This window comes from Oncorhynchus keta, chromosome 27, assembly GCF_023373465.1.
Source record: "Oncorhynchus keta strain PuntledgeMale-10-30-2019 chromosome 27, Oket_V2, whole genome shotgun sequence".
Classification (NCBI taxonomy): domain Eukaryota; kingdom Metazoa; phylum Chordata; class Actinopteri; order Salmoniformes; family Salmonidae; genus Oncorhynchus; species Oncorhynchus keta.
In genome coordinates, this window is record NC_068447.1 from 44,743,583 (window position 1) to 44,887,761 (window position 144,179).

Below are 144,179 nucleotides of genomic sequence, written 5' to 3' on the forward strand. Positions count from 1 at the left end.
AGCAATGACCAAAACACATCATATCTATAATTAATCAACATTGGTTTCCAAAATCAGATAGATTTTCCTGTATACTGATGAGATAATCTATCTGCTCTGATAGTTGACATGATTTCTGAATGATAAAATAATACATCTGGTATTGTTATTAAGTCGATCAGTCTAGCTTATTGCACTCACCGTGAAACTGCATGGATGAGGGTAGGAATGTCCACCAGAGTCTGTTCTCACTGTTTGCACAGGATTGCATCAGACTGGTCGGATCATATTGAGTTATCAGAGCGGAGAGATGTTCTTTCAGGGGACCTTTGAAGACATTGATGTCAGAATCTTATATGAAGTGTTCTAAAACTCGCTGTCACCATTATGACAGAAAAGTAATAGACCCCTCATGAAGTTGTTAACTATCAGATCAGAGGATTACACTGTTTGGTAGGGAAATGCCAAAGTATCGTGAATTCTTTATACTATACTCGCTATGGAGGTTTCCATGGTTACTCACCAGCTTTCAGTGGGATATGCCAGTATCTATATATCATCTGCAGTGTCTCGCTCACCACTCATCTGATTAACCCTGCACTATCTCACTGATAGAGATTATACTGTGATTAATATTGTATGTGCTGTAACAGAATGTATAATTTTGACACTCTTATTTATTTTACTTTGTTCTCACAGATTTTGCTGTGTCCGGGGTAAGTGACTTCGTAAGTGAACAGTGAACAGTGTCATGGCTTCGTGCATGGTGCAGTTATTGTCTAAATTGATCAGTGTATTTGTCCCATTAGTCCCGTCTTGTAAAATATGTGTTTGGCTGAATGAGTTCAAAGCACTGTCTGGTTCTGTATTGTAATACATTGCTATATAATTGGTATTATTTCAATATCCTTACATGATGCACTGCCGTGATACTGTTTTTTATTGCCCTTAGATTGAGGTCCAGGACAGAAGAAGCGACCCAAGGTATGTTGGAGTCCAGCGGTTGTACTGATGGGATCTTTACCGTGGAAGACCACCTCTCCTCTACTCCCTGCCATCCAGTCATCTGGCTATATGTGCAGACCACATGTATAGATGTAGGATCTTAATTTGAGCCAGTTTGCTACAGTAGGGAAATGTGAATTATTTTGTGTATAATAAAAAATGGACATTTTTGATCCATTTTTTTGTAAGGGAAAATCAAGTCTGAAATTTCAACGTGGAAATAACAAACTTCAGAAGTCTTTTTAAACCTCAGATACACTACAAGTTTAATGTTTACTGCATTGCAAGAAAGTTCTCCTGCAACAAGGTGATCAAATGAAGAGCCTACATCTGTACAGCATTCAGTGTTATAAAACTGGGAGAAACCATATTTTATGTTGTAAAGTGCACTAACAATACTTTTAAAAAATGACAGTATTTGTAAATATTATGTGTCCAAAAGGAACTATATATTGCAGCTTTACAGAAATCGACATCTCTGGGAATCTATGTACTGTACATACAAAGTAATGTATACAGTATATTGGTAATGGTACATTGGGCAAAAAAACAAGATCATCCAACAATGAAATCTTGTTAAGTGTATTTCTACCCTTTGCATAATGATTTGAGTAAAGGGTACAATAAAGTAGAACAAAACAAATATTTTGTAAACATTTAATATACCCTATAAAACTAAGCTTTTGGTGTTTCTTTTTGAAGGCATTTACTGTAAACAGTGAACATTTGAGAATAATTTTTTAAATTATTAAACTGAAACTGGGTAGATTAAAGAAATGATCCAGTAGATAGAGGACAGGAAAACGTCATATTTGGCACTAATCTCTCAGAAGAAAGCCCTGTATGCTGCATTCTCTAGGCACTGAGACACTCGGGCCAGAGGTCTCCACCATACCGCCCAAACTGGCCTTCTACGGCACATTGCAGTGACCAACACACACTGTGCCAGGCTGCCGGCCCAGATGGGCTTTCAGTGGGCCTGTGTGTAATTCACCTTAACACCCCACAATGGAAAAAGTATCCTGGTAAAAAATCTATGTAGAGGCAGGATTTCTACTAACTTTTAAAAGGAATATTTTTAAATGGTATCTAGTGAAGGACTACACATTTATACTTATTGTCCATCATCTTTGCTACATTGTATACAGTTATTGTAAATTGAGAAGCTATGTATGTTTTTAGGTGGCAGCCGATCCTCAGGAAGCTGTACTGTAAGACAGCAATTACTGGACACTGATTCAAACACTATTGTTCCTCCAGAATAGAGCCTTGGGTCTGATGAGACACTTCAAGATTTCAAGCATAGTTTTTGTGACCCAATGAGCAGACAAACCTTAACCCAATGAGCAAACTACTGTACCTTTAGGTGCATATGGAAGTCTATAATACAGATGGGATACATAACCAGTGACTCCAATGTTTTATTCTGGCTCCAAAGTAGCTCTGTCCTGTCTTTGTCCCATCACTTAACTCAGTGGGAGGGCTCTTTAAATAGCAGGCAACTAACAGAGTCAAGGAGAAGAGACGCTGGGGATAGACACAGTAATAAGAATATACATCATCTAAAAAGATTTTAGATATTGGTCTCAATCAGTTCCTACTTTTTAAAATATCTTACCCACAAAAATGTTGCCAAAATATGTTGCCATCATTTGAAAAACATATCAATGATAACTGGCGTATTGTTTTTGTATATTGAAGTATAATACTGTATATGTATGTGATTGTTGAGTATTTCTGCTCACATTTTAGTTGTATGTGCTATTGAAGGAAGCAGTAATGTACCGTGAGACTTTCACAGAAAATGTGATGATGATCATTCAGTCACTCACTTTGTAAGGCAACACTTATTGATAGAGTCCAACAACAAACACAACAACTACAACAGCATCAAATGAGAGTTTCCCATTGTCTAATGACTGTCCATATATATAAATGTGTCAAAATCCTGTAGCCTGCATTCGGAAAGTATTCAGACCCCTTTGACTTTTTCCACATTTTGTTACATTACAGCCTTATTCTAAAATTGATTTCATTGTTTTTCCCTCAATCTACACACAATACCCTATAATGACAAAAGCAAAAACATGATTTTAAGACATTTTTGCAAATGTATAAAAAAAATAAAAGCTGAAGTATGACATTTACATACAGTTGAAGTCGGAAGTTTACATACACCTTAGCCAAATACATTTAAACTCAGTTTTTCACAATTCCTGACATTTAATCCTAGTAAAAATTCCCTGTCTTAGGTCAGTTAGGATCACTACTTTATTTTAAGAATGTGAAATGTCAGAATAATAGTAGAGATAATGATTTATTTCAGCTTTTATTTCTTTCATCACATTCCCAGTGGGTCAGAAGTTTACATACACTCAATTAGTAAATGGTAGTATATTAGTATAGTATATATGGTAGTATATTAGTATATGGTAGCATTGCCTTGAAATGGTTTAACTTGGGTAAAACGTTTCGGGTAGCCTTCCACAAGCTTCCCACAATAAGTTGGGTGCATTTTGGCCCATTCCTCCTGACAGAGCTGGTGTAAATGAGTCAGGTTTGCAGGCCTCCTTGCTCGCACACACTTTTTCAGTTCTGCCCACAAATGTTCTATGAGATTGAGGTCAGGGCATTGTGATGGCCACTCCAATACCTTGACTTTGTTGTCCTTAAGCCATTTTGCCACAACTTTGGAAGTATGCTTGTGGTCACTGTCCATTTGGAAGACCAAGCCTTAACTTCCTGACTGATGTCTTGAGATGTTGCTACAATATACCCACATAATTTTCCTTCCTCATGATGCCATCTATTTTGTGAAGTGCAGCAGTGCCTCCTTCAGCAAAGCACACCGACAACATGATGCTGCCACCCCCGTGCTTCACTGTTGGGATGGTGTTCTTTGGCTTGCAAGCCTTCCCCCTTTTCCTCCAAACATAACGATGGTCATTATGGCCAAACAGTTACATTTTTATTTTTAAAGAAGGATTTTTCTCCCCATGTGCAGTTGTAAACCGTAGTCTGGCTTTTTATGTTGATTTCGCAGCAGTGGCTTCTTCCTTGCTGAGTGGCCTTTCTGGTTATGTCGATATAGGACTGGCTTTACTGTGGATATAGATACTTTTGTGCCTGTTTCCTCCAGCATCTTCACAAGGTCCTTTGCTGTTGTTCTGGGATTGACTTGCATCTTTTGCACCAAAGTACGTTCATCTCTAGGAGACAGAACGCGTCTCATGAACGTGGTACCTTCAGGCGTTTGGAAATTGCTCCCAAGGATGAACCAGACTTGTGGAGGTCTATAATTTTTTTTTCTGAGGTTTTGGCTTATTTCCTTTGATTTTCCCATGATGTCAAGCCTGAGTGTGAAGGTAGGCCTTGAAATACATCCACAGGTACACCTCCAATTGACTCAAATGATGTCAATTAGCCTATCAGAAGCTTCTAAAGCCATGACATAATTTTCTGGAATTTTTATGCATGCACAGTCATCTTAGTGTATGTAAACTTCTGACCTACTGGAATTGTGATACAGTGAATTATAAGTGTAATAATCTGTCTGTAAACAATTGTTGGAAAAATTACTTGTGTCATGCACAAAGTAGATGTCCTTACCGACTTTTATTTCTATTTTACCTTTATTTAACTTGGCATGTCAGTTAAGAACAAATTATTATTTTAAATGATGGCCTAGGAACAGTGGGTTAACTGCCTTGTTCAGGGGCAGAATGACAGATTTGTACCTTGTCAGCTCAAGGATTTGATCTTGCAACCTTTCGGTTTCTAGTCCAATACTCTAACCACTGTGCTATGCTGCCGCTACACTGCAAAAACTATAGTTTGTTAACAAGAAATTTGTGGAGTGGTTGAAAAGCGAGTTTAAATGACTCCAACCTGAGTGTATGTAAACTTCTGACTTCAACTGTAAGTAATTATGACCCTTTACTCAACACTTTGTTGAAGCACCTTTAGCAGCGAGTACAGCCTCAAGTCTTCTTGGGTATAATGCTACAAGCTTGGCACAACTGTATTTGAGGAGTTTCTCCCATTCTTCTCTGCAGATCCTCTCAAGCTCTGTCAGGTTGGAAGGGGAGCGTCACTGCACAGCTATTTTCAGGTCTCTCCAGAGATGTTAGATCGGGTTTAAGTCTGGGCTTTGACTGGGCCACTCAAGGGCATTCAGAGCCTTGTCCCGAAGCCACTCCTGTGTTGTCTTGGCCATTTGCTTAGGGTCGTTGTCCTGTTGGAAGGTGAACCTTCTCCCCAGTCTGAAGTCCAGGGTGCTCTGGAGCAGGTTTTCATCAAGCATCTCTCTGTACTTTGCTCCGTTCATCTTTCCCTCGATCTGACTAGTCTCCCAGTCCTTGCCTCTGAAAAACCTCCCCACAGCATGATGCTGCCACTACCATGCTTCACCGTAGGGATGGTGCCAGGTTTCCTCCAGACGTGACGCTTCGCATTCAGGCCAAAGAGTTCAATCTTGGTTTCATCAGACCAGAGAATGTTGTTTCTCATGGTCTGAAAGTCCTTTAGATGCCTTTTGGCAAACTCCAAGCGGGCTGTCATGTGCCTTTTACTGAGGAGTGGCTTTCACCTGGCCACTCTACCATAAAGCCTGATTGGTGGAGTGCTGGAGAGATGGTTGTACTTCTGGAATGTTCTCCTATCTCCACAGAGGAACTCTGGAGCTCTGTCAGAGTGAGAGTGATCATAGGGTTCTTGGTCACCTCCCAGACCAAGCACCCTTCCCTAGATCTGTGCCTCGACCCAATAGCGTCTCGGAGCTCTACAGACAATTACTTTGACCTCATAGCTTGGTTTTCCTCTTGCATGCACTGCCAATCGTGGGACCTTAAATAGACAGGTGTGTGCCTTTCCAAATCATGTCCAATCAATTGAATTTACAACAGGTGGACTCCAATCAAGTTGTAGAAACATCTCAAGGATGATCAAAGGAAACAAGATGTACCTAAGCTCACATTTTGAGTCTCATAGCAAAGGGTCTGAATACTTATGTAAATAAGGTATTTCTGTTTTTAATTTTTAATATATTTGCAAAAATTTCAAAAATAAATGATATCTTTTTAATTTAATCAATTTTAGAATAAGGCTGTAACGTAACAAAATCTGAAAAAAGGTAAGGGGTCTGAATAGTTTCTGAATGCACTGTACAGTGCCCTCTGTAATTGTTGGGACAGTGAAATATTGTTTTCTTCTATTGGCTCTTTACTCCAGTACTTTGGATTTGAAATGATACAGTTAATGATACATGTTAAAGTGCAGACTGTCTGCTTTAATTTGAGGGTATTTAAAACGTGAATATTTGAATATTTCAGTAAGGATGAGTGAGAACGTTACATACGCACAAATATCATAACCCCCACAAAAATGCTAACCTCCCCTGTCATTATAATGGTGAGAGGTTAGCATGTCTTGGGGGTATGATATTTTTGCGTCTGTAACTTTCTGACTCATCGTTATTCACGATTAATTCAGGACTGTCCGTAATCATGGTAGCATCCACATTAATGTAGAAGTGTTAAGAACATATTATATTCTTATTTACAATACAAATGACTCCAAAATGACACAATACATTATTTACCATTCACTTCTATTGGGCACAAAATACTCTGAAACACAACCAAAACAAACAGCAAATGCATCCAACAAGTTTGTAGAATCACAAGCTTGGCGTAGTCATTGCGTGCTTGGAATTTGGGACCAAATACTAAACTTTTGACCACTTGAATACACATAAGTTAATTTGTCCCAATACTTTTGGTCCCCTAAAATGTGCTGTAATTTCTAAACTCGACATGGATGAAAATACTGTCATGTCAAAGCTGACAGTCTGCAATGTAACCTCAGAGGCATTGTATAATTCAAATCCAAAATGCTGGAGTGCAGAGCCAAAACAACCAAATCAATTGTTACTGTCCCAATAAATAAGGCACTGTATCTGAAATGTTCAAGTCAAATGTGTGAATAAAGTTCAAATTCGCCATCTGACATTACTGTTATAAAGTATTTGGAGAAGGTCAAATAAATATGCTTTACTTACAGAGGAGGCTAGTCTTGATTTGTTCAGGAGCTGCTGATCCTTTATCCTGATAACTAACACGTGTTGGAAAGGGGCAGTGTACAGAGCGTCATGTCAATTCAAGGCCATAGAGAATGGAGTCTCCTAGGATGGCATTGAGAAGAGAGCCTCACAAATTCTCACTCTTGTCATAACAGTCCATCATCAGTTTGGTCTTCACTGTGTGGTCCTCTGACCTACCTACCACAGTTGGCCTACTATCAGAGAAAAATGGGACAAGTCAACACAGCCCGGCCACATCAATATTGGCAATTACACAATAGATGGAAGCCGAGCAATCATAGTCCCATTTACAATAGGCAAAACAAGACGATGTTTGCCTCACATTCCAGCATGACTGACGACAAAAGACACCAGCCTGACGTTGATGTGACCACAGCAGTTGTCTTAGTGGTTGTGGTGTCGGTTGGTCTGGGTTGAGGGGTGACTGGTGGTAAGCGGGAATACCGACTTCATCTGTTTCCAGTTGGCCTGTCAGAGGGCCACCACATGATCCAGTCACTTAGACTCTGCGACCATTTGTTTTCCTTTCTCTCAAAGCAAGCTTTGCTGACTGGCTAGGTAGCCTGGTGGAAGACAGACATAAACACAGCAGAAAAAGAAACGTCCTCTCACTGTTAACTGCGTTTATTTTCAGCAAACTTAACATGTGTAAATATTTGGATGAACATAACACGATTTAACAACTGAGACTTAAACTGAACAAGTTCCACAGACATGTGACAAACAGAAATGTATTAATATGTCCCTGAACAAAGGGGGGGTCAAAAGTAACAGTCAGAATCTTGTGTGGCCAACAGCTGCATTAAGTACTGCAGTGCATCTCCTCCTCATGGACTGCACCAGATTTGCCTGTTCTTGCTGTGAGATGTTACCCCACTCTTCCACCAAAGCACCTGCAAGTTCCCGGACATTTCTGGGGGGAATGGCCCTAACCCTCACCCTCCGATCCAGCAGGTCCCAGACAAGCTCAATGGGATTGATATCAGGGCTCTTTGCTGGCCATGGCAGGACACTGACATTCCTGTCTTGCTGGAAATCCCGCACAGAATAAGCAGCATGGCTGATGGCATTGTCATGCTGGAGGGTCATGTCAGGATGAGCCTGCAGGAAGGGTACCACATGAGGGCGGAGGATGTCTTCCCTGTAACGTACAGCGTTGAGCCTGCCTGCAATGACAACAAGCTCAGTCCAATGATGCTGTGACACACCGCCCCAGACCATGATGGACCCTCCACCTCCAAATCGATCCCGCTCCAGAGTACAGGCCTCGGCGTAATGCTCATTCCTTCGACGATAAACGCGAATCCGACCATCACCCCTGGTGAGACAAAACCGTGACTCGTCAGTGAAGAGCACTTTTTGTCAGTCCTATCTGGTCCAGCTATGGTGGGTTTGTGCCCATAGGCTACGTTGTTGCCGGTGATGTCTGGTGAGGACCTACCAGCCCTCAGTCCAGCCTCTCAGCCTATTGGGGACAGTCTGAGCACTGATGGAGGGATTGTGCGTTCCTGGTATAACTCGGGCAGTTGTTGTTGCCATCACAGCACCGATCCTGTGCAGGTGTTGTTACACGTGGTCTGCCACTGCGAGGACGATCAGCTGTCCGTCCTGTCTCCCTGTAGCGCTGTCTTAGGCGTCTCACAGTACGGACATTGCATTTTATTACCCTCCTCATGCTTCCTTGCAGCATGCCTAAGGCACATTCACTCAGATGAGCAGGGACCCTGGACATCTTTCTTTTGGTGTTTTTCAGAGTCAGTAGAAAGGCCTCTTTATAGTGTCCTAAGTTTTCATAACTGTGACCTTAATTGCCTACAGTCTGTAAGCTGTTCGTGTCTTAACGACCGTTCCACAGGTGCATGTTCATTAATTGTTTATGGTTCATTGAACAAGCATGAGAAACAGTGTTTAAATCCTTTACAATGAAGTTATTTGGATTTTTACTAATTATCTTTGAAAGACAGGGTCCTGATAAAGGGACGTTTCCTTTTTTGCTAAGTTTACATACAGACAGGGAACCTTCTATGACAACAAAGGTCTGTAAAACTCACTGTATAGGCCTACACCTCTTAAACCCTTCCGCTTTGTGTCTGTGAATGTGGGTGCCCACAATTGTATATGTGTAATAATGTTGCTAAAGGCTTTACAACAATACAGTTCATTGTACACGAGTGGAAGAAATAAGACATTATTTAGTAGGCCTACATTCTGACATGTTTTTTTCTGGAAATAACCTCAAAAGCATATACAGTACATGAATTGTATTGTTTCATCATTTCATGAATTGGTTTCTCGCCTGGCATAAATGTTGAAGCCTATGACAATGAAGGATCTACCACACTGCATTATGTTTTTATTACAGTCTCAAGCCATATGTACAGTAAAAAATATGCACAGACAAGTACAAAATTTCCCCTTTGAAACCATACTATGCTTACAGTAGCCTACATAGTGTTGATCCACTCATTTATGCAAGCCCTTACAATTACTGTAATAAGTGCAATAAATGCAACACAGCTCTATTAACTACTTCCTGACAGTTAAACTGTTTCAGGTGAGGTAACTAATGTAGTTCTCACTCCATTCAAAGCCACTCTCTCATTTATTAACTGTCTCTGAACACCCTCAGTATCCATGACCATTCAAATGTTATGGAAGTTTAGCTTTCCTCAACAACATAACCCAGTCTCTCCTTGGCGAAGTCATGGCGTCGACTCGAGACGTTCTCATCCAGAAAGACCTACGCAGGCTGCCTCTGTCACCAAGTCATAATGACGCACCTACAGTCGTATATTAGACATTGCTCCTTGTGTGGGTGTAATGTGCTGTGTGTGTGTTTTTTTTCTGCAAGTGCGTACGTGCATGTGTGTGTTGCGTGCGGGTGTGCATGTGCATGTGCATGTGCATGCAAGAAAGTGGGGAAGAGGGAGCAAAAGACAGAGAGAAAGAAAGAATCTCCATCCTATGAACACTCTGTGAAGAACCACAGTATGCCATGACAGCAGGAAGGATAGCCACAGGAAACCCAGATGATCAGAGAAAACCCAGTATGAAAAAAGTATGAAAATGTATGTGCACTCGCTCTGGATAATCATCTGCTAAATTAATCAAATGTAAATGTAAAATGTAATGACCGACGTTTCACTTATATATGTGCTCCTGTCGTGGATTAAGGCAGCCCCCCGCACCTCTCCAATTCGGAGGGGTTGGGTTAAATACGGAAGAAGCATTTCAGTTAAAGGCATTCAGTTGTACAACTGACTAGGTATCCCCCTTTCCCGTTCCCTTCACCCACACAGAGCAGAGCAGAGGGGACTTGTAGACACCACATGGGCCAATATTAATATTTACAGGGATGCTTTGTTAACTAGCCAAACCCAAATACCCTGAAACAAAAGGTGAAGGGAGAGTGGAAGAAGGAAAAGCAGATCTGTTGAATCTGACAATTAATCTTGATGGTTGTACAGTCATCTCAAATAAAACTGTGAGGTACCTCGGCGTTACTCTGGACCCTGATCTCTCTTTTGACGAACATATCAAGGACAGCTTTTTCCATCTACATAACATTGCAAAAATCAGAAGCTTTCTGTCCAAAAATGATGCAGAAAAATTAATCCATGCTTTTGTTATTTCTAGGTTAGACTACTGCAATGCTCTACTTTCCGGCTACCCGGATAAAGCACTAAATAAACTTCAGTTAATAAATACGGCTGCTAGAATCCCGACTTGATCCTGACTTGGGTCCTTCTGTAGCTCAGTTGGTAGAGCATGGCGCTTGTAACGCCAGGGTAGTGGGTTCGATTCCCGGGACCACCCATACGTAGAATGTATGCACACATGACTGTAAGTTGCTTTGGATAAAAGCGTCTGCTAAATGGCATATTATTATTATTTTAAAAATCTGATCATATTACTCCAGTGTTAGCTTCTCTACACTGGCTTCCTGTTAAAGCAAGGGCTGATTTCAAAGGTTTTACTGCTAACCTACAAAGCATTACATGGCATTGCTCCTACCTATCTTTCCGATTTGGTCCTGCCGTACATACCTACACGTACGCTACGGTCACAAGACGCAGGCCTCCTAATTGTCCCTAGAATTTCTAAGCAAACAGCTGGAGGCAGGGCATTCTCCTATAGAGCTCCATTTTTATGGAATGGTCTGCCTACCAATGTGAGAGACGCAGACTCGGTCTCAACCTTTAAGTCTTTACTGAAGACTCATCTCTTCAGTGGGTCATATGATTGAGTGTAGTCTGGCCCAGGAGTGTGAAGGTGAACGGAAAGGCTCTGGAGCAACGAACCGCCCTTGCTGTCTCTGCCTGGCCGGTTCCCCTCTTTCCACTGGGATTCTCTGCCTCTAACCCTATTACAAGGGCTGAGTCACTGGCTTACTGGTGCTCTTCCATGCCGTCCCTGGGAGGGGTGCAGCACTTGAGTGGGTTGAGTCACTGACATGATCTTCCTGTCTGGGTTGGCGCCACCCCTTGGGTTGTGCCGTGGCGGAGATCTTTGTGGCCTATATTCGGCCTTGTCTCAGGATGGTAAGTTGGTGGTTGAAGATATCCCTCTAGTGATGTGGGGGCTGTGCTTTGGCAAAGTGGGTGGGGTTATATCCTTCCTGTTTGGCACTGTCCAGGGGTAACATCGGATGGGACCACAGTGTCTCCTGACCCCTCCTGTCTCAGCCTCCAGTATTTATGCTGCAGCAGTTTATGTGTCGGGGGGCTATGGTAAGTGTAATATATCTGGAGTACTTCTCCTGTCTTATCCGGTGTCCTGTGTGAATTTAAGTATGCTCTCTCTAATTCTCTCTTTCTCTCTTTCTTTCTCTCTCTCGGAGGATCTGAGCCCTAGGACCATGCCTCAGGACTATCTGGCATGATGACTCCCTGCTGTCCCCAGTCCACCTGGCCGTGCTGCTAATCCAGTTTCAAGTGTTCTGCCTGCGACTATGGAACTCTGACCTGTTCACCGGGCGTGCTACCTCTCTCAGACCTGCTGTTTTCAACTCTCTAGAGACAGCAGGAGCGGTAGAGATACTCTTAATGATCGGTTATGAAAAGCCAACTGACATTTACTACTGAGGTGCTGACTTGCTGCACCCTCGACATCTACTGTGATGATTATTATTTGACCATGCTGGTCATTTATGAACATTTGAACATCTTGGCCATGTTCTGTTATAATCTCCACCCGGCACAGCCAGAAGAGGACTGGCCAACCCTCATAGCCTGGTTCCGCTCAAGGTTTTTTCCTAGGTATTGGCCTTTCTAGGGAGTTTTTCCTAACCACCATGCTTCTACACCTGCATTGCTTGCTGTTTGGGGTTTTAGGCTGGGTTTCTGTACAGCACTTTGAGATATCAGCTGATGTAAGAAGGGCTATATAAATACATTTGATTTGATTTGATTTGATCCGTGGCTGTAATGAAAAGAGAAAAAAATAAATTGTCAGAATGCTTCAACCCATTTTTTTGTAGAGTTCACAGGTGGGAAGTAGTCTATAAATACAGACTGTAGAGATGTTGGGTTGTCACTAAGGTATTACAGTAGCTGCAAGTGGATGTGCTCCCAAGTTCTCTTCATATGCACCATCCCATCTGTCTAAGGTGAAGAGTTAGTTGAAGACTTTTCGAAACAAAACCTTTGAATAATATAAAAAATCCAGTTTTTATCAGTGGATGTTTACGTTGCGTCTAGGGAGTGTGGTCACCCCATCATGGTCATGCTCATTGCTGTGGACCGCATGCCTGTCTCTCATCCTCCTATGGAGCTGTGGTCTGTCCCAGGCCTCCATGTAATTACTCCAGAGGTATAACCTGCTCTCACACTCTCCCGACAGCTGCTGCTAATTCTGATAACCACAGTGATACCGAATGTTTAATGGAATAGGATCTGATAAAAACATGGTATTTTGAAAGTGATTTTTTTTTGTGTGTTTTCTTTTGTAGCTTAGTGCTGTTCTGCTTACAGTGTACCACTGGCACCCATAAGTTTAAAAAAATCATGTAATCAGACAAAAAAAAAAAGGTAACACAGCCTACCACTGTTGTCCCAGTGGGTTGGCAGAGGAGCCCCTGCCTGCCCGGGGTTAATGTATGTCTAACACTTTCACAGTGACTGGTGCTGCAGGCGATGATGGGACGACTTGCCAATCTTCTCTACTCCTGAGGGTGTTTGTGTTTATCTGACCTAAAGGGCTCTTCATGCTAGATCTGCTTCTCTCAAGGTGGAACATGTGTTCCATGAGGCTTTTTGGTCCCAGCCTATACCCTGTAGGGACAAGAGGAACTCAGCCATGAAGTAAGTGTGATCTCAACACTGGAGGGCAAATACAGGATCAAGCCGAAATATTTCAAACACATCTGTCCTGTCTGGCATATGAGAACAGTCACTTACAATTTTTATCTGCAGGTTGACATGTATTGTCATGAATCTTTACCTGGAGGCAGAATTGAGCTTGCAGGGACAGCTGCAAAGTCAAACATGGTCTATATCGTAAAAATGAAAACAAAAATTAGGTTTTTGGTCTTCATTTAAGGTTCAGGTTAGGAATTAGAGTTAGCGCTGTGGTTAAGGTAAAGGTTAAGGTTAGGGTTACGTTTAGGTTTAAAATCTGATTTTATGGCTTTGTGGATGTGCCAGTTATAGGGACAGCTCTACGGAGCTGCCTCCAGAACAAGATTCATGACAATAAATGCCAACCTGCTTTTTATCTCCATTTCATGTCAACAGGTACAGTGGGGCAAAAAAGTATTTAGTCAGCCACCAATTGTGCAAGTTCTCCCACTTAAAAAGATGAGAGAGGCCTGTAATTTTCATCATAGGTACACTTCAACTATGACAGACAAAATGAGAAGAAAAAAAATCAGAAAATCACATTGTAGGATTTTTAATGAATATATTTGCATATTTGCTGTTGACAGAGTGTGGCTACAGGGTCGTCTACAAGCTCAGCCCAGAGCTGGAGTGTCGGGCCTATAGCTGGATCGGTTGATTATCCAGCCTTCTATGCTTCTGTCTGCAGAATATATAGAGAGCAAGAACTGTCAATATTACCTTCATAGATGGTAAGTCTACTGTACAGCTTCACATTGATACAAAATCTTTCCCTAATCAAATAAGTGTAATATAGTTTTTCTTCCGGGACCTAATTGCTGTACTTGCATACAGTTCCAGTGTATTGGGTTCAATCTAAGTTCATTCAGAGAGTGATCTTATCTGTTCTGATGTTCAATTGTTAATGCTCGCTCAAGAATGAGATTACTCATAAATGGTCGGTTGTTGCATCTTTTTGTCTTAAAGACATTTTTATATTTCATATGTATATGCTTGTAAAATAAATGTTATTATTATTTTTCCATTAAAGAGCTCCCCTCTTACATAGCCCTGATGTTCTCCTTCCATACACAATATTGTCTTCCAACATAACCTCTAGAATGACATGACCTACTTCTATTGAAAATCAGACAAAAACAAACCTTTGTCTTAACAGATAGAAAACCATACCTTATAAATAATAACATAAATTTAAATGTACATTTAGTTTGGATCAAATTGTATTTAATGTGCTCTACTATCACTGATTTTTCTGATAAGTTCTTTATTGAGGAAAATGTACTACAGCTGTGATATGTGATTGTCTCACCTAGCTATCTTAAGACAACTAACTGTAAGTCGCTCTGGATAAGAGTGTCTGCTAAATGACTACAATGTAATGTAAATGTAATTCAGTATGAGCCAGTGAAGCTTGATCATTATTCTGTTAGCATAGAACAGATATAGTGAAACAAATCTGACATCTGGCAAGCAAGCACATTACATTTACTCTAGCCCTGATCAGAATAATCAACTAACCTAAATCAAATCACATCAAATCTTATTAGTCACATACACATGGTTAGCAGTAGTTAATGTCAGTGTAGTGAAATGCTTGTGCTTCTAGTTCCGACAGCGCAGTAATATCTAACAAGTAATCTAACCATTTCCAACAACTACCTCATACAAACAAATCTAAATGGGTGAATGAGAATATGAACATAAAAATATATGGATGAGCGATGGCCGAGCGGTATAGGCAAGGTGCAATAGATGGTATATAATACAGTATATACCGTACATATGATATGAGTAATGTAAGATATGTAAACATTATTAAAGTGGAATTATTTAAAGTGGCATTGTTTAAAGTGACTAGTGATCCATTTATTAAAGTGGCCAGTGATTGGGTCTCAATGTAGGCAGCAGCCTCTGAGTTAGTGATTGCTGTTTAGCAGTCTGATGGCCTTGAGATAGAAGCTGTTTTTCAGTTTGTCTCTGATGTGTACGCCGAGGAACTTAAAACTTTCCACCTTCTCCACTGCTGTCCCTTCGATGTGGATAGGGGGGTGCTCCCTCAGCTGTTTCCTGAAGTCCACAATCATCTCCTTTGTTTTGTTGACGTTGAGTGAGAGGTTGTTTTCCTGACACCACACTCTGAGTGCCCTCACCTCCCCCCTGTAGGATGTCTTGTCGTTGTTGGTAATCAAGTGCACTACTGTTGGGTTGTCTGCAAACTTGATGATGAGCTAGGAGGGTACTATAATGTTGAATGCTGAGCTGTAGTCAATGAACAGCATTCTTACATAGGTATCCCTCGTGTCCAGATGGGATAGGGCAGTGTGCAGTGTGATGGCGATTGCATCATCTGTAGACCTGTTGAGGTGGAATGCAAACTGAAGTGGGTCTAGGGTGGCCGGTAAGGTGGGGGTGATATGATTCTTGACTAGTCTCTCAAAGCACTTCATGATGACAGAAGGGAGTACTATGGGGCGGTAGTCATTTAGTTCAGTTATCTTTGCCTTCTTGGGTACAGAAACAATGGTGGCCATCTTGTAGCATGTGGGGACAGCAGACTGGAATAGGGAGCGATTGAATGTGTCCGTAAACACACCAGCCAGCTGGTCTGCGCTTGCTCCGAGGACGTGGCTAGGGATGCCGTCTGGGCCAGCAGCCTTGCGAGGGTTAACACGTTTAAATGTTTTACTCACGTTGGACACGGAGAAGGAGAGGGGGGGTCCAGTCCTTGTTAGCGAGCCGCGACTGTGGCGCTGTCTTATCCTCAAAGCGGGCGAAGAAGGTTTTTCGTATGTCTGGAAGCGTGACGTCTATGTCTGTGACGTAGCAGGTTTTCTTTTTGTAGTCCGTGATTTCCTGTAGACCCTGCCACATACGTCTTGTGTCTGAGCCGTTGAATTGGGACTTCACTTTATCCCTGTACTGACATTTCGCTTGTTTGATTGCATTTTGGAGGGAATTAACTACACTGTTTATATTCAGCCATATTCCCAGACCTCTTTCCATGTTTAAATGTGGTGGTTTACGCTTTCAGTTTTGCGTGAATGCCGCCATCCATCCACGGTTTCTGGTTAGGGTAGGCTTTAATAGTCACAGTGGGTACAACATTTCTTCTTTATAAACTCACTCACCGAGTCAGTGTATAAATCGATGTTGTTATCAATCTCTTGGGAGATAATATGGCCGACATTTGATTGTAAGGAATTCTAGGTTGAGTGAGCAGAAGGACTTGAGTTCCTGTATGTTGTTATGATTACACGATGAGTCGTTAATCATCAAGCATAAACCCCTAGAGTTTATCTCTGTCAGCGCGATGCATGGAGAAGCCCGGTGGCTGAACATATTCTGACAACATATCCCAAGAGAGCCATGTTTCCGTGAAACAGAGAATGTTTCAATCTCTGATGTCTCTCTGGAAGGCAACCCTTGCTCGAATTTCATCTACCTTGTTGTCAAGAGATTGGATATTGGCGAGTAGTATACTCGGGAGCGGTGGGCGATGTGCACGTCTATGGAGCTTGACCAGGAGGCCGCTACGTCTGCCCCTTCTGCAGCACCGTTGTTTTGGGTCGGCTTCTGGGATTAAGTCCATTGTTCTGGGTGGTGGTCCAGACAGAGGATCCGCTTTGGGATTGTAATGTTGGTAAATTGAAGTCGCTATTATATCCAATAGTTCTTCCCGGCTGTATGTAACTTAAGATTTCCTGTGGTAACAATGTAAGAAATAATACATAAAAAAACATAATACTGCATAGTTTCCTAAGGACTCGAAGCGAGGTGACCATCTTTGTCGACGCCATCTTGCACTAAGTACCTACCACCATCTTAGGGAAACTACAAGTAGACGAAAAAGAGAAGGCATGCAGATGTAAGCCCAAAAGAGACAATGGAAACAATACATTTCTAGCAAAACATTATTTATTGTATGCTGTAAAAAATAACTACAAATATACAGTAGTACAATTGGTGCAGTGCACTGTGCAGCACAGCTGTGGAAAGTCTTGAGCACAAGTACTACATTTCAGTAAATCACACAACACTTATATAAGTTTGTACTTCATACATTCATTACACTACAGATAATCAAATGCCCCATACATTTATCAGAAGAGACAAATCTAGTCTTACTTAATGAATGAACATAAAATAGTACATTTCACCCGGAACATTGGCATCGAGCCAATTGGCAAAATGTATACTGCATATCTTTCCCATAGTCTTAGTGCCTCAGCACCACTGTGTTTGTCTCTGCATAACACTTTTACATAACACATTTATCTACTAGCTTGGTATCAAGTTGGCTCCAGGGCCAGGGTTCAGGAGCTAAGCCATGGGTGCAGGAGACACTGGGCAGCACTGGCCCTCCTCTCCGGCTGGAAGTCCAACATATGCAACAGGAAGTCAGAGAACAGAGAGGCCTCCTTCAGCATGAAGTGGTACTTCTCCACCAACACCTCATATAGACCCCAGGGCCGCAGCACTCCGATATGACGCATGTCACCTGGGAGAACACATAATAGAGAGGAGGAAAGACAGTGGAGGTAAGCACAAGAGAGCTTTGTGACTTGGAAAGAAAATGTATTCTTTGTAGGTTTGACTTCACAAAAAAGTACACTATGATTTGTCAAAATTTGACAAGGTACAAATCTGTCGTTCTGCCCCTGAACAGGCAGTTAACCCACTGTTCCTAGGCCGTCATTGAAAATAAGAATTTGTTCTTAACTGACTTGCCTAGTAAAATAAAGGTAAAAAAAAAATAATAAATACATTTTTTTTATTTTTAAATGAGCATCTGCAGGGGGGCCTCCCGAGTGGCGCAGCAGTCTAAGGCACTGCAGTGCTTGAGGCATCACTACAGAACCTGGTTCGATCCTAGGCTGTGTCACAGCCGGCTGTGACCAGGAGACCCATGAGGCGGCACACAATTGGCCCAGTGTCGTCTGGGTTAGGGGAGGGTTTGGCCAGCCAGGTTTTCCTTGACCCATAGCGACTCAAGGTGTCGGGCCGGGCGCCTGCAAGCTGACCTTGGTTGCCAGCTGGACGGTGTTTCCTCCGACACATTGGTGCGGCTGTGCTCCTTGACTTGGCATCTTTCCCAGGGTATGGACAGCAGTGTGTCAAGAAGCAGTGTGGCTTGGCAGGGTTGTGTTTCAGAGGACGCATATCTCTCGACCTTCATCTCTCCTGAGTCCTTAGGGGAGTTGCGGTGATGGGACAAGACTGTAGTTATCACGAAATTGGGGAGAAATTTGGGTAAAAGTACCACAACAAAATAAAAAATAAAAAAAATCGAATAAAATAATGAGAATCTGCAACATTTACATCAATTGATGATTTTCAAAGCAAATCCTTCACTCACCTTTGCTATTGAAGTACTCCATGGAATACTTGCCAGACAAGGCTACTGCTGCAGGGACTTTACCAAGGAGCTCTATTATGTGAGCGATGTGGTCTGGAGGGAACAGAACCAAAACCCCACTGGATAAACAATTATGCAAAAGTCACAAAGTGGACACAATGTTCAATCTCCATTGAATCCTATGTCAATATTTGTCATGCCTAATATCGACATACCTTCCTCTAAAGAAAAGGTCTTCCCAGCTTTGGGCTCAAATAATGAATCCCCAGTGACCAACTCAAAAGCCTAGAATAAAAAGAAGAAAAATTGAATTGCCTGGAACTATTCTGTAGTGGCATCTATCGTATAAGCTTAGTGCTAAAGGAGTGGGTGAATTTGTCTTGATGTAAAGAGTGCTGGTAGACTGGAAGGGTAACTGAACGACACAAGAGTTAAGTGATGCAAGTGAATCAGAGGAGACAGGAGATAACATGGTTTTACTTCAGTGAAGCTGTAAACAGATGCAGACTATAAGTGTTGTTGCGGGTGTGTTGGTTGTATGGTGGTTGTCTATCTTACCATGCAGGCTACACTCCAGATGTCTGCTGGTGGGCCGTAGTCAGAGCCCAATAGAACCTCTAGTGAACGGTACTGACGGGTCTGAATCTCCTCACAGAAATGTTTGTACTGGAATGTCACACATAGCAAAGGCAGCGTGTGAAATACAGTCCTGACCCCAGGGCAGTATCCCACATGAGTTACTCTTATTTTGTAACCAACTACTGAATACGAATGGCAACGGTTCATAAAGACGTCATAATTCCGATATGATGTCAATGTTTTAGCGCTTTCCACTGAGTTTTTAAACTATGGCGTGCAACATGGTTCCACGCACCAATAAATCAGCACAATCTACTTTTGCGGGTTTTGAAATTGGCTGCTTCTTGGAGCTAAAATTGGGTCATGTTTACTGTGCTAATGACTACACACACAAAAAGAGTAACAGAGAGCAATGTACAACATGAAATTAGTAAATGAGGCATTTGTAGTAATTGCATGGGGGACGCTATTTCACAATCGCTGACTGACTGATCATACCCACCACCCAACAGGAGCTTCCCAGGTCAGCAATCTTTACTGTGATTTTCTTCAGACTGATGGGAGTGACCAGGTCCTTCTCTGAATAGACAGTAAGAGATGAACAACATACAGTATAGGGTTATGATCTGATTGAAACACTTCAACAGCATACTGGACACAGACAATCTGAAGTGACATAGAAACAGAATACTAGCCTTGATGTACAGTAAACAGATTCATTTTCTGGTCCATTTTACAGAGTTCTATAACACCTGTAGCTGGACAGTGAACACTACCTGCTGTGCTCCTTGACTTGGCATCTTTCCCAGGGTATGGACAGGCACTGCCCCCTGCTGTCTGTTTTGGGTTCTGCTCCTCCAAACATAACAGTATATTCTCAGGCTTGATGTCTGTGTGGATGATTTTACATTGAGTGTGCAGGTAGTCCAATGCCTGAAGAACCTACAGGGAAAGAGTGATGGCACTGTGAACTCCAACTACTCCTGCATCAAACTAAAGATGCATCCATTAGTGGAGTGATTCAATGACAGCCCAAATGTTTCGACTCATCTCATACTATGTCACTCTTTTACCTGAGCAATGACCTGTTTGACCCAAGACAGCGATAGCCCTGGGTTTCCAAAACAGACTTGCCAACAGCGGAGGTCTGGTCCTAGCAGCTCCAGCACTAGGCATACATCTTCACACAGGAGGTCAAGGAACCAAACACGCTCCCTACGGTGTCAAATGTTGCTGCAGGTTTGTGTGTGTGTGTATGTCATGACTATGCAGTCTGAGAAAGGATACGAACCCCGTTGACCCCAGCTATCTTAAACTCATCCAGCAGTTGGACTATCCTCCGGCTTTGGAGGTGACGAGCAGTGGGACCACTGGCCTGAGGGGGAGAGGGGCAGAGGCAGGTGAGAGAGGTTAAAGTCAGGGTCCGGACTATACTGGTCGAGTACTTGTTTAAATAGAGAGAGATGGGTCTGTATGAGACAAGGGAGAAAAATAATGAACCATGAAAGCATGGGTGGATGTGAATAAGTAGTAGTGACAGATAAATAACATGTGGACTAAGAGCAAAACGTGTTATTCATGTATGCCCTATTGCCCTTAGAGAAGAGTTAGGGGTGAGGATGAGAAAGTGATAGAGGAAGCAGAGAAAGAGAAATGAACAGAGACAAGAAGGGAGACTCACACAGCGTAGCAGAGTCAATTCGTCTTGCCCAGCCTGTGTGAATCCTTCTCCACTCTTCAAAACCTTCACGGCCACTCGCCTGCCCAATCTGCACATACAGAGACTGTTTTAATCACACTAGAGCTTTTCCTATATGACAAGAAGAAGATATTTGAGTAAATCCTCACACAGCAACATAGTGAATGAACCTGAGGTCCAAGCAGAGCCATACAGTGGAGAAGTATCCCCAGCCCAACTTAGACAGAACCTGGTATCTCCTGTTGAAGGTGTCTCCAATGTGAACAGGGTGGTACCCCCCTATTGAAACATACAGGATGATAGCAAATAGTTATTACTCCAACTTTTATTTTATTTTTTATTTTATTTAACCTTCACTTAACCAGGTAGGCCAGTTGAGAACAAGTTCTCATTTCCAACTGCGACCTGGCCAAGATAAAGCAAAGCAGTGTGACAAAAAAAAAAAAAAAACAGTTAAACATAAACAAACGTACAGTCAATAACACAATAGAAAAATCTATGTACAGTGTGTGCAAATGTAGAAGAATAGGGAGGTAAGGCAGGAAAAAGGCCATAGAGGCGAAATAATTACAAATTTAGCATTAACACTGGAGCGATAGATGTGCCGATGATGATGTGCAAGTAGAGATACTGGGGCGCAAAAGAGCAAGAGGATAAATAACAATATGGGGGTGAGGTGGGTGTGGTATTTACAGATTGGCTGTGTACAGGTACAGTGATCGGAAAGCTGCTCTGACAGCTGATGCTTAAAGTTAGAGAGGGAGATATAAGACTTCAGCTTCAGTGATTTTTGCAATTCGTTCCAGTCATTGGCAGCAGAGAACTGTAAGGAAAGGCGGCCAAAGTAAGTGTTGGCTTTGGGGATGACCAGTGAAATATACCTGCTGGAGTGTGTGCTACAGGTGGGTGTTGCTGGTGACCAGTGTGCTGAGATAAGACGGGGCTTTACCTAGCAAAGACTTATAGATGACCTGTGTAAACACAGTACTCAACCCAAACAGACTATGTGTATGCTGGAAAGGAGTGAATAGGACAACAAGACATGTAAGGAGAAAGACAGATTGAGTAGACCCATATCAGACCATGGCAGTATTCTCGGGGGTCCTCTCTGTCCAGTGACTCCTCTGGCTCTAGCTGTTCCAAACGATTCAGCTTATCAAGTCCATTGGATGTCCCAGGTTTACTGCTGCAACAAACACACACATGCTAATACACTTACACAAAGACACACACTGTCTACATACTGTGCACACACTGTCAACCTATCTGATCCCACACAGGGCAGAGATGTGTCCCCTCTGTGTCTAAGTCAGTGTTGGGTTGCTGGGAGCAGACAGGGTGAGACTACTTTTAGACACTTCCCTGGGTGTTCACATGGATACCCAGCTGACAGGACTCAGAATGGGTCTCAGACATTTAATAGACATGCCACTATAGTCTACAGCCAGATGGACCACATGCGGTGACAACCCGTCATTCAGGGCAGGTGCGGTAGAGCCCCCACCTGTTTTGAGCGGCACATTTTTTTGCAAAGAAAATCTAAATAAAGTTGACAATCTACTGGCAAATCCTTTTTAATCCATGTCGTAAGAAGAGACATAACGAAGAGAAATTATAGATAAAATGTTTCGGTGCTCATCGGCCATTTGGACATAAACATTACACAACAGGGTAGAAATCGCAAATTGAACAATGAGTGGTTTGGAAAGAATCAGTGACAATGGCTAACTGCAAGCATAGCACATAAATCACTAGCCTGCTATTCAGTGCAGTGGCCCTGTGTCCCAACTCTGGGATTAAGTGTCTATTTTCCAAGTTTAAAATGATAAACATTCAACATTGGCCATGCTGTCAATGAAGCATGATTTATGCCGCGCTCAAAACAACTGTTAACTCAGAACTGCAAAAACTTGACTTCAGTGAGTTCAAGACAACTGGGAATTCCGGAAAAAACGAGCTCCGACTGGGAAATACATTTTCAGCATTTACATTTTGAACCGTCATTGTAAGTCGGGAATTCGGGCATCTTTCTAGAGCTACGACCTAAAGATCAATGATGTCATCATGATTCAACCCAGTTGTCTTGAAAGCACCATAAATCCAGAGAAAGCCAGACTTTGACGACAAAATTTGCCCATGAAGGACCGCCATGCCACCTTCCTGTTCAAGTGAGCACAGCACAACAAAGTGAGTCCAAAAACGTCTTGTATGCTGCTGCAAAAATGACATAATATGCCAGGGAGATATGTATACTGTAGCTAAGAAAGTAATACTAAGTGTATGTTGTGTCGTAAGCTGTTAGTAGCCCATGTGCCTCACCCTGGCAGTAAATGAGGCTGAATTAACTGTTTCGCTGCCAGACAAGGCTCCGCTGATAGCCAGGTGTAGCAGTGGTAAGATGTTGGGACAGCTTTTTGTAGGATCTAACAGTTTGTGGGCACCGTTTGTCACCGTTATAGTGCCATTAATGTATTGTTTAGTGTTGTGTTGCATAGTGGCTTAGCTGGCAAGCATCCCACGTATTATAATTTTTTTGCCCCACCAAGATTTACAGTGCCTTGCGAAAGTATTCGGCCCCCTTGAACTTTGCGACCTTTTGCCACATTTCAGGCTTCAAACATAAAGATATAAAACTGTATTTTTTTGTGAAGAATCAACAACAAGTGGGACACAATCATGAAGTGGAACGACATTTATTGGATATTTCAAACTTTTTTAACAAATCAAAAACTGAAAAATTGGCCGTGCAAAATTATTCAGCCCCCTTAAGTTAATACTTTGTAGTGCCACCTTTTGCTGCGATTACAGCTGTAAGTCGCTTGGGGTATGTCTCGATCAGTTTTGCACATCGAGAGACTGACATTTTCCCATTCCTCCTTGCAAAACCGCTCGAGCTCAGTGAGGTTGGATGGAGAGCATTTGTGAACAGCAGTTTTCAGTTCTTTCCACAGATTCTCGATTGGATTCAGGTCTGGACTTTGACTTGGCCATTCTAACACCTGGAAATGTTTATTTTTGAACCATTCCATTGTAGATTTTGCTTTATGTTTTGGATCATTGTCTTGTTGGAAGACAAATCTCCATCCCAGTCTCAGGTCTTTTGCAGACTCCATCAGGTTTTCTTCCAGAATGGTCCTGTATTTGGCTCCATCCATCTTCCCATCAATTTTAACCATCTTCCCTGTCCCTGCTGAAGAAAAAGCAGGCCCAAACCATGATGTTGCCACCACCATGTTTGACAGTGGGGATGGTGTGTTCAGGGTGATGAGCTGTGTTGCTTTTACGCCAAACATAACGTTTTGCATTGTTGCCAAAAAGTTCAATTTTGGTTTCATCTGACCAGAGCACCTTCTTCCACATGTTTGGTGTGTCTCCCAGGTGGCTTGTGGCAAACTTTAAACAACACTTTTTATGGATATCTTTAAGAAATGGCTTTCTTCTTTCCACTCTTCCATAAAGGACAGATTTGTGCAATATACGACTGATTGTTGTCCTATGGACAGAGTCTCCCACCTCAGCTGTAGATCTCTGCAGTTCATCCAGAGTGATCATGGGCCTCTTGGCTGCATCTCTGATCAGTCTTCTCCTTGTATGAGCTGAAAGTTTAGAGGGACGGCCAGGTCTTGGTAGATTTGCAGTGGTCTGATACTCATTCCATTTCAATATTATCGCTTGCACAGTGCTCCTTGGGATGTTTAAAGCTTGGGAAATCTTTTTGTATCCAAATCCGGCTTTAAACTTCTTCACAACAGTATCTCGGACCTGCCTGGTGTGTTCCTTGTTCTTCATGATGCTCTCTGCGCTTTTAACGGACCTCTGAGACTATCACAGTGCAGGTGCATTTATACGGTGACTTGATTACACACAGGTGGATTGTATTTATCATCATTAGTCATTTAGGTCAACATTGGATCATTCAGAGATCCTCACTGAACTTCTGGAGAGAGTTTGCTGCACTGAAAGTAAAGGGGCTGAATAATTTTGCACGCCCAATTTTTCAGTTTTTGATTTGTTAAAAAAGTTTGAAATATCCAATAAATGTCGTTCCACTTCATGATTGTGACCCACTTGTTGTTGATTCTTCACAAAAAAATACAGTTTTATATCTTTATGTTTGAAGCCTGAAATGTGGCAAAAGGTCGCAAAGTTCAAGGGGGCCGAATACTTTCGCAAGGCACTGTACATGCTAAAATCACCACTGACTACATGTACCTCACTGTGACCCTCCGTAAAAGAGGCAAAGGTCAAATTCATTAGGATATGCTGTATCAGGTTAGTGTACTATAAATATTGTCTTGTGTAGATCTGTCAATTATTGCTCCTTTTCTGAATAATTTATTTATAGTCAAACATCCTCTCCAGGACAGTCTCTCAGAATGTTGTGGCTCCAGTTCAGAGCGTGGATATTGGCCCAGGTCCTTGACACTGTGACAGACCCAGTGAAACTCTAAACTGTCATTCACCTCCAGAGGCACTAAAATAATGCACACATTCTCATTGTGTGCCAGGCGAGCTATACATGGAGCCCCTGCCTCTTTGGCCATGGAAAAAAGGTTAGGGTCAAGCTATAAATTGGTTTCCATTTACTGAGGCAAACAACTAGTCTGGGTACAAGTCTTTTTTAGCTAACATTCCACTTCTTGCCTCTCCATGTCATTGCCACAGAGACTGGCCTTGAGGCAATGTCAATGTTCAATATGCAGTTGGGTTTATGGCAGAATTGCTCATTGGTCGATGGAAATAATAACATTCATATTTTCCATGAAAACATGTGGAACCTCAAAAATATAATTATAATTATAACAAAGTCAAAAACAAACATTTAGCTGTTAACTAGGCAAGTTATTGTATTTTGAGGCTTACAAATCAAACCGGCCAGGTTTTGTGATTGGAATTGCAGTATGTATTTAGTTTGAGAAGTTAGACTTCAGCTAGCAATTTTTGACAGATTGGTATCATCTGGACAAAAAAATGTTTGCTTAGCAACCAGATACCAACATGTTCTGTGGTGAAAAATAGTTATCCAGCACCAATTAAGTGATGATGCCCTCAAAACTGGTGTTTGGAGGATAGATTGGCAAGGGTGTTGCCAATATATCCTCCAAACACTGGCTTCGAGGGCATTATCACTTTTATACAACGGGTTACCAACATATTCAAATAATGATTGACATATTTTAATTAAAAACATTTTATGAATTTATTCATACTATTTCATCCTTCCACAAGATATAGTCCTGAAGATATAGTCCCGTCACAAATCTAGGGCTGGTCGTTCATTCTATCGGTTCAGTTGCTCGAGATGCAACCCAGTCGTTCAGTCTTTTTGTTCTGTATCTATGGACGCGACCCAGTCGTTCAGTCTTTTTGTTCTGTATCTATGGACGCGACCCAGTCGTTCAGTCTTTTTGTTCTGTATCTATGGACGCGACCCAGTCGTTCGTTGGAGATGTTCCATTGCCATACAGGCTGGCAACGTTCTTATCTCTTGATTGCTAGATAGCCAACTACGGCTAATTTACAGTCACGTCAAAAAGCCAGCATAACAGCAAAGTAGCTTCATTTGCTTTGTTTAAGCTGTTTTCTGTAGACATTTGGATACATCCCTAACAATGAGTTGATGAGGTGTGATTTTGTCTGGCATAAAACTCGTCAAGGACACTGTTGTTCAAAAGAGCTAGCCAACAACACAGCTAACACAATCACTTCAAACTGAAGCTGGAGAGACGGCAAACTTGCTGCACTTCGTGTCATTTGACCTTTTTTCAATTTACATTTCTTTGTATATATCCATAAAAATGATGCCAGCCGATCCCTGATTTTGACTGGTTGAGAAACGCTGCCTGCCTGTCTGTCTGGTCCTGATTCCAGGCTCGTTCATTACTATGGTACAAGTGGAGATCGAATTTGAATATTGAAATAATGTTGCAAATGTTGGAGAGACAGACAGCAAAGTTTATACAAATATGTTGAAAACTAAATGTTAGTCTAAAATAAATGTGAGATCATGTCTAGATGATTTTTATAGTGGAGATCATGTTTATAAATAGCTGATGAGACAGTTGATTGCACAGTCAAATGAAACAGAGTAAATAGGCATTTTAGCGTCATAGATTTAGCCGGTGGTAATTTGTGGAATAGACACCGGCTGGAATGCGGTTTTAATCAATCAGCATTCATGATTAGGCCCACCCATTGTAAAACATTTGGATAATCGTTGTAATTGGAGGATAGCTGTGAGGGTTATCGAATCAGGATCAGCTCCTCTGTTCTCCTCAATCTCAGTAATGATAGAATGTTCATATTTGAAGATGGCAGAAAGGCTGGCATCCTTGTCAATGACAAGGAGTGTCAAGGAGTGGAATGTTAGCTAAAGAGACTGGCACCAGGCTAGCTAACAACCACACACAGGGTTAAAGTCCTCTGGTTAAGACCTGTTCCTCAAAAATATTTCTTAATTCAAAAAATACCAAACTTCCACTCATTGACTTTGTGACTTGCTATGGGTAACATGTGTGTCTCACTGACAATTTAGTGGGCAGCCAGGTTACAGGTTTAGAGGTCCACCTTTCAATTAGTAATAACCAAGTCAGTGTACTGTTCTAGATCTGGCATACTTATAGTGAGAACAGATGATACTTACGTTTTTTGAGCCAACTGTACAGAAGTCTGAGCTGAGCACATATTCCTCTCCATGACTGAGTATACAGAGCCTGTATACAGTAGGACTCTGCCTGCCTGTGACCAGTCAGCAGTGTTTATGTATGAGGAGCCGGCCAGGTCTAAACATGGAAATCCCCAACCCCCCAACTCTCTCTCTCTCTGTCCTCTTCTTTTGCTCTTTCTTCCCTTCACCCCCACTCTGTATATCTCTCTACAGCTGTGAAAGGGTAGAGGGAAGAGGAAATGACAGCTGTGTGGGGTTACTCGGGGGGTTTAACGACCCCAGTCCAACAGTTCATGATCTCACAGGAACGCCAGGGCACCCCTTTTCCCACCATGTGCAAATACCTGTACAGTATGATATATCAAAACAAGGAATAATAATAATACCTTTTCAATGCAAGTAACAAAATGCTTCACCTCATAAAAAAATATAATTAGATAAAAGTACAAACAAAGAAACAAAGACAGTAGGAAGGAGAATGAAAAACATAAATTGAAATCATAAATTGAAAATCGTGAATTGAAATCATACATGAAAAGCATCTTTATAAAAGTGTGTCTTCAGCAGAGATGTAAAAATAGGCACAAGTCTGATCTCCTCTGGTAGACAATTGCAAAGTCTAGGGGCCCTAATGCAAATGCCCAGTCTCCTGTCATTTTCAACCTAGACTTTGGAATGGTCAACAGTGCCCTGTCAGAGGATCTCAGGCTGTGTACTGGCACACAGGGAGATACAATATCTGAGATATAGGATGGGGCTATATAAAAAAAAGCCTTAAACATGATGACTAAAATGTTAACATCTATTCTAAAAGTGACTGGTGGCCAGTGTAGAGAAATTAAAATAGTTGTGTTTAAATACACACACACACACACACACACACACACATCATATGCTGCTGCTACTCTGTTCTTTATTTCACTCTTATTATATATCTCCTGATGCCTAGTCACTTTTCCCTGCCTTCGTGTACATATCTACCTCAAATACCTCATACCCTGCACATTTACCTGGTACCGGTACTCCCTGTATATAGCTCCATTCGTGTGTATTTTGTTTTTTAATTATTATTAATTTTAAACTATACATACTCGTCAGCAAGCATTTCACAGTTAAGTATACACCCGTTCTATTCGGCCGCATGTGACAAATTAATTTAATTTGATTTCAAATGGTTACATTTTCTGGTGCCTGTTAAAAACCAAGCTACATAATTTTGAACTAAGAGTTACAGTAATCTCGGCATGAGGAAGTTAAACCAAGTAGCACAAGAGTATTGCACTGGACACGTGCTGTACACTGCATTCGATTTTTCCTTCTATGGTGCAGTCATAAAGAGCTTTATCTAATTATATAATAAGCTATATCTGATTTGATCTAATTAGGAACAGTAAAAGTAGATATATGGGCTATATCAAACGAGTCTTGTGTCATTGAGTACACTTCTGTCAGTTGCTTGAAGTCAAATTAGTGGGAAGCTACACTTCTTACACTTTCATCAGTATGTTTCCACCCCACTCATGGAATTGAAGAGAGGGTAAAAATATCCACGGTCACGATACAGGGTGGAGCAGGGTGAGGTCTCAGGCATGGCTCTGCTCTTTGTGATTAATACTGGGCTGTTAACACTCTGCTCCAACACGCCACCCGAAGACACTTCAGAAACCGCAAGGCGCACAGCGATAAACTGAATGAAAGTTGATGGATCCGAGAGAAAGAGGCCCCCTGCTCGGTTTCAATAGCCTACACGACTGGTTTGACTGTTTAATTGGTCCAAGGTGACTTATGACCGTATTTATTGGTACATAAATAAAATTGCATTTGTCAAATGCGCCGACAGCAACGGGTAGACCTTACCGTGAAATGCGTATTTACAAGCCCTTAATCCTTAATGTATGTGTCTTTAGGCTGTAGACCTAAATCAGGTCGAGAGACATTTAAAAAATAATACAGTGCCTAGATATTAAAGGCACGGGAGGTGAGATGATTCATAGGTGCATGATTTATTGATAAAGACTATATTTTTTACATGAAAAGGCACAGTGTCATAACAATATAAATATAATATATGTGGTCAAAGGCAGGGACATTTTCAACAACAACGTGAGCTACAGGGGATATGGCTGGGACATGAATACGTTGCCAAATTGCAACAGCTCACCATGTTTCTGTCCGAGCGTTATGAAACGCTTTTGTAAAATCAATGCGACAATATTGGCAAGAAACGTTTCAAAACACTCAACATGTTTTAGTAAGGGGCATGAGAACCCGGGAGTAATCCTGTGAATAACACCCCACTAACAGTCCAGATCCACGATCGAGCGATGAAATGACGGAATACCCATTCGTTTTCAATAGAGATAAGTGAAGTGGGCGGGGGCATTGAGCGATGCATGCATAGGCGAGGAGGTATGAACAAGGCGGGACCTAAATTGCGGAAAGCTAAGTACTCTGCTATATCGCAGAGCGATGGACCAATCAAAGTTCAATATAGCCGTTGATCCCTAACCTGCTTGCTTGCAAGCGCCCACATGAGGGCAAAGCTAGTGTGGCTGTCCAAATTATCAAGGTTAGTGGATCATGGTCGTAAGGGCTGTTCTTAGGCCCGACATAAAGCAGAATCCGGGCAAAGGCCAGTCATTAGTTATGGGATTCTGAAGTTGCTAGCCAAACAGGCTGGTCGTCCGTTCTATTGGCATGGTTGCCAGCCAAGCGGACTGGTCGTCCATTCCAAGCAAATAATGTTGCTATGCTGGTTAGCTCCTACTTTGCTATCTAGCCAACTAAATATAGCACACAAGCAGCTGAAATGACAGCAAACTATGTGCAGTTTTGTTAGTTTCACATTTGTTTCTATTGCCATTTCTTTAGATAGATCCATTATAATGATCCTGATAAATGAATTTGCCTGGCTCAGAGAAGCTGTCATTCTCGATGGCACAGTGGGGATTGCAAAAAGAAAAATGCAACATTGTTGCACAGGTTGGACAGGCAGGCAGCAAGGTTTGGACAAACACCAACTGTTGCAATCCAATATATAGGCTAAAAGTATGGGGAATACTGTATTTTGTCAAGGTGAGGTGAAGTTTATGAATTGCCTGGCATGGCTGTGGGGGAGTGGAATGATAATTCAAATGGCCTGTTAATATTACCTGGGGATTGTGGTGAGTAACTCCCTGCTATCAACCAATCAGCACCCAGGATCCAAACAATCCGTTTTATATAAAACAACCACTCCTGTCTTTTGTTTAAATTAAGATTTTAATAGCATAGTATTTTAATGTTATTTGGGGAGTAGCTGGTTTAATGTAGCCCCATTTACGGTTATGTGGCAGCCTACATCTGGCCCACTTCTGGACCGGGGTCCTATAGACAGGAACTCAGCCATACCTTTGTGCAGTGTGTAGGCCAGACTAGTACCACACCTTTTTATTTTACAATCGTTTTGCACAATATGGCCCAGATGTGGGCCACATCGTTTAGAATGAATCATTTTACACTGTGTGGGCCAGAGCTGGGCCACGCATTTGTAGTTTATCCGTGTGTGGGCCAGATCTGTGCCTCTCCTTTTTAATCTAACGGTGATACAGTATGTGCACCAGACTTGGGCTGGAGACCCAGGCTTATACTGGGCCAGAAAAACACAAAGTATGTAGCCTACAGTTGCCCAGGAATAAATTTGCTAACTGGGCAAACATCTTTCTAGCACTAGACAGATTTGTTTGAGAGGTCATCATAACCTCTTTGTTTCATCCTGTTACACTGGGTGAATTTTCTTCAGGCTGAATATTCTTGTTCTACTGCAAACATAATTCACCTCCTATTTATGGCCTGGTTGAATTACGGCCTAATCTTGGCACAGCATAAGCTGTAAAGCCTCAGTTAGCCATTAGGGCTGCTATTCCAATGTGTGGTAACACAAGTAGCAGACCCACAAGGGCTCAGCTGTAGCTTTTCTTTGACTGAGACGCAAACGTGATGAGGAGAGTTTGACAACTGGGTCAGAAGGGGGTGCATATAAAACACAAGTTGGATATCATAGGTATCGCATAGACCTTTTAACTAGCCATGTTAAAAGATGAACTGAAACGGAGACAAGTGTTAATCTCCCATAAAGACAGGGGATTGATCCTCAGTACTTGGTAGGAATCCAAATGTTCCCTGTACACTCTACACTATAGCTACGGTCTAAAACTTAATAAGTGCAATAAACGTATGGTTAATGTTTAATGTATCTCACCTTTCTGTACTCCTATTGCAAAAGCACGTTTTTTTTTAATGATGACTTATCTTTAGATGTGCTGCCACCAGCTACTGTAACTGTACTACAAATGCTACTGGACTAAAACCAGACATGGTACGGCAACTAGAGAGAAACTTGGTTACTTCTTGTAGACACGAGCAGGGAGTACCACAGGCCAGGCCCCACTGACTTATTTCACCCACCAACCTTCCCCTCTAAACCCCAAGGTCTTCATAAGCACAACCTCACTGACTTGCATTCATTTGACGTGACACTGTTTCCACTTTTGAACACTCACAACCTCCTGGCCCTTGTTAGAGGGGAGTGTAAGCACATGGCACTGAGGACTTTCTGCCAAGGCTATCTGGTTTTCATGAGCTCCTCATCATACCAGTCACTAGACAGGCATACTGTAAATATCTCACAGCAGAATGATTGGCTGGAAGTACAGCATAACAAATAGAGCAATCTGAAAATGATTGGAAAAACACCATTTACTGTAAACCATCTGCCTACATGAAGCAACACAATTCACATTTTGAGTCAATGGCATAAGTAGTGTGCTGCAGTACCCTGTGGTTCCCTTCATTAAAAAGTCACTTTTCCAGATTTAGGTTATGCCAGCTCCTGGACTAATATGCATGTTCAATGGTAAATCTGTGTCAGACAAATTGGACCTTAATGATGTGAAAATGCTTTTAATGATACAGTTTACTCTTCATACGCCAGCACTTCTACACAGGGCCGGATCCAGGCATAAGCGACATAAGTGGTCTCTTCGGGCCCCCGACCAAATAATAATAATAGAAAAGGTGGGATCTTTTTGTGTCTGTTAAATGAATTATGGCGGTGGAAATGTGTTTATGTGCAAAAATGTATATAATAACCATCATATCGAAGTAAGCTTGGAGTCATGCGTTGATATGTTGCGTGGTCCTCCCACTACAACTCGGGAAAACATGCAGTTAATTTGGTTTGTCATTCTTACTCAGGATATCATAACATGGCATAAGTCAATATAAAATGTGTAGAATTGCAGGAATTTGGCTATCAAACAGCAAAAAAAATATTTCCAACCCATCACAAAATGTGTAGAATTGATAGAAAATTGTACAATTTTAAAGCAAGTTCTCTATGCGCCATGGCAAAACAAATGTAAGTGCAGGAAGTGAACTTTCATTTCTCTCCACTGTCAAGAAGGGCGCCTCTAAAATGTTTTGTTGCGAGGTGGGGGGCCCCCAAAAGTACACACAGTCCTGTTTCACTGCATGTACAAGTGGGTAACCTGTATGATTGTAAGCTGTGAAATGGAAATATATTTTCTGCATATCCTGAGACACCCTCGGAGAGTGGGGTCACGGCCAGGGATCAGCCATTATTGGCGGCAACCCTGGAGCAATTAGGGTTAAGTGTCTTGCTTAACTGCAGATTGACAGACTTTTCACCTTGACGGCTTGGGGATTTTAACAAGCAAACTTTCGGTTACTGGCCCAACGCTCTAACCACTAGGCACATATAGGGCCACTAGCTCCATATAGGGTAGGATTAACTCCAGCTTGAAGGGTCTTGCTGTAGCGCAGTTGATGGCCGGCATAACAGAGGTACTCTCAAAGCCCTACATTTCTATAATGATCACTTTAAATACAAAACCACAAATTACATGGACATTTTGACTATTTTATTGCATGACATTAAGTTACATTTCACCTATCAAACAGTTAGAGAAAGCTAATGGTAGGCTTACTTACAAATCGTTAAAGTATTTACAAGGAAATCCAAATAATGTTTGAATTTAGCAAGGAAAACAAACAAGGATTGCTTTTGCTATGTCCATGGCAAGAGATGACAAAAATGTACTTTAAAAATCGCCAACATAACTTGCTCTACATTACTAACAAACAGATATTCCCTTATTATAGCTTGACATCTAAAAATGTATGTAAAAACTCACATGTCAAAAAGCAGTAGTCCCAGAATGTAATGCGAGTCGTAATTTTGATACTTAGATTTTTTGTAAAGTATACCCTTACCCAACCCACAAACACAGAGTAATGAAAATCAAAAAGGGTCAAAAGTCAAAACATGACCAATATAGGCCTACATAAAGCTTCTACGCATTTATAAAAAAAATATTTAAAAAAAGAACAGTGTCATTCATTCATTGTGGACCATGTCATCAGTACCAAAGAAGAATATGACAGGCGTTTGCATGAAATCGGATCTCACTTTCAAACAATGGATTTCATTGTAATTCCATTGATTATTTGGTCTTCGTAAATAGATAACGAACCAGCAGCCAACCAGACAGGAAAATAAATAAATAAATACCATTTTAAAACCGAAAAATATTTTAACCCTCAAGCAACCAAAATATTTTCATACATCGATTACCAACTGGGTTCATTGTTACCCCAAGAAGAAACTATATTTGAAAAAGCAACAGTCATAGCAAAATAGCAACATATTTCTTTTTAAAAAATTAGACATGTAATTAATGTAATCTGAAAAAAAGAGACCAAAACACTTATTTTAGCTAAATTAGAGTTAATTTGCATATTCAATAAAAACTCATATGTTTCCTTCATTCAATTTGCAGCCTTTTCTCCCAAATTCTATCCACATTACTACAGAAAAAGCTAATTTACCATTATTTTATTATAGTATCATTTCGTTTTCAGAATGTTGAAAGTATAAATGGTCATATTTTGTGGTAAAAAGTACTGCCGTTTAAAGGGACGGTACACCATTTTAAATATTCTACATTTTATTGAAAAGTAATGATTAAATTCACTTCAAAAAGTGATCCTGAATGAAATGTACCAAATGTATGGCTTAGTTTACTTTATTTACTAAGCCCACAGACAGCATTACCATCACTGTTAGTAAAACAATGGGAGTGTTAGAGGCTATGGCAGGATGCTTCAAAAGCATGCCCAAAGTCACCTCAAAACAAATGGTATAGCATCCAAAATATCACAAGTTGCTTGCACCTATAGAATATAGGAATTTATGTAACATTTACCGTAGAGAATACACAGCACTGTGTGTTCATTTTAGAGGGTAGTGGGTTTCCGTATTACAGTTTTACCAAGTATTAATATGACCGACAGACTGTTCTGAGCTGTTTTGACTGCAAATTGGCATATATCGAAGGTAAATTTAGATTTTGCACACGGTCATACCTAGTTATAGCCATCCAGGACCTCTATACCAGGCGGTGTCAGAGGAAGGCCCAAACAATTGTCAGACTCCAGCAACCCAAGCCACAGGTTCTCTTTGCTACAGCACGGCAAGCAGTAACAATGCACCAAGTCTGGAACCAAAAGTACCCTGAACATCTTATACCCCCAAGTCATAAGACTTATAAACAAGACTGCTACATACCTAATTAAAATGGCTACCTGGACTTCCCTTTGTTTTTACAAACTCTCTTGCACTGACTATGCACACACACCGACACTGCCCCCCATCCCCAGACACCACACACACACACTGCAGCTACCACTACTCTTTATTTTTACTGAGTTATTCACTGTGTATTTATTCCTCATGTCTATTTAAAAAAAAATCTTTAACTGCATTGTTGGAAAAGGACCCGTAAGTGAGCATTTCACTGTTAGTCTACGCCTGTTGCCTATAAAGCATGTGACAAATAAAATGTGATTGATTTGATTTATACCCATAAGCGAGTACATAAGCTGCTCCATTTCTGCAGGTGATCGGTCTATTTGGTCAAAATCACTCATACAGGTCCCCCTCCACCCTCTAATGATACGTATAACTTAATATTTTGTCTCCAGAGAAACCTGGATTCAAATAAATACTTTTTGGGAGATTTGCCCTAGAATAACAACTTTGCAGAGAATACAGACCAATACAGCTCTCAATGTAGCTGGAGTGTACCGGAGTTCTCCATTGCAGCTCTATCAAGTATTTATACCACTGGCAAACTTTGTACACCATTGTCAGATTTTTACATGCACAAAAATAAGGTTATTTTGGTTTTGTAGTACAGTCATACGATACATGGTAAAGAAATGTACAATGTTAGGCAAGTAAGTTACATGGGGAGCTGTATCTCTGCAGAGGATCTGTATTGGATCCAAATCACTGATACAGGTCCCCCTCCACCCTATGGATAACTTGTATTTGTCTCTAGAGAAACCTAGATTCAAATAAAAAGTCATTTTTTAAATCAAATTACTATAGACAAAATTAAGTGTTTTTGGCTAGGGTCAAAACTATCCCAAAAGGACTTGAATTTCTGAATAGTCCACGGGTTGTTCCACGAAATTAGTATCTTTTGCATCCTTTTGACATTTTAAGGCAACAATTTGCACCAATGTTGAATTTTAAAAACGTGTTATGTTCAATGAAGTGCCATTTTAATATAGATCACATGCACAATTCAATAAAGCATATTTTTTTATATAAAGCCTTGCTAATGTGCCAAAATTCAACATTTTGACATGTCCCTCCGTGCATCATCTGTGACTTCCCAAAAGGTTCTCACATGATTGTGTAGCCCTGGTTATTTTGTTGCTTTGACAAAGTAATTTCTGAAAAGTATTTAATTTATTTATTTATTTATTTAGTGATTCATTTTAAGGTAAAAAAATAAATAAATAAAAACAGTCCCTCATTTTAAGGTGAATGCTGTTATGTGAACTCAATGTTTGAAAAGAAACATTGAACATCTGATAATGAAATGAGTGTAAAAACAGGTGAGATGGTTCTACTCTTTTTGGCCATTTTCTAGTGGGAAACTGAATGGGTCGAGCATAACATGTCAACCCTGTTACCCATAGATAAACAGGCTAGAAATGTTTTAATATTTAAAAATGTTGAAGCTTGCACTCAAATTGCCCCTCCCTGTTGCACAACAAGCTTCCATTCCCCCCCATCACAAGGAGATTTATGGCTTTAAGGTTAAATTGTCAACCAGCTTACTTTATTTGGCACTTACTATAGTAATTATTTAAACTATTGAGATGGGAAAACACATTTTTTTATTAAGTTGAACATGTGCTTTTTATGACAGAATGTTAAAATGAGGTGAAATCAACAACAAAAAAATCCCACCAAATTACACATCCCAAAAGGCATCGAATTGGAGGAATGACCCCCATATTGATACAGAAACACTAAAAACATGGATTTAGATTTGTTAAGAACAAGTCATTACAAATTTGAAGATTTTAATAAACCACCTTTGGGCTATGATAAATATACCTATGGTGTCAAAATGACTCCAGTCAGTAGCTTGAGGGTTAAAATGTTGTATTAGTGAAAATCAAACATTAGGGCTACCATTTAATTTCAGTCATAAAAAAGGACAGTCATGAGGCCTTGGGATAAAGGATTCATTGTTGAGACTAAAGACATGTCATGCTGCAAGTTTTATGAGATAAACAATATTATATTGCCAATCTCATACTCATTTTGCTCAACCTTTACAACTATACTAATTTCGAATACCCAGAACTAAAATCTTACGTAATTGCGTCAGTTACTCTTTCAAGTTCTGGGGGGGGGGGTGTATGTATGAGAAAAGATACTAGAATGAGGAGCGGAAGCCGAATGTTAGCTTCACCCCCCTTTCTCTGCAAGTTTCTTTTAAGTCAGAAGGACAAATGTCATCTCCCCCGTTCCGAAATTCAAAAGATACACACCCTGCTAAATCGTGATTTGTTTAAATAATCAAGTGTCGGAAAAACCTGTTGCTTGTTAGTCGTCGCATCCCACAGTGTTGACAGAAAATGTCATATTGGTCACACATAACCAGCCATTTTCTAAAACAAACTGTTTAATCGCATTCAGTTCTGGAAAGTGTTGTGTTTGATTACTAGCTCCTGCTGCTCACAAAATACACCTTTTTGAGAACACCTTCTAGTCTGCCATTCACAGATAATGTGTAGTGAAGTCTGGCACCCTGCTAAGAGAAGGAAACATTCTGCAGATTGAACATTAACTAGCTGAGATTTCTCTGGGAGGTTTAAGCTAGAGATGTCTATCATTATCTCAGCATTAGAACGGAAAATATCAGCTTGGCTACTGCAATTATTAGGGAACCGTAGAATTACCATCAGAAATGCACTAAAATTATTTGTACATCATACCGATTTTGGAAAGGAACATTCAAATCATAGAGAATGTCAAAGCTGGGTGACCATAAAAGCCAGCACATGGAGTACCTAACATTTTCACAATGTATTGAAAGCAGTCTGTTCTTTAGTGTTCAACTACATGAAGCAGAAAAACTTTGTGGAGCGACAAAAACGTTGATGGGGAGTGAAAAGGATGAGTGAAGACAATACTACCTCACACGTTGTCTGCAAAGGATAGTTCTACCAGAAAAGTAAGACTTTGAAAATGTGATTCAGGGAAACAGAAGGCATTTAGCAAGTGAATGACAATAGCATAATTGAATAAGTGCTATTCAATTCATTTTAGTCCTGTAAGCTTTATCCATCCATTTCATCCCAGTAAGACGTGGTTTGTGTTGCAGAAACTCTGCCGCAGTCCAGAGAGTTCAACAGGACTTTGCTCATTTACTCAGGATAATGTCTATGTATGTACACACTGAGTAGCAGCGGGTAAATATAGTCAGGTTGCTATGGAAATCTCCTGTGCAGCTTGTCAGGAGAATCTACGCACAGTAACTCTACACAGATATGGCAAAAAGAGAAGAGCACCACTTTGAGTGCCCCTCGACCTTCTTTACTTCCTTCAGTCTGCCAAAAAGAGAGGGAAATCACACCCTGTATGCACAAGGTCTTTTTCCTTTTCACACATTCTTTTCCTTCCGGACTACTCCTCACAGCGGGTGTCTTTTCCCCAGGGTCTCGGCCTGTCCCGTCTCAGGGCCACTCTGTTATCATAGGTCAGTGACTTTATTTTCCACGGCAGCCGCAATCTGCTGGAGCCTGTAGCCCAGCTGCATCTTCTGAGCTGTAGGGTCCTCCTCTAGAGCAGTGATGATCTGGGAGGAGACAATACCAATAACAGCTTAAGTTCATCAACTAGCTTAACATCATATAGAAATGACAAGTATGGGCCTCAAAAACCAATGGATAGAAATGTTGGACTCACTTGATCATAGTACTTGTTGATGTACTTGTACAGCTCATGCAGGGCTACAAGGTAGTTCACCTCACTAGCATAATTCTGTAAAGAAAGGTGGAAATACTAAAACTTTGGTTCATAACTTCTAAGTGCTCTATGCAAAAACAACCAAAGATTAAAACGGAAAAGGCCTACAGCAGAAAATGTATGTCAAAACATGCACCAGTGTTTTTATTTTATTTTTATGTAACATACTCGAGACAGTTCTGCAAGAGCAGAATTCATTTCCTGGTCGCTGGCAGAAATGGTCTGCCTGATGTCAGCATAGTATCTGAAAAGAGAGAAAGAAATAGAGATGGAATGGAAGTCTGAGATTAGTGCACCCTTCATAATATCCATATGCTATACACTCATACACCACTCATTCATAAAGAGAAGCTGGTTCAGAAGGGAAACCCAGGTGTATGCATCAGCTAAGATTGGCAAGTTGATGTTTATTGGGATTAATCTTGTCCTGGAGGCAGATCTGAGCGATTTCCGCTAGATGGCGCCAGCTATATTGTATAAATTAATGAAAACAAAAATGTGCTTAATTTAAGTTTAGGCATTAGGGTTAGCAGTGGGGTTAGGTTTAAAATCTGATTGTATGACTTTGTGGCTATGTCAGCTAATGACCACTGCAGAGTTGCCTCCAGAACAAGATTCATGACGAAAAATGCTAACCTGTCTGAGATTGGTGCAGATCAGATGCTAACACTTCATACTTAATATGGCGGTCTATTTAAACTGACCAGGTTCTGCTCACACATCTTCTGCCACTTTCTGCTACTGCTAGTATGAGTTTGCGTGTTCTTGCTACCCACCACCACCCCAGCCTCCACCTGTTTGGTTCCATTTTCCTTCCTGCAGGTGGAGATGTATAGAATACTGTGCTCACTGCCTGTAGTTATTTTATTATACAGTCAGGTCCATAAATATTTTGACATTGACCAAGTTATCATTTTGGCTCTGTACGCCACCACAACGGACTTGAAGGGAAACAATGAGCTGAAAGTGCAGACTTTCACCTTTAATATGAGGGTATTTATTTCCAAAATCGGTTGAACAGTGTAGGAATTACAGCACTTTTTATGTGGTCCCCCCAATTTTAGGGGCCCAAAACTAATTGGACAAACTAACCATCACAAATTAAATTGTGAGTTTTAATCTTTCAGTCAATGACTGCCTGAGGTTTGGAACCCATAATAGACATCACCAGATGCTGGGTTTCTTCCCTGGTGATGCTCTGCCAGGCCTTTACTGCAGCGGTCTTCAGTTCCTGCTTGTTCTTGGGGCGTTTTTCCTTCAGCAAGTGAAATGCATGTTCAATTGGATTCTGGTCACGTGATTGACTTGGCCATTGCAGAACATTCCACTTCTTGGACTATATAAAAGTATTGGGTTGCTTTCGCAGTATGGTTCGGATCATTGTCCATCTGCACTGTGATGCGCCGTCCAATGAGTTTTGAAGCATTTGGCTGGATCTGAGCAGATAATATAGCCCCAAACACTTCATTAATCCTGCTGCTTTTGTCAGCAGTCACATCATCAATAAATAAAAGGGAAGCAGTTCCATTGGCAGCCATACATGCCTACGCCATAACACTAACCCCACCATGATTCACAGGTGAGGTGGTACGTTTCGGATCATGAGCATTTCCTTCGCTTATCCATGCTCTTCTCATCATTCTGGTACAAGTTGATCTTTGTCTCATCTGTCCATAGGATGTTGTTCCAGAACAGTACAGGCTTTTTTAGATGTTGTTTGGCAAACTCTAATCTGGTCTTCCTGTTTGAGGCTTACCAATGGTTTACATCTTGTGGTAAACCGCCTGTGTTTACTCTGGTGAAGGCTTCTCTTGATTGTTGACTCTGACACAGATACACCTACCTCCTGGAGGGGGTTCTTGATCTGGCCAACTGTTGTGAAGGAAAACCTCTTCACCAGGGAACAAATTATTCTGTCATCCACCACAGTTGTTTTCCATGGACTTCCGGGCCTTTTGGTGTTTCTGAGCCCACCAGTGTGTTCATTCTTTTTAAGAATGTACCAAATAGTTGATTTGGCCACACCTAATGTTTTTGCTCTCTGATGGGTTTGTTTTGATTTTTCAGCTTAATGATGGCTTGCTTCACTGGCAGTGACAGCTCTATGGACTACATATTGAGGGTTAACCGCAACAGATTCCAAATGCAAATGCCACACTTGAAATCAACTCTAGACCTTTTATCTGCTTACTTGTAAATTAACTAATGAGGGAATAACACACACGGCCATGGAATAGCCGATCAGCCAATTGTCCAATTACTTTTGGTCCCTTAAAAACGGGGGGACCATATATATAAAAAGTTCTGTAATTCCTATACCGGTCACCCAATTTGGAGGTAAATACCCTCAAATTTAAGTTCAAAGTCTGCACCTTCAGGTCATATTCATTATTTAATTTCAACTCCAATATGTTGTGACAGCTAAAATAATAATAACTTGGTCAATGTCCAAATATTTATGGACCTGACTGTATATTGAAGCTTTGCTCTGGCATTGAGCTACCCTGAAGGGGCAGAGCCAATCCCCAATACCTAATGTATTGTTAATATTTTCTAATAAATGAATACATGGCATTTCCTTTCTGAAATCCATTGCATGCTAATGACTACAGTCGTGACCAAAAGTTTTGAGAATGACACAAATATACATTTTCACAAAGTCTGCTGCCTCAGTTTGTATGATGGCAATTTGTATATATTCCAGAATGTTATGAAGAGTGATCAGATGAATTGCACTTAATTGCAAAGTCCCTCTTTGCCCTGCAAATGAACTGAATCCCCAAAAAACATTTCCACTGCATTTCAGCCCTGCCACAAAAGGACCAGCTGATATCATGTCAGTGATTCTCTTGTTAACAGATGTGTGTGTTGATGAGGACAAGGCTGGAGATCACTCTGTCACGCTGTTTGAGTTCAAATAACAGACTGGAAGCTTCAAAAGGAGGGCAGTGCTTGCAATCATTGTTCTTCCTCTGTCAACCATGGTTACCTGCAAGGAAACACGTGCCGTCATCATTGCTTTGCATAAAAAGGGCTTCACAGGCAAGGATATTGCTGCCAGTAAGATTGCACCTAAATCTACCATTTATCATTCAGCTGCAGGATCAGGGCACCACCAGTACAGAGCTTACTCAGGAATGGCAGCAGGCAGGTGTGAGTGCATCTGCACGCACAGTGAGGCAAAGACTTTTGGAGGATGGCCTGGTGTCAAGAAGGGCAGCAAAGAAGCCACTTCTCTCCAGGAAAAACATCAGGGACAGACTGATATTCTGCAAAAGGTACAGAGATTGGACTGCTGAGGACTGGGGTAAAGTCATTTTCTCTGATGAATCCCCTTTCCGATTGTTTGGGGCATCTGGAAAAAAGCTTGTCCGGAGAAGACAAGGTGAGCGCTACCATCAGTCCTGTGTCATGCCAACAGTAAAGCATCCTGAGATCATTCATGTGTGGGGTTGCTTCTCAGCCAAGGGAGTGGCCTCACTCACGAGTTTGCCTAAGAACACAGCCATGAATAAAGAATGGTACCAACATATCCTCTGAGAGCGACTTCTCCCAACCATCCAGGAACAGTTTGGCGACGAACAATGTCTTTTCCAGCATGATGGAGCACCTTGCCATAAGGCAAAATTGTTAACTTAGTGGCTCGGGGAACAAAACATTTTTTATTTATTTTTTAAATCGATATTTTGGGTCCATGTCCAGGAAACTCCCCAGACCTTAATCCCATTGACAACTTGTGGTCAATCCTCAAGAGGCGGGTGGACAAACAAAAAACACAAATTCTGACAAACTCCAAGCATTATTTATGCAAGAATGGGCTGCCATCAGTCAGGATGTGGCCCAGAAATGAATTGACAGCATGCCAGGGCGGATTGCAGAGGTCTTGAAAAAGAAGGGTCAACACTCCAAATATTGACTCTTTGCATCAACTTCATGTAATTGTCAATAAAAGTCGTTGACACTTATTACATGCTTGTAATTATACCTCAGTATTCCAAAGTAACATCTGACAAAAATATAAAACTTTGTGGAAATTAATATTTGTGTCATTCTCAAAACTTTTGGCCAAGACTGTACAGTAGAATTCGTATGACTGAGTTTCCTCAAGCATAGTGTATAGCTACAGCAATGGTGTGTGCAGCGTGCTGCCAAACAGACTCTCCATAGAAGAAGCCCCGCAGGCTCAGTGTGGCTGCGGCAATGCACTGATACAGTGGCGATGCCCCCTCTGCTCTGCCAATCAGGAGGGCAAGAGCCTGGTGTATTCTCACCTCTCTACCATCTGCTTGTACCGTGGGATATCTCTGGCATACAGTAACTTGTTGATAGGAGAGTCCTATAGGGGGGAAAACATTTCCATGTTATACTCGAAACACATTATGGTTACATGAATGTTGAGAACCTGCATGCTCTCATTATCTAGTATTCTTTCTTTCAAAACCCCTGGCATCTCTACTCTCCCTTAATTTCTGCTAGACCTGCCATTCCCCCTTATAGCATCCTTGGTAAGGTATCCTCTCCCTGTGTGTGGCTCACCCTGCCCAGCTTGTGCTCTGCGATGGTACATGAGTCCATGAAGGTCTGGGCTATGACAGACAGCACAGCATCCACATGGTCTGATGCCTGAACATCAAAGATGAACTGGGGGTTCTTCAAGATGTTGATCCAGAACCTCAGGGGTAAACTGGTGGGAAAACAAAACAACAAACAAGTCGCACAATATAAAATGCAGAACTAACTTAAGTCTATTCAATGACCAAGCCCTGGGCCCAGATTCCCAAAAAATGTAAAACATTTAAAAATATATATAATAAAAACGGCTACATTGGATTTATTTTTTAATTTCTTTCATTTTTCGTTGTTGAACATTTGACCCATTTTTCTCCCCAATTTCGTGATATCCAAATTGGTAGTTACAGTCTTGTCCCATCGCTGCAACTCCAGTACGAATTCGGGAGAGGCGAAGATCGAGAGCCATGCGTCTTCCGAAACATGACCCTGCAAAGCCACACTGCTTCTTGACACTGCTAGCTTAACCCGGAGGCCAACCGCACCAATGGGTCGGAGGAAACAAAGTACAACTGGCAACCGAAGTCAGCATGCATGCACCCGGGCCGCCAATAGGAGAGTCGCTAGAGCGCAATGGGAAAAGGACATCCCGGCTGTCCAAACGCTCTCCTAACCCGGATGATCCTGGGCCAATTGGGTCTGTAGTGACGCCTCTAGCACTGCAATGCCATGCCTCAGACCGCTGCGCCAAATCTGGAGGCCCCAATGTAGCTATTTTTATTTCAATATCAAATCATTTCTGGGTAACTATTAAGTACCATAATTTCCAGACTATAAACCGCTACTTTATTCCCAGGCTTTGAACCTCGTCGTGGTTTATACAATGACGCGGCTAATTTATGTTTTTCCCGCTTTCAAAAAAACTGAGCAGCGTCACATAATGCCGTGTTTCGTTAAAGCCTATTTATTTTTGTTACAAGCCGTGTTTCGTTTAAAGGCTGTGTAAAGTTAATTTGTTTCAATGTACCGGTAGGCACCTGTGGCTTATAGACATGTGCGGCTTATTTAGGTACAAAATACATATTTTTTAATAATTCAGTGGGTACGGTTTATATTCAGGTGCGCTTAATAGTCCAGAAATTACGGTACCTTACTGTGATTTTTCAAGCAATAACTTTGCTAGTACTGTCTGGGAATGGTCTGAGTGGAGAGGGGGAAAACTGAAAACTAGCTGTTATTGGCAGAGAGGTTTGAAACTCTTTCTTATTGGTCTATTTTTTATTTATTTTGAATGGAGTAAACAATTAGCAAGTCAATAACACAGTAGAAAAAAATGGGCAGTCTATATACAATGTGTGCAAAAGGCATGAGGAGGTAGGCGAATAATACAATTTTGCAGATTAACACTGGAGTGATAAATGATCAGATGGGCATGTACAGGTAGAGATATTGGTGTGCAAAAGAGCAGAAAAGTAAATAAATAAAAACAGTATAAAAACAGTATGGGAATGAGGTAGGTGAAAAAGGGTGAGCTATTTACCTATAGACTATGTACAGCTGCAGCGATCGGTTAGCTGCTCGGATAGCTGATGTTTGAAGTTGGTGGGAGATAAAAGTCTCCAACTTCAGCGATTTTACAATTCGTTCCAGTCACAGGCAGCAGAGTACTGGAACGAAAGGCGGCCAAATGAGGTGTTGGCTTTAGGGATGATCAGTGAGATACACCTGCTGGAGCGCGTGCTACGGATGGGTGTTGCCATCGTGACCAGTGAACTGAGATAAGGCGGAGCTTTACCTAGCATGGACTTGTAAATGACCTGGAGCCAGTGGGTCTGGCGACGGATATGTAGTGAGGGCCAGCCGACTAGAGCATACAAGTCGCAGTGGTGGGTGGTATAAGGTGCTTTAGTGACAAAACGGATGGCACTGTGATAGACTGCATCCAGTTTGCTGAGTAGAGTGTTGGAAGCCATTTTGTAGATGACATCGCCGAAGTCGAGGATCGGTAGGATAGTCAGTTTTACTAGGGTAAGCTTGGCAGCGTGAGTGAAGGAGGCTTTGTTGCGGAATAAAAGCCGACTCTGGATTTGATTTTTGATTGGAGATGTTTGATGTGAGTCTGGAAGGAGAGTTTGCAGTCTAGCCAGACACCTAGGTACTTATAGATGTCCACATATTCAAGGTTGGAACCATCCAGGGTGGTGATGCTAGTCGGGCATGCGGGTGCAGGCAGCGATCGGTTGAAAAGCATGCATTTGGTTTTACTCGCGTTTAAGAGCAGTTGGAGGCCACGGAAGGAGTGCTGTATGGCATTGAAGCTCGTTTGGAGGTTTGATAGCACAGTGTCCAATGACGGGCCGAAAGTATATAGAATGGTGTCGTCTGCGTAGAGGTGGATCAGGGAATCGCCCGCAGCAAGAGCAACATCATTGATATATACAGAGAAAAGAGTCGGCCCGAGAATTGAACCCTGTGGCACCCCCATAGAGACTGCCAGAGGACCGGACAGCATGCCCTCTGATTTGACACACTGAACTCTGTCTGCAAAGTAATTGGTGAACCAGGCAAGGCAGTCATCCGAAAAACCGAGGCTGTTGAGTCTGCCGATAAGAATTTGGTGATTGACAGAGTCGAAAGCCTTGGCGAGGTCGATGAAGACGGCTGCACAGTACTGTCTTTTATCGATGGCGGTTATGATATCATTTAGTACCTTGAGTGTGGCTAGGTGCACCCGTGACCGGCTCGGAAACCAGATTGCACAGCGGAGAAGGTACGGTGGGATTCGAGATGGTCAGTGACCTGTTTGTTGACTTGGCTTTCGAAGACCTTAGATAGGCAGGGCAGGATGGATATAGGTCTATAGCAGTTTGGGTCCAGGGTGTCTCCTCCTTTGAAGAGGGGGATGACTGCGGCAGCTTTCAATCCTTGGGGATCTCAGACGATATGAAAGAGAGGTTGAACAGGCTGGTAATAGGGGTTGCGACAATGGCGGCAGATAGTTTCAGAAATAGCGGGTCCAGATTGTCAAGCCCAGCTGATTTGTACGGGTCCAGGTTTTGCAGCTCTTTCAGAACATCTGCTATCTGGATTTGGGTAAAGGAGAACCTGGAGAGGCTTGGGTGAGGAACTACGGGGGGCGGAGCTGTTGGCCGAGGTTGGAGTAGCCAGGCGGAAGGCATGGCCAGCCGTTGAGAAGTGCTTATTGAAGTTTTCGATAATCATGGATTTATCGGTGGAGACCGTGTTTCCTAGCCTCAGTGCAGTGGGCAGCTGGGAGGAGGTGCTCTTGTTCTCCATGGACTTCACAGTGTCCCAGAACTTTTTGGAGTTGGAGCTACAGGATGCAAACTTTTGCCTGAAGAAGCTGGCCTTAGCTTTCCTGACTGACTGCGTGTATTGGTTCCTGACTTCCCTGAACAGTTGCATATCACGGGGGCTATTCGATGCTATTGCAGTCCGCCACAGGATGTTTTTGTGCTGGTCGAGGGCAGTCAGGTCTGGAGTGAACCAAGGGCTGTATCTGTTCTTGGTTCTGCATTTTTGAACGGAGCATGCTTATCCAAAATGGTGAGGAAGTTACTTTTAAAGAATGACCAGGCATCCTCAACTGACGGGATGAGGTCAATGTCCTTCCAGGATACACGGGCCAGGTCGATTAGAAAGGCCTGCTCACAGAAGTGTTTTAGGGAGCGTTTGACAGTGATGAGGGGTGGTCGTTTGACTGCGGCTCCGTGGCGGATACAGGCGATGAGGCAGTGATCGCTGAGATCCTGGTTGAAGACAGCGGAGGTATATTTGGAGGGCCAGTTGGTCAGGATGACGTCTATGAGGGTGCCCTTGTTTACAGAGTTAGGGTTGTACCTGGTGGGTTCCTTGATGATTTGCGTGAGATTGAGGGCATCTAGCTTAGATTGTAGGACTGCCGGGGTGTTAAGCATATCCCAGTTTAGGTCACCTAACAGGACAAACTCTGAAGCTAGATGGGGGCGATCAATTCACAAATGGTGTCAGGGCACAGCTGGGAGCTGACGGGGGTCGGTAGCAGGCGGCAACAGTGAGAGACTTGTTTCTGGAGAGAGTAATTTTCAAAATTAGTAGTTCAAACTGTTTGGGTATGGACCTGGAAAGTATGACATTACTTTGCAGGCTGTCTCTGCAGTAGACTGCGACTCCGCCCCCTTTGGCAGTTCTATCTTGACGGAAGATGTTATAGTTGGGTATGGAAATCTCTGAATTTTTGGTGGCCTTCCTGAGCCAGGATTCAGACACGGCAAGGACATCAGGGTTAGCAGAGTGTGCTAAAGCAGTGAGTAAAACAAACTTAGGGAGGAGGCTTCTGATGTTGACATGCATAAAACCAAGACTATTAGCTAATTTACCGTAGACTAAAAGAGCATGATCATAATTTGCACAATTTTACAGTATTATTCCAACCTTAGTGTTGACTGCACTGGGCCTTTGAGAAAAAATAAGTTCACAAGATAGTTCATACGTACATTCCTCAACAATTGACCCTTCGCTAAGCTCCGCCCTCCTTGGTTACTGTTTCAACCTCAGACAACATGTTCCCGGGAAGCCCAATTCCCCATTCAACCACTGGCAAAATCTGCACACAAATTATCTCAAACTGCGTTTCTAATACACAAGTAAATTAAAACGCAGACTATCCTGTGCTAATCAGGAAACTGTTTAGTATGTTGTGGTAGACTTCACAGGGTCTGGCAAAAATATGTTTGTAGTCTAGTTAGCTGTCTCTGTCTCTGAATTCACTGTCAGCATGCAGTCAACGCTATAACCACGTTTGGAGTGAACTACAGTGTTTGCTCAATTAAAGGTTTTGAGCTTATGCCGTGACCAATTATGGTAGATGGTGGCAGATTCTGGTAAATTGCGTCATTCTGTCATTGCATCAAACAAGGGGGAGTAAGAATGCTGATCTATCAGTAGTCTGAACTGTGGAACAAATTGACTATATTTTGGTAAATTAATGGAGGTGTGAATGTTTCAGTCCAAGAGTCTCTCTTTATGGCAATAGAGTCCTGCATCAGGCAAACAAATAATAATTGCTGGCAGGTAGTCCCAGAGTTCAGATAACTTGGGTAAATACAATGGTGCAACTACACTTGACATGTGGACTGAAGATTTTTCGAAAAATAGGTATTGTCGGCATTTGGTTTCTCTCACTCTAAAAAGAGACAGAAACAAATTCTAGACTTGATAGCCCCTCTATATAAAGTGAATTTCTGAAACTGAGTCCTTCTTTGCGGATGTGAAGAATAAACTGAATGAAAGAGTCTAGCGAGGAGAAAACATGGTCGATATTTTCAAGACCGAGTTACTTTTATCTATGAAATGTACTATAGTTTATTTAGGCAATTTAATTAATTTAGGCTTAGCCTATTTAGTAGGCTATGCCACAAAATAACACTATTTGTCAGCAAAGCTGAGTGATCAAAATAAATAAGTACCAACATTCTTTCTGATAGTCTTTAAAAAATAAAATGTTTTGACAAAGTTAACCTGCTCATGTTGTGTGGGTTCAATTATATGTGACGTTATGGTTACAATGAAGAATGTAAACAAAATAAATCCTATTCATAAATGAATAATCAGATGCGTGTTGCAAGCTTGTCTTTTTTCCATATTTAAAAAATATATATTTTATTTGATATTTTTAGACAATACATAACATACACACACACAAATGACAACTACATCATACCTGTCCAGACCCACCTGCTAACACCCATCTCCAGCGCCCACCGCACTCTCCGCCACATGGCCTCAAATTGCACCATTTTGTTTCTCTCCGTCGCCCACTCGCACTTTGAACATTTGGATAATAAAGCATTTAAAAAGTCTTACATTGGTTGATTATCATTTAAGTATCCGTTTAAAAAAAAGATTAACGAGAAAAGTATCGTCCAACCCAACCCTTATACAGTGTCTTCGGAAAGTATTCAGACCCTTTGACTTTTTCCACATTTTGTTACATTACAGCCCTATTCTAAAATGGAATAAATACAATTCCTTCTTTTTTGCTGAGTTTACTTGTCTATATAAAAGGTCCCACAGTTGACAGTGCATGTCAGAGCAAAAAAAAAAAACAAGCCATGAGGTCAAAGGAATTGTCTGTAAGAGCCCTGAGACATGATTGTGTTTGGTTGCAGATCTGGGGAAGGGTATCAAAAAAATGCCTGCAGCATTGAGGTTCCCCAAGAACACAGTGGCTTCCATTATTCTTAAATGGAAGACGTTTGGAACCGCCAAGACTCCTAGAGCTGGTCGCCTGGACAAACTGAGCAATCAAGGGAGAAGGGCCCTGGTAAGGGACGTGACCAAGAATCCAATCGTGACAGAGCCCTAGAGTTCCTCTGTGAAGATGGGAGAACCTTCCAGAAGGGCAACCATCTCTGCAGCACTCCACCAATCAGGCCTTCATTGTAGAATGGCCAGATGGAAGCCACTCCTCAGTAAAAGGCACATGACAGCCCGCTTAGAGTTTGCCAAAAGGCACCCAAGGACTCTGACGTTGAGAAACACCATTCTCTGGTCTGATAAAACCAAGATTAAACTCTTTGGCCTGAATGCCAAGCGACAAGTCTGGAGGAAACCTGGCACCATCCTTACGGTGAAGCATGGTGGTGGCAACGTCATGCTGTGGGAGATGTTTTTCAGTGGCAGGGACTGGGAGACTGGTCCAGATCGAGGGAAAGATGAACGGAGCAAAGTACAGAGAGAATCTCAAAGAAAACGTGCTCCAGAACGCGCCGGATCTCAGACTGGGGCGAAGGTTCACCTGCCAACAGGACGACGACCCTACGCACACAACCAAGACAACGCAGGAGTGGCTTCGGGACAAGTCTCTGAATGTCCCAGTGACCCAGCCAGACCCAGACTTGAATAGATCAATTATCTCTGGATAGACCTGAAAATAGCTGTCCAGCAATGTTCCCCATCCAACCTGACAGAGTTTGAGAGGCTCTGCAGAGAGGAATTGAAGAAACTCCCCAAATACAGATGTGCCAAGCGTCATACTCAAGAAGACTCGAGGCTGTAATCGCTGCCAAAGGTGCTTCAACGTACTGAGTAAAGGGTCTGAATAATTAAGTAAATGTGATTTTTAAAAATCTGTTTAATACATTTGCACAAATTTCTAAAAACCTGCTTTTGCTTTGTCATTATGGGGTAGATGTGTAGATTGATGAGGGGGGACTATTTAATAAATTGTAGAATAAGGCTGTAATGTAACAAAATGTAAAAAAAGGGGTCTGAATACTTTACAAATGCACTGTGCGTGAAATAAGTTTGGATTTTGAATGGGCCATTATCATGCAGCTGTCGGAACAGGGGCGTATGAACTTGAATAACAAATGTTAGAAAAGTGAAGCAATGCGCTTAATATTAAGAAAGTTGAGAAATAAATAGTAGGCCTAGCCTATAGAAAGCTGATGGGATCCTGCTCTTTTTAATAGTGTTCATCCAAACTCTTTTCTCACACAATTGCTTAGCATACCCTATAGAAATGTTGCACAACATGGCCTAACACTGAGTGTACAAAACATTAGGAACATCTGCTCTTTCCATGACAGACTGACCAGGTGAATACTATGATCCCTTATTAAATTGTTAAATCCACTTCAAATCAGTGTAGATGAAGGGGAGGAGACAGGTTAAATAATTATTTTTAAGCCTTGAGAGACAAGGATTGTGTGTGTGCCATTCAGAGGGTGAATGCAAGTGCCTTTGAACGGGGTATGGTAGTTTCCCTTCTGTATCAAGAATGGTTCACCACCCAAAGGACATCCAGCCAACTTGACACAACTGTGGAAAGAATATGAGTCAACATGGGCCAGCATCCCTGTGGAACACTTGACACCTTGTAATCCATGCCCCGACAAAGAGGTTTCTGAGGGCAAAAGGGAGTGCAACTCAATATTCCGAAGGTGTTCCTAAAGTTTTAGGATTTCTTAAAACCCTCTAACCTGTTTCCTCCCCTTCAGCTACACTGATTGAAGTGGATTTAACAGGTGACATCAATAAGGGATCATAGCTTTCACCTGAATTTACCTGGTCAGTCTATGGCATGGAAATAATATTTTGCCCACTCAATGCATTTTATTCCATGCATCTACCAGCTATGAGGAGCTGATTCCGGCTGAGCAACAAGTGATCCTATTCCGCTCAAACTCTGAATGCCAGGGTGCTCATGAAGTGTTTGATTTTTGATTGCATTTGCATTGATGTCAGAGTGATTCGAGGGACAATAGAGCTCTGAGTACCAGGCCATTAGCAAGTTTGGTAGGCTACTAGTGACCATCAGCGGCATCAGAGCACAGGTTTTAGAAAAGCCTAGTTGCTGTGACCCAACGGTCACGTGAAATTTGACTGCGGTCAAGACTCGTGACTGCTGGTGTTGCGATAATATGGTCACCGTAACAGCCCTAGGTGTCCCCGCAGTGTGTGACAACGCCAGACACTGCTGCTCATGTGATCATAATCATTATTTTTGTGATCATGGTACATGTCCCTCCTAATAAAAATGTCCCCCAATCCTGCTGATTTGAGCTGCTGGACAGTATTTGCAACACATGGATGAGAAAGTGAACTTGCCATTTCCAAAAGGTTTAGCTCAGTGGGGAATTGGGGATGAGCTGATAGGTGCCAGGGTTTCATTAAATAAACTAAACTATAGGCATAACACATTTTATTAAGGCCTAATGAAACTGAACCATTTGGTGATGTTAACCTTCAAATTCACTGGCATAATGTAGAATAGCCATACTCATTGATAGCTTATACTTTAAAATGCTTTTGGTGAATTTACGAGGTATTGCAAGACAAGACATTGCGAGATAGATTACCAAGATTACCAAGATAGCCTAGGTGGCAGGTAGCCTAGTTGTTAGAGCTTTGGGCCAGTAACCGAAAGGTTGCTAGATCGAATCCCCGATCTGTTGTTCTGCCCCTGACCAAGGCAGTTAACCCACTAGGCTGACATTGTAAATAAGAATTTGTTCTTAACTGACTTGCCTAGTAAAATAAAGGTTAACTAAAATATTCCAACTGCCTCTTGCTCTCCCTCGCTGGCTTGCCTGTTGTTCCTCTTCGCTATGAAATATGCCAGTGTCTGTTGCGTGTAGAAGAGCCTACTTACTAATTGATAGCCCCTACTTTCATGAACTTTGGAAGACATTGCATGCCAAGAAATTGAGAGATACAACTTTTGATTACTGTTGCTCTGCATGATTTTGACTGTCTGCCTGGTGGCCGACCTTGCCTACCTATGCCCCTCCCCTGGCTCTACCATGCAAAGTACATGGTATATGAGAGTTTGTGTTCTTGGAAGTAGCTTATGGCAACTACTCAGACTCCGTTGCAAAGAATCTTAGGATTCGAGGGAAATGGGAGCCAACAGGAAAGGAGTCGACTCTCCACCACTATCCCTTCATTCTTCTTACAATATCATATCCAGATCAGAAGGTTTAAGATGGTACACTACTAGATCATGTGTGTTGTGTTTTTTTGCTATGAGCTAAAAGGGGTTTAAGAGGGTACACTAGGCCTAAGCTTTGCCACTGCAGAGCGAGAAGTCAATGTTGCATTATGTGAGTACCACAAATTACTACATTTTTTGGTCACTTTACCCGAAAAATGGTGGGACACAGACCATCCATCATGATAATACATTTTAAACAACTACCATACTTTCATGGTTCACATACTGCTAGTACAAAAACATGTATTTTTTCGTTGTACTACCACAGTACATTTTTGTTCCATGGTAGTAAGAATGAAAAACAATACTTTGGTTCCATCATGTTTTTTTGTTCACTACCATGGCAGGAAAATACCATGGTACTGGTGAAAATACCATTGTAATTTCCTGCCATGGAGTTGACCAGAAAACAATGCTAAAAAAAATCCATGGTTCTATTGCACTACCATGGTACATTTTGGTAAGGGCCAGACATTCCTAGCAAAATTCTTGCTTGAGAAATAGTTTTGTTAAAAAGCTATTTTTGCCCATTTCAATGGAAATCAATTACAGTAAGGTACTTAATTGTTACCCAGAAGTGATTTGATATTGATAAACGAGCCCAGGTCTGTATTGGTTACTGTAATTACAAAGGACAGGAAACACTTGTGTTCAAAAGCAAATGAGCCAGTAGCAGTAGGAGTACCGAGTTACCTGTTAGTCTTCCAGATGTGGATGGTCTCAGGGTCTGTAATGTTGTGTTGCAGAGCCTGCTCATCCAGCAGGTCAAAGAAGTACTTGACAGCCATGGGAACTGGCTGGTTAGTGCTCAGGATCACTGTGAACAAGTCATCCACAAACTTCTGCAGTGTGCCCTGGGAGAGAAAGTAGGAAGACATGGGGATAAATATATGCACAAGTGTAAATATTACACATACCGTTTGTGTGTGTGTGACTGCTTGTTTGTTGCATTGTGTTGTGCATGTGCATTCTGGCACCTTCATGGAGAGTAGGCGTGTGAGGTAGATCTCAGGAATGGCCTTGGCCCTCTCTCTCTCCCTCTCTCTCAGACTGCCACGCCTGTGTTTGGGCAGGTCTGGCTCCTCATTGGCTTTCACCAGGTGCCAGAGCTTCACACCTCCCTCGTCCCCATCGTCCAACATGGGCGTCTCTGATAGAGGGACACGCACGGTCAAACATCTCTGATATAGTCTAGGTACAAGTGTACAAGTTATATCTTTATGTTTCAAATGCAGCTCTTGTGCATTGTCCAAATTTGGTAGCAATATTGTATGGATGCTGAACAATATCCTATGACCATGCTGCACGTATGTGCCATAGATTAGTTGAGACTCAACTCTCTCCAGGAAAGTAGTCATGGTTGTCATTGTGTATGTGCTTGGAGTTCCGGGGTACCAGTGCAACAGTGGCTCCATCCGGAACCTGCAGACCATTTGTAAAATCATTAAATCAAATTAACAAAGTAAACAAAAAAAAATACTTCACAGTCATGTAGTTAGTCATTCTAGTTAAAGGAGATAGGGATGGATGGGATGTGTGGCCTGCCATTTCTGACCTTGTAGTGCTGCAGGGTGTTGAGGCGTTTCCAGGAACCCTGCACCACCGACGTCAAGTCCTCGTCTGACAGGATCAGGTGACCTGCCATGCCCGCACGCCACTCTGATCAAGGACACGATACAAAAGATTAGCTATCAAAAAAAGTTGATTATAACTGATGACCAAGGAAGGATTCTGTTGACTTTGTCAATTCTAGGGTGTTTCAGGTTTATAGTACGCCCATTAACTTGGATAAATGTTCGTTGGCTCTTCATTTCTACCTGGCATGCCAGGATGGACAAAGATGACACCTTTTCAGATTGAACAGTGAATGACAGAGAGCTGTAGTGGAGGCTCACCCAGGTGGAGAGAGTCTGTGTGGGGCCTCTGGGAGAAGGACATGCCCTTCCAGGCCTGTTCCAGGACCTTCTCCTTCACCTGGGTTATGGTGTCACAGTCCAGCACCTTGGCAGGAGCGGTCTGGGGCACACCACCGTTGCCTGTCGCTGGCATGAGGACATTCAGCGTCTGGAAGGTTAATGGTAGTTAATTAAATCACCACACAAAAAAAAAACATGACTACTTGCACAGCTCCTTTATTCCAGCCCCTGCTTTATAATGATAAATAAAAACCTGAATGTAGATGTGTATTTATGGTAAAGGGACATCAGGGTTTGTGTGTGCTGTGCTCTCACCAAGGTTTTGTACTCTATGTCCTCGCGGAGCAGCCTGTTGTCGTTGAGTGTATACTTGGCCTTTCCGGTCACGGCGTCCACCGGTCCCTTGTCCACCTGGTGTTTAATGGCTCTAAACAGCATGTAGAAGGACTCCCCTGCAGTGTCCTAATAACACAGCACAGATGGGACATGTTTCTTTAAATGCCTCTTTAGTGAGGAGACACAGGGGGGTGAATGGGGAAAGAGCAGGCTGAGCTACTCACCCTCAGGAAGGTGAACAGACAAATGGACATCCAGTTGGTCAGGAGCTTCTCGACCACCGATTCAGTTCTGAAACAGAACATGTCCCACGTGAATGTGTCAAACACAGATAGGAAAACCACAAGAGACTTTAAAAAAAAGACACAGGAAGAAGCCTGCCATTACCCAAGACTGATGAGAACATATACTGATCAGCCCCCCTCACCTTCGGAGCATGAGTTTGGGGTTCTTGGCCACGTACTGCACCACCAGGTCGTTTAGCAGAGTCTTGAGGATGTCAGTGAAGTACTCCAGCTTCCCATGCAGGGCCACGGTGAGCAGGGAGGCCACGTAGGCCCGGTCCCGAGGGGAGAAGGTCCGCTGCACCTCCAGTGTGTGGATGAACTGGGAGAGAGTGGCACAAAGGGGTCAAAACAGTGACACAGTGAAAGTGAAGCATAACGTGCATGCGTTACATATTACCGCTGACGTTTTATAGTCTGAATGGTATTGAGAGGTACGGTAGGTCAAGTTCACTTCTTCAGAGTTGGTTAAGGTTACCTTGGTGAGGAATAGTTTGCTGTTGAGGAGGTTGGACAGTTGAACCAGTCCCTGCTCCACCGTCTGTCTACGGCACTCCGGCACGTCCAAATCTCGCCTCAGTGGCGACTCCCGGTGGCCAGGAAAGAAAATGCGCTCTGCATACGCCTTGTAGTCCAGGAAGGGAATACCAGAACCCACCAGGTCACTTGAACAGTCCATCATCTCAGTCATTAGGTCTACACAGAGGGAGGAAAATAGACCACATTGAGATCGTGAGAATCCTTTCAGCAAAATCATATATAACCTACACCTGAAAAACCTTACTTATTTGAAGCCACTAGGTTTTTGTGATATAAGATGCGGTTTTGTGAACTTATGTTGAAGCTTATGGCACTTTCACCTGTGAACTCTTTCTTGCAGCGGTCCCTCACACTGGTCTCCAGATTCTCCAGCTGAATCTGGACCTTCTTGTAGTCCCTCACGGCCTGTTTGCTTTTCCTCCTGACAGATGCATACGGACAGACAGAAAAGCTCACATCCAGTATACTGTACCAAGCATTACTTTGAACAGATGAAATGGTGTATACTTGGCAAAGTAGAGTGACTGTTGGCACACACCTATATATGAGCACTATGATGACAACGATGAGGGCTACGATGGAAGCCCCCACCCCTACGCCCACCTGGGCCTCCAGGGGGAAGGTGGACTGGCCTTGGGTGTCATACTGCACTCTACCTAGGGAGAAGTTCAGGTTCCCCATCTGGACCTGGGACAAGACAGCAATTGATTTTAGAGTGGAAGGATTAGATTCAACGTTGAAGTGTTTTACACTTGTCATCCCTACAACCACCACAACTAAATAATATTCAGAATTACACAGATTTGAACAAACTTATTCACAAAAGACATGTGCCCTCTTTGATTTCCAATTCCAATAGTGGTGACGCAAGGAGTGAGGACGTACAGTGAACTCGGGGAGAGAATCCATGCCCTCCTGCTTCTTGCTGGCCATCACAGAGGGCTGCTGGGATGGAGGCTCACAGTAGAGGTGGTTATGGGTCAAGGTTTTCACAGAGCATACCCCTTCCCCAATCAGAGCCACCACCTCCTCCTTAAAGATGGCCAGGTCCAGGTTCTCCCCCTAGATCATAACAATAACGATATTGGAGAAAGCCAACTGGACAGGAAACAGACAACACTCGCAGGTTCTGAAAAACGGTTGGAGAAACTGTTCTGGTAGCAGAAATGGGATGTAACAGAGACCTCCACAGAGATGATGCTGCCAGGTTTGTGGTGGTAGGGTTTGCTGGGGTCATTCTGGTTCAGTGGGTACAGTCTGGGGTTGAGCTCGTAGCTGAAAGCTCCACTGCCCACAGAGTTGAAGTCAAAGTGCAGGTTATCCAGTAGGAAGTCCACCTTGACCCGAGCATGGTGGGCCTCCATCCCCACGGCAGGCGTAGGGCACAGCATCAGAGAGGAGCTGCTCACAGCACAACTCGTCTCAAACTGGAGAGCAAGAGATGCGAGGCGTATTTATAGATATGTATTGAAAGCAATAGCAGTGATTGATTCTCAACTTTACCTTTAAAAAGGTGATACATCACACTACACGATCAAAGAAAAGAGAGCCTATCCCCCAAACTAAGCCAGTAGACATCTGAACACCATGTTAGAGGACTCAACATTTCAGTTGAATAGAATAATAATAAATAAGCCATTTAGCAGAATGCTTTTATCCAAAGCAACTTGGTCATGTTTTACGTAAGGGTGGTCCCGGGAATCGAACCCACTATCCTGGCATTGCAAGCACCATGCTCTACCAACAGAGGACCACCAGTTTACCTTTTTTACCACACAGAGTGCGTCTTCAAGACAGTCTGGCTCAGGAACTATCCGTCTTTGCCTCTTGAGTGGGATTTCTGTGCGTCTCACGCTACTCTCTCCATCTCTGCTGCTCCTCCTCGTCCTCCTCTTCTTCCTTGGAGAAAGGGACTCCAGAGGACTAAGGGTCACCCGGATTCGGGGCTCCTGCACTACATCTAGGTTTTGCCCAGACACACGGATCATTCTTCCACCACTGGACACACACAGAGAAGAAGAATTTATTACATGAATGAAAAAATATGGCAATTCATTGCGAGTGACATCGTGACACCCACCTGAGGAAGCTTTTTGAGGGTGCAGCCATGGTTATGTTAGGATCTGAGGTGTAATGATAGATGGCTCCCTGTAGATGGCGTTCTGCTCTACCAAACCGGACCGTGATTCCATGCTCTCCAGTTCTGTTGCTGCCCCCTGTCATACATGTAATCTGGTCATCCACGACCTCAGAGGAGCTAAAAAATAATTAATTTAAAAGATATCACAACTACTGCTACAGCAGGTTACAGGACTTTATTAAGGACATTCACAAATGATGTCTGAATTCTCATATGCAGTGTTGACTCCACTTGCTTTACAGTGGTTGATCTGGTGACTTTGAATGGAAGAGATGCGTCAGAGACTTACATGAGGCATGAGACTCCTCCAATAAGCACGCTGACCTCACTGGGGTGTCCAGTCTTCAGGCTCTGGCCCATTATGGTCAATTCTGAGCCCCCGGCCTTGGGCCCCTTCTGAGGGGCTATCCCCATCAAAGCCGGGTCCTGAGGGCAAGAGGAAGGGCATTAAGAATACATTATCAGACTGAGGGCAAGTGTCCATTTGGCTAGAGCAAGATTTTAGTAGAGTATAATAATGTCTGTTATAGATACCTGGAAGCTGAACCTTTGACTGGAGAGTCCAAGCCCTCCTCCTCTCACCTCGACTGAGGCCTGACCACTCTTCTCTCCCCCACTTGCTGTGGTCTCACACACAATCCTAGAGGGGAAATGGAGGTTCTCATTCTGAATGCAGATACAACTAGAGCTGCAGAAGATGGAAATAAACGCTGTTGCACGAGAAGAACATTACCTTGAGGAGATCTCATATCTGCTGTTGATGACCGTGCAGGGGACACCGGCTATAGTGACAGAGTTCTGGATGTCTTCAGCTTTCTGTCCAAGATTGGAGCCTGAGATGGTCACCACAGTACCACCCTCTACTGGTCCAGAGATGGGCTCCATCTGCAACACACAGTCACAGAGAAGTTAAAAAACGAGTCCATGTCACTGTCTGAAGACACGTCAACCATAAAAAGACAAGGACGCAAATAAAGCCTCACTAAGTGGATGACGGGTGCTGGGCAGGACTGCTTGATTTCACCAGCGCAGGAGTCCCGGTAACTGCATTTGGAGCGAGCTCCCCCGCACCACGCACAGCCGTACTTCTGATCAGCTGTACGACACCGGCTGCAGTCTGACCGGCCCACAGAGCAGTTAAACAACGTCACTGGAACAGAGAGGATACCGGGAGTCAACGACACCGCATAGTCTGAAGAAGAGGTAATGTCAATGAGATCTACATCAGTAGCTCTCTTGTATAACCTACCATGAAGGTCGTCCGCACTATCAATCTGAAAGGTGTTTCTCCTCCTCACATTGATCACGGCATTGTACTCCTCCACAAAGGCAGTATAGGCGTACTGCAACATGACAGAAATAAGGTAGTCTTAGCAGTGACCACAATCACAGATGCCCACATACAGTGCCGTGAAAAAAAGGTACTTGTCCTCTTTCTGATTTTCTAAATTTTTGATACTCGAACGTTATCGGATCTACAACCAAAACCTAATATTTAGGTAAAGGGAACCTGAATTTACCAACAAAAAAAAAAATCTTAATTGGGCTCAAGTTTGCCAAAAAGCACCTGGATGATCAAGACTCTTGGAAGAATTTTCGAAAGACAGGGGAGTCAAAAGTACAACTTTTTAGATGACATGGGTCCCCTCATGCCTGGCGGGAACAAAACACTGCATTCTACAGTAAGAACCTTATACCACCGGTCAAGCCATGGCGGTGGTAGTGTGATGTTTTGCTGCCTCAGGACGGAGACGACTTGCCTTAATAGAAGGAATTTTGTATTCTGTACGGTATCAGAGAATTTTACAGGAGAATGTCAGGCCATCCTTCTGTGAGCTGAAGCACAGCTGGGTCATGCAGCAAGACAATGATCCAAAACACAATCAAGTCTACATGAAAATGACTAAAAAGCAACACATTTTACGTTTTGGAATGGCCTAGACAGTCCTGACCTAATCCCGAGAGTGGGCCAAAATTCCTCCACCGTGACTGATTAACAACGACAGGAAGCGTTTGGTTGGAGTCATTGCAGCTAAAGGTGGCAACACACAGTTATTGAGTGTAAGAGGGCAATTACTTTCTCACAAAAAGGTATTGGTGTTGCACAACTGTTTATAAAATATGTATGCAATTGTAATTTGTTCACTCAGGTTCCCTTTATATAATATTAGGTTTTGGTTGAAGATGATAACATTCAGTATAAAAAAAAATATGCAAAAGTTGAGAAGATTTTAAAGCGGGCAAATACTTTTCCCACAGCACTATAGTTGAAATATCACTTAAAAAAAAACATGAAACACCATGCAGACAAACGCTGTTCAAATTAACAGCACTGTTGCAATACCACATAGGCTGATGCTGTATGAAGACTGACCTGGTGTAGCTGGCAGGTGATGAAGTAGAGAGAGGGCTGGGTGTCGTCTGGCTCCACGTACGCGTCGACCACCACTGACCGCCCTTCGATGGTCAGCACACACTCATAGTCCAGATCCTCATCCTGAACACACACACAACACACACAACACACACACACACACACAGGCCACGTTTTACACACCACGCATCTTGGGTAAAGTAAACCATCAGCCATTTGGGTTTTGCAAGCATTTCTCACACACCTGGAAGAGGTGAAGGTGGCGTCCCACCAGAGTGATCTTCCGCTCCACATTAACAGGAACAAGAGAGGAGCCCTGGACCTTCTCCACACACGGGCAGTCCTGATCATATTATAAGACATACGTTACAGGACACACACACATGGGACATATATGACATCAAACACAATACACCAGCTTACATTTTCAGGTGAGGTCTCACCCATTTCAAATCATTAAACTAGACCGACTGTGTGAACAATTGAGCAAATCCCACACCAAAATGTAGCTCTGCAGTCTAAAAGTTTATCGTATGCGACTGAAGTGGAGAACAAAAACACTGACAAAGCGTAAAACAAAAAAACAGCAGGTTTAGTTCAAACTGAAGACAGCCATTTTTGGTGGTTTGATCTCCAACGTATTGACAGTTGACCACTTCAATGACTCTCAAAACATAAAACGTAATGGCGATGCAATGTTTGCACACATCAGACATAAATAAGAGGGTAGGAATTTTGGATCAAATTAAGAGTAACCTATTTTACACGATGCCAATGCAACTGCACTTATCCGATTCAGTGCACGCGTTGTACTGGGTGCATCAGCTAGACTGCCACTGAAAGACCCCACTCACCGGCAGATCAATTTCAGAGGAGTCAGACTGGTAGTCTGCTGAAGAGTCAGGGTCAGGTGTGAGGGTAAAGGATTGAGAGGGCTGGTTTGGGTCATCATCTCCAGAGGGCACTGTGGCAGAGGATGTTGGAGGGTCCATCTCTGACTCTCCCTTCTCCCATTCCTTTGTCCAGGGGGGTGAGTCTGTACCTTCAGAGGGGGTCAGGTGGACTTCATCCCCATCAGAGCCAGTGGGCAGGTCCATTAACAGGGGGACTTCATCCCCATCAGAGCCAGTGGGCAGGTCCATTAACAGGGGGACTTCATCCCTGTCAGAGCCAGTGGGCAGGTCCATTAACAGGGGGACTTCATCCCCGTCAGAGCCAGTGGGCAGGTCCATTAACAGGGGGACACCACTAGCAGTGGTTGATGTGGTGTCAGAGGAGGGCTCCGGCACAGTGTGGTCAGTGTCGGTGAGTCCATTTGTACTACTAGGAGCCTCAGTTTCTGGAGACTCGGGCCAGTCTAGCAGCTCAACCCTAGTGACTGTTGTCTGCTCCGTCTCCCCTGTTCCAGCAGTAGTCCTGTGGAGGCTCCCGTCTCCATCCACTGAGGTCTCTCCAGCGGTGGTCTGTGTCCCTGCCTGCAGACTGGTTGTCACCTCTAGTGTTGCAGTGGTAGCCTGAGTGGCCAGTGTGGTTGAGGGTGTGGTGGTGGCAATGGTTGGGAAGTGGGTGGTGGGGACTGCGGTTGGCTCGGGGGTGGTGGTGGTGGGTGTGGTGGATGGGGGCACAGGTGTGCTGGCCAGGACTGGGGGAGTGGTCCTAATAGATGTCCCTGTGGGTGGGAGTGTTGGAGCAGCCAGGAGAGTTGGAGTTAGAGTGTCAGATTGTTTGGTTGCTGGGGGAGTGAATGTTGGTTTGAACTTGAGATGGTAACACAAATGAGCAGAAAGGGGGAGAGGAGGGAGACGATGGTAAAACAAGAGGAATAGCAAGAAATATGCAAATAAATACATAAAGACTGAAATCACAAAAAAAAACTAACTGTTTACTAAAAAAAAAGTACAAATTTAAAACAAAGACAATGGAACACGACAAAACATAAATAGACAGGACACGTACAAACTAACAGTTACCTAGGGAGCAGATACCAGTTTCACTACAAAGCAAACCTGAATACACTGGTTAGTATATATAGTTTGTACCAGCTAGCAGTCCTATAACTGCACTGCCTGATAACCTGCAGGTAGACTTACGTGTTTGTTGTAAATTGTGACTCCCTCATCACAGATTTTATTGGTGCACATGTGCTGGTGAATACACCAGTTACAGCCCCAGCGACTGCTTACACACCCTCTGCACCTGAAAACAGAGAGAAGACCGAGGCAGAGAGGTTAACAGGGGGAGATATACAATTGCATTGTGGCTAGAGATGTCAGCCTTTTAACTCACGGCATGAGTCCAGAGAGCTGTTGGACCACACCACAGTCAAAGAAGGTGAACTCCCGAGCAGCCACAGTCACATTGCGGAAGCGAAGGGACAGGGGGATGGTGACTGAGTCTGAGCAGGAGAGAAGTCAGAACATCCCTAAATTACAGTACCCTCCAAAAAGGATAGTTAGCTTTGGTGATCATTAAGAAAGAGAAAGGAATCATTCTGCTTTGTAGTGTCAAATTGGACTCACACGGATGTCACTCACCTTCTCCCTGGCCAATGGGGGGCAGCCTGCTGGCGTCGGGAGTAGAGCAGATCACACCAGTGTCTGTGACAGTGGCCAGACGTTCCACATCCTGGTAGAAACAGCTGTATGCTTCGCCTTGCACTAGACTGGGCAACCCCTTCACTGACACAGCAATCTTCGAGAGAGAAGAGAGAGAAGGACAAAAATACATACAGGGTGTCCATTTCTTTTTTCTTTCAAGCTCGAAACAAGTAATGCATCACCCCCTCCTCTCATGCCTTACGTCCATCTCCTCTCCACGGCTGATGTTATACAGGCTCAGGGATTGGATACCGAGACACTGCTGCTGCTGCTGGTCAAAGCTCCACAGCCACTGGCCCTGCAGAGCCCCCCGACTGCACTGTGAACGCTGGACACACCTGCCATCGCAGGGGGAAGTGGGGTTGAGCACAGGAGAGGAACAAGTGAGAAATGGGGAAGGTGATCATTCATCAATGTTGACATTTGCCTTTGCTCTTCCTATATTTTGGAGCTCTTAACTTATATTTTCTTTGGTATAGAATAGTCAGTTGGTGCTTCCTCACCTGCCCTCCAGAACACACCAGCCACAGTAAGGGTCTCGGGCTGAAAGACAGGACTGACAGTCCAGGTGATCTCCACACTCTGCCACCGGTCGCTTCTCCACCTGAAAGGTTACCCACATATTTTTCTTAAAAACAGCTGTACTATACAATGAAACTGTAGAGATGCTATAATTGTGTTCAATCAATTATATATTTTTTCATAGCCCTTGCCCTGAACTACTACCAGTGAACTGCATGGTCAAAAATTCAAAACACACCTGTACAGTACCTACTCTTGATCCTCTTCACTGTATTCCTGCACCAGCTGAAGACCCTAGACTGTATTAGGGGAGTCAAGTATCTAGCTAGCGATGGATGTGTTTGAGCGGTGTTGTTCACTCAGACTAACCATTGCGCCGGTCATGACGTAGATGTGCGTCTCCGTCTGGTCCAGCAGGAGGTCACTGCTGATGGGCGAGTTGGGCTGGATGAGCATGGAGGAGTACATCTCCACCCGGCCTCCAGAGCCTAGGAACACCTGGAGAGAAGCAGATGGTTATGGTCAGAAACCATCAACCATTTCCAAGTGTGAAGGTTATAAATCTCAGCACATACAGTACATATGACAACGGAAAAAGACCATTGAAAAGGCTAAAGAAGTCTTGGCTTAGAATGTGTCTAAAAGCAATTTGAAGGTGCATTTGTACTGTCTGCAGGATCATATTGTGAAGAGAACAGTTAATTTGATTGGCAGTCAGTAAATCTAATCTGGAGGATACCAAGACACCTTTGCCTAAGTGATTCATGAGCCCTCGAACTCTCAAGTTACCTGAGTTTAATGAGATTAGCATAGATTTTTATGTCAGACTCCATAAGCCTGTGCAGTGATCTCAGTGCTGTAAGCAGGAATCAAATTGCTTGTCAAGTGCAGTTTCTGTCAGCACATCTTAGCGAGCTGACAAAATAAGACACTCGATTTAGAAACCTGCAAGTTGTATCCAAACTGTGTGTGTGTGTGTGTGTGTGTGTGTGTGTGTGTTCACGCATGCATGTGCACGTGTGTGTCTGAATGGTGGTTGTGGAATTTGGTGTGCAGTGATGAGATAATCCCTTTATAATGGGTAACTTCACTCAGCTGCATACTAAGGGAGCTTTGATCAGGCACCTCAAAGCCCTCTGTTCTCTTCTGTCTGAGAAGGTCTCTCCCACCGGCTCGGACCACAGCTTTAACAAGGCTACCAGACGATATCCAGAGTAGAAGTACGTCTGAAACACTATCTTGATCTAGATCTCAAGTATTAACAAATAAAATGCATCATGACCTACTGTAACTTGGCATACCTTGTGCAAATTCCCTTTAGAGTCTCCTAAAAAGGCAATGGTGTGCCCAGCCCTCATACCAACAGCCACAGCAGTGAGACGGGCAGATGGGCTGTCCAATACTGCCTCAGCTTCCATGGGTACCCTGCTGGCCATTGGACTGGGGGTGTGGTCAGAGCCACAGGGATAAGCCTTTAGGGTGTTCTGGAAGAAAAGAGAACAAACAAAAACACATCTCTCAGAGAATGTTCCATTCACATTATCACAGGAACATGGTTATTCATTTTAAGTCCAACAGTATAACTTTCATTCAGCAATATTTAATGTACAGGTCTTTCACAGTCCAACCAATCCTCTTAGATTTTATAAGAGGATTAAATATTATACTAGGCGGGAAGCATACTAAGAATGCAATCTTGTGCCTTTGCTTTTGCGTAACCCCTTAAAGCCTACAAATAAGTATTCAGCCCAACTCCAGTAAATTGGAAAGTCTTTTGTTACAGGGCTTGTTTACTTCAAAGCAAATTGTTTACCAAATTAACTATGTGTTCCAATCCATCTGTCAGTCTCGTTGGACTTCAAAGGGCTGTTACCCATCCGTGTCAGCCTTCATTTACCAGTCTGATAGCTGAGTCGGGACAGTTAGTTTTATTGATCCTAACGATCCCATTAAACCGCTCGTGGCTGCAGGGCAGGCAGGCCTGACGAGCTCCGGGGCTCCAGGCTGGAGGTCACCCCGGGGTCGTAGGCCTGCAGGGCGACTTCCCTCCCCGGCTTCAGGGATCTCTTGGCTCTTTGGCACAGTGCTCATTAAGGCCTTTCATGAATTACAGGCCTTCCTCTCTCTACGGCTGCTCTGAGCGGAGGCTGGATCTACTCCTCTTCCAGACTGCTGAAGCCAATAAGCCATTACAGCAGTGAAGGCAGAGAATAAGTAGGATTTAACTAGATAAGGCATTCCATTGGTAGTAGTCTGATGTTAGGAAAAAAATAGGGCAAATGCTTGGCATTGAGCAGAGCAAACCTACATTGAAATGTGTTTAATTCCGAGGAAGCAGAGGACTCATGTGAAAGTTGCATGTATTGTTACAACAGCTGCTCCTCCGAACACCTTACCGTAGGTAAGTTGGCACAGCTGGACTTGACCTCATACTCTATGTAGGCCACCTCGCCTCCTCCCATCACCCGGCCATCCAGTGTGTAGCACAGGTCTCGTGTGGAGTCGATGAGTCTGTCCAGCTCGTCCAGAGGGTACACACACAGAGCAGAGTCCTCGGAGGGCCCGTTGGAAGAGCTGACCCGGGTGGAGAAGACCCCCAGCAGGGTCTCCCCCTCTCTTCCACCCCCCTGACCCACCTGGGCTGCCTGGAGGAGGTTGTAGTTCCTCTCTGGGGAAGAGGTAGAGGAGTGACACACCAGGGGTACCTCTACATAGGAATAGTAGGAGGTGTCATCCAGACACACGCGGGCAGCATACGTACGGTACTCCCGCGACACAGCCTTAATGTCACGGCGATAGAACAAGAAGTACACATGCCCACGGCGAGCGAAAGCGGCTACAAAATGGTGGTCGTACTCCGAGAGCCTTCCCGCCACGGCCAGCTTGGCTGTCTCCTCGTAAGAGAACACAGGCTCGTGGGCCAGATGGCGTGTGGAGATGGGCGGATGGCTGCTTGTGTAACCACGCCCCACATAGAGCACGGCCCGCTCCCCGCCTCGGGGCCCCACCACCAGCCCCACTGTGGATACCTCCGGGTCGTTGGCCGCCACATACTGGGTATCCACCGGCCTCTCTGTAGAGAACAAGACCTCCTTCACAGAGGTCAGGCTGCGCTTCTGGCAGGTGCCCTGGTGGACGTTACCACAGGTGATGAGCTCCATGGCTGAGGGGTCCACTAGGAGCAGCTTGTTGTGGTTGGAGGTGTGCCGGGCCTGGGGGCAGTTGGCCTCGGTGACAGGGGGAAGACACTCCTTACTATCAGTCACAGGGCCGGTCCTCTCCTCATGCTCCAGACGCAGGCCGTCTAGCCCGTCCAGTTGGAAGAGATGGTCCCTGGCCCCCACGTAAACTGTGCCCACAGAGGGGTCCGGGTGCAGGACCAGGTGCTCAAAAGAAGTGTCATTTCTGGAGAAGCGTGGATAAGTGCGGACAGCGAGGGTGTATGAGGTGGTGATCAGTAAGAGGATGAGCAGGGCTGAGAACAGAGCCATCCCAAGTGGCATGGCAAATATTCTGCAAACACAAGAATAGTAAAAATAAATAAATACATTTTTAAAAAGCTCAACATCAAGTTTGCTATACAAATGCTTACAGTATTAATAGATATCTATACAATATGTCTAACCATGTGTCCGACGATAAGCTCAAGACGCCAGTCTCCTCTTGATCATCCGCAAACATAACCCATTATTGTTCACTACACCTGTAGAGAAAATAAAATATGGAAATATTATTGCAAATGTAATGTTAGCCAATAATCCATCAGGAGTTACAACATTGGTTGGATCATGTTCTAGAATCTGCCACCCTGCCACTTATCTACATCACATGAGCCTTAAAGCGATGTTGCGCATTCTGACATTTAGGACACTTGTCACTCGTCACCTCACTACCCCAGCAAATCAATTGGCCAGTGGGAGTCCTCTATTACAGCTGCAACCCCTTCAATAATTGAGCAGCTCTTCCCCGTCCTCACCCTCCACCCTGGTGAGAGGTCAAGAATGGCTAAGTGCAGTAGTCCTACAGTACGTGACTGTAGCCAGTGACAAGAGGATGGGGCATAAGAGGGTGAAGAGAGCCCGAGTTGGTGGTCCTGGAGCAGGTGCGTCTGGTGTGCTGCTCTGATACAGTAAGTGTCTCAGTCAGACCCCTCTTTACTTATTCATGGAGGGATAAGAGGTCTGTCACTTCTTGGACGGTAACTCTCAGGCCCACTGCCACAGGGTAGTTCATGAAAAATACATGCATAATTCCATGTGCGTCATGTTTTATTGAGGCAAACCTATGTCCAGAATAGGGGTGCTTTGAGAGATAAGAATAGTATGGGGGAATAAAACACTTTCTAGAGCCATTAGCACTATCCACAACATGTCTATTTGTGGGCCTCTATTCCTGTCACTGTTGTCCTTGACGCTCAGTCTCAGTCTAGACCGATTGGCCTATGATACACAGCTGCACTGTGAGGCCTGGAAACAATGGAGAACACAGCCATGCTACTGGTCTGCAGTCCTCACCAGCTCTTTGAACGGCTGACATCCCATTGTCAATATTTATAGTGCATGGGGACCAATCGTCATGGGAACTTCCTCTTAGTAACTGGAGCAGCAGTATAGGACTGGGAAACAAATAGTCATTCCTTTTATACAAAAAAATAATAAAGTAGCCTCATTTTTTTATTATTTATTTTACATCCATCACATTTCCTCTTCCTGATCATGGCTGTAGTGACTTTTCACAAGATTATTCAGCTGAATGTAAGTACTTCTGGAGAAGTAGAGTCTGCCAAATGCCCATATTGTAATTAGTAATGTAGCACTTTGTTACTACTGCTGCTACCACTGTAAAGTGTAGTGGTTGTAATGATAAAACAATAACTTGGGAGGGGGGGGGGGGGCTCTGCAACAGGGGCATGCAGAGCCAACAATCTCCAGAGTTCATTGGCCGTGTCTGGAATGCATGGCTCTGCCCTGGTGCAGTCCAAGGAACCTATAAATAACTACTGCTAGGCTATTAGCCTGTCAGCATCACTGGGGGTCTGATCGGGGCTTTACAATTCCACTACACTACAGCCAAGTCCGCTGAGCTCCACAGCTCGACGAGACTCCCCTCTATGTTTATCAATCATTGAAAGTGGTTGCTGTGCACGTTTAACGTTCAACTCTTAATGATCTGTGACAGGGGTCTGAACGCTAAGACCCCATAAAAATGTGAGGTCAGCAGCGAATCTCTCCAAAAAGACAAGGGTGCGATTCTTCATGCGGCGTCTGAATGAGAGACGGCCTCAGGCTCGGAGGCCTGACATTGTTCTGCTGCTCCTGGCATCTCCCCTCTGGAACACAGCCAAATGGTACTGTACCCGTCTGCTTGAGTTATGACAGGCTCGGGGGAACACACAGCCACCATAGTTCATCGTTTTATGACTACGAGGCAGAATCCAACTACAGTACAGTTCATCTTAGACATAGATTTTCTGTTTTACAACACATAAAACGTCACAGCATAGGGTGTGATCGTCAGACTTTGAGGGTATTTTTGTAGTGAATAAAAACAGTCACGGCCAGTCACAGATGTGATTTCTACAGTAGAGAATAGAATATGTTTATCGACAAAGAATATGTTAACAATCGGATTTCAAAGGAGGATACACACACACACACACACACACACACACACACACACACACACACACACACACACACACACACACACACACACACACGTCGGCCCTCTGCCAGTTCCGTCTACTTCTTTAGGTCTATAGCAAACCACTCTAACAAACACACAGAGGGTCTCTCTTCCCCTCTTTTTAAAAATGCCCCCGGTGTTGAAAAGGGAGTCTGTGTGTAGCCGTTGGTGGGAATAGTGTCCCTTTCAGTCCTCTCTGACCAAGTGGCTTCTCTGACCGGGTGGAGAATAAAGCCACTTCCTTGTAAAAAAAAAAAAAAGAGCTTCACACAGTCTGGCTTATAACGGGACCCTTCATGTAGGCCTAGACCTTTCTGAAGGTGGTTTGTCAGCGGGAAGCAAGGTGCAGAAGAACTTAGTACAGTTGACAGTCGAGTCTGAAATCAACCCAAACAACATGTGTGACGCAAGATCGATACAGCACGGAAGTCTGTTGTAAAAGAGACAGCATTCCGCAAGAATGACGGATGGAAGCAGCTGAAATGCTTTCCAAGGGTTTCTGGAGGGGTTGACGATCATGTACTCATAGGCTATATCATACATATACCTATATATAGTAGTGTGTAAAACTTAAGTATATGGTGAATTAAGATTGGATCAAATAACACATTTCAAAACCACACTACTGTAAAATAAGGACCCTTCAAAAGAATGGTAGTGAATGATGGGAGGAAGAGAGACCAGTAAGTGTCTGGTGGTCAGATCCTGCTGACTGCTGTGGGTACGGGACCAGGACAGAATCCAACTGCTCCAACTAAATTACAGACCAAACTACTGGACTGGAGATTCCTCTGGGATTTGACGTGAGCAAAATCTGAACACAGGAAGAGCGTGTGAATGCAGAAAATCTCAAATCTCTTCCTCTATTTCTAGCTATGCTTTCTTTTTACACTCTTTCCCCGTTTCTGTGCCACAAACGTTTGCCAAGTGGCAAAAATGGCATTTGGCGGTTGGGTTCTGTCGAGCAGAAGGAGCTACAACAGAAATGTGCGATTAAGGATTGTTGCGATTGCGTCAATGTGTTTTTTTTTTCGGACCATATGGTTATTTTAGCGTCACGTCAATAGGATATATTGATAATGCATGTCTTTGTGTTGGCATCACAGGAGGCTGAAGCGGTGGCGAAACATGCTTATTCATGTGTTTGTGCCCTGGCTGCATACATTACCACCCACTGCATGTGCTATCACATCTCCATCACACAAAACAGCCTCTCTTTCATATCGCTGAATAGACTGAGAAAGCCCTTTGTCATTTGTGGTTGTCTTGACGACGTCTCGTGGTTGGATGAAAAGGAGAGCTGAAGTCTAGCGTCAACTCATAGGCATTTGAATTGGTAGAAACTGTACAACCACTCAAGCTCCCTGACAAAATAATTCATGGTTAGGTGCTTGGTATTATCATTTAAGGAATAGAGGTCGTGGTAAGAAACGCTCCCTAATGCTGCACTGAATTATTCCCCTGACTTGACAAGAAAATATTATAATCGAAACCAAGAAGGTACACCAGTTGGAAGGATTTCCAACGTGCCGTTCAGGCAAAAGCTGTTTCTACCGACCCTTTGTAATCTCAGAATCTAGAGATGGATGGAAAATAACAAGCCTCATCTTAAAAATGATTTGAAAAGCTTTAACAAGAGCAGAACTATTTTGTTTAATTTGAAAAATAGTAGAACACTTTTTTTCTCTCGAAAAAGCAGAGTATTTTTGCTGATCCCAACGAGGCTTTGACCCCCTAACAGCAAATAGAGGAGTGTGGAAACTAAATGAACCAGAAGCTCTTAGCACTTCATAAGAACACATAGGCAACAGCAGAGCCCCCATGTAAGCCTATAAGGACATAGATACACTGCACTACTCACTCTCCTCTTCCTTCAGGGACTGGTATCACAGTCACCTATCAGAATGCCAAGCATTTTCTGAATGCTTGGCAGGGAGGGCTTCTCCCAAGCTCTGGCCTAGAGTAGTGTGGAGGAGCGTATACCCTAACAAAACACTCAACTACTGGGGAATGGAAAATGGAGAAGTTTTAGCTTATCTGGGCAATATAGGCCTCAATGACTGATGTGGTATTGTAATAATCATATTTATTAAGCACTTATAATAGGCCCTTAAGTTGTCCGAGTAGACATACGCCAGTCAGCCCAAAGGTCACTCGGCTCGGCGCATTTCTATTTTCATGTAGAAACATGCACATCTCTGCTTAGTATCATGCCAGGTTGGGCTTGTACAACTTTACTGTCCAACTAGACATACAGTCTTGGTCTACATTAGCCGATTTCCAAGGAACTGTGCTTTGGATAGAGTGATGTTCATCACTGTAGACAGTTTCGGAGGGTCAATTTGGTGAAGCTGTCATTAGTACACATTTCATCATCATCGCAGAGTAGATCAAGTCCGAAAAACAGTGAAGCCTTTCCATGACTGCATTTTGAAATCTGAAGAAATGAGAGTTTATTTTCCCTCCCTTATTTATTTATGCCTGAGCATCACCCAGCAAGAGCTGGGATTGGTCCTCTTAAATGCTGTGCAGACTGAACTGGTGTTCCCCCTGTGGCAGTCTCATAGAGGGGCTCTTGTGAGGCCAGCGCCGTTACACACAGTGTGTCTTTTCTGTCCTCCTCCATTAACAAATACATGCCGTTGGTCAGGGAAATTAAATATTAGTGTGGTAGTCTGCAACCTTTGATCTTTTAGCTGTGTGTGTGTGTGTGTGCGCGTACATGTACCTTCACTCATTACAGGTGTTCAAATCAGTCATCTCTGTCAAACCACAATACATCTGAATAATTGCCAGCCTCAGTTACCTTCAGTATGGGTTTCAATGTTCTTTACTGGTCTGACATTTTATGCAGGACACATGTAAAACCAGTCATTCTACTTGGATTGCCAAGGTTAACCAGAGCAACGTATTTAAGGCAGAGTAATTAAAGCTTCTGTTTGAATCACATACCGTACCGAAGCAATAACTTATGCTGATGGATCGAAAGTCAAATCTGTTTAGTAGTCTGTAACTAAGCCAAGAGAGAGAACTTGGCAAGATTACCTCATTGGCATGATTTTTCAGGACAAGTGTATGCAAAGACTGTTATTTTCATCACAAATGTGTTTTATCGGTTGCCAGAGACGTCATGCAGAAATAATCACTCTGAATGGTTAAAAAGGTACTGTGAGAAGCGTTCCAAATTAACTTTTGCCTTTGGACCAGAGAAAGACCGCAATCAGTCCTATTCATAAAGGGTTGCTTTCCTTTCCCAGAGTGACAATCAGATGTACCAGATATTTTGGTCAAACTATAAAAACATGCACCTATAAATTGATGATCATGAAGCTCTGCAATGCATTGTAATCCTGTTTTCAGGAGAAAAATACACTAACCGTAGGGTCAACTACATACTCTCCACACACACACACACACACACGATGGCACGACGACCCTTCACAAGGTGGCAATAATTCAATAACACTGTTGAGAAAAATATCACACTGAGAAGTGACTGGAAGTTAAGGGGTAGTTTTGATATGGGAAAGACGCCGTACAAGGTCAGATTTTATGATATACAGTGCAATAGGAAAGTATTCAGACCTCTTGACTTTTTCCACATTGTTACATTACAGCCTTATTCTTAAATTGATTTAGTTTTTTTTCTCCCCTCATCAATCTACGCACAATACACCATAATGACAAAGCAAAAAACGGGTTTAGACATTTTTGCTAAGGTTTTAAAACTGAAATATCACATTTATTCTGACCCTTTACACAGTACTTTCTTGAAACAGCTTTGGCAGCGATTACAGCCTTGAGTCTTCTTGGCTATGACGCTACAAGATTGACACACCTGTTTTTTGGGGAGTTTCTCACATTCTTCTCTGCAGATCCTCTTAAGCTCTGTCAGGTTGGATTGAGAGCGTCGCTTCACAGCTAATATATGCCATTTAGCAGACGCTTTTATCCAAAGCGACTTACAGTCATGTGTGCATACATTCTACGTATGGGTGGTCCCGGGGATCGACCCCACTACCCTGGCGTTACAAGCACCATGCTCTACCAACTGAGCTACAGAAGGACCACAGCTATTTTCAGGTCTCTTCAGAGATGTTCGATTGGACTCTGGGCTCTGGCTGGGTCATTCAAGGACATTCAGAGACTTGTCCCAAAGCCACTCCTGCGTTGTCTTGGCTGTGTGCGCTTGGGGTCGTTGTCCTGTTGGAAGGTGAACCTTCGCCCCAGTCGGAGGTCCTGAGCGCTCTGGAGCAGGTTATCATCAAGGATCTCTGAACATTGCTCTGTTCATCTTTCCCTCGATTCTGACTAGTCTCCCAGTCCCTGCCGCTGAAAAAAATCCCCACAGCATGATGATGCCACCACCACCACCACCATGCATCACAGTAGGGAAGGTACCAAGTTTGTACCAGATGTGAAGCTTGGCATTCAGGCCAAAGTGTTCAATCTTGGTTTGATCAGACCTGAGAATCTTGTTTCCCATAGTCTGAGTCTTAAGGTGTATTTTGCAAACTCCAAGCGGCCTGTCATGTGCCTTTTACTGAGGAGTGGTTTCCGTCTGGCCACTTTACCATAAAGGCCTGATTGGTAGAGTGCTGTAGAGATGGTTGTCCTTCTGGAAGGTTCTCCCATCTCCACAGAAGATCTCTGGAGCCCTGTCAGAGCGACCATCGTGTTCTTGGTCATCTACTTGACCAAGGCCCTTCTCCCCTGATTGCTCAGTTTGGCCAGTCGGCCAGCTCTAGGAAGAGTCTTGGTGGTTCCAAACTTCTTCAATTTAAGAATGATGGAGGCCACTGTATTCTTGGGGACCTTCAATGCTGCAGACATTTCCCTTCCCCAGATCTGTGCCTCGACACAATCCTGTCTGTCTCGGAGCTCTACGGACAATTCATTCGACCTCATGGCTTGGTTTTTGCTCTGACATGCATTGTCAACTGTTGGACCTTACATATACATACAGGTGTGTGCCTTTCCAAATCATGTCCAATGAATTGAATTTACCACATTGAATTTACCACAGGTGGACTCCAATCAAGTTGGATGATCAATGGAAACAGGATACACCTGAGCTTAATTTTGAGTCTCATAGAAAAGGGTCTGAATACTTATGTAAATAAGGTATTGGTTTACAACATTTCATAACATTTGCTAAAATGTATAAAAACCTGTTTTCGCTTTATCAATATGGGGTATTGTGTGTAGAATAAGGCTGTAACATTACAAAATGTGGAAAAAGTCAAGGGGTCTGAATACTTTCCGAATGCACTGTACATGGGTTGTTTTTTGTTGTCTAAATTCTATTTAAAAAATCACTACAAAAACAATGCCTTTCCAAAAAAGGGTTTTGGGCAGAGCCAGGCAGGTGGGAGCTATCGTGGCCTTCTGTTCGTGTGCTGAATGACAGACAGCTTCATTTAAAAGATAATGGGAGAGGGAGAGAATCAGAGCAGGTCTCTACGAGTGGGAGGTCTTCAATTGTCAAATGGTTAATAGAGTGTACTCTTTCTCTCTTAAGCAGAAGTGCATGCATGTGACACACACACACAACCCCTTTCTCTAAACCCTGACAGAAAATCATTAATGATGGATGTGCAGAGCTTGCGGTGTTGAAAGCAAAGGTGTTTAATTATGACCTGAGGACAAAAGGGTGGTGAAATCTAGGATGGAACCTGCAGGAGGAGGCAGTGAAAAGATCTTAACTGAAATCCATGACATCTGTCACAAACAAAACCAAAGATTTTCTTATGCAATTTCGATACAAGATTAGTAAATTGTGACTAGATGGGGTTCTAAATCAGACTGAGCAGAATAATTATGGATGAGCCGCACCACAGAGCATTAGAAAGTCTTTGTTTAAGAGGGCCACAGTCATGGACCCAACACTAATATGGATAATGGCTTAGGGAACCCCGCCGCGCCTTTAATTGAGGCAATCTTTCTGATGCTTGGAGATCGAGCGAGACAGAGAGCGAGAGAGACAGCAAGCGAGCGAGAGAGACCACGAGCGACATACAGCGAGAGACGGACAGCGAGCGAGAGAGAGACAGCCTTGGGAAACATAGCATGGGGGTTGGGAGGAGTCAGACCAGGAGCTCACTCCCCTGAGGTCCTGAGACAGTCTGCTAACAGGACTGACACCTGGGGACTGCATTAATCATTGATCAGGCCAGTATGAGGGAGTGGATGGGCTTCAATGGGTTTCAGCCAGACTGACTGAGGGTTTAACTCAGCGTTGGTGTATTAGCCATCAAGTCAGTGAGTTAAGTTCACCCAAACAAAAGGCCAAGCAAAACGTACATGGTCAGTTCCAGTCAGTGACAGAAAAGCCCTGCATACTATAGATACTAACATCAAAGAATAGCCGTAAATACTTGTATGCTGCAGTGGCCGGCTATGTGTTAGGTTTTGGCTGTGCCCAGATCAGTGAAAGATAAACAGAGCATTAAAGTGTTCCACAGGGACTGAAACGTGATGGTTAGTTAGGTACACTCCTCTTCCACACCACTACACCCTCTTCCCCACTATCCCGGCCGGCTCTCTCCAAAGTAGCACGTACTGTAAGCAACATTTATGCCAGCAAGAAACTTTCTTTTATGCCTTTACTGCCCCGATAATCTATAGCCTACTGTATGACGCACTGCAGAAAATATGTAGATAAACACCGAAATAAAAAAACTGACATAAGCCTGTGTTCATTCAGCTTTATTTTTCAGTGCATCTAGTCATGCAACCTGGAATTCCGGGGAAAGACCAGCAGTAGATACCAGTGTTTGGACTTATTAGCAGAGAGGGAGCTGACGGAGAGTTTTTGCCACGGCTATTACAATACAATAGAGGGAGGTCTGTGTTGGCATCACTGCTGAATCTCTGAATAATTATCCAAATCCCCAAACTGTGCCGTGACCCAGACTGAAAGCTTCATTAAAAGAGGATGTTCAGACTGCTGACTGAGATTAATTAGCTTAGTAAGCAGAGCCACAATCCCTCCTCCACAGGACACTCGGTGCTAATCCACACAGATCTTTACTGGCAATCCATAAGCATTGTTCCTGAATAGAGCAGACTTCAGGGAATACCTTTCCCTTGATGTAGTCGAATAGGCTAATGTTTTGGTGAGGGACCTGTGCCTTCAAATGTGCCTGCGTTGTTAGTTCAGACATTTGCTAGCTAGCTACCTAACTTAGCCGAGTACTAATGTTAGGTTCACATTAATCTTGCTAGCTAGCTAATTTGAGCTAATTATCGCTAACACTAGCTAGCCGTTTTGCCCATGCCCTCCCAGTGGAACTGACGGATTAACCAAAATTGGCAGAGGTTGTTTGAATTATTTAAAACCATGTGTCTTGAACTAGATGGTGACATTGAATTTCACAATATATATATATATATCTCTCTCCAGAGGGATTGAGGATTCACTTTATGGGCAATTACATGGAAACAGAATTATGCAAACGGGATTTCATCATGGGTCCCTGATCTGTACTACACAGAAATGCATAATTATAGATATGAATATCAATCGCTTCATGATGATTTATCCTAAATACGGTTGGTAAAAAAATAAATAAAAGTATAAATACAAAGTACAGCATAGTATAGCTCAGTAGAGTGCAGTAAAGCACAGAACAGTAGAGCTCTGTACATTACAGAACAATAGTGTACTCAACTCGTGTGCTCTACTGTGTACTGTACTCTACTTTGTGCTCTACTGTACTATGCTAAAAAAAAAAACACACAAAAAACGACTGCTTCAGATGTGGTCCGGTTAAAACCAATCATGGATGTCTGTGTTTCGGCCAAATCAAGGCCGGTCCAAAAATCAACATCTGTGGAAGTTGAAATTAAAGCTGGTTGACATTGAGATGAAGGGAAGGATGGACTGACCAAATTGTAACTACTTTCAATGTCCATGGAAGTCTGGTGTCGGTGGTTGCTTAGTGGGTAAGGATTCTGGTTTCAGTAAATGCAATGACAGGGCTCATGGGTAGGGCTGTGGTGGTCATGAAATTTTGTCAGCCAGTAATTCTCATGCAAATGACTGCCGGTGTATTGGTAATTGACCATTAATTAACAAACACATCTCCCGGCCTCTACGCATACATGCCATGTGCCTTTGGTACATCTACATTAAAACAATTCTAAATCCTTTTAATATACACCATCAGAATAAATCCATTAACTTTAGACAGGTCTAAACAAACATTATGTTTTGAAGAAAATGTATTTCAGAAGAACAGAATATGAGTGGGCCTACTGCATGTTATCTGGCTATACGCCATGCCATATAGGTTGTAGGCTAGTTCATTTAGCAGATGACATGCTTAGAAGTCCTGTGGCATTATTTTCTAATATATGATTTTATAGTAAGAAGAATATAATTGAATTTAGCTGAATAAAACTGTATATTTTTCTAATTCCAGAGCGAGTGTGTGAAGATGGACGGCAGATAGCCTTGTGGTTAGAGCGTTGGGCCACTAACCGTAAGGTTGATGGACCGAATCCCGGAGCTGACAAGGTAAAAATGTGTCATTCTGCATGAGCAAGGCAGTTAACCCACTGTTCTCCAGGCACCGTGGATGTTGATTAAGGCATGACTCGGTATACCCCTTTCCCTTTGTTGAGCGTAAAAGTGATCATTTGAAACAGGTCCTATATGACAGTTAATTGTCAAATTTAGTTGTGAATGATACACACTCTATAATGTCTTAGAAATTCAAACATTACTGGGCTGCATGATGCGACTGTAGACTATTGATGAGTTGAAAAAGTAGCAAAAAAAGCCTGCACTCTGTTCTTTGCCGCACAAGCTGTTCTCTCATCACGTGAGCATATTTTCATCCATCAGACTATTCTCAATGTAATCTAGTCTTTACTAATATATAATGTTTATTTCAATTTAGAAAAGGTCCATTATCAAATGGGAAGAAACAGAGGCAGGGGGAAGACATCATCCATGCGTTTTCGAATAGCGAATGGAGGCCGGAGGTTCGTTTTTAAATAATTCCGGGTTGGCTACTCTGGTTTTATAGCTGAGCAATGCTTAATATTTTAGCTGAGAAATAAATATCAGTAGTAGAAGGTTGGGAACTTCCTATTTTTAGTGGCAACCATCAGAGCGCTGCTTTCACACAGGACTGCATATAGAAATGCCTAGACTTATAAAACACACTAATTTCACAACACGCATCAACCACTGTTTGAGAAGCATGCAGCCTCTCGCTGGGCGACAGTTGACAGTACACCCAAACTCTGTATGCCATGGGCTCTCCAACACTGTTCCTGCAGCTACCCCATGCTTAATTTGGAAAACAAAAGTGAAATCTGCTCGGGAACATCGATACAACAAAACATATTTAAATTAATTAAACTGTTGACAGCCTCCCCCCCCCCCCTTCTCTCTAAGCTCTCGAGAAAAGAATGAAGGAGAGAGGTGGAAACGCACAGTGGTGAGAATCGGTAGCTAAAAAGGTAATGTGTCAGGCTATTAATTTTGGAAATATATCTTTTTTAAATGCAAATTCACTATAAAAATGTAGGCTAACTCTGTAAGCCCCCATGCACAATCTATGAACTGCAAAAGGGGTTTCTAATGATCAATTAGCCTTTTAAAAATGATAAACTTGGATTAGCTAACAACGTGCCATTGGAACACAGGACTGATTGTGGATAATAATGGGCCTCTGTACACCTATGTAGATATTACATTAAAATCAGCCGTTTCCAACTACAGTAGTAATTTACAACATTAACAATGCCTACACTGTATTTCTGATCAATTTTATGTTATTCATAAACAAGGCCATTTCTAAGTGACCCCAAAGTTTTGAAAGGTAATATGCACGCATGCACACACGCACATGCACACACAGTTGAAGTCGGAAGTTTACATACACTTAGGTTGGAGTCATTAAAACTAGCTTTCAACCACTTCAAACCTCTTGTTAAACTATAGTTTTGGCAAGTCGGTTAGGACAGTCGGTTAGGACATCTACTTTGTGCATGACACAAGTAATTGATCCAACAATTTGTTATAGACAGATTATTTCACTGTATCACAATTCCAGTGGGTCAGAAGTTTATATACACTAAGTTGACTGTGTATATAACAGCTTGGAAAATTCCAGAAAATGATGTCATGGCTTTAGAAGCTAATGATAGACTAATTGACATCATTTGAGTCAATTGGAGGTGTACCTGTGGATATATTTCAAGGCCTACCTTCAAACTCAGTGCCTCTTTTCATGGGAAAATCAAAAGAAATCCACTAAGACCTCAGAAAATAAGTTATAGACCTCCACAAGTCTGGTTCATCAATGGGAGAAATTTCCAAACACCGGAAGGTACCACATTAATCTGTACAAACAATAGTACGTAAGTATAAACACCATGGGACCACGCAGCCGTCATACCGCTCAGGAAGGAGACGCGTTCTGTCTCCTAGAGAGGAACATACTTTGTTGCGAAAAGTGCAAATCAATCCCAGAACAACAGCAAAGGACCTTGTGAAGATGCTGGTGGAAACAGGTACAAAAAGTATCTATATCCACAGGAAAACGAGTCCTATGTCGACATAAACTGAAAGGCCGCTCAGCAAGGAAGAAGCCACTGCTCCAAAACCGCCATAAAAAAAGCAAGACTACAGTTTGCCACTGCACATGGGGACAAAGATCATACTTTTTGGAGACATATCCCCTGGTCTGATGAAACAAAAATAGAACTGTTTGGCGATAATGACCATCATTATGTTTGGAGAAAAAAGGGGGAGGTTTGCAAGCCGAAAAACACCATCCCAACCGTGAAGCACAGGGGTGGCAGCATCATGTTGTGGTGGTGCTTTGCTGCAGGAGGGACTGGTGCACTTCACAAAATAGATGGCAGCATGAAGCAGGAAAATTATGTGGATATATTGAAGCAACATCTCAAGACATCAGTCAGGAAGTTAAAGCTTGGTCGCAAATGGGTCTTCCAAATGGACAATGAACCCACGCATACTTTGAAAGTTGAGGCAAAAAGGCTTAAGGACAACAAAGTCAAGGTATTGGAGTGGCCATCACAAAGCCCTCACCTCAATACTATAGAACATTTGTGGGCAGAACTGAAAAAGCATGTGTGTGCAAGGAGGCCTACAAACCTGACTCAATTACACCAGCTCTGTCAGGAGGAATGGGCCAAAATTCACCCAACGTATTGTGGGAAGCTTGTGGAAGGCTCCCCGAAACGTTTGACCCAAGTTAAACTATTTAAAGGCAATGCTCCCAAATACTAATTGAGTGTATGTAAACTTCTGACCCACTAGGAATGTGATGAAATAAATAAAAGCTGAAATAAATAATTCTCTACTATTATTCTGACATTTCACATTCTTAAAATAAAGTGGTGATCCTAACTGACCTAAAACAGGGCATTTTTACTTGGATTAATTGTCAGGAATTGTGAAAAACGGAGTTTAAATGTATTTGGCTAAGGTGTATGTAAACTTCCGACTTCAACTGTCTGTCTGTACGTACACACAGTCAAAAGTTGACACACCTACACATGCCAGGGTTCTTTATTTTTCCAATTTTCAACATTGTAGAATAATAGTGAAGACATCAAACTATGAAATAACACATATGGAATCATGTAGTAACCAAAAAAAAAAAAAGTTCAAGAAATCAAAATATATTTTATATTTCAGATTCTTCGAAGTAGCCAACCTTTGCCTTGATGACAAATGTGCACACTGACGTCGCCTGACTCTGCGAGTTTTATTCTCTGAAATAAAATGAACATTTTCCCTCTGTTCACAGGTCAGCAACATTCAGGCTCCAAAGAAATTATTCTAGACACTTTTTGGGATTGAGTTGGAGACATTTTAGAAATAGGTTTAGGCCTACTGTTTTATGTCCCCTAACCAAAAACTCCAAATCAAAACAACAATGCTGCATATTAGCCTATAGTCCCTCCATTCATACATAAACTGAAATGTTGAATTCAATTAGTGAGCGGAGACATCTGACACTGGACCCTGAGATCCATATTGATTGGTTCAGCCTTTAGAGGCACATGTGTCAAGGGCAACCAGGGTCAAACTGCACACCCCGGAAAAGGAAAGATACAAAGAGAGAGAGGAGGAGAGGAGAAGGACCGAGGGAGACAGACAGACATGGCCTTTTGGACATAGCATTGAGTGAAGGGGGAAAACGTAACCCATTTTTGTCATGACAAAGGCCGATTGGAAAACTCTCAGCAAGTGTGTGTGCATGTGAAAGCGTGTGTGCGTGCACATATATTTAAAAAGAGAATAAGGAGGGGAGATGGGGGGTAATCCTACAGCTGGACAAACAGACCTGGTTAGACTGCAGCACGTCTCAGAACAGAAGGGAGAGGAGAGGCCACTGAATGCCCTGGAGCGCCCAATTAAAACACAGCCACCATGTGGGCCAAGCTCCTTCTCAAATTGCCATTACACATGGAGCTGAAAGCGAGATATTAAAACAATATGCTGCCAGGGCTGCTTGTAGGGAGAGATGCGGGGAGGCTCATCTGTATAAACACAGAGGAGAACACACCTCCTGGTTAGCAGACTGTTGCCACAATGGATGGATTGTATGGAGCTACTGTGTGGTCACAATGCATGCAGGCTACAGCATCGGCATGTACTACGGCAAATCAGATTTCTTTGGGGCGTCTGGCAACATATCCTCTTGCTGGAGGTGGGATTTCACATCGCCAGCTATGCTTGTCCATTAGGCTCCACTTTGCCATGTTTGCTAACGTCAGACATCTCCAAAATGTAATTCAATGTCTAAAAATGGTGATATGCAGCAAGCTTTGGAAAAGTTTAGCATTAAATCTGTTACCATGTGTGAAATTAGTGCTGCCTCAAAGTGATATGGGGTCTCTTAGCTCGGGTTAAATGTTGTAGAATCAGACCTGGGTTCAAACACAGGTATTTGAGCATCTAGGATTTAAAATATTTTCTGTATATTTGAGTATTCTTTTAAATTTTTGTTCTGTGTATTTAGATTAAGTTGAATTGCTGATTCAATTGAAATTTTAATAACAGTTGCAATCAATTATAAGTATAATTACAGAGGTATATGAAGATGAGCAGATGCAGTATACCACTTAATTATGTTCTTGGATCACATTTCCAACTTCATAAGCCCTGAAGCATTCAGACAACATGACTGTACATCAAGAAGACAGGCCAAGACGGACTTAAAAATTCCTGCTCCAGTCTTTAGTAGTGTTGTGGTAGTAAGCCTATATAATTATTGTGCTAAGAAAAAACAGTAAAAGCTTCAAGTGCTGTCATCTTAAACCCAAATGGATGGTTTGAGTCTAGCCTCTTTCGTAACAGCAGCAATTAGAAAGGTAAATAAACACACACAAATCCCTGAGCTGCGAGTCTCAAAAAGAGAACACATAGGACATTGTCTTTTCATTGACATGGATGTTTTCTAACTAATTACTTTTTGTTATTGCAAACAACTCAGTTCGACCCATATCACATCCTCACAGAAAACACAATGTTGCAGATGAGAGCTGACAGGGTTAAGGTCCCTGGAGTATGTTGCTAGATCACCAGAGAGAGTTGTAAGAGCAATGCCAAGTTCTACACTAAACAAAAATATAAATGCAACTATTTTAAAGATTTTACTGATTTATATAAATAAATTAGGCCCTAAATTAGGCCCTCATAGATACCTTTAAAAAAAATAAAAAGTGGGGTCGGGGATCAGAAAACCAGTCAGTATCTGGTTGTGGCCACCATTTGCCTCATGTAGCTCGACATCTCCTTCACATAGAGTTGATCAGGCTGTTGATTGTGGCCTGTGGAAGGTTGTCCCACTCCTCTTTAATGGCTGTGCGAAGTTGCTGGATATTGGCGGGAACGTCGATCCAGAGCATCCCGAACAGGCTCAATTGGGTAACATGTCTGGTGAGTATGCTGGCCATGGAATCAACTTCCAGAAATTGCGTACAGATCCTTGCGATGTGGGGCCGTGTATTTATTATGCCGAAACATGTGGTGATGAATGGCATGACAATGGGCCACAGGATCTCGTCACGGTATCTCTAAGCATTCAAATTGCCATCGATAAAATGCAATTGTGTTCGTTGTGCATAGCTTATGCCTGCCCATACCATAACCCCACCGCCACCATGGGGCACTCTGTTCACAATGTTGACATCAGCAAACTGCTCACCCACACGATGCCATACATGCTGTCTGCCATACTGCCCAAGACAGTTGAAACCGGGATTCATCGATGAAGAACATACTTCTCCAGCGTGCCAGTGGCCATCAAAGGTAAGCATTTGCCCACTGAAGTCAGTTACGACATCGAACTGCAGTCAGGTCAAGACCCCGGTGAGGGCAACAGTTGGGGCAGAAATTCTTCGGTTGTGCAAACCCACAGTTTCATTAGCTGTCCGGGTGGCTGGCCTCAGACAATCCTGGGCTGGCATGGTTACACGTGGTCCGCGGTTGTGCGGGCGGTTGGACGTACTGCCAAATTGTGGCTTATGGTAGGTGGCTTATGGTAGAGAAATTAATATTCAACAAAACTGCACATTTTAGAGTGGCCTTTTATTGTCCCCCAGCACAACATGGACATGTGTAAGTATCATGCCGTTTAATCAGCTTCTTGATATGCAACACCTGTCAGGTGGATGGATTATCTTGGCAAAGGAGAAATGCTCACTAACAGGGATGTGCACAATTTAAGAGAAATAACCTTTTTGTGCATACGGAACATTTCAGGGATCTTTTATTTCAGCTCATGAAACATGGGATCAACACTTGACATGTCGCATTTATATTTTTGTTCAGTGTACATGGGAAAGCAAGCAGCAAAGCTGTGACTGAACAATGACAGAGAGAGAGGCTCAAAGTATTAGACTGAGCTTGAGGATCTGTTTGTTTTGTTTGTCTCACTTTCCCCACAGAAAGACTGTGTGGTCTACTCTAATACTGTAGGTTCTAAGGAAAATGTGTTTTTTTCTAGACCTAGCTACCGAATTAGGAAAATACAATCTCCTTAGTTTCTTTACCCCACTACCACAACTTGACTTCTGCTCAAGAGTCCCCAATAAGTCTTTACAATAAAGGTTAGACTGATGAATGAAGGTGCAGTGACTGAGTAGATCCCTGGACAGAGGCATACATAGACAAGACTCTCAGGAATCAAATGACAGGCAATGCATACAGAACACAATGCAAATGTATGCTCACAGAAATAGAATACGTGTTTGTGTTACCGAGATTTGATTGAATAGGCTGTAGGCCTACAGAGTCGCTTGCAGTGGTCAAAACAACTCTGCATGTTTTACTCTCTGCTGACTATAGAACTGGAACAAACAGCACAGTCTTCTTGGCCAAGATCCTCTACTAAATTACAAAGTTCAACAGACAGAAATTCCAATACTTGCCATTTGATAGAACACTAAGCAGTCAGCCTCAGAGACCACTAAAGTAGGGAGGCTTGGCAGAAGGCATCTTCCATTGGTCTGAGACGTAGCTAGGTTTCAACCACAGATTTAAGCAATTTAAAGCCACTCCTCAGGTTCAATACAACCATCCGGATAAATCTGTCTGCAAAGAAAAGGACTCCGCATCTGCTTATTCACCACGGTCTGAGTGAAACTAACACAATTTGAAGAAAAGGCTAAATATAATGCAGAATGTTACTTCTATGGAATAGTTTTTGTCAAAGGCCTACTAGCAATATTAGAAACTTTAGTTGAATAATCAATTTAATGACATCTGGTAAACATTAAACAAGCATATTGAATTTTGGGATCAAGATACTGTGAGCTTCTTGGAATTAAAGATTTAATTATTCGATTTGAGGGTATTTACTGTCAATGTAAGTACAAGCATCTCGTGCCATCCGCTCTACTCTGCTCCTACCATAATGACTCTGGTTTGGTCTCTGGATGCGTTCTCTGAATTACACGCCATTACTGCACATTCATGTGCACTACATAGATAGATATCAGCATTATCTTCCCTGGTCTGTTTTACTATGTGGACATTTCAGAACAACCATGTCATTCATTATTCTGAGATCAAAAAGGGAATGTTTTGTGAAGCCAATTACTTGCCTTTGACTGAGACCTAAGGTCAACATCGTTCAAAGCATGCAAAGATTAAAAATAAAAAAGGTTGACTTCAAATAACCAAAATATTTATTTTGCATTCCTTGTTGCTGAGTTTTCCCTTCTAATGTCTAAACAAACTGGCACGCTAATACTCTAAAAAAGGGCAGTTATTGGTGACCCAAATGTCCTAGAGACTGTAAACAGTTTGGGACATACACGCTATGCAAAAATCACACAGCAAGTAGCCTTTCAGTTTTTGAACTTTTGTAGGCTTTTTAAAAGGGTCTTCAGTGCCAAAACGTAATGAAAGGCATCTGGCAGAAGTAAATTCATAAACAAACAAGAAGATAATTGTTATGAAATTTACGAGATCATCGTCAAGCGCATTCAAAAAGACAAGGGACATGAACACGGAAGTATGATTTAGGAGCACGTCACTTGCACAGCGTATTGGGCAGAGCATCAAGACTGGGAGGCCAGCCCTGTGGTCTAATCTTTAAAGTCAAGGCTGAGTTGAACTTTAATTCATTACTCTTCTTTAGCATTTTCCTTCAAATCAAGGGACAAGGGGCAAGGGACAAGGGGCAAGGGACAAGGGGCAAGGGGCAAGGGACAAGAAACTCTTATACTGAAACAACCCTCCAAAACAACTTAGGAGAAGCAAGGTAGAAAGTTACATTTGAATATTAGCATTTTATTCTGATATCGAGCCACAGGTCACATAATTGAGGAGGATCTAACAAAACCGCCAATGTGTTTCAGGAAGTTAGATATTGGAAGTAAAAAAAAGATGGCGTAAAGAAACATGACCATAGTCCTTAACCTTTGTTTACTGTGCATATTTCCTCTCCCTCAATCTCATTGTCTGAGGTAAAGGGGATTAAAGCGATCCCCTATCTAGGATCTACCCAGACTCTCTCCAAATCCCCTTCACTGCTAATAAAGATGAGAAACAGAGAAATTGTGAGAAGCCAAGCTGACTTTGCAATACACCCCTCTGTTCAAGTACAGTAATCCCATATGCATTAACTCGATTGGCAGAGGGATAAGATGCTTGGAGGTTTGTTTAATCAATCAACTGGTTTTAGTCATTACTTGTGCAATAATGCATCATTTAATATCTGAACATTTGATACCATGCTGCATAAACACCATTTGTCAGTCATGCCAGGTTCCAGTTGGGACCACAAGGTTCTACTGGCATGTCGTTTAGCAAGGGAATGCTAACAACTGTGATTGAAATAACTTGCATAGCTGAGCTGGGCTCACAGGCAAGTGTTCAGAGGGAGTGAGGGAGGTTGCCATGTTACGGCACAATAACCACACCCTCCATATCTGGGGCTTCCCATGGGACTGCAAAGAGCTATGAAAAAGGGGGAATTTTCAGCAGACTGACACCTAAAATTAAATTACGTTTATTTCTTATACATTTCAAGTGTTTTAAGGTGGATCGTAGGGACATTATCAATTGACATTCACTATAGAACTTGGACAGCCTTTAAGGCTTTGATGGAAAACAGCATACAATGTGATGACACCAGAATAGAGTGGAAAAACAGCCCATAGGAATATGTTTTTGCAAAACAATGTTCTGTTAACCTATAACCTATCTGACAGCTGTTGGTGTTGGCTGTGACCGTCCTTGTTTCCTCAGGCCTCTAAAAATCACCTGTTTCCAAAGGCCAGGGAAATAACTAAAAAAAGGCAGTAACTTGGTATCCAGACAGTGCTCATCTTCAACCCAGTCCACCAGACCCTATTGAGGGTAATGACCATCAGCACTGTCCCTAGCTTAGTCAGGAAATGGAAAAGCTTATCATTGGTAAGCACAACACAGAAGCTGCTTACCACTAATGAAAAGGGGTATTTATTAGGAAGCCAAAACAAATGGGCACAGCCTCAGAACAGGATCAGCAGCCGGCGTGTGTTCCAACTTCCACAGTGACTTGCAAGAAAGAGAGGGGAGAGATGAAAGCAGATAAGGACATAAAGAGAGAGACAGTTTTACCTAAAAAAAAAAAATAAGGGAAACTATGCAGGGCTTTCACACGTGTTAGCATTAGCTAATGAATATTCTATCCTGGGTGGGCTTGGTGATGTAATGCAGAGCAGTCAGGGAGTCGGCAGCTTCGGAGATCTGCATACGGCAACTGCACAGTACACTCAACCTGTGCAGTGTATCAAGCTACAGGTCTGGCTGAAAGATGTAATTACCAAAACAGCAGGATGTACAGTATGTTCGTCATAGTTACCTATGATCGCAATGTGACTATGATAGTCACATAACTTTTGCCAGTTAAAATACTTTATATACTTTCACCATGTAAATCCTTTGTAATATTCCTTCATTTTCTCACAGTGATGTTCTGCGCAGTATGTCCAGAGTGGTGCCCCATGGTTGGTGCCCCCTTGTCAACCTCCCACACCCCGGCAGATCATAAAACCACACCCCGCAGCACAAGGACGCATCATAAGGGCAGCGCAGCTGCTGCTAGAGTGACTGATGGGGTGGACGCCCCAAATACCTCCTAACAATCCTTGACCTCTCAGATCTTCCAACCACCCCCCCCCCAACCTCAAGATGGCCATCTTCTCCCCAAACATTCAAAAAATCCTTCTGTCTAGATATGCTTGGAGTTATTTGACCCACTCTCTCCCTATTGTCAAGTCTGTCATCTAGGCTAGTGTTTGCTCCACTGTGAGAATAATTACTTTAAGTACATCTACTGTTGCTTCAGAGGAAGACGAGTGTCAATCCCCTTTGCCATGCAGAACTGAGACTGTGTCTTGAGACCTCCACCAATCCAATAGTCAATAGTCTATGTCTCTGGGGCCTAGAATACAAGTCTACACGACCAGTCGGAGTAGGATGAGGAGAAATGGCTAGACCAGCTGGCCAGAGCTAAAAAAATCTAAGTTCCATTAATGCTCATGTTACATGTGAGGAGTTACTTTTTATTATCTCAGAACATACCGGTTTGCAACTGTCACTCTGGGAAACCCCCTACTCATACAGTGCGCATCCTGTTTCAAAAGTGCCAACAAATCACCCCATCGGTCAGCTTGTTCTCATGTTGAGAAAAGCAAAAGGGTTAGCCTACATCATTAAAGGGATACTACCCAGAGTCAGATTAACTTGTGTTTACCATTTGTCTCTGTGTTCAGTATGAAGGAAGTTAGAGGTAGTTTCGCAAACGTTCGCACAATAGTTAGCAATTGCGCTAGCACTAGTTAGCAACAGGCTTCATTAGAAAATGCATCGGCGACGTTGTACCCACGGTGAGGGTTCGCTTCTTCCCCAATCAAATGCCCTGGATTAACACAGAGGTTGGCGCTAAACTAAAGAGCAGGGCTACTGAACACAGAGCTATCACAGACAACCCTGATGCTATGGCCGAAGACAGAAATAAGCACAAGAAGGCCTGCTATGACCTCCGCAGAGTCATCAAACGAGCAAAAGGAAAATATAGGAATATGGGGGCATCATATTACACAGGCTCCGACGCCCACCACATGTGGCAGGGTTCTAGTCTATTGCGGATTACAAAGGAAGACCCAACCATGATCTACCCAACGATGCCTCTCTACAAGACGAACTCAATGCATTTTATGCACGCTTTGACAACATCGAGCCACCCTAGATCCACTCCAATTTGCATACCGCCCCAACAGATCAATCGATGACGCAATCTTAATTGCTCTCCACACTGCCCTCACCCACCTAAATAAGAGGAATACCTGTGAGAATGCTGTTCTTTGACTACATCTCAGCGTTAAACACCATTATCCCCTCGAAGCTCGTCAACAAGCTTAGGACTCTGGGTCTGAACACCTCCCTCTGCAACTACATCCTGGACTTTCTAACGTGCTGACCCCAGGTGGTGAGGGTAGGCAACAACACCTCCACCACGCTGACCATTATCACAGGGGCCCCACAGGGGGTGTGTGCTTAGTCCCCTCCTGTACTTCTTGTTCACTTATGACCATGTGGCCACGCACAACTAATCCCATTATCAAGTTCGCTGACAACACGAGTGGTAGGCCTGATCACCGGCGACGATGAGTCACCCTACAAGGAGGAGGTCAGTGTCCTGACAGTGTGGTGCCGGAGCAACAAACTCTCCCTCAACGTCAGCAAGACCAAGGAGCTGATTGTGGACTACAGGAAACGGGGGGGGGGCATGCCTCCATACACATTGACAGGTCGGCTGTGGAGCAGGTAGACAGCTTCAAGTTCCTCTGTGTCCAAATCACTAAAGACTTAAAATGGTTAAAACGCACATTCATGAAGAAGGCGCGAAAGTGCCTCCTCCCCCTCAGGAGGCTGAAAACATTAGTCATAGACCCTGAAATCCTGAAAAGGTACTACAGCTGTACCATTGAGAGCATATTGACCGGCTGCATCACTGCTTGGTATGGCAATAGCACCACCCTGGATCGCATGTCACTACAGAGGGTTGTGCAGACAGCTCAGTATTTTACTGGGGCCGAGCTCACTGCCATCCAGGACCTCTATATCAGGCGGTGTGAAAACAAGGCCCGGAAAATCGTCAAAGACGCACGGCAAGAGGTACCGGTGCATCAAGTCTGACACCAATAGGCTCTTGAACAGATTCGATCCCCAAGCAATACGACTGTTAAATAGCTAACAAAATAGCTACACGGACCGAGTTTGACCTTTTATTTCAGTATTTGCACTGTCTATGCACACTCACAGAGCCCTACACACTCACACACCAAAATGCACACAAACGCTCACGCCATCATTTGCTCACTCACAGATAATTTGCACATACATTTTTACTGACTCTACACACCTACACATGCAAGCTGCTGCTACTCTGTTTATCTTATATCCTGTTGCCTAGTCACCTTACCGCTATACATATCTACCTCCATCACTCCAGTATGTGTAACATGTAAGCACATGTAAATATGGTATTGGAACTGCCTTGAAATATTTCCTGTATATGGTATGCTTACTTACTCGTGTTTTTTTGTTTTCTAGCAATACATCGTTATTGATTATTGCATTGTCGGGCTTTGTGTCTCCAAGAAAGACCTTTCACTGTACTTGTGCATGTGACATTGAAACTTAAAACTTGAACTTTCGTGGTATCCAAAAAGGGCTCACTGACAAAATCCCAAAGTATCCCTTTAACATTTCACTTATCAATCAAGTATATATATCCTGTAGATGACAGCCTCCCTTCTATTGCTGTGTAAAAAATGTAGTCACAAAGCAAGATTGAACGGCAGCTGCTGATGAAGTTTTTTTATTTTGTCCATCCGAGAGGTCCTAGTGCCTTCAACGTTTGATCTTTTCAAATCAAAATTGCATTTGTCTCGTACACATATTTTGCAGATGTTATCACAGGTGCAGCGAAATGCTTATGTTTCTAGCTCCCACAGTGCAGTAATACCTAACAGTATAAAACAACACACAAATCCCAAAAATATCAGAACGAGCAATGTCAGAGTCTAGAATATAAATATAAAATGGTATGAATGGACAGTATATGAATAGAAAGGTGTGTACAGCAGTAGTTATATAGGATGAGCCTTGACTAGAATACAGTATATACATATGAAGTGGGTAGAACAATATGTAAACATTATTAAAGTGACTACGCACATAGGGCAGCAGTCTCTAAGGTGCAGAGTAGAGTACCGGGTGGTAGTACCGGTTACTAATAGTGACTAAGGTTCAAGGCAGGGTACCGGAAGGAGGCCGGCTAGTGGTGACTGGAGGCCGGCATGTTCATTCCTGTTACCTGAAAACTTGAAATAAGCCTCTGGGCCAAATAGTCAGACAGTTTTAAGACATGATGGAAAGCACACAGCAATCCAAATCTGAGAGTTATCCCCGGTGGCGTCTTTGCCAGCCAAGGAAAGTGAGCCCACAAGTCTCAACCAATCAGATGGCAGGGTTTTTAGCGGAAGCAAAGATGGTGTTGGTGGTAGCCACCCACAAAAATGTAAAAGCCTTTTTACCAGACATTGTGTTGAAGACATACTACTGGGAATGAGACTGTATTCCCCCTTGCCAACAAATCACATCCCCCACTCTATTGCAAAGTGATCTGAGGGTAATGTGATATTGTGCTCATGGAAAAAGCACTTGGACTAGCAGATGGCCTGCTATTCAAGAATGTCCGTCTGGGTTTTGAACAGCAAAACAAGTGAAAGAGTAAGAGCTCGAAGGTCATGCCCATGGCCATTTTACTACAAAGTCTTCCTGTAATGATGTTACTGGGCTAGGGTAAGATGCTGGATAATCAAAACCCTAATCCAACGTAATCAAATTACATCTGATCAGCCAATACACCTAGAAAAAGGTTGTCCTTTGGTATACAAAAATATATATAAATCTGGTTTTGTTTATTGCACTTCTGGATTACCTACACAGGGTAAGAAAGTGAAAACCGACTGGGGTGGGAAAGAATGAAAGCACCATCTCAATAGGGTTTATTAGGTGCAAAACAGGATTTTGGGGGATTTTAAACAAAGCCTCTTCTAGCCTGATCACAGCTGAAAGTGTGATCCTTTATAAACGTTGGCCACTGTATGAATAAAGTTTGAATATTACACAATAATTTCCTGCTGTAGAAAGAAAAAGAAAGGGAGTGGCTATGTAAAAAAAATATATACACTTCCTCTGTTAGGCTATAATTGTAGCCCCTGTTAAAAGATAAGACCAAACCTTTTCAGAATCACACCTAGGCAAACATACAGATATGTACAAATGCAACTGATTTTGCCAATGGCAAGTTGTAAGCTAATTTCAAAGGGGGAACAACAGCTTTAGACAGTTAGGAAGAGGACGTGTCTGTCTGTATCCAAAAGATTATGACAGCAGTTGAAAATGGCATTTGAAAAAAACAAAAAAAACAATCACACAACACATCCAGTTGCAGTATTCAAGTGACAGTGGAGCCCAACTGTGTCCGCTGGATCATCCTCTCATCAATCCCTACATATGGGAGGAGAATGGCATGCTGGCAGCTTTACTTGCATCATGTCAAAAAGTGATGGTGGTACATCAATAGTTTGTCTGATAATTGCCAAATGATAGTCAGACAATACACAAACAAAACATTTGTTTTGATGGTCTATGCCTAGACAGTTTGAACAACGACCCCAAGTGGAATAATCACACTAGACAACTGTATCCACTGAGCAATTCAATACAATCATACGCAAAACCAGTTTTTATTTCAACGATACCTTCATTCGTTGCAGGGGTTAGTGTTAAAAACGTTTTAACAAAAGGCTCATGGACAAATGGATGTATTGAGTGATATTACATTCGACTTGCACTTGTTTTTTGACAACATAGGAACTTTTAAAGTATTGCAACAACGTAATATATTATTGCACCTTCCCATTTTAAAAATCCATGGAATGAGGTTACATTTGAAACTCTAGCCCGTAATGTGTTTCATTCAACGTAGTCCGAATTGTCGCATTTATTTCTCCTCTAGGTTATAATGTTTATTAGGCACTAAAAACAACTTTTAAGTAAATTTGAGTTTTAATGGGACTCAAATCAAACTGTATTCTTACCTTAAAAAGTACGATGTCACGGAGTCTCGATGTGAGCTCCCCGGCGTTATAAGCGAGAGAAAAGTGTCTGTTCTCCAGCTAATCCAAATGCAAATTGTTTGACAAATTATTCTAAAAACGTGCGTTTACTTTACTGCCCCTTCCTATTCTTTACCGAGCAGCACTGTCAGTTGTCGTACGGTACTACCATTCGTTGTCTTTGAGGATCCACACAGCTGACAAGCCGCTTGGTTTGCGCACGGGTAGTTCAGAGGAACAGTTACTACAACGAACAAGCCCAAGCTGAGTGGCAGACTTCTTTCTAGGCATATCTGGGAGTGGGCAACTTATTTTGTAGAAGCGCAATTGCTTCGTCCCGCAGTGAGCCATTGTTTACAGACAAGCAAGAAGCGCAATAAATGAATGACATCGTTGAACTTTCACAAAAACAAGTTAAATACTTGAAATAATGGATAATTTTATTCTCATTTTAATTATATTCGTTATATAATGACTTAGCAAATTCCCATACGTAGGCCTATCCCCTGCCCAAAACATAAGTGTTACCACCGCAAACATAATTAGTTATAAACAACAAAGAACGGTATAAATTCACAGTTCCAGGTGGTAATTACAGGAGGAAATTCAATGATAGCATCACCTCAAAATCTGTATGTAGACCTATGTGATTTGAGCCTCCTCTGGTGGTTGCCAGTGGGACTGAAAGCACAGTTACACAAAAAAGAACCTAACGTACCTGGCGAGGAAAAAAATTAAATAACAGAGATAATTACCGCTCATAATTGTATAGCATGTCTTTCATTCTTTACTTGTGTAGGAACCATTTCTGCCTCCTACTTATGTGTTTTTTTGTTTTGCGATGTCATTGTATATTACACTTAATTTGTTGCCTAAAGACTCAAACTGATTTCTTCCGCTGCTCTATGTTTTGATACATGCTTCAGTGTGACTGCCATCATCTAAGTCAAATGTTGTATAACACCACTCATGTCAAAATGATTGGATCATTTCTAACCAATCAGAGTATCAAAGCCAATGACGCATTTTCAAAACACTGCTTTAACCATGTGTGTTCTTGCTCTGGCTCAACCCATCAACTTCTGGGACTAATCAGAATGGTTAGAATGTGTTCGTGGTCTAGATATCATCTCTGGAGGTACTGTGGGTTTCTTTGCGGAGAAGAAACTGAGGGATTTAGATTAATCTAGACACACTTCGACCCTTCATTGCCCATCCAACTAGCTTGTGATGCTAGTCCCTATGATGTGGGAGCAGTCATGTCCTATATCATGCCTTCCGGTGAAGAGAAGCCAATTGCTTTCGCATCAAGGACATTGTAGAAAGCAGAAAGTAACAACGCAATAGAAGGGAAGACCTAGGAATAGTTTTTGGAGGGCATAAATTTCACCAGTATCTGTACAGGAGGAAGTTCCCCCTTCTTACTAATCATCCTACAGATCATTGTCCACTGACTAGCATCTTTGTACCGCATACTGCAAGCAAGCAATGCAAAGGTGGGCTTTGTTGTTGTCAGCATACACCTACGACATCAAGTGCCACAAGTCAGAACTGTAATGCTAAGCAGATGGACTTTCCAGGTTACCACTACCTGTGGTCAAGACGTAGTCATGCCAAGTTGACATCTTCATCACAAGTGCGGAGAAACAACAGAAACGAACTGGTGTTATCTGAAGTGATGGACATCATCATCCAAGGTAAAGCCGCAGGAAATGCTCCGGAACTGAAACCTTACCTTTCCAGTTGTCTGCTGTGGGGGAGGAAAGTTATCATTCCGCCTTTGCTGAGGAAACCAGCGAAGGCAGAATGAAATGCGAATCAAATGGTTTGCATGAAGGAAATCACACAAAGCTACTTTTGGCCTGGATTGGATGGAGACATTGAGGAGAAAGCAAAAACATGTTCCCCATGCTAAAAGGTTCACACCGTACCTCAACTTGCAGCTCTTCATCCATGGGATTGGATGGAGGAGGCAAGGAAATGCATGCATGTCAACTTCACAGGTTCAGTCGAAGTTTGTTTCTTGGTCGTGGATGCTCATAGAAAGTGGCCAGTGGTTGCCATCCTGAGATCTACTGCTGAGAAGACCATTGAGAAGCTTGTGGAAGTGTTTAGTCGGTTTGGATCGCTACTCCAACTCGTTAACAACAACAGACCACAGAAATGTCCAAAGAAATGGCCTCAGGTCTGCACCGTATTATCCATCAACCAACGGGCTAGTGGAGAGGTTTGTGCAGACCATGAAACATGACTTGAAAGCGTCTCAGGGTCAAGGGAAATGGCACCAATGCTTGAACAGCTTCCTGCTATCCTACAGGAACATGCCACGTACAACCACCAAGGCTTTTTCTGTATCACTACTCATGAAGAGAGAGCTACGCACAAGTTTCAACCTACTCAAACCTTTGAACGCAAAGGAGACAGTGTGACAACATGAACTGAGCGGGCTCCCGACTGGTGCAGCGGTCTAAGGCACTGCATCTCAGTGCTAGAGGCATCACTACAGACCCTGGTTCAATCCTGGGCTGTTGTCACATTTGGCCATGATTGGTGGTCCCATAAGGTGGTGCACAATTGGCCCAGCATTGTTAGGGTTTGGACGGGGTAGGCTGTCATTGATAATACGAATTTGTTCTTAACTGACATGCCTAGTTAAAAAAAATTAAAAATTAAAGGACAGAGCTTTCAAACCTGAAGAAACTATCTAGGTACTACCTCAACAGACCAAAGTGGGTTCCTGCTACAGTCATTGCTCAGACTGGTCCTGTGTCCCACACTGTCCAGACTTCAGATGACTTCATCTGGAAAAGACACACAGATAAGTTACTGTTGAGTACTGTGAGTGGACCAGAACTGTTACCGGGTGACATCCTGTCCCAGCAGTCATCACCTAGGGGCTCACAGTCACCTTTTCAGGACTGTTGTTCATAATGGGGGCAATTTAAGAAGGAATGAAGGAGATTTTGTATATTGGGGTTATGCCGCAGAGCATCATGGGAGTTGTGGTATGTTGAGATGATCACGTTCGAGATAAAAGGATGAACTGAATTCTTGTATCATTATTATTGAATTGTTATAAAGACGTGATGTTATAAAGACGTTATGAAACCCACGAGACATAACAAGTATGTTGCCTGACTAGAACATTTTATCCTGATACATTAATAAATATGTACTGTGTTAATTATGGCATGTTTAACTGCCTGAAATATCCACTGTAGTTTGCATAGATCACAGGCGAACTGATGAAGAATTGGTAGCTAGCTAGCTACCCATCAAGGCTGATAATTATGAAATTACAAGCTAGCTATTGATTTATGTAGTTATCTGGTTTTGTCTGTATTGGTCAAAGGTAATGCAGTAGCAATGGGTGTGCAGTGCTTCAAAAGTCATTTTTGATGAGTTCTCCACACTCTCGTCTTCACAAGACTGTACTAAATAGAACGTCCTTGGAGTGAGGAGCACGAACACCCAGTGACACATGTCATTACATGCAGCATCCAATCTACAGGCATGTCGGGGGGGTGGCATTGTCTCACATCAGAAAGAGCGACTGCCGTCTGCGCTGGCTCCTGGCAAGTGCATGTAGCATTAGATTGAAGCCATCTGACATGAGACAATGGTGGAGGGTTCTAGAAATGTAACGTCCAGTAAAATGTAGGCGTGGCTTACAGCGCCTACATTTTATTGGCTGTTATTTTTTATTTTTTTTATGTTATTATTTCACCTTTATTTAACCAGTTAGAGCAGTTGAGAACAAGTTCTCATTTACAACTGCGACCCGGCCAAGATAAAGCAAAGCAGTGAGACACAAACAACAACACAGAGTTACACATGGAATAAACAAACGTACAGTCAATAACACAACAGAAAAAAAATCTGTATACAGTATGTGAAAATGAGGTAAGATTAGGGAGGTAAGGCAATAAACAGGCCGTAGTGGCGAAGTAGTTACAATTTAGCAATTAAACACTGGTATGATAGATGTGCAGAAGATGAATGTGCAAGTACAGATACTGGGGTGCAAAGGAGCAAAAAATAATAATAATAATAAATAAATAACAATATGGGGGTGAGGTAGTTGGATAGGCTATTTACAGATGGGCTATGTACAGGTGCAGTGATCTGTGAGCTGCTCTGACAGCTGATGCTTAAAGTTAGTGAGGGAGATATGAGTCTCTAGCTTCAGTGATTTTTGCAATTCGTTCCCAGTGAAATATACCTGCTGGAGCACGTGCTATGGGTGGGTGCTGCTATGGTGACCAGTGAGCTGAGATAAGGCGGGGCTTTAACTAGCAAAAACTTATAGATGACCTGGAGCCAGTGGGTTTGGTGACAAATATGAAGGGAGGGCCAGCCAACGAGAGCATACAGGTCGCAGTGGTGAGTAGTATATGGGGCTTTGGTGACAAAACGGATGGCACTGTGATAGACTGCATACAATTTGCTGAGTAGAGTGTTGGAGGCTATTTTATAAATGACATCGCCAAAGTCAAGGATCGGCAGGATAGTCAGTTTTACGAGGGTATGTTTGGCAGCATGAGTGAATGCTGCTTTGTTGCGAAACAGGAAGCTGATTTTAGATTTAATTTTGGATTGGAGATGCTTAATGTGAGTCTGGAAGGAGAGTTTACAGTCTAACCAGACACCTAGGTATTTTTTGTTGTCCACATATTCTAAGTCAGAACCATCCAGAGTGGTGATGCTGGACGGGCGGGCAGGTGCGGGTAGCGATCCGTTGAAGAGCATGCATTTAATTTTTTTCTGAGAAGTAATTAGTTAACCAAGCAAGGCCGTCATTGAGAAACCAAGACTGTTGAGTCTACCGATAAGAACGTGGTGATTGACAGAGTCGAAAGCCTTGGCCAGGTCGATGAATATGGCTGCACAGTATTGTCTTTTATCGATGGCGGTTATGATATCGTTTAGGACCTTGAGCGTGGCTGAGGTGCACCCATGACCAGCTCTGAAGCCAGATTGCATAGCGGAGAAGGAACGGTGGGATTCAAAATGGTCGGTGATCTGTTTGTTAACTTGGCTTTCGAAGACCTTGGAAAGGCAGGGTAGGATAGATATAGGTCTGTAACAGTTTGGGTCTAGAGTGTCTCCACTTTGAAGAGGGGGATGACCGTGGCAGCTTTCCAATATTTGGGGATCTCAGACGATATGAAAGAGAGGTTGAACAGGCTAGTAATAGGGTTTGCAACAATTGCGGCTGATCATTTTAGAAAGAGAGGGTCCAGATTGTCTAGCCCATCTGATTTGTAGGGGTCCAGATTTTGCAACTCTTTCAGAACATCAGCTATCTGGATTTGGGTGAAGGGGAAATAGGGGATGTTTGGCAAGTTGCTGTGGGGCTGCAGGGCTGTTGAACGGGGTTAATCTAGCCGTTTCAGCTAATATAAACTTCTGCAGACTTCCAAACGAGCAATAATGTGATTTGGAGGTATTGTAATGCAATACTACCTCAGGAAGATAACTGAAATTACAATTACAATGGTTTTCAATGAGGAACATTTGGAATTTAAATAAGAATTTGGTTTGCTTTCTGAATTGACTGGAATTTAAATGGAATTGACCCCAACCCTGGGGTGCTTTCAGTTAGGATCAACATTTCCTACCTTAAGTTTGTACCGAACTACACGTTTTCCCAAAATGGTGCACACTGTTCTTTTGAGGTATAGTTACTCCCGTTTGGTGGGTGTGGCCTGATCAATATGGGTGTGACCATTTGAAATCGCAAAACTCATGCAGCACACCTCCTTACACAATCACCCTCTGGGCCATATCGTTCGCAAACTGTTTTTTTTAGTACAGTACCGTTTCCGTATTAATTAAACGATGAACACCACTCTGTCATATTGAATGCACCTCAGGTATGCCCAGGTATGGAGAGCATGTAGTCAAAGAGAGTAAACGACCCACTCCCAAATGGACCCCTAAGCCCTACACACTAATCTGAGAGGATTTTACAGGTGTAAGCAATATCCCACTGGGCACACAGTGGTGGAATCAACGTTGTTTCCATGTCATTTCAATTAAATGTACTGCTTCCTACAGTTATGGAATGTTTTCTCAGGAGAATAATTAATTTGATGAGCCTTCCTGATGACCTGGATGGAATTATGTGATCCCTCCATAGGAAGTCCCACCAAGTTGACTAAAATAGCTTTGGGGCACTAGAGCTGTCTATCTCTGTCTATGGTATACATACAGGTTTAAAATCTCTGTGGTACAGTTATTGCAGTGCTCACTGTAACACCTTGGAAAAATAATAATAGTAATTGAAATAACTGATTGGATGTATAAAGTGCCTTTCCACCTACAGTCAATGCTCAAAGTTCAATAAAATGTGCCTACGGTGTTTAGATCTGCCTTTACGGAATTAGCCTATTGGTATGTTTTTATCTTAGCTGCTAATAAACGGACAAAACAAAAGACCCAACCAAAGATGGACATTTGAAAAATGGTTGTTTTGCATATATGAACACATTTTGCAATCTCACATGTCTCACAAAACTACTTTTCAGATAATCACACATTACATTGAAAAAAATTATACTCAATGGAATCCAGCTTTATCTTTATCTATTCAGCTTTTTCCCATTTTACAGTGACCTGGACTCATTCAGGACCTCTTAAGGATTAGCCCCTTTTTAAAATTTTTGCCTAAATTCACATACCCAAATCTAACTGCCTGTAGCTCAGGCCCTGAAGCGCGGATATGCATATTCTTTGTATCATTTGAAAGCAAACACTTGGAAGTTTATGGAAATGTGAAATGAATGTAGTATAACACAATAGATCTGGTAAAAGATAATACAAAGAAAAAACCAACCGTTCGTTTGTATTTTGTTGTACCATCATCTTTGAAATGCAAGAGAAAGGCCATAATGTATTATTCCAGCCCAGGTGCAATTTAGTGTATGTGCAAAGATTTAGACTGATCCAATGAACCATTGCATTTCTCTTCAACATTTTGTATCAAGACTGCCCAAATGTGCCTATTTTTTTTATTAATAACTTTTCATGTTCAATATTGTGCACGCTCCTCAAACAATAGCATGGTATTATTTCACTGTAATATCTACTGTAAATTGGACAGTACAGTTAGATTAGCAAGAATTTAAGCTTTCTGCCAATATCAGAGACGGTATATCTATGTCCTGGGAAATGTTCTTGTTACTTACAACCTCATGCTAATCGCATTAGCCTACGTTAGCTCAACCGTCCCGCGGAAGGGACACCGATCCCGAAGAAGTTCTTTAATAATGTAGTGGACTCAGAATTTTCTGCACTTTTTTTCATCCCACTTGACTAGAGGAATGTAATGTAGGCCTATTTGACAGTGTCACATCTGCTCCCGCTCCCCCTCTCAGGTGCTCGAGGTCACCAGTTCACTCATCATTACGCACGCCTGCCACCATCGTTACGCACACCTGCGCTTAATTATGGGACTCACCTGCACTCCATCATGTCATTTACCTCCCCTATATCTGTCACTTCCTCAGTTTCATTTCCGAGTCAGCATTGATGTTATGTTTCTCCTGTCCAGACGCTGTTCTTGTTATGTTTCATGTTTATTTATTATTAAATGTACGCCCTGTACTTGCTTCTCGTCTCCAAGCATCTGTCGTTACAGACGGAGTGCCCTGCAGTATGCTTGCTTTATGCCCAATACATCTGTCCCTCACTCTGGCTGCTGATCATTCAATCTGAGCATTCAAATGAGAACATTTGAGCTAGCTTTGAATCATAAACTTTTTGTATTGACCAATATTTTTGCCAGGAGGGTCTATAGGATGCCCATGTTCCACTAATGTTAAGAACAAGATAGATATCCCTTAGTAAATAATTTAATGGGGTCAGACAAAGGTGGAGGGTCTTATAACATATCTATGGTTTTTACAGTAGCCTTCAAGTTGTAATACACCGCAGATACTAGTTACAGTTTTTGATTGGTCCATGGTTGGTAGTACAGAAAACTTAGATTAATACTATACTGTAAATGTGATCTGTGTGAATGCTTTACTCTGTCGGCAATCTGTGCATGACTTTGACCTCTACAGAGACGTTTAGCAGGAACAAGAAGCACTATTAATACCAGATCTCACAAACCAACTCAATCCTGTTTTTTACACATCTGATCGAACAGAAGAGTAAGAGGAATTTGGCAGCTTTTTGCAGTATTTGGAATGGTGCTACAGAAAGAGCAGCAATATTTTAGGCTACTATACTAGTAGGCCTATGTATGAGTTTTATACAGAGCCTTCGACAGGTGAGTGTGTACACAGTGCAGTGGGAATGCCATTTACATCATGTGAGGTGGGGTGGGGTCTCACAGTTGTAGGCTACCTCTGCTTACCTGTCATATCGAAACCTCAAGGCTATGAAAATTCACCAATAGGTACCACACTGGTTTGAACTAGATCGACATATTTTATTGACAAAATGGAATCGCCTGTGAAGACAGGTTTCCATAGACTGGAGTTAAAGAAAACAACATGGGATGTTCCAGAACAATATATCGCGCTGAAAGCAGTTGGCTCGGGCGCTTACGGGACAGTATGGTGAGTGAAGGGGCTTTGTGAAGGGGCAATTATTGGTAGTTTTCCTGGAAAAACTTCTCGCCAAACCAGCATGCATTTTATATACTTTAAAATATAGAACATAAACAGAATAAGGGAACAACTTTACCTAAGCCTATAATTGTTTATTCATTTCTTATTAGTTACATACGCAAAATTCTACAATATTGGATATTGTGTCATATCAGCTTGTTGTTCCATTTTCTTCCCATAACAAAAGACTCAGGACACTGCTAACAGAGGCACTATTGCCTCAAGGAAATTAGCCAATTGAAGCAGGTCTCGAGATGAGACTAATTATTCACTCCCAACCTGGAGCGAGCCTCATATTAACACATCTTGAAACCCAGTTTTACCTCTGCCAGATATCGGTAATATAGAATGAACACACAAGCGTCTGAAATGTTATTTGTAGTACTACTTATAACAATTGGTCAAACTGACATGATAGCTACTCAAAGATTCTGTACCCTTTGATCTATACTGACTTGAAGTATCACTATTGGCATTGAGAGTAACCATTCTATACCCCCCTTGCCTACATTCTGTGGCAGAATTCTTCTATCCAACACAAATGTTATTTGACTTTGAACTTGTTTTATTCATTAGTTCTGCTATTGACCAGCAGACTAAGGAGAAGGTGGCCATAAAAAAGCTCTATCGTCCCTTTCAGTCCCTAATCCACGCTCAACGGGCCTACCGTGAACTAAGACTGTTACGCCATATCCAGCATGACAATGTAAGTCCTTATTACCTACTATAATAGTGGACATCTGAGATACACTCCCCTGGACAGAGATTCCAGACACTTAAACATGAAAAGCCATCACAACGCAGTAATTGTCATTCATTCTACTTCACCTCAGGATCATTTGTAGTTTTAAACGAATCTGTATGTTGAATATCAGTCACCCAAAGACGTCCAGTTTTATTCCTTTGCCTCCTTCTTATGTTTATTTCTGTTTGGCGGAGAGGAATAGCCCCTCTTATGGGCCAGTGTTTTCACTCAACATATTCACAGAGCACTTGTACTTCCTCAGGCCTACTTGTACTACTGGCGATGAATGTGTATTACTGCAATGTATATGTTTGTGTGGTCCCTTTTTGTGGGAATAAACTGTTCATTACTTTCCTTCTTCCTGTTGTTTTCCTTAAAGGTGATCAGCCTCCTCCATGTCTTCACACCTGATTTCTCCCTGGAGAAATTCCAGACGTTGTAAGTGGGGAGCTGGGAACCACATTCCTCTGCCAGTTGTCACAGCTTGTTGAGACAGGCTGCTGAGTGTGTATCATGAAGTTTGTACATGTGTGTGTACTTGTTTTCCTACATTATGAGGACCCCAATGTCCTCAAATTTAAACCGAATGTTCTCAATTTGTTCAAATGCTATTTTAAATTTAAGGATTAGGTTTTGGGATTAAGGTCAGGTTCAGGGTTTTTCAGGTTAAGTTTATAGGGTTAGGTAAGGGTTAGATTTAGGGTTAGGGGTTAGGGAAAATAAGATTTTTAATTGTCAAACATTTTTACACTCCAAAACAAAGCTGTGTGTGTGTGCAGGTTTATTCATGTTTGTTTGTGCTTACTTCGCCTTCGCTCCTTTGTATGTGCTTGTGTATGTGATATAATCTGTTAGCTGAGTTAAAACATATATTTTATGCCTGTGTATGATAGTGTATGATATTACCAGCATTTTTGTTATGTAATCATTTTATACAGTTGTAATGCTTAGTTTGAGGAGGTAGCTTTAGTACATGACGTATTGTATCATTCCCTTTCCCTACTTTATTTCTCTGTCACAGTTACATGGTAACACTGTTTGTATCTGACTTCCCATCTCTCTCCTCCATGTCACAGTTACATGGTAACACTGTTTGCATCTGACTTCCCATCTCTCTCCTCCATGTCACAGTTACATGGTAACACTGTTTGCATCTGACTTCCCATCTCTCTCCTCCATGTCACAGTTACATGGTAACACTGTTTGCATCTGACTTCCCATCTCTCTCCTCCATGTTACAGTTACATGGTAATGCCCTTTGTGGCTCAGGACCTCGGTCGCATCATGAAGAGCAGGAGACTGACCGATCGCATCATCGTTTACCTCTTCTACCAGCTGCTACGTGGCCTGAAGGTGTTCATCACTACTAAGAAATCATTGTATTAGATGGGGTGGCAGGTAGCCTAGCCGTCAGAGAGGGGTGCCGGCAAATGGATGGTTGCCATTTTGAATCCCCGATCTGTGAGGAAAAGGTTATCCATCTGGAAATGAGTTGGCAACCGAAGGTTTGCTGGTATCAAATCCTAGATGCCTTTGCCTGCCGTTGTGCCCTTGAGCAATGCACTTAAACCACCCCAAAACAACTGCTCCATAGGCGCCCAGTGTGGCAGACCCCTGCTCTGACCTCTCAACCTGTATATGCGTGTATCTTTCAGAAGGGACGGGATAAAGCGGAAGTCAAATTTTGGTTGGACCTTGATCTTAATCTTAAATCGTAATCTTATATTCACCTGAAGATAATGTTTCTTTACATTTTTCTCTCCCTTAGTATATCCATTCTGCAGGGATCATCCATCGGGTTTGTATTAGGTTCTTATGAATATACTTGAAATACATTTCTAAGTACATTTGAGTGGCCAGATCATATAAGATCCTATGTTTGTTTTTTCAAATGTATTCTTCAGGACCTAAAACCTGGTAACCTTGCTGTGAATGAGAACTGTGAATTAAAGGTAATTAAGAATTTGGCAAAATTCTTTAATTATTAATGGTTTAATGATACTGAACCTTTTATTGTAAAACCTTCAGACAGTAAGATAAACATAATGTACTTGATTTAGGAAGACAACACACTGGTGTTTAATGACTACACATTATTGTTTGATTGTTGTGGTTACGTATAAGCCTCTATTTTTTACAAGCTTCAATGGACTTTTCTTTCACATTCCCTCGCTTTCTCTTTCTATCTCAGATCCTGGACTTTGGTCTAGCAAGACATGCAGAGAGTGAGATGACAGGCTATGTGGTGACACGCTGGTACAGGTCGCCAGAGGTCATCTTCAACTGGATGCACTATAGCCAATCAGGTGACCTATCACCAACACACAATAAATACCTTTTCATTGATTTGGGCTTCACATTCCATGCACTGCACTTCTGGGGTGATCTTCATTTTGTACTATTGGTTCAGCTGTAGCTCATGTGTTATTTATTCTGTGTGTGTCTGTCACACTCTCAGTGGACTTGTGGTCTGCTGGCTGCATCCTGGCTGAGATGATCACAGGCCAGGTTCTTTTCCCAGGCAGTGACAGTATCCTCTCAAGTTTCCTCTTAACACCTGTATAACTCACTAAGTTTACATCAACACAAAAACATATATTCTGTACCCCATTCCTTTGTATACGACTGATGTACGTATCGTGTAGTCATCTCATTAATTAGTTATCATTCTGCAGTTGCACAAGGGACAACACCAATCATGTCGCAGACTGTTCACTGATCAGTGCTCTAAGTATTTTGCTTGTAGTGGTTTCTACTGTCTGCCTTGTGTGTCCCTACACACTCCTTGACCATCCTGTTCAGGCATTGACCAGCTGAAGAAGATCCTCAACGTTACAGGAACACCACCATCCTCCCTAGTGCAGAAGATGCAGAGCAAAGATGTAGGCTTACTGTCATCTCAATCTAATGGCAACTGTTCAGCTCGCAACTATTCAACGTAGCTTGGTGTTGAAATCACAAGTATGCTCACTATGGTGGTAACTTGTACGAAAAAGGAGATAACGTTGAAAAAATACAGTTGAACATTTTTTTTTTTACCTTTATTTAACCAGGCAAGTCAGTTAAGAACAAATTCTTATTTTCAATGACGGCCTAGGAACAGTGGGTTAACTGCCTGTTCAGGGGCAGAACGACAGATTTGTACCTTGTCAGCTCGGGGATTCGAACTTGCAACCTTTCGGTTACTAGTCCAACGCTCTAACCACTAGGCTACCCTGCCGCCCCAACATTTTTGGTATTGTCTTGCAGGCTCGCTCATATGTACAGAGTCTCCCTATCCAAAAGAAGAAAAACTTCAAGGAGGTCTTTCCCTCCTTGCATGTAAACGGTGAGTTGGTCTATTATCACTGTGCTAATGTTACGTCCTGCATGGTGGTTATGAATATCTCAGTTTTCCTACTTTGTATTCGAGAACAGTTGAGGGCTGGCTTGACTCTGTATTCCCTGCACCACTTCCTAATGCCTTCCTTTCACTGTGTAATACCTCTCTCTCTCTGTCTCTGTCTCTGTCTCTCTCCAGCGGTGAATCTACTGGAGAACGTGCTGCTGCTGGACCCAGAGACCAGGATGACGGCTAAAGAGGGCCTCTCACACCCCTACCTGGCTGAGTTCCATGACCCAGAATCTGAACCCGACTCCCCGACATACGACGACTCCTTTGAAAGCCTGGAGCTTGACGTGGGAGAGTGGAGTAGTGAGTATATCTTCTCTATGATTTCTCACGATTCTTGGAGACTTTTTTACAGTTAAAGTTCTGCAAAGTTTCCCTTTCAGGATATGAAATTCTAAAATACTATATGGTGTGATTCCTGTGATTTTTCCTGTTAAGGTCTGATCCACATGGAGATTATGGCTTTCGACCCCAGTAACCCCAGTGCAACTGCATTGTAGTGGACAGACGCCACAGAGCACTGGCTCCCCACAGTTTTTGAACCATGGAGTTTAGCATATGAACTGCATGACAAACTAGAATAACATGTTATCACATGTTATAAAAAGTTTGCGTATCACATTTCACAACATGGTCTATGACTTTATGAAATTTCATACTGTATGTCTGAATTGTTATGGAATCCTCATATTTAAAGGGAAGGTCATACACACTTCAAAAAAGGTGCTATCGAGAACCTAAAAGGGTTCTTCGGCTGTCCCCATAGGAGAACCCTTTGAAGAAACCTTTTTGGTATAACCCTTTTTGATAGAGGCCTCTAGTGGCTGAAAGGCTGTATTAGCATGGTCAGCGCCACTGAGTACTTCCACTATTTTAATGTAGTCAACTGGGTGGGACTTTCAACATCATCTGATCCCTCTTGGTGACCCTGTTGAAGCCATGTCCAACCGGGTCATCAGGAGGGATCAGCCAATCGTGGAGAAGAACATTCACATAGACGCTATAATGGCACAGATACAAAAGTGAATCCTCTATCGGTCTCCTATGGTCGAACCCTATTGGGTTCCATGTAGTGTAGGCTTGTGCTCTCGGACGCCTGGAGTTGGAAGACAGAGAACAATGCAAAAGGACTAGTCAGCCCTTCCCCCACTGAGGGGCCAAAATGTTTCTCTCTGTTACAGTATTCAGAGGACAGTATCTATCTGAAACTTGTTCACTGAGAATAACTGATATATACACGTGTATAAGTATGTATGATCTCTGTGGTTACTTGTATCTGTATAGGGTGAACTCTAAATTACGCTCAGCGGTGCTATCGTCCTCTCAGGAATTCTGTCTCATTTACAGTGATCCAATCCGCTACACAAGCATTTAGATGTTGTGGCATCCTGTGTAGATTGGGCCTTTGTGGTCAGGTTACACTGTAATCCTGGTATCGTTTGATTGGTCAATGGTGGTTGGTCTTGAGTTGAAAGGTTACACCTTCAGATGTTATAAATGGAATTACATGGCTTTGTTCTCTCTCTTATCCTGTTTCCAGCCATGGAGGAAGGTTGTATGATCAATTCTTTATTTCCTAGGCTTCTATTCTTCTCTGGCCTAGTAAGCATCTCTTTGTACATGCGTTGTCTCGCAAGTTAACCTTAGGATCTACATGCCTAGAATTATGCTTTGTTCATGTCAGTATTGCCTTGTAACTTAAGCTTTATGCCTTGTATGTGAACCTGTTTGTTTTTTTTACAAAGTTATTAAATAATACTCGCTTTGATATTCGCTTCTCATGACCATTCATTGCTCTTAGTCTGCTAAATGGATAATACTTGACGGCACATGGTTCAACTGTCGTCTCTTGCATATTGCTAATCGTCTTAACGGAGTCGGATAAACATGTGAGGTATTTATAATATGTGACCGACCAGCTCAAATCGGTCTCATGTAACAGAATTTGAAATGGTGTTTTTTTTACATTGGATAAAAGTAGAGACTCAGAGCTACAAAATGGTATATCATACTCTACAGTTGAGGAACAATGGGAAAGTTATTATGCTTTGAAAGTTGGTAAACTTGTAAAGTCACTTTTGAGAAAATGGCCTTTGAATGTTTTGGTACTACTACTGGAGAGCCCTTCTTTGTTTGCACCCATTCAGCATCGTTCACACCCTCTTAAGCTTTAGCCCCACCCATCTCTTTAAGGGTTGATCCGAGTGCTCTGTACTAACAACAGCAGTCAAGCACCCAAGCTAACTTGCTAGCTACTTCCAGACACAAATGAGAGAACAGCTCACTGAAAATCACTTGCCCGAGCAGAGCTGATTAGGCTGTTATATTACCCATAGCGATGCTGACTGCAACTGTGCTGTCAGATTGTAAATTCCAGAGCGTTCAGAGCGCACACTGGATGCTCTGGCTGATGAGTAGGGTTGATTCTAACGTTCTGTTCTCACAACGGCAGTCAAGCACTCAAGCTAACTGGCTAACATTGGCTAGCTTGCTAGCTACTTCCAGACACAAATGAGAAAACACCCTACTCTAACCATTTTACTCACCCTATCAGAAATGGTTAGGCTGTTTTCATGGTATCCAGAGCGTTGGTGACTGTAACTGTGCTGCTGGCAACAATTTAATTACGCTTTTTGCCACGTTTACTGACACCGGCCACATTCATTGTGTGTTGAGCGTAAATTCTGGCACACTCAGATGAGTCTTTTGTTAATAACTTCTTAAGGATCCGCCCCAATTTTTGCCTAAAATGACATTCCCAAATCTAACTGCCTGTAGCTGGCCAGTAGATTATATTTTAACAGATCTGATATGTTATATTCTCATACATTCATTTCACATTTACACAAACTTCAAAGTTTTTCCTTTCAAATGGTTTCAAGAATATGCATATCCTAGATTCAGGTCCTGAGCTCAGGCAGTTAGATTGGGGTATGCCATTTTAGGCAAAAATTGAAAAAGAGGGGTGGATCCTTAAGAGGTTTTAAGAACAAATTATTATTTACAAATACGGCCTACCCCGGCCAAACCCGAAAGACGCTGGGCCAAGGGAGGGAGGAGGTCAGAGACCTAGCAGTGTGGTGCCAGGACAACAACCTCTCCCTCAACATGGTCAAGACAAAGGAGATGATTATGAACTACAGAATAAGGAGGACCGAACATGCCCCCATTCTCATCGAAAGGGCTGTAGATGAGCAGGTTGAGAGCTTTAAGTTCCTTGGTGTCCACATCACCAACAAACTATCATGGTCCAAACACACCAAGACAGTCTGGAAGAAGGTACGACAACGCCTATTCCCCCTCAGGAGACGGAAAATACTTGTCATGGGTCCTCAGATTCTCAAAAAGTTATACAGCTGCACCATCAAGAGCATCCTGACTGGTTGCATCACTGCCTGGTATGGCAACTGCTTGGCCTCCAACCGCAAGACACTACAGAAGCTAATGCGTACGGCCCAGTACATCACTGGGGCCAAGCTTCCTGCCATCCAGGATTCATGATGCTACCGGAGCGCCAAGTCTATGGCCAGCTTTTACCCCCAAGCCATAAGACTCCTGAACAGCTACTCAAATGGCTACCCAGACTTATTGCCCCCCTCTTTTACGCTGCTGCTACTCTCTGGTTATTATCTATGCATAGTCACTTCAATAGCTCCACCTACATGTACATATTACCTGAATTACTCGACTAACCTGTGCCCCCGCACATTGACTCTGTACTGGTACCCCCTCTATTTAGCCACTGTTATTTTACTGCTGCTCTTTAATTATCTGTTACACGTATTTGTAAGCTAGCATTTCACTAAAAGGTTGTATTCGACGCATGTGACAAATACAATTTGATTTGTAGTGTTCTATATTAAACTCTAGTATTCTATAGTAAAATATATGATTTTTTTATGTGGGTAAAATGAAAGATTATGTTAGATACCAGAAAACCGAATCTGAAAGAATAATTACACATACTGTACAGTAGACGACACCTGTTCAGTATAATATTATTACTGTATGCTGCCCTCTATTCTCACTAGAGGGCAGCATAAGCCGAGGGATGTGTTTTTGTGAATGGGTTAGATAGGTCAAGTTGTCACTTCACTTGTGGTACGGTAGACATATATATGTATATCTTACATTAGTTAAAGTTGTCTGCCTGTAGCCTATCTGTCGAAATTGAAGCAGATATAAGTATTTATATTATATATTGGTATTGTTACCCTGTAAGCAGTTTATGGACAAGGTATGACAGCATGAAGCACGGAAATGCTAATACAGGTGCCATTGACTTGCATTGGATTTCTGACACAAATGCTAAAAAGGCAGCATTTGAAACAACTCCCAGGTAAACAAACCAAAGTATAGCATACCTTGTCCATAGACTGCTTACAGGGTAAGGGGAAAATATATAATTTTGTAATTTGGGTGAACTATCCCTTTAATAACTTGGCGTTTATCTATAGTTTATAGTGATGATAGATCCCTTTACGTTGTGTCAGAGGCCTTAACGGTTATATATTATCTGGGTATGCACCGTGTAACAGCTTTTATCCATGGGCATTAAATAAATACAAGGTGTTGAGTCATAAGGATTACGTTTTTACGTTTACTTGCCAAAGTGGATTAAACTGTCAAGAAGGCATTTTACAGTGTTTGAGTTCATTTAAAATTAAGTTAACTCTTTAAGAACATTTATACTGTTGTTGCTTTAAAGTAATCCTGTAAGCCTTGTCAGTAAAGTCATTGTTTCTCCTTTTTCTGATGGATACTGAACTGACAATTTGAATACTGTTGTTGCTTTAAGTAATCCTATCAGCCCTGTCAATAACGTCATTGTGTCTCATTCTTCTGAATGATACTCATCTGACCCCGAATCTAAAGATATTTTCTACCCAATTGTCTGACCATCTATGTAAATACAACATATTTTTTATTTATTTTTTATTAACTAGGCAAGTCAGTTAAGAACAAATTCTTATTTACAAGGACGACCTACCGGGAAACAGTGGGTTACCTGCCTTGTTCAGGGGTACAATGACAGATTTGACCTTGTCAGCTCGGGGAATCAATCCAGCAGCCTTTTGGTTACTGGCCCAATACTCTAACCACTAGGCTACCTGCCACCCCTATATACAGTCGGAAGAAAAATGTTCAACACAAGTATTTTATAAAACTCAGATTTATTCAGGATGTTTAGTTGATGACACATGATCAATTACATTCAATAAATCTGGGTGTACCAGTCATCCCTTTTTGATCAGAATGAAAAGAAAAACAGAACCAAACACTGTCTGCAAACCTCAGTGGAGAACCCATTGTCCCTAGGAAAGGGAGAATTAAGAGTTAACGCTAGATTGTTTACCCCAGAGAAAGGGGGTGCCACTTTAGTATAGCTGCTTAAATTGATCTGGCATTCACCATAATGCACAGCAACATGGGGGCAGTGGAACACAGAGGGTTGTACTGTCAGTTGTCTCAACATTTAGTGAACAACATTGCACCTGCCTTGCCGGCTCATTTGGAGACTGCCGCTATGTTGTGTGCGATGAGAAACTAGTGTTGCCTTATGAAGATGCACTGTCACAGCACCGCCAACCAATGTTGTGTCACCATGACAGGCACCGTCCAGCAAGTTAAAGACAGGCTGACTGAAGAGGGAGCAGACGTAATTCTCTGCTTCCGGTTCTTACTATCACTGCCTCTATCTTTAAGGGCTATGTTCTGAATCTGTGAGGGACAGGATGCTGAAGAGGTAGCAGGACTAAAAACACTGGAAACATTGGAATAGAAAAGATCTGTCAGCATTCAAAGTGCATCCTCTGATATCATCCACTATTTCCTACCAGCCAGTAGCTATGGGGAATATGCAGCTAAGGAGGGGTCAGATTTAACAGCCCATCCTGAGTTATAGTGTAGATCAGTGGACGCTCTGTACCTGCATGTGACAGGAGGAGTTTGTAGCTTGTTTTGGTTGTGGAGGGAGAGGAGAGGGGGAGGTGGGGACAGACATACAGACTCCTGTGTTTAGAAACGTCTGGATGTGGAGGTCATGGAGGAGCGGGACATGGACACGCTGCCACCACCACCGCTGCTCATGCTATAGCCACCGCCGCCACCACCGCCGCTCATGCCAAAGCCACCGCCGCCACCACCGCTTCTCATGGACATGCCACTGCCGCCGCCATATCCGAAGCCACCGCCTCCTCCGCCGCCTCCGCCCATGCCGAATCCACCACCTCCGCCTGGGAGAGAAAGATGGTAGGAGAAAAGTCAATACTTGGACTGATGATGGTGATAATCAGACCTACAAGTATTATTTTATTTTTCTTGTCCAACTGAATTTAAGTGCATATGTATGATGTTCTTACCGCCACCACCGCTGCTGCCGGAGGTTATGTGGATGGTTGCCGTTCCCCCTCCAGAGGTAATTCTTTGTAAAGATTTATAGATTAGTTGACATAATCTCTAAGCATGTACTATAGTGAAAGAGCTGACTGCATCTAGAAGATTTTCCATTTCTTGTGCCTTTACATTTCCTAGCCATGCATTTGTCTCGTGTTGTTTCACAATGTCTATATTTGATCCTGTGCTCACCTGTCCTCCTCTCCTTCCAGCAGTTTCCTGTAGGTGGCGATCTCAATGTCCAGGGCCAGCTTGACGTTCATCAGCTCCTGGTATTCACGCACTTGCCGGGCCATGTCCTGCTTGGCTCTCTGTAGGGCATCCTCTAGGTCTCTGATGCGGAGCTTGGCGTCCTTCACTGCCATCTCCCCGCGCTCCTCAGCCTCGGCGATCTGGCCTTCAAGGGTAGAACGCTACCAGGTACAGAAAAGACAAGATCAGAAGTAAGATTGATGTTTTCACTTAATTGAATGTTAGTGTTGTGCCAGACCTGATGCTATTTTGAATTGACCGTCATCTGCCAGCATACTGTACATACCTGTCCTTTGACGTTTTCGATCTCGTTTTGGAGACGGCTGATCATGCGGTTCAGCTCGGCAATCTCTGACTTGGTGTTGCGCAGATCATCCCCATGTTGTCCTGCAGAGGACTGCATCTCCTCAAACTGAAGGATGAGAGGATTGGCACAGTCATTAGTCAGTCTGAAGCCTATGTATTATATTTTACTGCACCTCTCATTTATAGGAAATCCATAGAAATATACTGAAGTCTCCTCATACCTTCTGCTTGTACCATGACTCGGCCTCGGCTCTGCTGCGGTTGGCGATGTCCTCATACTGGGCGCGCACTTCAGCCACAATGGAGTCCATGTCCAGGTTACGGCTGTTGTCCATCTCCACCACCACTGAGGTGTCCTTAATCTGTCCCTGCAGCTCACTCAGCTCCTGGAGAGAGATGAGAGAGAAGGACGTCAGGAAAGCCATAATGTCGATGATTTTTTGTTCATATCACAGCGCTTTGAAAACTACGCTTTTTGTGGTTTGACATGGCCCTCACCGCTTCATAGATGGCCCTGAGGAAGTTGATCTCATCCTGAAGGGCATCGACCTTGGCCTCCAACTCAACCTTGTTCATGTAGGCACCATCAACATCCTTCTTGAGGAGGACAAACTCGTTCTCCACTGCGGCACGCTTGTTGATTTCATCTTCATATCTGGAAAAACAGATTACCTATGGTTACATGGGCCAGCATGTAGGACAGTTAGAACATCCATACAATGTCTTGTGTAAAACTTACTTGTTCTTGAAGTCCTCCACCAGACCCTGCATGTTTGTCAGCTCTCCTTCCATCTTGACCTTCTCTCCTCCCAGGCCGTCGAGCTGTCTGCGCAGGTTGGCAATGTAGGCCTCAAACATGGCGTCGATGTTGGAGCGGGTGGTGGTCTGGTCCTGCAGCAGGCTCCACTTAGTCTCCAGCATCTTGTTCTGCTGTTCCAGGAAGCGTACCTGTGTGTAGAGAGAGAAATATAATAGTTACAACCAGGTCATATGTACTGCTCGAACCAGGTTGGCACACATCTTCCATTACGTTGAGTAAATAATTTAACGTGGGTTATGTCATATTATGTCATATCCAGTTGTCTCATGTGATGTTGCCTTGGCAACGGCTCCCTGGCAAGGTTTACTTGTGGATTTATGTAGTGGTTCAAGATTAGACTTACATTCACTGACGTAATGAAAACGGTCTGTTTGAAGTTTTTATTGGGACTTTCTCAGACAGAGCTGGCATTCTCCCACACCTCTGTAAAAAAGGAGTGACTTGCACACACAGCCCTCCATAGCCTATTGTACTGAGCTGAGTCATTCCCTAAGGGCTGGGGCAGACATGAAGAGATCTATCCACTTTATATCTCGCTCTCAGAAGATACCTTCCATGTGAGGTACATGTAAGTCGCTTTGGATAAAAGCGTCTGCTAAATGGCATATATTATTATTATTATTACATGGGTGAGGCTGCACATCCGGGAGGCGGGAGGGAGAAGTCTAAGCCTGCCACGCCTTAGCCCCCCTTATTCTAAGTAATAGCAAGTCCCAGCAGATATGGCTGGGTTTCCCTGCCTTAGCCTGAGGTGGAATCGCCTCTTAGTGAATGAACTTACCTGCTGCCATGCACTGTAATTATAAGGCATTCTGCAGAATTTGAGAATGACCTGCATTTAATGATTTGTGACTGTAACAGCAGCGGAATTAAGGGTTAATTGTTGTATTTTACCTTGCACAAGGTAAATACAATTGTTTTGCAGAAGAAGGCAAATGAGGTGATTTAATTGAATCTGTCCATTCATTCAAAATAAAAGTGGGTGTGGTTAGAGTCTATGAAAAGCTGACTGTGCAGTTTCACTAACAGGGTGTGTTTCTAACTCTCCCTTGAGGAAATGTTTGATTTTCACTATTGTCTATCGTGCTGTTGTCTGAAAGATGAAAGTGTTTAGGAAGAACCTTTAATTTAACACAACTCCTTGCTGTTTCAGACATATGGATAAAGTATATTATTAGACATATCAGCTTCAACTTTGTGCAGGTGTGTGTCTGTGTCTCTGCAGGTTGTGAGGGAGAGATGGGAGAGAGGATAAACTCTCAGGTGCACCATCAGAGACATAGCATTCTATTGAAAGCCAGTGAGTCCCTTCCTGCTGCCATGGGAATGGGGCTATTATAACCCGATTCCTTCCCTCATGGTCATAAGATCCGCTTGGGCTATGGTTTCCAAACTCACTCCCACTCCCATACTCACAGAGCCAGGGCAATTACGGCCAAAGAAAACTACTCAACTGTCAGTTCCGATGCAACTGGCTGCACATTAGGACTTTGACCACCTGTGATAAGGTGATATGCCCCTGTTAATACATTCAGGCTGAGGATGCAGTCACCATATCATTCTGTGTATTTGTTTTCAGAGCCAGTTCTAACTGGATCCTATACGGTCCGGTTTTCCCGGGGGCTGCGTTATCAGTGGCTGTGAAATATTTCATGAGCCCTACAGTAGCACACAAGAGACACAGCCTTGCAACTAATTCAAGTGTGCTATTTGCAGCCAGTACCATAAAACAATATCCCAGCCATAAACTGCTATTGCAAAGTGTCCTTTTCCAGATACTTTGCAGTATCCCTTTGCAGTATCTCCTTTGCAGCATATCTGTACCCTGTTTATGCTGGCATATGGTAGATGAGGAGCAATGCAACATATTTTAATTTACTTGGACAGGCCCATAGTCATGGCATACTTTATATGTTTAACATCCTCTTAAATTGAAGGGCTTTAAGAGAATAAAGGTGTACTGACCTTGTCGATGAAGGAGGCAAAGCGGTTGTTGAGGCCCTTGATCTGATCTTTTTCATTGGTGCGGACGGTCTGGATGTTGGGGTCGATCTCCAGGTTGAGGGGGGCAAGCAGGCTTGAGTTGACTGTGACAGCTGTGATGGGGGGGAAGCAACCTCCGCCGCCACCACCACCCATGCCGAAGCCTGCACCTCCACCGAAGCCTCCACCACCGCCACCCAGGCCAAAGCCTCCACCGCCGCCACCAAGGCCGAAGCCTCCACCGCCGCCACCCATACCAAAGCCTCCACCGCCGCCGCCGCCCATGCCTCCACCACTGCTCATATAGCTGAAGCTGGAGCCTCCTCCACTTCCACCACCGCCCATGCCGAAGCCGCCCCCACCACCGCCTCCGGAGCGTCTAACTGATGAGCTGCTCATACGGCTGGAGCCCACAGGGGCTGCTGAGGAGGAGAAGCTTGAGAAGCTCTTCCTCACAGTGCCGCCGCCACCGGAGCTGAATCCTCCGCCAGAGCTGAAGCCTCCGCTCATGCTGCCACTGCTCCTGTAACTCATGGTTGCAGCTTTTCTGATCCTCTGATGGGAGTAAAAGAAAAGGAGAGAGAGAGAGACAGAGAGGATTGGTGAAGCAGGTGCGCTTACTAAGAGGAAGATCAAGCCCCTCTGAGTGACTCCTCTCTGGTGGCAGGTGGCTTATATCTACCTGTCTGGTACAGGGCTCCTCCCCAGCATCGGCCTGCCTCCTAGCTGGCGCACCTGGAGACTGAAGGGTTGGAGTGATCGAGCTCGTCAGACAGGTATCCGTGCCAGACCCTGTAAACTGATCATGCTCCGGCACACCCAGGTGCAAACACAGAGGAATGGCAGAAGGACCCCAGGGGAGAGGCGGGGAAAGCAAGACTGACAATCCCATTCAGTTAGTGCTGGGGAGAGAGCGGACGAGGTTGCTCAGAGTCATTACTTTCTCATGTGAAGACTAAATGTTCATCACATAGTTTAATCTGGATTTTTAGCACAGGAGGTTGGTAGCACAGACTAATATAAGCATGGCACAGGAGGTTGGTAGCACCTTAATTGGGCAGAAAAGGCTTGTGGTAATGGTTGGAGCGGAATTGGTGGAATGGTAACAACTACACTACCGTTCAAAAGTTTGGGTTCACTTAAAAATGTCTTTGTTTTTGAAAGAAAAGCCATTTTTTGTCCATTAAAATAACATCAAGTTGATCAGAAATACAGTGTAGACATTGTTAATGTTGTAAATTACTATTGTAGCTGGAAACTGATAATTTATTTATGGAATATCTACATAGGCGTACAGAGACCCATTATCAGCAACCTGTGTTCCAATGGCACATTGTGTTAGCTAATCCAAGTTTATCATTTTAAAAGGATAATTGATCATTAGAAAACCCTTTTGAAATGATGTCAGCACAGCTGAAAACTGTTGTTCTGATTAAATAAGCAATTAAACTGGCCTTCTTTAGACTTGTTGAGTATCTGGAGCATCAGCATTTGTGGGTTCGATTACAGGCTCTAAATGGCCAGAAATAAAGACCTTTCTTCTGAAACTCGCCAGTCTATTCCTGTTCTGAGAAATGAAGGCTAATCCATGTGAGAAATTGCCAAGAAACTGAAGAGCTCGTACAACGCTGTGTACTACTCCCTTCACAGAACAGGGCAAACTGGCCCTAACCAGAATAGACAGAGGAGTGGGAAGCCCCGGTGCACAACTGAGCAAGAGGATAAGTACATTAGAGTGTCTAGTTTGAGAAACAGATGCCTCACAAGTCCTCAACCATTAGCTTCATTAAATAGTACCCGCAAAACACCAGTCTCAACGTCAAGAATGAAAATGTGACTCCTGGATGCTGGTCTTCTAGGCAGAGTTGCAAAGAAAAAGACATATCTCAGACTGGCCAATAAAAATAAAAGATTAAGATGGGCAAAAGAACACAGACACTGGACAGAGGAACTCTGCCTAGAAGGCCAGCATCCCGGAGTCACCCCTTCACTGTTGACATTGAGACTGGTGTTTGCAGGTACTATTTTATGAAGCTGCAAGTTGAGGACTTGTGAGGCGTCTGCTGTACACAGCGCTGTACGAGATCTTCAGTTTCTTGGCAATTTCTCACATGGAATAGCCTTTTTTTTCAGAACAAGACTGACGAGTTTCAGAAGAAAGGTCTTTGTTTCTGTCATTTTGAACCTATAATTGAACACACAAATACTGATGCTCCAGATACTTAACTCGTCTAAAGAAGGCCAGTTTTAATTGCTTCTTTAATCAGAACAACAGTTTTCAGCTGTGCTAACATAAAGGGTTTTCTATTGATCAGTTAGCCTTTAAAAATGATAAACTTGGATTAGCTAACACAACGTGCCATTGGAACACAGGAGTGATGGTTGCTGATAATGGGCCTCTGTACGCCTGTGTAGATATTCTATAAAAAAATAATCAGTTTCCAGCTACAATAGTCATTTACAACATTAACAATGTCTACACTGTATTTCTGATCAATTTAATGTTATTTTAATGGATAAAGAAATGTGCTTTTCTTTCAAAAACAAAGACATTTCTAAGTGACCCCAAACTTTTGAATGGTAGTGACATTCAAACACATGGTTTCCACATGGCTCCGTTCTGAAATTGTTATCAGCCATCCTCCCCTCAGCAGCCTCCACTGCTACATGGACGGTATAGTATAGCATAGCATAGCGTACTGGTTGCTGGAAATGTTGAGTGAGTAACATTTGCTGAAGACTGTACCACGCCTAATCTCTCACCAGAAGAGGCTATCATCTTTCTCATCTCAACAGAGACTAGGACTGCCTGGAAAAACAAACACATCTCTGTTCTCTGCTCAATGTTTCACGCATGGACACAGACTGGACTGAGTCATCCTGGAGACTGGACTGGCCAACCTTTATGCCTGAGAATAGTTAGATGTTTTGTTGACATGTATTGGTGTTGGTTAGGGTCTAAGACACTTTTATTACATATATACAGATTGATACATCCACAATTATCACGTGGGTTATATTACTGCAGCACTATCCTTAGGGTTCTTCCTACCTCATAGTGGCGTGACAGAGATACGTTGACACTACATTCTGATCAACACGTTCTGTAGGTGGCGTTGCAGCACAGGGGGGAAATGCTGCCTCTGTCTCAACCTCTCTCCTGTATGTTTTCTGTCTTGTGGTTGCGGAGAGTTGATCTAGGGCTACTCTTGGTCTTGGTTGAGGAAACGACGAAAGGTTGAAAAAGAGCTAGACCGTGGAATGGCAGTTGAGATAAGCAGGGAATGCAGAAAAGCCATAGAAGAAGTTATACATCTAGGATTGACTGTAGGCCTTGTGTTGCTATAGTTACCCTGTCAAGTCAAAACATGGTGAGCTCAGTGCTGTCGGTACACAGACTGTAAGTGATCTCATCCACAGAGACAACCAGCACAGGGAGATAAAGCACAGATAAAGATATTTACTATGGATTGAGTTGTTGGTGCTTTGAAGGGACGCCACTTTTGACACCATTTACTGCAAATTTGACAGTGCCTTAATAACAGAAATATCAAGGCTATGATTCATTATTGTCCCGACAAGTAGCATCATGTATGAATTTGGTTTGTTAATTGGCTCATCATCTCCTGGTGAAAGGCATAGGAGAGAAGCTGAGGTGAGGAGAGGTGGTAGTAAGCCCTAATCCTTTCAGTCATAATCTATGGCATTGGCTGTGTTATGTGTGTTGGCCTGTTACTGCATGGGCTGCCAGGGGGAAGCATACCACTTATCGCTTTGGTGCTAAAAGATGCCAACATCCTGAAAAGTTTTTTTGCGATCACACTGTATCCAACATTCAGTGGTTTATTATTTAACTGTAAATGGTCCTATACCTTAAAGGCTATTTCAAGTTTATTATTCAAAAAAGGAACTATTTCATTGACAGATTTAGAAGAAAAGACAGCGGTAGTAAAAATGAGAACAAAGTACCTGTCAAGACTTATTCAAATAACCACCAAATACTTGTTCAGACTTGGCACAGGCGGATACATACCTCTCTCCGTAGTACACCTAAAATGTCTGCAGGGTGCAGGTGTATTTCACCCAAATGGAAGGTGCACACTCAACACACCATCACACACACACACACATAGGGCTTCTAAGAACATTTTATTCCCAAACATGGTAATGTCAGAAAAAGGAAACCTGATATTGGAGACATTGTCAATGCCATATCAATTTAAAGGTCTGCATGGTCTTTACAGTATGGTTGTAAGCAAATGTACCTTATGCAAATACAGTACTGTATATGAATGCTCATACACAAGAGCTAACACTCAATATGATCTGCTGGTTCAGTAATCTAAACCTAGAGAGCAAGAACAGGCTGGGTAATATTGTGAAACTAGGTAGCAGGATCATGGGACCACCTGCTCTTTCCATGACCTACTGTACATACAGTACATGGCGTGACACCCATGGGGATAATAAAGAGACTACGACTCTTGTGTGACTATAGACTGACCAGGTAAATCCAGGTGAAAACTATGATCCTTTATTGATGTCACTTGTTAAATCCACTTCAGTCAGTGTAGATGAAGGGGAGCAGACAGGTTAAAGGATTTTTAAGCCTTGAGACAATTTAGACATTTATTGTGTATGTGCGCCATTCAGAGAATGAATGGGCAAGACCAAGATTTAAGTGCCTTTGAACGGGGTATGGTAGTGGGTTCTAGGCGCACCGGTTTGAGTGTGTATTAAGAATGGTCCACCACCCAAAGGATATCCAGCCAACGTGACACAACTGTGGCAAGCATTGGAGTCAACATGGGCCATTCCATAATGTGGAATGCTTTCGATACCTTGAAAGAGTCCATGCCCCGAAGAATTAAAGCTGTTCTGACGGAAAAAGTGGGTGCAACTGAATATTAGAAATTCCTAATCCTAATGTTTTGTACACTCAATGAATATCTCTCTATTATGCGTGAGAACACCTTGGAATAGATTTCCAAAATGTAAATCGCTTGGAATTGATTTGCTGGTATTTTTACAATCTTTTATGTCCAACAACAAAGCATTTATTACATTTGAAGGCACAGTCATGCCGAAACGTTGGTGATTTACCCAATAAATTACTGGGAGTTTATATATTGTGTGTGACTCTTAATTTTTTAGAGCTTATAGTTTATTTGCGGTTAGTCAGCACCTCTATATAAAATCATTTTCTCTGTGTGTGCGCCAGAAAACTTGGGGGGCCAGTTGGGGAATCCTGCTCTACTTCATCCCAGCTGCTATCAGCTTTCTCAATAAGCTGTAGTACTGTACTGTTAAGGTACAGACTGACTCTCTTTTCATGTCTAGTTTAGATGTTTACTTTCTGTGTACATATCGTTGTATATATTGTTTTGTTTTTGTGTCTATTGTTTTTACTATGTCCGGCAAAATGAATTACCCCATTGTCACGGTTGTTAGAATGGACCGACCAAGGCGCAGCGTGATTTGAGTTCCACATCTTTATTAAAAGGGAAACTTCTCAACAAACAAGCAAAAAAACAAACAAACAAACAAACAAACAAACAAACAAACAAACAAACAAACAAACAAACAAACAAACAAACAAACAAAGACACGTAACGTAGTTCAACAAGCACATACACAAACCATATCCCCCAGAGCAGGTGGGAGAAAGTGCTTCCTAAATATGATCCCCAATTAGAGGCAACGATTACCAGCTGCCTCTAATTGAGAACCATACAAATCACCAACATAGAAAATAAATTACTAGAACACCCCCTAGTCACGCTCTGACCTAGAGGGCTCTCTATGGTCAGGGCGTGACACCCATGGGGATAATAAAGAGACTACGACTCTTGTGTGACTATACTGTTGACTTGAGTTGCATTGCTGAGAAGATGCAATGTTGTACAGCTACTAGATGATCTTATCTGATCTTTTCAGATATGACATGTGACATTTCAGCTTGCCTGTTGGTACAGGCTGCATGCGGTATGCTCTTGTGAGTGTTTCAGTGACAGCTCAGCTCAAATCCAGTTTATCTGCACTTGGCAGCAGATTTGATGAGAAAAGCTAGAGTGATTATGTGACTAAAATGAGCCTCTGGCAGAAGAAGTACTATTGATGTTAAGGGACTGTTTTGTTATACTTTCAATGAATCATTGCATGTCACATCTCTGGCAGTGTTTGGGAGTTCCTCATTTAACTCAGCTGAACATTATAAAGTGCAGGCCCTACTGTACATACAGTGGGGCAAAAAAGTATTTAGTCAGCCACCAATTGTGCAAGTTCTCCCACTTAAGAATATGAGAGAGGCCTGTAATTTTCATCATAGGTACACTTCAACTATGACAGAAAAAATGAGAGAAAAAAACAGAATAATAATAATAATATAATAATAATATAATAATAATAAGAAAATCACATTGTAGGATTTTTAATGAATTTATTTGCAAATTATGGTGGAAAATAAGTATTTGGTCACCTACAAACAAGCAAGATTTCTGGCTCTCACAGACCTGTAACAGCTCCTCTGTCCTCCACTCGTTACCTGTATTAATGGCACCTGTTTGAACTTGTTATCAGTATAAAAGACACCTGTCCACAACCTCAAACAGTCACACTCCAAACTCCACTATGGCCAAGACCAAAGAGCTGTCAAAGGACACCAGAAACCAAATTATAGACCTGCAGACCAGCTTGGTTTGAAGAAATCAACTGTGGGAGCAATTATTAGGAAATGGAAGACATACAAGACCACTGATAATCTCCCTCGATCTGGGGCTACACGCACGATCATACCCAGTGGTGTCAAAATGATCACAAGAACGGTGAGCAAAAATCCCAGAACCACACGGGAGGACCTAGTGAATGACCGGCACAGAGCTGGGACCAAAGTAACAAAGCCTACCATCAGTAACACACTACGCCGCCAGGGACTCAAATCCTGTAGTGCCAGACGTGTCCCCCTGCTTAAGCCAGTACATGTCCAGGCCCGTCTGAAGTTTGCTAGAGAGCATTTGGATGATCCAGAAGAAGATTGGGAGAATGTCAGTTGAAACCAAAATATAACTTTTTGGTAAAAACCCAACTCGTCGTGTTTGGAGGATAAAGAATGCTGAGTTGCATCCAAAGAACACCATATCTACTGTGAAGCATGGGGGTGGAAACATCATGCATTGGGGCTGTTTTTCTGCAAAGGGACCAGGACGACTGATCCGTGTAAAGGAAAGAATGAATGGGGCCATGTATCTTGAGATTTTGAGTGAAAACCTCCTTCCATCAGCAAGGACATTGAAGATGAAACATGGCTGGGTCTTTCAGCATGACAATGATCCCAAACACACCGCCCGGGCAACGAAAGAGTGGCTTCGTAAGAAGCATTTCAAGGTCCTGGAGTTGCCTAGCCAGTCTCCAGATCTCAACCCCATAGAAACTCTTTGGAGGGAGTTGAAAGTCCGTGTTGCCCAGCAACAACCCCAAAACATCACTGCTCTAGAGGAGATCTGCATGGAGGAATGGGCCAAAATACCAGCAACAGTGTGTGAAAACCTTGTGAAGACTTACAGAAAATGTTTGACCTCTGTCATTGCCAATAAAGGGTATATAACAAAGTATTGAGATAAACTTTTGTTATTGACCAAATACTTATTTTACCAGAATAATTTGCAAATAAATTAATTAAAAATCCTACAATGTGATTTTCTGGATTTTTTCTCTCTCATTTTGTCTGTCATAGTTGAAGTGTACCTATGCTGAAAATTACAGGCCTCTCTCGTCTTTTTACGTGGGAGAGCTTGCACAATTGGTGGCTGACTAAATACTTTTTTGCCCCACTGTACATGGTGTGTTATACGTAACACTGCTGGTATAGCTTATAAAAACACTTCAATAAAATGATCCTCTGTAGCTGTTGTAAGAGCATGGAGGTTGTAACGCCAGGATAGTCGGTTCAATTCCTGGGACCTCCCATATGTAAAAAATGTATGCATGCATTACTAAATCACTATGTATTAAAGTGTCTGCTAAATGGCAGATATTATTCTACATTTTATATTCAAAATACTTCAAGGGTATACTTGAAATACCCTGCTTTAGGTCTACCTATACCTGCACTTTCCTGAACAAGAGTAACCAAGGATTAGCTCTACATTGTCTTTGGGTTTAGAACCACAATTATAACTCTAGCGTACCATTCTGTTCAGATTAACTTCATTTCACTTGTAACTGTGGGTGGGTGTTAGGAACGTTCTCTTTCCAGTCATTGCAGTGACTTATTGCTGAGGTAAACAAGCATGTTATTTGAGTAGATAAATCATGCATGAAATCCAACAAATGTGAACCCGCTCCCCAAAGAAGTGACGAGAACACATTTTCAAAGGTTGATTTTAATGATCATACTATGGCATGTGCTTTCGCCCTGGGAGTTGAGTCCTTAAAGAACATTCTTCTCAGTTTAAAGTTCAGGGGTGTGAGAATGACAATGACGCTGAGAATGCAAAGAGTTTCAAAAGTAATAGTAGAATGGTGAAATTCCTGCTTTAGCTAAAGAAAATTCAAGTAGGTGCAGCCCTTGTTAAATGTGATGAGTGAGACATAGAGTATGACAGAAAAGAGAGAAGTAGTGGAGCAGTACAGGAAAGAATATCTGCTTCACGCAGCTAATGTCTCATTGATGATGCTGCATTGTTTCTAACTTTCTCCTTATTGCACCAACAGTTGACTTTTGGCTGCCGGTAATCATTTCATTATGGTGTGTCCCTTTTGGGAAATTTGTCTTCCATCTCATCTCAAACTCAACAGCACAGCATCACCACGTATAGTGCATAAATACATACATTTCCCTACATACAGCAATGTAAATCACAAGCAAAATTGTAACAACAAAAACAACACATTATATAGTGCATATGGTAAGCAACATTTCATACAGGTCAGATTCATGGCGGGGGGGAATATGATTTCAGCGTTTTGGCAGTTTTGTGTACACGGGATCTGTATTGACGACCTGATGGTGGAGGTGGATGGTTTTTGCTTGAGATGAATAGTTGAGTGTACCAGGCTTGGAAACAGAACGTGAGAACACTCTGAACAAAGGCCGTGCAGATGTTAAGACAGGCACTCCAGGTCAAATGTAACCGTTTGAAGACCGCACCCTCCTGAGCAGTTACTTAACTTTAAAAAATATATGACCTCTTCTTAAGGGAGTATGGTTAAACAACAGAGAATTCTCTTTGACAATACAATACTATTTTTATAGGTAGAATGTGAGACTGTCAGCCTGAGGGTGGCCTTGCAGTTAAGGCCGCCGCCCATGGCACATATGTGTATCTCCTGCCTGCGTGTGTACAAATCCCAGCACCTACTGGCCCTACTTTAAGGGGTGGAAGGGGTAGGAAAGAATGTAAGACTGTCACTGAGATTACTGCTGATAATTTATGTCCTCCCTGAGGTGAATGAGTACATCATTGTCTTAATAAGAAGCCAAATCACAGAAGCTCTGATGTTTCCAAGCCATTACATAACTCGCACTAGGTCAGGGATATTCAAACCAGAGCCTCAAGGTCTGTAGTAGCGTTGGTTCTTCTCTTCCTCCGGTAGTTTTTGATAGGCCAGAGAGTCCGCTGACCTGGGGGTATCCCAAGCTTTGTCTGTTGTTAGTTTACCACAACAAACTGCATAAAGAAAGTAAATGCTGACAGACCACCTGCACTGTAAAATAAAAGTTAATTCAACATACAATTGTAATTTTTTATTTTATTTTTATTTCACCTTTATTTAACCAGGTAGGCTAGTTGAGAACAAGTTCTCATTTGCAACTGCGACCTGGCCAAGATAAAGCATAGCAGTGTGAACAGACAACACAGAGTTACACATGGAGTAAACAATTAGCAAGTCAATAACACAGTAGAAAAAAATGGGCAGTCTATATACAATGTGTGCAAAAGGCATGAGGAGGTAGGCGAATAATACAATTTTGCAGATTAACACTGGAGTGATAAATGATCAGATGGGCATGTACAGGTAGAGATATTGGTGTGCAAAAGAGCAGAAAAGTAAATAAATAAAAACAGTATAAAAACAGTATGGGAATGAGGTAGGTGAAAAAGGGTGAGCTATTTACCTATAGACTATGTACAGCTGCAGCGATCGGTTAGCTGCTCGGATAGCTGATGTTTGAAGTTGGAGAGGGAGATAAAAGTCTCCAACTTCAGCGATTTTTGCAATTCGTTCCAGTCACAGGCAGCAGAGTACTGGAACGAAAGGCGGCCAAATGAGGTGTTGGCTTTAGGGATGATCAGTGAGATACACCTGCTGGAGCGCGTGCTACGGATGGGTGTTGCCATCGTGACCAGTGAACTGAGATAAGGCGGAGCTTTACCTAGCATGGACTTGTAGATGACCTGGAGCCAGTGGGTCTGGCGACGAATATGTAGTGAGGGCCAGCCGACTAGAGCATACAAGTCGCAGTGGTGGGTGGTATAAGGTGCTTTAGTGACAAAACGGATGGCACTGTGGTAGACTGCATCCAGTTTGCTGAGTAGAGTGTTGGAAGCCATTTTGTAGATGACATCGCCGAAGTCGAGGATCGGTAGGATAGTCAGTTTTACTAGGGTAAGCTTGGCAGCGTGAGTGAAGGAGGCTTTGTTGCGGAATAGAAAGCCGACTCTGGATTTGATTTTTGATTGGAGATGTTTGATGTGAGTCTGGAAGGAGAGTTTGCAGTCTAGCCAGACACCTAGGTACTTATAGATGTCCACATATTCAAGGTTGGAACCATCCAGGGTGGTGATGCTAGTCGGGCATGCGGGTGCAGGCAGCGATCGGTTGAAAAGCATGCATTTGGTTTTACTCGCGTTTAAGAGCAGTTGGAGGCCACGGAAGGAGTGCTGTATGGCATTGAAGCTCGTTTGGAGGTTGGATAGCACAGTGTCCAATGACGGGCCGAAAGTATATAGAATGGTGTCGTCTGCGTAGAGGTGGATCAGGGAATCGCCCGCAGCAAGAGCAACATCATTGATATATACAGAGAAAAGAGTCGGCCCGAGAATTGAACCCTGTGGCACCCCCATAGAGACTGCCAGAGGACCGGACAGCATGCCCTCTGATTTGACACACTGAACTCTGTCTGCAAAGTAATTGGTGAACCAGGCAAGGCAGTCATCCGAAAAACCGAGGCTGTTGAGTCTGCCGATAAGAATTTGGTGATTGACAGAGTCGAAAGCCTTGGCGAGGTCGATGAAGACGGCTGCACAGTACTGTCTTTTATCGATGGCGGTTATGATATCATTTAGTACCTTGAGTGTGGCTGAGGTGCACCCGTGACCGGCTCGGAAACCAGATTGCACAGCGGAGAAGGTACGGTGGGATTCGAGATGGTCAGTGACCTAAAAAGTAAACTGAAATAGGATTGTGAATATGGTCAACAAAATAGCATTAGATTGAGTGACCATACAATTCAACTTGAGAATTAATTCAACCGTGTTTGCATATTTCTCAGTGTAAAATGACATTTTTATGAAAATACATTACATATAGTAATATCCTCCATGTAGCCTAACTCTTACACACTCACATGGACACACGCACACACACACACACACACACACACACACACACACACACACACACACACACACACACACACACACACACACACACACACTTAAACAAAACAAATATTATAATTTCATGATTGAAGATCAATTCATTTATACATTTATAATTAGTAGGTTTAACAAACCTTTTTTACACCTGCAAACAGTTATCTATCTATTGTTTTCTTTGGTGTAAATGAATAAATGCATATATACAGTATCAGTCAAATGTTTGGACACACCCTTCTCATTCAAGGGTTTTTCTTTATTTGTACTATTTTCTACATTGTAAAATAATAGTGAAGACATCAAAACTATGAAAGAACACATATGGAATCATGTAGTAACCAAAGAAGTGTTAAAACATCTAAATATATTTTAGATATTAGATGTTAGTAGCCACCCTTTTCCTTGATGACAGCTTTGCACACTCTTGGCATTCTCTCATCTAGTTTCATGAGGAATGCTTTTCCAACAGTCTTGAATGAGTTCCCACATATGCTGAGCATTTGTTGGCTGCTTTTCCTTCACTGCAGTCCAACTCATCCCAAACCATCTCAATTCGGTTGAGGTCGGGTGATTGTGGAGGCCAGGTCATCTGATGCAGCACCATCTCATTCTTGGTCAAATAGCCCTTACAAAGCTTGGAGGTGTGTTAGATCATTGTCCTGTTGAAAAACAAATGATAGTCCCACTAAGCACAAACCAGATGGGATGGAGTATCGCTGCAGAATGCTGTGGTAGTCATGCTGGTTAAGTGTGCCTTGAATTCTAAACAAATCACAGAGAGCGTCACCAGTAAAAAAAAAACACACCATAACACCTCCTCCATGCTTCACAGTGGGAACTACACATGCAAGATCATCTATGCACTTACTCTGCGTCTCACAAAGACACGGTGGTTGGAACCCAAAATGTCTAATTTGAACTCATCAGACGAAAGGACAGATTTCCACCGGTCTAATGTCCATTGCCTGTGTTTCTTGGCCCAAGCAAGTCTCTTCTTATTAGTGTTGTCCTTTAGTAGTGGTTTCTTTGCGTCATTTCTCTTTGCTTATTTGTGGTGTTCTTGCCATAATATGGACTTGGTCTTTTCCAAAATAAGGCTTTCTTCTGTATAGAAAAAATTAAGAAAAACCCTTGAATGAGTAGGTGTGTCCACATTTTGAACTGGTACTGCTGTGTAATTCCTATTGGAATATCCAACAATTGGAACTTTTAATCACCCATAACCTGCATTGAATATGACTGCCAGTCTAGGGAATATTGACTCTTCTATGGTATTATGCAGGTTATGGGTGATTTAAATGTTCCAATTGTTGGATATCCTCACAGCAGTACCAGTCAAACATTTGGAAACACCTACTCATTCAAGGGTTTTTCAAAAAAAAATCTATACAGAAGAAAGCCCTATTTTGGAAAAGAAACAGTCCATATTATAACAAGAACAGCTCAAATAAGCAAAGAGAAAGGACATTCCATCATTAGTTCTTATTGCCACGTGCACAAGTACAGTGAAATGCCTTTCTTGCAAGCTCATTACCAGAAATGCATTAATCAATGCCAGTAGTAATATAAAACATGTAAAGAAGGACAAAAACACACAAGAATATACTATCATGGTCCAAACACACCAAGACAGTCGTGAAGAGGGCACGACAAAGCCTATTCCCCCTCAGGAAACTAAAAAGATGTGGCATGGGTCCTCGGATCATCAAAAGGTTCTACAGCTGCAACATCGAGAGCATTCTGACTGGTTGCATCACTGCCGGGTACGGCAATTGCTCGGCCTCCGACCGCAAGGCACTACAGAGGATAGTACATACGGCCCAGTACATCACTGGGGCTAAACTGCCTGCCATCCAGGACCTCTACACCAGGCGGTGTCAGAGGAAGGCCCTAAAAATTGTCAAAGACCCCTGCCACCCCAGTCATAGACTGTTCTCTCTACTACCGCATGGCAAGTGGTATCGGAGTGCCAAGTCTAGAACAAAAAAGCTTCTCAACAGTTTTTACCCCCAAGCCATAAGACTCCTGAACAGGTAATCAAATGGCTAACAGGACTATTTGCATTGTTTGCCCCCCCAACCACTCTTTTATGCTGCTGCTACTCTCTGTTTATCATATATGCATAGTCACTTTAACTATACATTCATGTACATACTACCTAATTTGGCCCGACCAACCCGTGCCCCCGCACATTGGCTAACCAAGCTATCTGCATTATGTCCCACCACCCGCCAACCCCTCCTTCATGCTACTGCTACTCTCTGTTTATCAAATATGCATAGTCACTTTAACCATATCTACATGTACATACTACCTCAATCAGTCCAACTAACCAGTGCCTGTATATAGCCTCGCTACTGTCATAGCCTCGCTACTGTATAGTGCCTCGCTACTGTTATTTTTAACTGTCTTTAAACTGTTGTTTTTATTTCCTTAATTACCTATTGTCCACTTCACTTAATACATTTTTTGCCCTGTTAGTTGGAGTTAGAGTTAGTTAGTGCTGGCCACAATGAGTCATACAGCAGAATTAATACACGCTCAACCTGCTCAGCAGCTCCAGAGACATGCTCTGATCACCAACTGTCCTATGTGCACAGGGAAATACTGATGATTGTGAGCACAGAGAAGAAAAAGACATTTAGAACTGATAATTGATTGCATGGTGCGCAAATTACATTGTGCTTATCATCCTCATGAGAGTCAAGCAATGCATTCCGCCAAGAGTAATTCACAATTTAGTCCGGTTTTGGCCCACAACTAGGTCTCGTTTCAAATGTATCAAGAAATAATCGTATCTGTATGCCTAGCAATCAACAAATGTACCTTGTTTAAACCACATTTTCAACAAGTCTCACTCACAAATGACAGCTCCAACAAGCCTCCTTTGGTGAATGACACGTGAACAAAAGGCTTGTAGAGTCATGACTCTTTCGAGTTATCAGTTAGTTGTTCATCGATAGGTGATCCTGGCTGGCCCCTATGGTGAACAAGAGGCTTGTAGAACCATGACCCTCACTGGCACAACTGGCCGAATCAACATCGTTTCCAAATCATTTCAAACCAACATGGAATAGACATTGAATTGACGTCTGTGCCAAATTTGGACTCTTCTGAATTTTCAGTTTGTTGTTCGCTTGTTTTGCATGCTCTGGGCACTACTGATTCAAATGAACAAAATTAGTGGAAAGATTTCTGAGTCAAAAAGTTCTGAATCAGTAAAAAAGCGCTACCCTTTCCATCACTAGTCAGTCCGCCCATGAGGCCAAAGAGGATGCTTTTGGTCATTGACTGCAGGAAAGGGATTACCTCAAAGACCTCAAGATGCAAACCAACTTCTAGAAAAATGACAATACTGTCTAGCTAACCGAACTAAAATGGTTATTTATATGTGTCATTGCTACATTTCTACATGTTTTATTGATTTCAATGTGCTGGCATAGCCTACCTGATGACCGAAAAACAACGAATGTGTTAACACTTCGATTTATTGAACTGATGAGTAACCCTTTGAACTTTCTGCAACGATCAGTAGTCTCCATATCTGATTATGTCCATGTCTGTGTACGTTGTATATTCCATAGTATACTTTACAGTTTTCTATTTCTTGTTCCGTCTTTTACGGCCTCTCCCCTTATTTTTTTAAATACAGAACAATACTCAGTCACTCTCACTTTCTGCTCCACACCCCTTCGCTGACAGGCTCCCCTGGGGTCATACTCTGTGCTGCAAGTACCTGCAGAAGCCTCTATAGCCTGTCGGGTATAGAGCCACACCTAAAGTCCTTACACATACTGTTTGTGACAGGTATTCAGTTAGTCTTGGAGGGCAAATTTAAGTAATTTTATACAAATTAATTGAATAGTAGGACTAATTTGGCTTACCTGGTGACTTACTGAATTTGTGCCTTCACACACAGAACAGATGTATGAAATTGGGTCAGTGAAGAACATGACAATGAATCATGAACCATGACAGCTCATTAGGTTTAAATGTCAACCTGCTGCAGATCCTCTCTACAGTCCAGCATTGCCAGGCTCATGGAGCTGTTGTTGGTACATGCCCAAGAGACAGTGTCATACCGTTGGTTGGCTGTAGTATAGTAGAGATGCCGGCGCCTACATAAATAGGTGTGGACTAGATGAGTGTGCCCGATCGCACCACTGTCACATGACTTGACAATTAAGCCATGAGCCAGATGATCTAGTTGGCTGCAGCTTGGCATCACTGTGTGGTCTGGATGGGAGACTGCTTGGCCAATGGTGCTGCTTACCCAGGTCTCATTGGCTGGATGACAAGGTGTGTTACTCCATCAATCTGTCTGTACTGGACCAATCATAACTAGTGCCATTGTTTTGACAGAGCTTATGTATATAAAAATATATAAATATATATGCACTGAAGTCTCTTGAGAGGAAACAATCCCTAAACCTCCTATGGTGAGTTTGTGGAGTCAATATTGGACAAAATCGATGAGGATAAATACCAAAATTACTGTAACACAAGATTAGGATGGTATTTGTTAGATCCCCATTAGCTGTGAACTGTGATACAATCCATGGTGGTATGTCTGGTGGTGTAAGTGTGTGTCAGAGCTGTTTTGGAGCTATTTCAACACAATGTTTCTTATAAAAATAAGAAGTGATGCAGTCAGTCTCTCCTCAACTCTTAGCCAAGAGAGACTGGCATGCATAGTATTGATATCAGCCCTCTGATTACAATGAAGTGCCATTCTGTTCTGGGCCAGCTGCAGCTTAACTAGGTATTTCCTTGCAGCATTGGACCACACAACTGGACAATAATCAAGATTAGACTAAACTAGTGCCTGCAGAACTTGCTTTTGGAGTGTGGTGTCAAAAAAGCAGAGCATCTCTTTATTATGGACAGATCTCTCCCCATCTTTACAACCATTGAATCTATATGTTTTGACAATGACAGTTTACAATCTAAGGTAACGCCAAGAAATGTAGTCTCCTCAACTTGTTCAACAGCCACACCATTCATTACCAGATTCAGCTGAGGTCTAGAACTGAGGTAATGATTTATACCAAATACAATACTCTTAGTTTTAGAGATGTTCAGGACCAGTTTATTACTGGCCACCCATTCCAAAACAGACTGCAAATCTTTGTTAACCTGTTGCGACGAGCAATCCCGTATCCGGGATCGTAATTATAGCCTCAAGCTCATTACCGTAACGCAACGTTAACTATTCATGAAAATCGCAAATGAAATGGAATAAATATATTGGCTCTCAAGCTTAGCCTTTTGTTAACAACACTGTCATCTCAGATTTTAAAAATATGCTTTTCAACCATAGCAAAACAAGCATTTGTGTAAGAGTATTGATAGCTAGCATAGCATTAAGCCTAGCATTCAGCAGGCAACATTTTCACAAAAACAACAAAAGCATTCAAATAAAATCATTTACCTTTGAAGAACTTCAGATGTTTTCAATGAGGAGACTCTCAGTTAGATAGCAAATATTCAGTTTTTCCAAAAAGATTATTTGTGTAGGACAAATCGCTCCGTTTTGTTCATCACGCTTGGCTGAGAAAAACCCCTGAAAATTCAGTCATCAAAACGCCAAACTTTTTTCCAAATGCAAACGTTGTTTGGTGTTTTTCACATATCTATTCGATGATAAGTCATTCGTGGCAGTTTTGTTTCTCCTCTGTGTCACATGGGAAAATACATGCAGCTGGAGATTACGCACCAATTTCGACGGAGGACACGAAGCGGACACCTGGTAAATGTAGTCTCTTATGGTCAATCTTCCAATGATATGTCTACAAATACGTCACAATGCTGCAGACACCTTGGGGAAACGACAGAAAGTGTAGGCTCGTTCCTGGCGCATTCACAGCCATATAAGGAGACATTGGAACACAGCGCCTCAAAAATCTGGCTCACTTCCTGTTTGAAGTTTCATCTTGGTTTCGCCTGTAGCATTAGTTCTGTGGCACTCACAGACAATATCTTTGCAGTTTTGGAAACGTCAGTGTGTTTTATTTCCAAAGCTGTCAATTATATGCATAGTCGAGCATCTTTTCATGACAAAATATCTTGTTTAAAATGGGAACTTTTTTTATCCATAAATTAAAAGAGCACCCCCTATATCCAAGAAGATAAGGGTTTCAGTGACTTCATTAGCTGTAGTTGCTGATGTGTATAAGGTTGAATCATCAGCATACATGGACATACATACTTTGTTTAATGCCAGTGGCAGGTCATTGGTGAAAATAGTAAAGAGCAGAGGGCCTAGAGAGATGCCCTGCAGTACACCACACTTTGCATGTCTGACATTAAGAGAATCTTCCATTAAAGAAAAGCCTTTGAGTTCTATTAGATAGATACCTCTGAATCCACAATATGGCAAAGGTTGACAAGCCATAACACATATGTTTTTTCAACAACAGGTTATGGTCAATAATATCAAAGGCTGCACTGAAATCTAACAGCACAGCTCCCAAAATCTTCCTATTATCATTTGTGTCAGTGCAGTACCTGTTGAGTGCCCTTCTCTATAAGCATGCTGAAAGTCTGTTGTTAGAAATAGCATTGTATTTGGTCAAACACAATTTTTCCCAACAGTTTGCTAAGAGCTGGCAGCAAGCTTATAGGTCTGCTGTTAAAACAAGTAAATGCCGCTTTACCACTCTTGGGTAGCGGAATTACTTTGGTTTCCCGCCAAGGCCTGAGGACAAAGACTTTCCTCTAGGCTCAGATTAAATATATGACAGATAGGAGTGGCTATAGTCAGCTACCATCCTCAGTAGCTTTCCATCTAAGTTGTCAATGCCAGGAGGTTTGTTATTATTGATCAATAACAATCATTTTCCCACCTCGCCCACACTAACTTTATAGAATTCAAACTTGCAATGCTTTTCTTTCATACATTTTTTAAAATGCATGAATACTATGGCTCACTGTTCGTTGTTGGCATTTCCTGCCTAAGTTTGCCCACTTTGCCATTGAAGTAATTGTCACCTTAGAGCGCTTTTTAGCCTTTTTCCCATTTGTGTTTGTGGGAAGTTGTCTGTGGCACTATAGCCCTTAAGCTTCACGGTCGTTTTGTATGGTTTATTGTTTTGTTGGCGTCATTTTAAATAAAGGAAAAATATACGCTCACCACGCTGCGCCTTGGTCCAGTTCTTTCGACGGCCGTAACAGTAATCAGTCAAATAATTGGCAACATTAAATGGTTTTGTGATGAATAAGCCATCTGATTCGAGTTGAATTTATGTTTCTGCCCATAATTTCATTTAAAGTACTCCAAAGTTTTTTATTGTTCTTTATATCATTGATTTTGGCTTCATAATACAGTTTCTTCTTCTTTTTGTTGAGTCTAGTCACATCATTTCTCAATTTGCAGTAAGTCAGCCAGTCAGATGTGCAGCCAGACTTATAGGCCACTCCCTTTGCCCTGTCTCTTTCAACCATACAGTTTTTCAACTCCTCATCAATCCATGGATCCTTAACAGTTCTAACAGTCAGTATCTGAACAAGTTCATTTTTATCAATAATTGGAAGAAGCAATTTCATAAATTCATCAAGTGCAGCGTCTGGATGCTCCTCATTAATCACATCAGACAAACAAATATTTTTTACATCATCCACATGTATGATCTCTTGTATATTATTTTAGGCCCAGCTGTTGGAACTTTGGCTTTCCTGGATTTAGCCACTATATTGTGATCACTTCATCAAATTGGTACGGATAGAGCTTTAGAACAAAGTTCTACAGTATTAGTAAAAATGTGATTGATACATGTGGATAATCTTGCTCCTGTAGTGTTTGTTAATGTAACGGATGTGAAATGCTAGCTTAGTTAGCGGTGGTGCGCGCTAAATAGTGTTTCAATCGGTGACAAATCAAATCAAATCAAATTCAATTTTATTTGTCACATACACATGGTTAGCAGATGTTAATGCGAGTGTAGCGAAATGCTTGTGCTTCTAGTTCCGACAATGCAGTAATAACCAACAAGTAATCTAACTAACAATTCCAAAACTACTGTCTTATACACAGTGTAAGGGGATAAAGAATATGTACATAAAGATATATGAATGAGTGATGGTACAGAGCAGCATAGGCAAGATACAGTAGATGGTATCGAGTACAGTATATACATATGAGATGAGTATGTAAACAAAGTGGCATAGTTAAAGTGGCTAGTGATACATGTATTACATAAGGATGCAGTAGATGATATAGAGTACAGTATATACGTATATATATGAGATGAATAATGTAGGGTATGTAAACATTATATTAGGTAGCATTGTTTAAAGTGGCTAGTGATATATTTTACATCATTTCCCATCAATTCCCATTATTAAAGTGGCTGGAGTTGAGTCAGTGTGTTGGCTGTTTAACAGTCTGATGACCTTGAGATAGAAGCTGTTTTTCAGTCTCTCGGTCCCAGCTTTGATGCACCTGTACTGACCTCGCCTTCTGGATGATAGCAGGGTGAACAGGCAGTGGCTCGGGTGGTTGTTGTCCTTGATGATCTTTATGGCCTTCCTGTAACATCGGGTGGTGTAGGTGTCCTGGAGGGCAGGTTGCCCCCGGTGATGCGTTGTGCAGACCTCACTACCCTCTGGAGAGCCTTACGGTTGTGGGCGGAGCAGTTGCCGTACCAGGCGGTGATACAGCCCGCCAGGATGCTCTCGATTGTGCATCTGTAGAAGTTTGTGAGTGCTTTTGGTGACAAGCCGAATTTCTTCAGCCTCCTGAGGTTGAAGAGACGCTGCTGCACCTTCTTCACGATGCTCTGTGTGAGTGGACCAATTCAGTTTGTCTGTGATGTGTATGCCGAGGAACTTAAAACTTACTACCCTCTGCACTACTGTTCCATCGATGTGAATAGGGGGGTGTTCACTCTGCTGTGACGTCACTTGCTCTGAGACCTTGAAGTAGTAGTTCCCCTTGCTCTGCAAGGGCCGCAGCTTTTGTGGAGCGATGGGTAACAATGCTTCGTGGGTGACTGTTGTTGATGTGTGCAGAGGGTCCCTGGTTCGCGCCCGGGTATGGGCGAGGGGACGGTCTAAAGTTATACTGTTACATTAACACCCTGGTAGATTAATAACCTGAACCAGATTACAGGCACTGGTTACAGTAAGAAGCTTCCTCTTGAGGGGAAAGGAAGATTGAGAATTTTACATGAATCAGACTGACATTGTACCTGACCTTTTTCCATGACCTCATTCCATAACATAAGGTTGAGCTGTTACATATGAACGGTATACTGTACTGTATAGTAAAGTATTGTCCACTCAGAAGCAACAAGATGCTTTTGGCTTCTCCCACAACATACTGTACTGTATATCCACAAGATTGTGAAACCTGTATGAACAAATCAAATCAAATGTTATTGGTCACATACAAATGTTTAGCAGATGTTATTGTGGGTGTAGAGAAATGCTTGTGTTTCTAGCTCAAACCTAAAAGTAAAATAATGTAATTAAGGAATATATAAGTATTAGGATGAGTAATGTCATAGTGGCATAGACTAAAATACAGTAGAATAGAAAACAGTACATACATACAGTATGAGATGAGTAAAGCAAAAAATATGTAAACATTATTAAAGTTACTAGTGTTCCATTATTAAAGTTGCCAGTGTCATTGACGTTGGCCTGGGGGTTAGGTTTATGACAGTCATAAATACCTCTTCCCCCCTTTTTCCTCTCTCTACCCTACTGATGTTACATTTGCAAACCCCTTGGTTAACATAGAAATTCTGGGAACATCAGAAGGTGGGGGAAATTAACTATATTCTGGTAATCCGACCAATTGAACATATGCGGTGGTACTTAATGAATATGATGTCAGTTCGGTTGTCATCTGAGACATCAATGATGAGATGACATCAATGATAAGATGACATAAACTCTACAGTGGAAAGTCTACACATCAGAGTTATCGGATTCACATGGAATTGTTGTTCAATTTAAATGTTTGAATATGAAATTATTCGTGATTGGATGAAATGTGATTTTAGCTTCTAAAATGTGAGAATTGGGTTTTCATGAGTGAATTAGGCCCGACTCAGTGGCCCGCCCACGTGAAGAGACATAGGTTGTAAACTATGAAAAACACGCCCTCCTCTCCCTTCCTATATAAAGCTTTGACGACAATATAACCTCCTGTTCCGAGGATGTGAGGACGACGGTCCGATGTCAGAATGGTTCAGATAATAACTACAAATGTTGCCAATGGTATGAACTTTGAAAACTTATACACTACAGAAGTGATACCTCCTAGCCGTTGAGTTATCAACAGCAGCTGCAAACGCAGGTCAGGAAGGAACAGACAGAGTATCCCGTCTACCATACAACAACATTACTACAACATATCCAATTTACCAGCGGAGACATTCTTCAAAGGACAAAGGACTCGGTTGGGCAACACGGCCTTCCAACTACCACCAACCTACCGAATCGCAGCTCAGAGTAAATATTTATTGCATTTTCTTTTTCGAAATGAGCGGTAACTTAGAATGCATAAGATACTGTATTTAATATAGCACAGCTTCTCCCTGTGTCCCTCAGTCTTCTCTTTCACTCAAATCCAGACCCTTTTCTTTTGTGTAACCAGCTGTCATATCTGTTCCGCCCGCTAGGGACGTTTTCCTTTATGACGTAATTTGTAATCAATTTATGATTAATTATGTGTATGTGTAATTCTGTGTGATTAGTTATTTAGTAAATAATTAATTAAACCCAATTTTGTATTACCGATTCAACTTGTTAGCCAGGGATCGTGCAGATAACCAAGAATTTACAACTTTCAGATGAGACTGAATTCAGGTGTGGATTAATATTGACTGCTATTGATGTAAAATATTACTAGGTCTTTAAGAGTTTATTCAGAAGATAACAGCTCTATAAATATTTTTTTGTGGTGCCCCGACTCTCTAGTTAATTACATTTACACGATTAGCTCAAGCAGGTAATATTAATTACGGAGAAATTATTTTATAGAATAGCATGTCATATCACTTAATCCGGCATAGCCAAAGACACGACACCAGTGATTTCAAGTCTATGTATATAGGGCAGCATTGTCACGCCTTGGTCATTGTATTTTGTGTTTTCGTTATATATTTGTTCAGGCCAGGGTGTGACATGGGTTTATTTTGTTGTATTTCGTATTGGGGTTTTGTAGTTATTGGGATTGCGGCTGAGTAGGGGTGTAGCATAGGTTTGGCTGCCTGAGGCGGTTCTCAATCAGAGTCAGGTGATTCTCGTTGTCTCTGATTGGGAACCATATAGGTAGCCGGGGTTTCACTGTGTATTTCGTGGGTGATTGTTCCTGTCTCTGTGTAGTGTTCACCAGATAGGCTGTAATAGGTTTTAACGTTCCGTTTGTTGTTTTTGTATTTATTAAGTTATTTCATGTATCGTCATTTGTTTCATTAAAGACATGAGTAACCACCACGCTGCATTTCGGTCCGACTCTCTTTCGACGAACGAACGCCGTTACAAGCATCCTCTAATGTGCAGGATTACTTAACCGGGTGGAATCTGCCTAGTAATGGCTCTGTAACAGTCTGATGGCCTTGAGATAGAAGCTGTTTTTAAGTCTCTCGGTCCCAGCTTTGATGCACCTGTACTGACCTCGCCTCCTGGATGATAGCAGGAGCAGTGACTCGGGTGGTTGTTGTTCTTGATGATATTTTTGGCCTTCCTGTGACATCGGGTGCGGTAAGTGTCCTGGAGGGCAGGTAGTTTTCCCCCGGTGATGCGTTGGGCAGACCGCACCAGTTGTTGTACCAGGCGATGATACAGCCCGACAGGATGCTCTCAATTGTGCATCTATAAAAGTTTGTGAGGGTTTATTCAGCCTCCTGGGGTTGAAGAGGCACTGTTGCACCTTCTTCACCACACCGTCTGTGTGGCTGGACTATTTCTGATTGTCAGAGACGTGTCCACTGCGGTCCCGTCGATGTGGATAGGGGTGTGCTCCCTCTGATTTTTCCACAATCAGCTCCTTTGTTTTGTTGACATTGAGTGAGAGGTTATTTTCCTGGCACCACACTCCCAGGGCCCTCACCTCATCCCTTTAGGCTGTCTCATCATTGTTGGTAATCAGGCCTACTACTGTTGTGTCATCTGAAAACTTGATGATTGAGTTGGAGTCGTGCATGGCCATGCAGTCATGGGTGAACAAGGAGTACAGGAGGGGGCTGAGCACGCACCCTTGTGGGGCCCCTGTGTTGAGGATCAGTGAAGTGGAGGTGTTGTTTCCCACCTTCACCACCTGGGGGCTGCCTGTCAGGAAGTCCAGGACCCAGTTGCACAGGGTGGGGTTCAGACCCAGGGCCCTGAGCTTAATGATGAGCTTGGAGGGTACTATGGTGTTGAATGCTGAGCTATAGTCAATGAACAGTATTCTTACATAGGTATTCCTCTTATCCAGATGGGATAGGGCAGTGTGCAGTGCGATGTCGATTGCATAATCTGCGGATCTATTGGGGCGGTAAGCAAATTGAAGTGGGTCTAGGGTGTCAGGTGAGGTAGAGGTGATATGATCCTTAACTAGCCTCTCAAAGCACTTCATTCATGATGACAGAAGTGAGTGCCTAAGGGCAATAGTAATTTATTTCAGTTACCTTTGCTTTCTTGGGTACAGGAACAATGGCAGACATCTTGAAGCAAGCAGACTGGGATAGGGAGAGATTGAATATGTCCGTAAACACTCCAGCCAGCTGATTAACTGCTTTCAAATACGCCCCTCTGTCAAAGGCTAAACAATACTTTATTGCGGTGAATCTGTTGCCTTGTGATGTGGGGAGGCTAAATGTCACGCACTCCCTGGTCACAGATAGATTTAGGACTTAGTTTCAACTCTGTGTGTGAAATATAGGGCCTCTCTCATTGATACACCCCCTTCATTGATAGGCCTACACCTCCATCACATATTTTACCAGGATGGCAAGCCCTGACAAGCGGCGAAGCCCATCCTAGAACCCTTTGAACTGAAATGTGAGGTTTTTAAAGGTTGAAGGAGATTAGTTTGCCTTGTCTCAGCCTGCATTGTGCTAGGGGTATCAACTGTACATTATTTGCATGGAGCCAGTCTATTTGCTCTTATATTTTAAGCTGACAGCCAGAACAAAGCACTGGGCACACACTGGTTGAATAAACTTAGTCTCCACATGATTCTCAATGTGAAATGACATTCAACCAATGTGAAATACCAGGTCGCAATTGTAAGCCAGGTCGCAATTGTAAATGAGAACTACCTGGTTAAAAAAAAATCTATTTTACTAGAGAACCCTGTACACATTACAATAAAAACAGAATATTAAAACAGCATACACTACCGTTCAAACGTTTGGGGTCACTTAGATATGTCCTTGTTTTCCATGAAGACATAGTTGCAAATATAGTCAAGACTTCATAAATTATGATTTGTAATTGTGTCCTTCAAAAGCTTCCGGTGACTGTGCTGGCCACTACATTATAGACAGAATACCAACTGACTGCAGTTTGCGCTGTTCTGTGAAGGTAGTAGTACACAGCGTTGTACGAGATCTTCAGTTTCATGGCAATTTCTCACATGGAATAGTCTTCATTTCTCCGAACAAGAATATACGGATGAGTTTCAGAAGAAAGTACTTGGTCATTCTGGTCATTTTGAGCCTGTAATCGAACACACAAATGTTGATGCTCCAGATACTCAACTAGCCTGAGGAAGGCCAGTTTTTAGCTGTGCTCACTTAGTTGCAAAAGGTTTTTCTAATGATCAATTAGCATTTTAAAATAACAAACTTGGATTAGCTAACACAACGTGCCATTGGAAAACAGGAGTGATGGTTGTTGATAATGGGCCTCTGTATGCCAAAAATCAGCTGTTTTCAGCTACAATAGTCATTTACAACATTAACAATATCCACACTGTATTTCTAATACATTTTATGTTATTTTAATGGTGTCACGTCTGCTCCCTCTCCGGCTGCTTGTTAGGGCACACACCTTTCACCAGCGTTACACGCATAATGACACTTACCTGGACTCCATCACTGAACTTGCTTCCCGACTCTCAGCGTACATCGTTATAAATGGACAATAATGTGCTTTTCTTTCAAAAACAACGACATTTCTAAGTGACTCCAAACTTTTGAATGGTCGTGTATGTGTATAAAACAATATAATTCAGCACAATAAACTAAAATAAGCATATTTATTGAAAGCAATCACATTCAACTACATAGAGGTCCTCAATCAATCATTTAAACTGCCTGAGTGGCACCAGCACATCTAGAACTCTGCATATTGTTCCACAAATTATGTGCAAAACAACAAAATGCAGATTTTCCCAAATCTGTGGAGACTGAAGGGATCTCTAGTGTTATCCATTCCTGTTAACGGGTTTGGTAACTTATGATTCTTATCTTAATTAATGATGTTACATACAGAGGGAGATTGTAAGAGGGAGATCTGTAAGATTGCTTTGTAAATAAATAAAAGAGAATTACAGCTCTCTTCTTACAGACAGAGAGGTCCATCCACATTTTTATAAAATAATGGACCCAAAATCGATCCCTGAGGAACACCCTTTTGAATTTCAGGAAATTCAGATTTAACCCCATCTATGAAGATGGCCTGAGTTCTGTCACTAAGATAATTCTGAAACCATATACAGGCTGTATATCCCAGGCCTACTCTATCCCATGCCTAATTTCTTCAGCGAAACAGAATGATCAACAGTGTCAAAAGCCTTTGACAGCTCAATAAACAAGGCAGCAGAGCTCTTTTTAGCATCCAAGGCATTGACAAGATCATTAACAACTAGCGTGGTTGCTGTGGTAGTACTATGCCCAGACCTAAACCCTGATTGGTTTATATTAAGAATACAATTATCAGATAAAAAGGAACAAAGTTGTACATTAATGTCACACACCATGATCTGATTCACCTGTCTTTTTGATTGTCTTCAACCCCCTCCAGGTTTCGCCCATCTTCCCCATTATCCCCTGTGTATTTAAACCGGTGATCTCTGTTTGTCTGTTGCCAGTTCGTCTTGTTTGTCAAGTCAACCAGCATTTTTGTATCAGCTCCTGTTTTTCCCCAGTCTCTCTTTTCTTGTCCTGGTTTGACCCTTGGCTGATACAATGTGGGCTACTGAGCCAGCAATAAGGGGTGCACTTAAGCAGACCAGGTTCCAAATGATTCTGGATTTTTTTTGGTCTAATGTTAACAAAGCATCCAGGACTTCTTTATCAGTGAATTTCTGAAAAGAAAACTCTGACCAGCATTTTCAGTATCATTCAACAAACTACTCTTTTCAAGAGCTGGCTTTGAAATACATTCAAATATAAAGCCCGCAGAGATACAATGGTGATTAAATGCATTAATGATATAAATTTTTTCAGTTATAGGGCCAGAATCTAAATTAATTTATTGGGGAAGAGAAGAGGAGACACAAACCTTCAGTGATTTAACAGCGTTCCTAAATGTAGCTGGGTTCCCTGTACATTCAGTGTATTACATAGTAATCTGATTTTGCTTTTTGAATTAGTTTTACACGCAGATTTCTTAATCGTATGAAAGACTGCAAGTCTGGGCCAGAGTCTGTGAATCTAGCTTTGGCCCAGGCAGCATCTCTGTTGTGTATGACTTCAGATAGCTCTGGACTGAACCAAGGGCAAGACAGAGTTTTACATCTATTTTTTTTAAAGGGAGCATATGTTTATCTACAATACAATTGAAAACATTTGAGAAGTGGTTCAGAGCCAACTCTGGGTCAGGTATAGATACAATACAATCAAAGTCACCAAAATAAAGGTCACACTTTTCATTGAAATGTTTAAAATTCCTCTTGTTCATAAAACAATAAACCATAATAAACTACTACCTACTAACAACTACCTTTTCTGCTTTTAAAATCATCCTGAGTTTCAATACAAGTCAGATTACTTTGAGATTTCAGAACAACAGGATTACATCATACCTATTAGGAACAGGAAACAAAGTAGCATTTACATTTCTCCAGTTAGCACCATTTGGCATGTCACCACTTTCAGATACAACATGTGGAACTCTCACATAGACCAAAGAAGAGATGGCAGGAAGCTTGGCCCCAGTGATGTACTGGGCCGTACGCATTTCCCTCTGTAGTGCCTTGCGGTCGGAGGCCGAGCAGTTGCCATACCAGGCAGTGATGCAACCAGTGCTCTCCATGGTGCAGCTGTAGAACTTTTTGAGTATCTGAGGACCCATGTCAAATCTTTTCAGTCTCCTGAGGGGGAATAGGCTTTGTCGTGCCCTCTTCACGACTGTCTTGGTGTGTTTGGAACATGATAGTTTGTTGGTGATGTGGACACCTGCTCCAGGTGTGGACACCTGCTCCACTACAACCCCATCAATGAGAATGGAGGTGTGCTCGGGCCTCCTTTTCCTATAGTCCACAATCATCTCCTTTGTCTTGATCACATTGATGGAGAGGTTGTCTTCTCTGACTTCCTCCCTATAGGCTTTCTCATTGTTCGGTAATCAGGCAGCACTGTCATGCCATCTGCAAATTTAATGTTGGAGTCGAGACATAATCCTACAGTTATTTGTCATACCAGACAGAATTAGCAAATTAATTATATTTATTTCTCACCAATTGACTGTCCATTACCAAGACAGTATGTGCCACTTTTTACATATGGCAACAAGGGTATCAGTCAGAGCACAGGAATATAATCAGGGCAGATGAATGATCAATGTTTCTCCTACAACTGAGATCAGGTGGCCATGATCAGGATATTGTAGTAGTATTGTTTTCTTGTGTGCATAATGCTGAATAGCCTGGAGGGTGAGAACTGGGATGGGCCTTGAGTCAAAGTGCATGTATTGTCGAATATA

General features: G+C 42.5%; 5 protein-coding genes across 11 annotated transcripts in view; 2 read left to right on the forward strand and 3 right to left on the reverse strand.

Annotated features, from left to right (window-relative positions):
• LOC118360172 (LHFPL tetraspan subfamily member 3 protein-like) overlaps nucleotides 1-7,024 on the forward strand; it is a 29,502-nt gene extending 22,478 nt beyond the window's left edge. Inside the window, exons 3-4 of one of the 2 annotated variants that reach the window (XM_035739399.2) lie at nucleotides 679-707; nucleotides 932-7,024. In XM_035739399.2, the coding sequence (XP_035595292.1) occupies nucleotides 679-707; nucleotides 932-991 (89 nt within the window). In that variant the 3' untranslated portion in view covers nucleotides 992-7,024. The remainder of the gene's footprint in view (nucleotides 1-678; nucleotides 708-931) is intronic. The other variant, XM_035739400.2, reaches the window with a different exon arrangement.
• A 10,301-nt stretch (nucleotides 7,025-17,325) lies between these two features.
• LOC118359498 (SRSF protein kinase 3) lies at nucleotides 17,326-27,889 on the reverse strand. Of its 4 annotated transcripts, none has more exons than XM_052482536.1 (12): nucleotides 27,700-27,889; nucleotides 22,139-22,239; nucleotides 21,206-21,335; nucleotides 21,039-21,126; nucleotides 20,645-20,732; nucleotides 20,431-20,537; nucleotides 20,134-20,299; nucleotides 19,860-19,936; nucleotides 19,337-19,444; nucleotides 18,994-19,063; nucleotides 18,779-18,871; nucleotides 17,326-17,920 (listed from the first exon to the last, which is right to left on the reverse strand). In XM_052482536.1, exons 1-12 carry the CDS (start codon nucleotides 27,750-27,752, stop codon nucleotides 17,736-17,738), a joined length of 1,266 nt encoding a protein of 421 aa, XP_052338496.1. In that variant the 5' UTR covers nucleotides 27,753-27,889; the 3' UTR covers nucleotides 17,326-17,735. The 4 variants fall into 4 exon arrangements, with proteins under 4 accessions (XP_052338496.1, XP_052338497.1, XP_035593903.1 ...); XM_052482537.1 differs by having other exon boundaries at nucleotides 21,039-21,141; nucleotides 21,227-21,335; nucleotides 22,139-22,242; XM_035738010.2 differs by having other exon boundaries at nucleotides 22,139-22,242.
• Nucleotides 27,890-33,629: 5,740 nt separating this feature from the next.
• On the reverse strand, nucleotides 33,630-93,713 carry LOC118360173 (plexin-B1-like). Of its 2 annotated transcripts, none has more exons than XM_035739401.2 (38): nucleotides 93,185-93,712; nucleotides 67,461-67,538; nucleotides 66,232-67,348; nucleotides 65,137-65,319; nucleotides 64,205-64,333; nucleotides 63,817-63,917; nucleotides 63,516-63,651; nucleotides 63,251-63,407; nucleotides 63,003-63,111; nucleotides 62,807-62,912; nucleotides 61,571-62,473; nucleotides 60,961-61,059; nucleotides 60,717-60,839; nucleotides 59,592-59,685; nucleotides 59,326-59,492; nucleotides 59,076-59,227; nucleotides 58,877-58,982; nucleotides 58,632-58,768; nucleotides 58,283-58,459; nucleotides 57,966-58,200; nucleotides 57,387-57,629; nucleotides 57,088-57,264; nucleotides 56,741-56,889; nucleotides 56,523-56,623; nucleotides 56,141-56,358; nucleotides 55,806-55,984; nucleotides 55,603-55,669; nucleotides 55,358-55,504; nucleotides 55,022-55,190; nucleotides 54,682-54,785; nucleotides 54,464-54,548; nucleotides 54,104-54,276; nucleotides 53,820-53,980; nucleotides 43,655-43,802; nucleotides 43,390-43,454; nucleotides 39,287-39,362; nucleotides 39,059-39,133; nucleotides 33,630-38,948 (listed from the first exon to the last, which is right to left on the reverse strand). In XM_035739401.2, exons 3-38 carry the CDS (start codon nucleotides 67,336-67,338, stop codon nucleotides 38,844-38,846), a joined length of 6,663 nt encoding a protein of 2,220 aa, XP_035595294.2. In that variant the 5' UTR covers nucleotides 67,339-67,348; nucleotides 67,461-67,538; nucleotides 93,185-93,712; the 3' UTR covers nucleotides 33,630-38,843. The 2 variants fall into 2 exon arrangements, 1 of the variants encoding a protein (XP_035595294.2); XR_008083251.1 differs by lacking the exon at nucleotides 33,630-38,948 and adding an exon at nucleotides 39,823-42,107 and having other exon boundaries at nucleotides 39,070-39,133; nucleotides 93,185-93,713.
• A 7,828-nt stretch (nucleotides 93,714-101,541) lies between these two features.
• LOC118360174 (mitogen-activated protein kinase 14A-like) lies at nucleotides 101,542-108,158 on the forward strand. 2 transcript variants are annotated; one of them, XM_035739403.2, is made up of 12 exons: nucleotides 101,542-101,772; nucleotides 102,400-102,529; nucleotides 102,948-103,006; nucleotides 103,810-103,921; nucleotides 104,337-104,366; nucleotides 104,473-104,520; nucleotides 104,760-104,874; nucleotides 105,027-105,098; nucleotides 105,371-105,450; nucleotides 105,818-105,896; nucleotides 106,089-106,262; nucleotides 106,398-108,158. In XM_035739403.2, exons 1-12 carry the CDS (start codon nucleotides 101,654-101,656, stop codon nucleotides 106,457-106,459), a joined length of 1,080 nt encoding a protein of 359 aa, XP_035595296.1. In that variant the 5' UTR covers nucleotides 101,542-101,653; the 3' UTR covers nucleotides 106,460-108,158. The 2 variants fall into 2 exon arrangements, with proteins under 2 accessions (XP_035595296.1, XP_035595297.1); XM_035739404.2 differs by having other exon boundaries at nucleotides 101,564-101,772; nucleotides 102,464-102,529.
• A 2,956-nt stretch (nucleotides 108,159-111,114) lies between these two features.
• LOC118360176 (keratin, type II cytoskeletal cochleal-like) lies at nucleotides 111,115-116,371 on the reverse strand. Its single transcript, XM_035739405.2, has 8 exons — nucleotides 115,699-116,371; nucleotides 113,653-113,861; nucleotides 113,412-113,568; nucleotides 113,135-113,299; nucleotides 112,894-113,019; nucleotides 112,548-112,768; nucleotides 112,322-112,383; nucleotides 111,115-112,195 (listed from the first exon to the last, which is right to left on the reverse strand). Exons 1-8 carry the CDS (start codon nucleotides 116,248-116,250, stop codon nucleotides 111,978-111,980), a joined length of 1,710 nt encoding a protein of 569 aa, XP_035595298.1. The 5' UTR covers nucleotides 116,251-116,371; the 3' UTR covers nucleotides 111,115-111,977.
• Between the last annotated feature and the right edge of the window lie 27,808 nt (nucleotides 116,372-144,179).

What these genes read in the sequence shown, in the direction of transcription:
- LOC118359498 (XM_035738010.2), bottom strand. Translation starts at nt 27,752, where the DNA reads ATGGAGAGGAATATGTGCTCAGCTCAGACTTCTGTACAGTTGGCTCAA. An exon ending in GTACAGTTGGCTCAAAAAAC is followed by an intron (nt 22,243 to 27,699) that starts GTAAGTATCATC and finishes TGTTTGTTGCAG; the next exon opens with CAGTAAACCTGGGACATCCA. An exon ending in TCAAACAGGTCATTGCTCAG is followed by an intron (nt 20,300 to 20,430) that starts GTAAAAGAGTGA and finishes CTTTCCCTGTAG; the next exon opens with GTTCTTCAGGCATTGGACTA.
- LOC118360173 (XM_035739401.2), bottom strand. Translation starts at nt 67,338, where the DNA reads ATGCCACTTGGGATGGCTCTGTTCTCAGCCCTGCTCATCCTCTTACTG. An exon ending in ACGTCATGACCGGCGCAATG is followed by an intron (nt 63,918 to 64,204) that starts GTTAGTCTGAGT and finishes GTAACCTTTCAG; the next exon opens with GTGGAGAAGCGACCGGTGGC. An exon ending in CAGCTCTCTGGACTCATGCC is followed by an intron (nt 62,913 to 63,002) that starts GTGAGTTAAAAG and finishes CTCTGTTTTCAG; the next exon opens with GTGCAGAGGGTGTGTAAGCA.
- LOC118360174 (XM_035739403.2), top strand. Translation starts at nt 101,654, where the DNA reads ATGGAATCGCCTGTGAAGACAGGTTTCCATAGACTGGAGTTAAAGAAA. An exon ending in ATGAGAACTGTGAATTAAAG is followed by an intron (nt 104,521 to 104,759) that starts GTAATTAAGAAT and finishes TTTCTATCTCAG; the next exon opens with ATCCTGGACTTTGGTCTAGC. An exon ending in GATGCACTATAGCCAATCAG is followed by an intron (nt 104,875 to 105,026) that starts GTGACCTATCAC and finishes TCACACTCTCAG; the next exon opens with TGGACTTGTGGTCTGCTGGC.
- LOC118360176 (XM_035739405.2), bottom strand. Translation starts at nt 116,250, where the DNA reads ATGAGTTACAGGAGCAGTGGCAGCATGAGCGGAGGCTTCAGCTCTGGC. An exon ending in GTGGAGGACTTCAAGAACAA is followed by an intron (nt 113,569 to 113,652) that starts GTAAGTTTTACA and finishes CTGTTTTTCCAG; the next exon opens with ATATGAAGATGAAATCAACA. An exon ending in AGTCATGGTACAAGCAGAAG is followed by an intron (nt 113,020 to 113,134) that starts GTATGAGGAGAC and finishes CTCATCCTTCAG; the next exon opens with TTTGAGGAGATGCAGTCCTC.